The 144,179-nt window shown below is 39.4% G+C and overlaps 1 protein-coding gene across 10 annotated transcripts; it reads left to right on the top strand.

The window, feature by feature from the left end:
- Window positions 1-28,495: 28,495 nt before the first annotated feature.
- eya1 (EYA transcriptional coactivator and phosphatase 1) lies at window positions 28,496-118,580 on the top strand. 10 transcript variants are annotated; one of them, XM_067435189.1, is made up of 20 exons: window positions 28,496-28,815; window positions 31,664-31,731; window positions 44,431-44,504; window positions 77,136-77,263; window positions 77,711-77,776; window positions 79,492-79,569; window positions 81,955-82,021; window positions 82,383-82,528; window positions 84,011-84,148; window positions 90,562-90,644; window positions 91,026-91,212; window positions 92,865-93,007; window positions 93,789-93,872; window positions 101,581-101,670; window positions 113,078-113,136; window positions 113,221-113,381; window positions 113,565-113,679; window positions 113,952-114,073; window positions 114,711-114,811; window positions 116,553-118,580. In XM_067435189.1, the coding sequence occupies exons 4-20, from the start codon at window positions 77,140-77,142 to the stop codon at window positions 116,631-116,633; spliced, it is 1,845 nt and encodes a 614-aa protein (XP_067291290.1). In that variant the 5' UTR covers window positions 28,496-28,815; window positions 31,664-31,731; window positions 44,431-44,504; window positions 77,136-77,139; the 3' UTR covers window positions 116,634-118,580. The 10 variants fall into 10 exon arrangements, with proteins under 10 accessions (XP_067291290.1, XP_067291291.1, XP_067291293.1 ...); XM_067435190.1 differs by lacking the exon at window positions 28,496-28,815 and having other exon boundaries at window positions 31,659-31,731; XM_067435192.1 differs by lacking the exons at window positions 28,496-28,815; window positions 31,664-31,731; window positions 44,431-44,504 and adding an exon at window positions 69,176-69,440 and having other exon boundaries at window positions 79,501-79,569.
- The last annotated feature ends 25,599 nt before the right edge of the window (window positions 118,581-144,179 follow it).

Below are 144,179 nucleotides of genomic sequence, written 5' to 3'. Positions count from 1 at the left end.
TCCCTGTTCCAACACCTTATATTCGTCAGTTTGATTCAGTCAGCATAATTTTATTTACTTTTATTTTCTTTTTTTTCAGACACGTTTTGAACACGTAACTCAATCCCTTCCCTAAACCTACCCATTTTTGTATTATAAAAACAGGATATAACAGGCAGATACACAGATACGGCAGGCACAATTTATTCAGAAACTACAAATATTCCAAGTTTTCCGAGGCCAAACGATTGATTTGTGTGAAGAAAATCCCCACAAGCGATCAGTAACATTGAGTTCATCCGCCGACTATTAATACATTTCAAATATTGCCGTCGGAAGAAATGTCACATCAGCTTTGACAGCATTGGCTGTTGTATGTCGCGTGACCAATTGCGTCATTACATCCGCTTTGATTGTAAAATACCATTGGCTCTCATGTGTCTCATGACCGATGGCGTCATGCTGAAGAAAGTCGTTTGTATCATTTGACTAATATGAATGAGTAAGTGTGTGGAGCGCGATCATCCTTTCAACGACTAAAACATTAAGATCAACTCTTTTCTTCACATGAAGATATCGTATGGCTTCAGAAGACTTGGAATGCAACATGAGTTAATACTTCTATACTGTTTTTGGTCCGTTTATGCAATAAATAACTGTCTGTGACTGTAGTCTACATTTATTTGCCTGTTATGTGTTTTATATTGTTGAGTGGGTACGTTTAGGGTAGGAGTGGAGTTAGTTGCTCTGAAATATAAAAGTAGGCTATACATATTCATAAAATCATCTCTACTTTTACAAATGCAAATAATTAAATGTGTGTTGGGAATCCGTGTGTGGACCACAGATGCTGCCTGTCATTGACTTATGCCTGGTTCAGACTACACGATATTAGCCCGAATTCGGCACGATCTGTGTGACGTAAGGTGTCGTAGGGATTCGTAAACTACAATGGATGTCGGGACGCAAGAATTGATCGTTTCATCTCGTATAGTGTGTCATAGTATACGAAAACCCAATCTGCATCTGCGATAGTTCACGACGTCACGACAAAGACTAGCATGTTGAATTTTTTTTTTTGCCGTCCTATACGACGGGTGCCGTCACGTGTGATGCTGACCAACTGGAGCACAGACCGTTTTGTCTGTGCACAATGAACAACGCGCAACGCGCCACTGACTTTAGACTAGGTTTTTACTGGTCAGTGGCGCAATTGTTTAATGGAACAGCAAAATAGCACCAGGGATCGTTTGCGCCGGAACACGCCTCCTTTTTTGCACTGAACCTCCCAGGGAGCGCAAGTTCATTCACTAGTTTAGCGCCGTGTTTCTGTGGGGGGAAAAGCGTGCTTTGCGCGGGTGCAAAATAGGAATGACACATGCGTCGGTGTACAAAGTCAATTGCACTGGGTGCAAGATAGGGCCCTTAGTGTTAATGAGTCAAATTTGATCAATTTTATTTCTAACGAATGACTCTTGAGCCAATTATTTTAGTAAATCAAAAAACACAGCAGGATCAGTGTAATCTGGAGCCTGAACAAATGACTCTAAGAAGGAATGAAGATTCTTAGTCAATCAATTACATATATTTTGACCAGTTTAATCTAATTCCTAATGAATGACTCCTATGAGCTGATTCATTTTAGTGCTATTGGCTTTAGACAAGGTTTTTGTTGGTCAATGGCATAGTCATTATGGCATAATGGCATACATATGCGACAACAATGCGCTTGAACACACCTTGTTTTCAGAACAGATGGACGTGAGTGCATTTACTTAAACAATGTGGCGCTGGACATGAAAATGAAAATTATAACTGAGGCCTGAGGTCGCATTGTGGCGGGTGTATGATAGGGCCCACTGTTTGAAAGGTGCAGTCAGATTCACAAATCGAACGACTCTAATGAGGCAATTTCTTTTAATGAATCGACAACGTACTGTGTGACCAGTATAGCCAGATTTCCTGAAACAATATATTTCAAAAGATAGATAGGATGGCTTACATGAAAAATTAAAAATCAGTCATGCAAATGCTGCCATATGGACCAAGGAGCGCACAGGGGTAGCGAACCTGAGATTTCCTGCAGAAGGTGGTCTGAGTTCAGTTGGAACTGTGGCACGATTCATGTGAATGTTAGAGCAACTTGGTCTTGGGTAACCTGTGCATGCATTTTAAAATGACATTAAAGGTAGAATTGGTAAGAATTGGTTAAAAACCTTTTTCCAAATTCGTTTAAACTTTCTTTATATATCAATACATAATTAAAATGTAAGTACTCTAAAAAAGAAAGTATAAAAATTGAGTGTCTGTAGACCTCACACGACCGACCGCGCTCAGCTGGAAGACGCATTATTTACCTGAGACGAGTGGAGTGCATGTAGTGACATGATGTCAGAATCAAAAGTAATAAAAAATCTAACTTTATCAGTTAGCCTGACAAGCCATGGACCCACATCAAGATGTTTGGTCTGGAAACTCACCATTGACAGGGCTCAATCCAAGGGGCGGGATAAACGGTTGTCTTTCAAACTCCCTCTGAAAGGCGTGCACGCAATTGGATAGCGTTACAACCAACCAGAGCTAGTTGAAAGATTAAACTTTCGCCGTACACGGTCGGCAAAACTCCGAACACATCTTCCCTTTTTAAGAATGACTTCATTGCCGTTCTTTGATCTTTTCTCAGAGAAAAGCGTAACTCCAAGTCTTCCAGAGTCGCGGTCAAAGCTGATTCGAAAGACCGCCGTTCGCCAGTTTCTGTGTTTACTAGAAGCACGCAAGTGCAACTCGGCCGTCATTATGTTAAGCCCAATGTGATTGGCCCGACCAGAGTTTGGCGTTTACAGCTCAGAAGTGTATTGAGAGTTGCTAGACAACACTCGCAGACAGATTAGATTTGCTGCCACTATAGGGTGCGTCTAGATTTCTAGGCTATTTATCAGTATGAATATAAACAAATAAGATGTCTTTTAGTTCTGTCACGTCACATACAATGGAAAAGGGTGCGAGGACTCAAGTGCAGAAAATGATCATTTATTTATAACAAATAAAACATAAACTCAAAACAACAACCCACAAGGGGGAAAAACACATAATAGAATAATATAAATACAAACTTAAACAAACCAACAGAATCACGGGGAGGACGGAAGACGCAGACATTACACAAGGATCCAACCCAGACTGACAAACACAAGGAGCTTATAAAGGGAAGAAATCAAGAGGGAACAGGTGGGAGAAATCAACACTAATAAGATAACAAGGGGGAGGGATCAGACAATGACAGGAGCACATGCAAGACATGACAAAACCCACATGTGCACACAAGACAGGACAGGCATGTGACAAGTACTCACTATCAAGCTAGAATACCGATAATGGTACATTTTAAAATATATTTTCGTTTGATTCGGTAACGAGCTAGTTATATTAATAAGGCAGAGTTAAAAATAGGTAGCATTGAAACATGTTTTTTCAATAAAATAAGTTATACTGTGATAAAGAATTTCGTGTAAGATTCATAATATACACTGTGTTTTGCATGTAAGAGTTTCCATGATGAAAGCATTGTTGATTAGTAGTAGCTAAAGCTAACTTAGTTCTAAAAAAAAGTTCCTGGATGCGGTGTACTAGCTGTTACACATGCATTTTGTCATCTAAAATAAAATTTGGCGATATTAGGCTAAGCTATATTAGGCAGCTTCATGTGCTAGTGATACATGCTTAATGAAAACATAAACCCAAAAAAATGTATAATCAAAATGAAAGATCACCTGTCCAGCAAAAACACAGCCAGCAAGGAGTCACTTTTCAGCCCCTTGAGGTCCCTCAGTTCTTGCCATCGTTGGAAAGCCACACCGATATTTACTCGCATTTGATTTCTTTGTATATCCAAAAACGTTTTGTACATTGCCTTTTCTCGTACTGTCTTCCCTTTTTTTTTGCATTGTTTGCATTCGCTGACTGCAAAACCCGGCACTGTGAATTTTGAATGCTTTTGCTCTTCCTAGGGTCGGGGTGCGCACATGTGTGGGCAGATCCTGTAGCGAAAGCGGTGGTTGCCATGGTAGCGAGAGAGAGTGACAGTCGCCCAAGCCAATCACTTGTTTCGTCCTGAAGGAAAATAATGAGCGGTGTTTATTTTAGATTAAAAAGTCTAGAGTCACTCAATTTATATACTCTCTTTTTCAGAGTACTTACATTTTAATTATGTATTGACATATGAAGAAAGTTTAAACAAATTTGGACAAAAGTGTTTTAGATCATTCTTACCTACCCTACCTTTCATTAAAAATCTATTTAAAATGACACGACATTATTTCTTAAATACACCCAAACAAATCAGACTTGAGCATCTGAATCAGAACTGAATTGAAATGGGAAATCTCTCTTTCCATACTACAGGACCTACATGTGTTTCAAACCAGTAAACAAGTTTTCAATCTTTGACATTTTTCATTTGCGCCTGATAGAGGTGGACATTAAGTTCCGAGACGACCAGTTACGTCATAAATGTGCTCTAATCCATTTAACTCCATAGACGACGCACTCACTGTAATGAGGATGATTTGTACTTTTGGTTTGCCAATTTATGTCTAAATGGATTGATTACTGTTTTGGGAGATAGGCGTATGAATCTTGTTTATGGAAAGACTGATAGGACGCAAATTAAATTTTTTCATTTTTCTTGAAATCATGATTAGATCTGAATGAAATACAGCTCTTGAAGTTTTTTTGCGTCTTATGAACATGATTTCGTTAATTGCATAAAAGCTGAGTTTTGCGTGCGCTGCATATTTGGAAGCAACAGTCTTAATGGTGTTCAATTAGTTCCACAAGGCTCTCCTCGATGGATAGGCCTCCAGCTTGATTACATTGAATGGTGGGTATTTCCTGTGTTTAAACCCACATATGGATTGAGTAAGGCAGTGGCTGTGGACTACTGTTTCTCTCCACTATATCTTCATTTCTCGTTCAAAAAAAAATCTCTCTATTTTATTTCACCAGGTTGGCTGTCCAAATGCTGAGGGAGGTTTTGGCCTGGGCCTTTGGAAGGTTAAGCCAATGCAAATTTCAAGAGGCACGCATGGCTCAATGCAGTGTATTTCCCATGATCCCACACTATCTCTGAGCCACACCTACAGACCTATGGCTGAAAGGCATATTTGTACCTTTACATTTACATTAGCTTATCCAAAGGCATGTGACACATGAAAGGTCTTTTTGAAATCCTCTTCATGCGTCCAGAAGCGTCACAATCAAGTTTGTTCCACAGCGTGTGCTGGCGTTGGGTTTTATGACTGGATCTCCATCAAGCTGAGTACTGTGTCTATCCCATGAGTCATTGGTCTAAGAACAACCCACCATAAAATTAGCTGGAACCAGAACCCGTCTAATGTCTAAACATAATGGAACGTGCTAGTATATATTTATTTTATTTTCTGTGTGTGTGTGTGTGTGTGTGTGTGTGTGTGTGTGTGTGGGCATGTTTTTGTGACATATGAGGACACAAATGTGTATAATGACATGGGTATGACATAGGTATTACAAGGAGAGGGTGAAATATGAGGAAACTGGCTATGTCCCCACTTTTCAAAATGCTTATAAATCATACAAGATACATTTTACAGTTTTTTTTAGAAAGTAAAAAAGCAGAATGTTTCCTGTAATGGGTAGGTTTAGGGGCAGGGGCAGTGAAAGGGGTATTAGTGAAAGTATAAAAACCATTACGCCTATTGAATGTCCCCATATGTCACAAAAACAAATGTTTTGTGTGTGTGTGTGTGTGTGTGTGTGTGTGTGTGTGTGTGTGTGTGTGTGTGTGTGTGTGTGTGTGTGTGTGTGTGTGCAGAGGTGTCAAGTAACGAAGTACAAATACTTCGTTACCTTACTTAAGTAGAAATTTTGGGTATCTATACTTTACTGGAGTAATTATTTTTCTGCCTACTTTTTACTTCTACTCCTTACATTTTCACGCAATTATCTGTACTTTCTACTCCTTACTTTTTAAAAATAGCCTCGTTACTCCGCTTTCATTTCATCTTGTTTTAAAAAAAAAACTATGCAGATAAATCGCGTCATCCGGATAGTGTGAATTTGATTGTGGTTGGATGAGAAGTGTAAACATATACCATTCCAACACCCTATTGGTTACTACGCGATCCATCGAGCCTGCACATGACTCAAAGCACAAATCACACACGGTGTTGCCAGATTGGGCGGGTTCCAGCAGACGACCACGCACTTTCAGTCAATCAGCGATCAGCAGGCAGACGCGCTCATTCATGACAGCCAGGTTTTTAGCGCGATAACTCGTTGTAGATGTATATTCAAGTGATCGCTGTGCTAAAGTGGCATACATACAATATATATATATACACAAGCCGTTTCTACAGTAAGGAGTGGTAGAGTGAACCAACTCTCAAACTTGGATTACCTGTGGCTCGAAGACTCTTTATAAGTATAATCATGATTCCTGTCCATCATAATATACACACTCAGGACATCTGCAACTAGCAACCCCAACAGCTGCTGAAAGAGGTTTGAATCAATGATGAATCAGTTTTGACTGGGCTAAGTGCATGTTCTATGAACTTCACAAGGGTACGTTTTGTCAGAGTAAAGCTAAGCGCATTGTTGTTATTTTTTTGTCGGCGGATTATTGTACAGTATCAATGAATTACGCTGTGGTGTGACAGGCAGCGGGGCGAGGGACCGCGAGAGCGGGCCGGTGATTAACGTTCATGAGTGCCAGCTGCGTGGCACACCGGTCTCGTCTCGCGGCCATGTGACGGGAGCATATATAAGGAGGAGCAAGAGCTGCGGAAGAGGAGAGAGGACCAGGCCTGGAGTTTGTTATGTTTTATTTTGTGTGTGTTTGCGGGCAGTCGTCCGTGAGGGGCTGTCCGCGGTTTTACTTTCATTTTGTTTCTTTACTTTGAATAAATGTGTTTGTAACGTTCGCCGGTTCCCGCCTCCTTCCTTCCCATCTACGAACTGTATTACATTGGTGCCGAAGCCCGGGAGGAAGGAGGGACGCGCTGTCGGAGAGCCCTCGCTGCTGAGGGGGATCGCGGTGCTGAGGAGTTCGGGCAGCGCGGATGATGAAAGACCGCGAATGGCTGCCCGAGGCGATGGTGCTGGAGCGAGTGAAGACCGGTGGGACGGAGAGCTCGCTGCCGTGCCCCTGGGTCGAGGTGGGGTGGCGGCCGTCCTGGAGGGAGCGGAGGAGTTGCCGGCGTTCGCCGTGGGCCGGAGCCTGCTGCCATCCGCCGGAACGGGGAGGAGCAGGGAACGCGGAGCTCGCTGCCGACTGCCCTCAATAGGAGGAGCCACCGCCGGCCGCCAGGGGGCGGAGGAGGATCGGGCCGTCCACCGGGCGTCCAGCACCATCGCATAGCACCGCGAGGAAGAGCCTCTCGGCTGGTGAGGACCGAGCGGCAGTGTGTCGGGGAACCGGACCAGAATTTTTTTTTTCTCTTTCTTTTTTTCCCTCTCTCCCCTCTCTCGTCCGCGGGCTCCGTGGGCTCCTCGTGCTCCCGTCTACATTTCTCTCGCCTCTCTGTCCTTACCCCCAGGTGCCGCGGCCGCCGTGATCGGCCCCCCCCCGGGAGAGGGGGGGGAGTAGAGCGCCGTCTCGGGAGTGCCCCCCGGCCTGCGAGGGGCGATGGGGGTATGTGGTGTGGCAAGCAGCGGGGCGAGGGACCGCGAGAGCGGGCCGGTGATTAACGTTCACGAGTGCCAGCTGCGTGGCACACCGGTCTCGTCTCGCGGCCATGTGGCGGGAGCATATAAGGAGGAGCAAGGACAGCGGAAGACGAGAGAGGACCAGGCCTGGATTTTTATGTTATGTTTTGTTTATGTGTTTGTGGGCAGTCGTCCGTGAGGGGCTGTCCACGTTTTATTTTGTGTGTGTTTGCGGGCAGTCGTCCGTGAGGGGCTGTCCGCGGTTTTACTTTCATTTTGTTTCTTTATTTTGAATAAATGTGTTTGTAACGTTCGCCGGTTCCCGCCTCCTTCCTTCCCATCTACGAACTGTATTACATTGGTGCCGAAACCCGGGAGGAAGGAGGGACGCGCTGTCGGAGAGCCCTCGCTGCTGAGGGGGATCGCGGTGCTGAGGAGTTCGGGCAGCGCGGATGAAGAAAGACCGCGAGTGACTGCCCGAGGCGGTGGTGCTGGAGCGAGACGAGACCGGTGTGCCACGCAGCTGGCACTCGTGAACATTAATCACCGGCCCGCTCTCGCGGTCCCTCGCCCCGCTGCTTGCCACACCACATACGCATTTTGGCAGTGGTGTGTTTTAACGTGTGAAATGCCTGTTAATTATGTGCTTTTTCCGATCTCTTATATTGGGCACTGTTTGCACTTAAAGTGGCTTCTTCAAAACAATATCATCACATAATTTTGGCAGTTTTGGTGACCTTTGAGCCCTGCACAATCCTTCTTATGACACACTCCTGCAGCCATTAAAATAGTTCAGCTTTGTTTGTAATGTCCAAGTAGTTATATTTCGTTTAGTTTCTTTATTAAAGTTAATTTAGAAAAATGTTTGCATAATTTGTTTGTTTGTTAATTTTTTTTTAAAAGTGACAACCAAGCAGTCAGCGGCCGACAGTGGGTATGAGGTTAGGGGTGTAAAAAAGTCAGGGTCCGTAGGGCTCTAAAGCGTCGTCAATCTGGCAACACTGATCACACATGTAGCCTACATTTACATTCCAATAAAGGTTATTCATTACTTATAGCAACTAGTCATCATATCTTCCGCTTCAGGAAACACATGTTAATGCTCAGCAGTACACATAATGGTAGATTTCCATTGTACTAAAATGCATTCATTTTCAATGGGTATATATGTGGCTGAAACAGGTAGCCAGTGCCTCCCAAATTTTTGAACATTAACATTTTAATATAACATTATAGTCATTATGGCATTTAGAAAAATGTTTTTTGAGGAGGTGGGGTAGTGCACTATAGGCCCCTGTGGTGTGGCCTGTCTTTAATAGCATTTTTTTTCTTACATTACTTTTACTTTTATACTTTAAGTAGTTTTAATAACCAGTACTTTTACACTTTTACTTAAGTAAAAAGCTTGAGTTGATACTTCAACTTCTACAGAAGTATTTTTAAACCCTAGTATCTATACTTCCACTTGAGTAATGAATGCGAGTACTTTTGACACCTCTGTGTGTGTGTGTGTGTGTGTGTGTGATAAAGGCTATTTTTGCAGATTTTTTAGACCCAGACCGAGGGAGGTGAACATGACGTGTTTGGTAACACTTTGGCAGCAATTCACCTGTAGGTTTTGTGATTGTAGTTGGATCATATTTACATTTCTTTTTCCCTGCGTTGTACACACATAATGCAAATTGCCTGGCAGCGTGAAATGTGAGATTGAGGATGGATGGTAGACACATTTAGGCTGTGAGAAGTTAAACATTATTTACACATGCACATTGGCCTTCTATTGTTTAATTCCTTCTAATATTACATCATTTGTATATTAGTTGATATATTTCAGAATATTGAGTTTCTAGTTGCTTATGTTGTTTATTGCGGATGTGAAGATCCTTTTGGGAATATATTCAAGGTAAAAAAAAAGGTTATAACCATTGTTTGAAATCATAGCAGACAAGGTACAAATATCATTTAATTGTTATATTGATACTTAGTTGGGTCATCATCATGCCACATGATCACCCATTGGCATGACGACAAAACGAGACTGTTTGCCAAGGGTTGGGCCTATGAACATTGGCAGTCAACGCCTGGCTGGATTTTTCATCAGTTTATCGTAGTAAACAGGAACAAAGGTGACCGTGAGGGTCAAACACAGTTCACTGCTGTCTTACCAAGGACTTTCTTTAGTGGAGAGCATCTCTCAGGTAAGTTTTCACAATTTTGCACAAACTGATTACATTTGCATAAAGGCCTTTTGCATATGTATACATTGGGACATATGTCTGGAGACATATGTATAGAGACTAATATATGTCAAACATTTGGAAACTTTACAATTTTTAATGTTTATTTTTAAGTTTGTTTTCTATATATACACAGTGTTGGGGAGTAGTTACATGTAACTAGATTATGTAATTTATTACAAAATAAATGTAACTGTAATCCATTACAGTTACTGAGAAAATAAATGTAATTAAATTACAGTTACTACTAAAAATGTTAAAGATTACAAAAGGGGTTACATCTGAATATTTATGATAATATTGAATTATATTAATTGGTTGCTTTCCCTGTTCTTGATGTGCATGCTACCTTCTGCCATTTAAAGGCCATTTAGTAAAGCAATGCTATTCTGATTCAGAAGATGCTTTTGATTGGTTTCCGTTTGAATTTGCAGCGCACCATGCGCCAATTACATCAACCCACATTGCCGCTGGAAGCTTTAGGCTACAACCTGTCTGAGAGTTGCCACCAATAGCGAGTGATAAAAATGTATTCCAGTGCTGGAAATTAGAAAAGTTATCAGAAAGTAATGCAATGTAATCAGTTACAATACTTATAAAAGTAAATGAAATATAGTTACAGTACATATTACATAAATACTTATAATACACAAACACACAATTGTTTTTGTGAAATGTGAGGACATTCCATAGGTGCAATGTTTTTTATACCGTACAAACCATATTTTCTATCCCCCTACACTGCCCCTGCCCCTAAACCTACCCATCACAGGAAACAATTAGCATTTTTACTTTCTCAAAAAAACTCATCCTGTGTGATTTATAAGCCCCCCCCCCCCCCCCCCCCCCCCCCCCCCCCCCCTGAGAAGCTATTGTTTAGGGCTAGTAGTTGGCGGGTTTTATTGTAAAAACTTGGCAACCCTGTCTGCAAGTGCGCTGAAATCAGGCTGGAATACACGATCTTTGCCGGTGTTGTAAAAAAATAAAATCATTTAATGATACACACAATACTTACCCAACATGATCATCATTTCTGAGAGAAATTGTGATGGTGAATGCATATACAAACAAGCTCTCCATTTAGGATTCGAAAAAATATAATCCAAGCCCCTTTGATGACGTGCATTATTATGTTACTGTTGATCATACCCTGATGATTTCATTGGTCCGAACAGTTTCTGTTCGGGGATAATTACTCCTCTATGGAGAAATGCCGGACCGAACTGCCCAACCTAAAAAAATTGTGGGTGGGGCTAAGTTCGACTGGCATCCAGGCTAGGGACTTTCCATAGGCGTAATGGATTTTATACTTTACAAACCTTATTTTCTATCCCCCTACACTGCCCCTGCCCCTAAACCTACCCATCACAGGAATCAATCTGCATTTTGACTTTCTCAAAAAAACTCATCCTGTATGATTTATAAGCATTTTGAAAAGTGGGGACCACTGGCTGGTTTCCACAATGTAGGTGATCTCAGGTTTTACTATCCGTATGGGGACATTTGGTCCCCACAATGTAATATAAACAAGGGCACACACACACACACACATACACACACATATATATTCACAGAATACTTCAGACAAATTGGATTCTAAGATAATGTGCTGGCGTCATTGATAGCTGCTCATTATTTTTCAGTATGGTCCTTGATGATGTCTGAAGCAAAGTATGTTTTCTTCCGTTTTTCCCCTACCTGTGAATGTATTTACTTTGGCTCTCAACCCTTACACCACATCTCAAAACCCAAACTAACAGAGTATTTGGATAGGCAAAGCAGCTTATTAACATTTCTCAGTGAACCTCAACCGTCCAAAAGGTTCTTTGTTACCCTTTTTAGCGAATTCCTTACATAGGAATTACATGCTCAGCAATTGTGCAAGTTCTAAATGTGTTGAAATGAGTGTTACCGGTGAGGATATGGGTTTCATATACTAAGTTGGATTTAGGTCTGCTGTTTTTATTTATTAATATGTATTGTATACTTTATTATATTATAAGATCTTGATTTACAAAGAGATATGGGGAATGGATACTAAATATATCACTGAATACCATTATTTTCTTTTGTCTGCCTCTGCCGTTATATTACATCCCATCCTGTGATAGCAAAACCACAACGTATGCAAGTCTTCACATCCTTGTGTTGCTTTAGTGGGCATCCTGGTATGATAAATGTCAAGTGAAATGGTGGAGATTGAGTACAAGGAGTGCTGATATGACAGACTAATTACTAATGAAGTTTATTTCCTCTCTTTTGTGTATGGAAAGAATTTTTTTTCTCACCAGGTGCATGCTGTTTCATATGTTCAGAAATATGATAGGACACTAATTCAAAACACTTGCTGTGTTGTCTGATTGGTTATGGTAATTGCTCTGTTTAGCCACAATAACTCGGGACTTTGTGCTGCAAATGCAAACAAAGTCACAAAAAACAGATGTCGCTTCAGAACCCAAAATTATCAAATGAAAAGTGCATGTTACAAAGTAAGGTATTGCCAATACTGGACCGTTCCACTAAAAAATAAATAAATAAATAAATGGCTATAACATCGTTATATTTTTACAGTTTTATATAAATCAAAAGTTATAGACATGCTGAGACCAAAAGCATTCAGTCTGCCGGTCGTCCGTTTAAGTAGCGGTCAGAGCATTGGACGATACACAGGGACCTCCTTCTGTCAGTTTTACTTCCTCCTGCTCACCTCCCTTAGAAGAGACCTGATACGGCTGCAGGAAACCGCCAATAAGAGCCCTATCAGATCGACAAGGACGAGGGAAAAGACATGAAAGGAAATTCACGAGTTTCTTATCCCTTTCTCTTCCACTTCGCCGTTTCGTTCCCCGACGCTTTTCCCTATCGACTGCTTTTTGGCTCTGACGTGTCTGTATATCAACACACGCTAGCAGCACATAGGAGAAGTGTACACTTTGAGGCCCGCGAGCGATTTAAACACAGTAGATCAGTCATCTAACACTCGAGAACGGTCTGCAATCGGATCCCCGAACATCCCTGAGAACATGAAAACATGCCCGCTGATCACATCAATAACACGGTTATTGATCACAGAGTTCAGACTAATCAAATCGAGCGCTGGTTTGTTTGAAGTTAAATATGGGCTGCAGCGCTATTTATCTGTTCCGCTTTTGGACTTTTGTGCAGGACGCCCACTCCAACGCACATGGAGGGAAAGTGTTATTTGTATTGTTAAATTTACATTAAGCCCATTTTAATTGCATCAGCCGCTAAACAGATCTCACAATAATGGCCCTAACCGAGAAAATTGCGATCATCTGTGGAAGGGCCTGCAGTATAATGGACAAACCCAATTAATCTAATCTTGTTGTGTTCCATTATGGCTGCACTTTATCATTTCAACAGATGGAGCATGAAGAAATTAAGAATGCGCTCCTGCCAAGCAGGACTGGCTCGCAGACGCTTTTCTCTCTGATGGTACCGTGTTCGCGCCTGACGCGGCCTATATATCCTCCTAAAGAAGTGATCCTCTTACAGTTGAAGAATGCTATTTTAACTGATTCTCGACAAGAGATTAATTGAAGAAAACTTTTAGTTGGAGAAGAAGGCAAGTGGGGTAGATTAGCAGTTTTAGATCCACAATAAAGATGACTGGAGCGGCAAGGTTAATGCCAGGTCATTTGAGCAGAGCTCGGCTGTAACCGATGAGGTCAATTCAAGTCGTAATGCTCACGTTTTAAAATAAACAATTTTTCTGGTTTGAGCGTTGACAGAAACACAAAACAATGATGGATTCGTTGGGATGGAATTCAAATTTGGGGCTCATGAGTTTGTTTCTTCAAATTGTATTTTTCAGTGGTTAAATATTTCATTTGGACAAATGACAAAAACATATAAGCACTCAAAAATAGTTGAGTTTAGAGGCAGTTGCAAAGGGTGCAACGTGCTTGGAAGGAACTTCCTCTAGAGGGCACATTACATTCAGTATTAAACAGAAGTAAATATAGAAGGGTGGAGGGTAACCTTGCAGTGTGTGCTGCTATTCTATGACCTGAAGGTAAGCAGCTTGTCAGTGACTGTTTTTGAAATTAGTTTAATTTCCTTACGGCTGAAATAAAATTTCCTTTTGCTACTGTTGTGTATGGAAACAGGAATGGAGGAATATTTCTTACCAAAGCTTTAAGATGAAATGTGTGCACTTAATTAATTTAAAATTACACATATGCCAATGTGTCTTTATTACTATAAGATGGCAGATTTTAATAGAATTAGTCAAATTCAATGTAAATTAGAGTGATTAGATGCATGAAGATACAATCATTCTGCTGCCTTAATAAGTAAATTAATCATTAAGAAACATTCATTGTGACTAATTATATATATTTTTAAATACCCCCTCATCTTTTTTAGCTTCAATGCTTTTCTTGAATTGACATGGTAAGGCATATATATTGTTTATTTCACTTAGTAGTGTAATTATTTTCTCTTTTCTTTATTGCAAATCCAGCTCCCAAAAGTAAGATATGTGCAATGCATTTAAAACCATTCTTCTACAATTTATCTGTACATTTATTTACTTTGGTGAAGATTAATTATTACAATTTTATAGTTGATAATTATCATTATCTATCTATCTATCTATCTATCTATCTATCTATCTATCTATCTATCTATCTATCTATCTATCTATCTATCTATCTATCTATCTATCTATCTATCTATCTATCTATCTATCTATCTATCTATCTATCTATCTATCTATCTATCTATCTATCTGTGTTTGTGAAAATTTGGGTGAGTTTTTCACATTTTTTTTTTAAATATTAAAACTACGTTTTATTGATGTTGCGCAATGTAAGTGTGCATTTAGTGTTGGTTCATTTGTGTACGCTTAATTTCCTATCCATTTTAATACTTCTACAGTAGGATAATAAGCAATTATGATTCTTCTTTTAGACTAACATGGCATATGAAGGTTGTATTGAGTGTGGTATCAGTTTAACTGAACATGTTTTAGCCCACTGTTACAGTGGTCATTGGGTTTGGTCTCACTGTAGCGTGTGTGGTTGACACACTAGCTCTCCCTTTGGTTAGACGTGTAGCGTCATCAAGGCTCTGTGGTCTCATTACCCGAGTGGTGTCATTACATTGAGTTCAAGGTTGAGCTGCAGTAGAAGTGAATATGTGCAGTAATTTATATCGAAACTGAAAGGCCTGGTTTTCTACTCAATCAACCTCGCAGTAAATTTGTCATTTTACTGCTTTTGATTTGTCTGGTCATACAAATGTCATGCAAAACAAAATTTAATGACTTCACTAATACCATTGGTAATTAAAAAAAAGGTAACTTTCTTTTGATGGTACCTTTTAGACATTTTGTTGACTATTAAGTAATGTTGCACCTACATGTCAGCTAACTCTCATAAGAGAAGTAGATTGTATAAAACAGACATTCTTTGAGGAACGTTGCAACTACATGTCAACTTACTAACCCATACACCGACCAGTATACTAATACTCAACTAATATGTAACTCTACTGCGAGTTAGTTGACATGTAGTTATAACATTACTTATAGTAAAGAGTATGTAGTAGCTACTTTTTAGTAAATGCATCCAATAATATAAAATAAAAAAATGCATCATGCATATTCATGAATAGCCAGTGTATAAAAACATGTACATGGCATCATGTATAAAGGTCAAATATTAAATAAAATATGATATAAAATAGCATCTGTGGGGTAAATTGTGTCAGATGATTTTGGGTAAGATGTGCCAGCGACTTAATCTATTAAGATAAGCATTAGGAAATTCAGGAAATACTATTACATTGGTATCGTTGGAAAACTTTTTGAGATTGCGACTGAAAAGAGAAATCTTTACAAGTTGTATTATACATTTCCCCCAATATATTATATATGAAAGGATTTTATATTTAGCTGAAACCTTAATAGATTGAATGTGGAATGTCTTTTTTTCAACAAAAAAAATAAATAAATAAATAAAAAATCGCATCTATGTAATTTTTTCTGACTGGTTTTTGATTAGTCATATTTGTATGGCCATATGTTTTATTTTGTGTAATGGTAGATGTTAGACATCCTAAAATATAATTAAGCATATTTGTTTTACTCACTCTCTCATTTTTCCTTGACTAAACTTAAGTACAATTTGTCACAACTTATACACTTTCCACTAATGGATATTAATAAAACTTTGTTAATCGATGCTTAATTATATAAGTCCATATACTCAAAATGCACCTACCACTAATTTTTGCACTAACTGTTGTGTCACACACTAGAATAATCTCCAAAAGTGCTCAGTTCATAGCGACACAGTCATTTAAATTCTTTGTGTCATCTACTAATGCATGCCAGTTTTAAATTTAGATTGAACCCACTTCCAACTGTAATTTACGTTTTCAGCCCTTTATCTGCATTATGCACCATTACGTTACATTATCATTAAGGCTAATATATGGTGTTATTTTCAAACGGTGTGTAGTTTTGTGTTGCGGAGCGATACACTTTAAGCATTTGGAGTGGTAACTGCATCAATTCCAAGACACACAAAGCATTTCATCAAATGAATTATCCTAAATCAAAATGTGTTTTGGTACTACTTTGAAGTTTCTTCTTTTTCCGCTTTTACTGGCTAGCTGTGTTCTTTCTTTCAGAGCAGTGTCCTTGGGCAGCCTTTCATGTACTGTGAAAATAGCATGCTCCATTTATCTTGAATTGTCTTCATGTGTTGGCTGAGGTCTAGGCCTCCGCTCTTAAAGACCTCTGCTCCGCACCACTCTAAGTCTGCGGCTTTGCGTCTGAGTCAATGTTATAAAGACATTTTCATCAACTTCTGTCATCAAGAACTGATATGATTCAGACTTTTGAGTAAATATCACTGATACGAGCACATTACTGGCAGAGAGATTGGTTTGTAGCATTGACATGATACCCACAGTTATGTTGTGAACTACACTTTTAGGGGCATTTACATAAAACGTTTCTACTAAAAACAGATATGTTTTTAATGTGTTGTATAGCCATTCATTTACATGACAACAGCATTTTGGGGATTTGAAAATGCTAACTTTTGGAAACAGAGTTCAAATTAGACCCGTTATCTTCCGTGTAAGCTACAAAAACACAAATTTGTGAGAACATTGACGTCATCATGAACATGCACATTATGTGTTCAGTCTATAGGCATAATTTTTCTTTTCAAGTGACCTCACCAACCACTGGCCTGGCATGCTTAATGCAGCTTTTTAATTGTCTTCGTGGATCCATGAAAATGGGGGTCGTTTTGACAATGTTGTCGCCTGAACACGAAAATATATTTTTATATATGCATATTTTTAGTGCATGATTGTACCCTTAGAAATTCAATGGTTGATTTCTTCTGTGCACCTGCATTGTCAGAAATATGCAAACCATTTTACCTTTATGGGTATAACAGCTTGTCAGTATCAGTTCACCCAAAAGGGCAACTTACCTTATCAACCCCTAAAAAGTGCATTTCAGTATTTTAGGGCATTTTCACACCTATAGATTGTTTTTGTTTTTTTTCTGAAACAGGGACTTTGATACACTGTTGCATTTTCTTCTTGGTTTGGTTTGCTTTCACACAGCAACCTTTCAAAGCGTATACCAAAATGTGTTCATGCGAGTACAACTGTCCCCTTAGCGGTCAGAGTTTCCTCTGTGTCATCCATCAAGCTGATTGAGAAAAAAAAAAAAGAAAAAAAAAAAAACTATACGAATGTAGCCGCCATTTCCGCTGTTAAATTATATACTACATTTTTATTAATACTGCCGCAAATTTAAATGTGCTTTCTCTGGATGTCCCAGCGCTGTCAATGCATGTCAATGGGGTTTTTTCTATGAGAGTCAATATGAGAGTAAAAAAACACATGCACACGTGAATCCATATTAAACCCTGTGCCTCATAGTGACACATTGATGTCTTAAGACATGAAACGGAATTTGTGTTTTTTTTAACCTCATATCAGATGAATCACATCTAGTATTCCCAACACCATTATTTCCATCAAGGTCAAAAAACCAATCAAGCCTAGATTGCGCCATAGAAACACTCCATTGACATGCATTATATGGCAACAGTTAAAGTTAAAATTCTTCATTTTTGTTCTACTGAAGGAAACAAACACACCTACATCTTGGATGCCCTGCATGGGGGTAAGCAGATAAACATCAAATTTTCATTTTCGATTGAACCATCCCTTTAAGACTTCGTCGGGACAGCATTCTCGCACTGAGAAGCACAATAAAAAAAAAAAAATCTAAATTTAAAAAAAAGGAAAAAAAAGAAGAGGTGTTCTTTTGGTTTTCAACTGTGATAACGTCCCAGTTACGTCTGTAACCTTAGTTCCCGGAATAGGAACGAGACGCTGCGTCACCGCTCTGGGAACGCCTCTGCGTGATTGCGTCGTGAAGCACGTATGTAATCAGTCCAATGGAGAGACGGAACGTCATAGGCGGGTCATCGACCAGGAAACTATAAAGCCTGCCGGCAAACGACCACCCACTTGCTCATCCTCTGATTTGACACCAGACCAAGTGTTGTAGTCGAGACCAGCTCATTCGAGTCCGAGTCGAGTCCGAATTCAGAGAGGGTCGAGTCTCCGAATTGAGTTCGACATCAGAGAGGGTCGAGTCCGATCTATCTATCTATCTATCTATCTATCTATCTATCTATCTATCTATCTATCTATCTATCTATCTATCTATCTATCTATCTATCTATCTATCTATCTATCTATCTATCTATCTATCTATCTATCTATCTATCTATCTATCTATCTATCTATCTATCTATCTATCTGTGTGTCTGTCAGTCTGTCTGTCTGTCTTTACAGCCTAACTTTACAAAGCTGCTGTTTTTCTTTACCTGATCACCTGCTCCGATCTCCCTTTTCTACCCTGGTGGTATATTTACCTCAAATCTGTTATGAAAACATGTTAAGAGATTATACACCTCATAACCTTATGAAATGCGTGTATAATCATTCATACAATTCTAGAGACTATAAAAAGAAAGAAATTAAGTATTAAAACCGCCAGAAACGTTAAGCGGCAGCGATTCACTGTTTAAATGAGTGAGCCACTTAAATCGTTCATTCATACAATTCGTTCAAAAGTCAGATTAATTTAGGAAGAAAACACACACCGATGTGAATACTTTTGTCATTGATAATTACAGACGCTATTGAAAAATGAACTAGCAAAACAGACGGCTGCTTTGGTAACTTGTTATACTGATTAGGGCTGTGTATTGCCAAGACTCTGGCGATACAATACGTATCACGATACAGGGGTTACGATACGATATATTGCAATATATTGCCATATTGTACGAGAGGCAATATATTGCGATATTTCGTTTTTGTGTGTTTTTGTTTTTAATAATTTAAAAGAATAAAGAACACAACCATAAGCCTAAAACACGAGACAAAGTATTTTATTTAATTAATACAGTATCATTTATATCACTAATCATATGCAATGTGCAATCTAAGTTGAGGGAAATGTAAAGTGACTGCAGGATTCTTTATGTGTAAATGTTTTAAAGGTTCACAGTATAGCAGTGGCTATTTAACAACAGGAAGTGCAGTCCATTTCATGACTGAATGACTGTTTGTTTTATATTTAACACAGCAGCCCCGATCACACAGAACGTGTTTTTGCAGCGAGAAGCCTTTTTTGAATGGATTTCGGTTGGCAGAGAGCGTTATGCGCGCTGCTTATGCGCCCTGGGCGCCTCGCGTTTTTGAAGGAGCGCTCCGAGCGCATGAAGTTGAAAAAAAGTCCACTCTGAGCAGAAAGGCGCGCAACATCATCGAGCTTATTTTCTGTTGTCCAATCGAATGAATGAAGCGGCGGGCCTTCCGTTGTGTTGACCGTTACATTGATTTGACGGACAGTACAGGTGATTCGGGGGTTGCCTAGAAACATTAAAGCACACTGCTCATTTTTGAATGAAAAAACGCCGACCAAAAATGGAGTGCAGTGCGCCTCGCGTTTTCGAACCTGAAAAACGCGTTCTGTGTGATCGGGGCCTAAAGCTGTTTTCTATAAAGCAGTCTATTGTATAAAGTGCTGTTTCAAGTACTGAACTGCAGAGCTGGTGCATCCATATCCACATCGCTATTATCTTTCGTTCTCCTGCCACCGCTGTCAGTTTTGTCGTGTGTTTATTTTGTTACTGAGAGGAAAACGTGCAGGACATTCTATCGAAACGCTTCTCAGCAGCGCGGGTGACGTCAGGATGTTAAGCGAGCTCTCTGTTTCAATGGGTTTCCCGAGTATTAGATTATAACTTGGCCTATTTTGCAACCAAAATGATTCTTGTCGATTTCCTTAGTGGCTTCTTTTTAGCTGAAGCCAAAATGAGTCCACACTTCAGCTCTGTATACTGCAGGAGCGGAATAATGCTATCATCTTGAGAGCTGGGTTTGCTAATGTAAACACTAGTGATGCGCACTCTTACCTTGCGCTTCTCCGGCTCCGCGTCAGTTATACGTTCTGAGATAACACTGCCATCTAGTGGTTGGGTGTTATACAGTCTGTGGTTTAAACCGAACACAAAGCCACGAATTTTGGAGGTAAATAAATAAATATATAAATATCGATACAGCGTTTTTGAGAATCGATACAGTATCGCCAAACATAATATCGGGATATTCACGTGTATCGATATTTTCTTACACCCCTAATACTGATATAGCTAAATACATTGCAATGGATTAGCTAGCTAAATATATGTACTTAGCTATTACACAATATTCTCATACCTCATTCTCAGTACATGTTTAATTTATTTTTTGCATCCCTCTCTGACCAGCAGTTAAATATAGTCCGCTGTGCAGCCGTGCTCTTCATTTTTGGCGCTAATGTTTGCTCCCCCATCCAAACACCACTCACGTTGTTTTGGTGAAAGTGCGACTCATTGGTTGGGCGTTACCAATCGGTTCAATGGAGGGGGAGTATTTTTTGTCCAATTTATTATGACAAACTCATATTTGATAAGGAACCAAATTATTGTTTCAAAACAAATGAATTCTACATATTTTTCTTTTGATCTATTGTTTTCATGTTTAAATATTAGGTTTTAAATATTGGCGGGGTTACATCTCCCCCATCCCCTCATAAACTACGCCCCTGAGTCACGTGCAGTTGTGCTTAAGAAAACCACACATCATCGAAAGTGTCAAACATCAATTATTAACTAGAAATATTAACAGAGTAAAAATAATGAATATTTTGAATGGGACTCGAGTGGACTCGGAAATAAGTCCGAGTCCAAACATGTTCGAGTACGAGTCAATTCCGAGTCCAAAGGCACACGAGTCCATGACCATTAAAATATGGTCTCGAGAACGAGTCAGAGACCGAGTCCGAGTCTCGAGTACAAATCACTGACTGGAATAGGGCGCAGCCCCCCTTCCTTCTTTGGCACTATGAGGTACCGGCTGTAAAACCCCGACTCTCTGTCCGGCAGAGGGACTTTTTCTATCGCCTCTTTCCGTAGGAGAGTCTGCACTTTGTGAGTCATGACCAGAGCCTGCTTGGGGCCCACCACCGTAGGCGGAACCCTATTGAAAGTAGGTGGATGCCATCTGAACTGTATGGCGTACCCCTTTTTTATAAACTACAGGACCCACCGAGAAACATTTGGCAGATTCTCCCACTCTGCCGCAAAATCTACTAAGGGTACCAGCCTCTCGAGGCTGGCCTCTGATGTACTTGGCACCGCGAGTGCAGCGCCCTGAAACGGCGAACCGGCAGGGAACAACTGACTCGACGGCACCACTCCCCTCCTTAGAGGGCCCTCCACGCCCCAGCGCTCGGGCGGGGTTGGTGGAATGACCCTGTGAGGGCACTGAGGGCCGACGGGTATCTTCAACCCCCGCGTCGATACTGCAGACATCAACTTCCTCGGAAGAAGATAACTGCAGCACCGCGGCCGCAACCCGGGCGGGAGAAACAGCAAAGTGGGCTCCCAAACCCGGAGAAACAGCCGTGGATCTAACGGGTGAAGGCTGAGAAATGGCGGGGCCCATCTCAAAGCCCTCCGTTAGATCTAGCTGCGAACCCCACGACATGAACTTCCGCTGTGCCTCGGCAGCAGCAGGGCCCATGCCGCGGAGAGGCAGAGCCTCACAATGTTTGCAGCCGGCACCCTCGAGTGGCAACTGCCCGTGCTGTTCAGCCAAACAAACAACGCAGATCGGGTGCTCGTAAGGAAGCGCGAGCAGAGAGGAACACACCTTCTGAACGACTGTTCGTTCGCCACAATCTCTCACTGTCAGTAATGTGTGTATTTTGTGAAAAAACAACAAAGACACAACACAGAGAGAGTTTGGACAATGAAACATAGAGCACTTGTTGAAGGCAACAGAAGCTGGGGGCGTGTGTTTGCCGGCAGGCTTTATAGTTTCTGGGTCGATGACCTCACCCGCCTATGACGTTCCGTCTCTCCATTGGACTGATTACATACGTGCTTCGCGACGCAATCACGCAGAGGCGTTCCCAGAGCGGTGACGCAGCTTCAGTTCCTTGAACGGGAAATAATGTGCTCAATCAGACACTATTGCTATTATAGCACATTTCCTGTTATGAATTATAATATCATTTGGTTCTTTGGTCCATTGGGATTACTTTCACACCACAAGTGAACTGTCCCAGAGTTTGTTTGCAATCTGGTCAAGACCACCTCTTTCAGGCGGTCTCGGAGCGACTATTTTGGTGCGGATCCGAGCGTGATTGCCGTGTTATACATATGCCTAAACTAACCAAACCAAGGGAGAAAACGCACCAGGTTCTGAAAACAAATGCTCAGGTGTGAAAGAACCCCAAGGAATATGTACCATTTAGGTACTACTATGAACTTTTATAGGTAAATAGACCTCATCTACAAAGATGTCCCTTTAAGGGTACTGCCAGTGTGACAAGTTGTTGTACCCCTAAAGACCTAAAGACTCCTAAAAGAAGACTCCCTTGTACCCCTAAAAAGACAACTATAAAGACAACTATTTTAGTGCCCACACTAGTTGACGATAAAGTACACGTTGCAGTTTTGTCGTTTAACACTTTCAATTCTCTGGCTATTTAAAGCAGGCTGGATTTTGATTGGCTGTCACTGTTTTTATCATTCACAAACTGGAAAAAATCATTCTGAAAGTGATTCCAAAGATATTGTTTCTCGGTGCTGTTATTATTATAGTTGTGGTGTAGACTCTGCTTTTCTTTTAATTAACAACGAATTTTAAAACCGAATTTTAAATTGTCCTTGGTGTGAATGGGCCTTAAAGGCACACTGAAGTGCCTTGAAACGAGCCGCATTATTCAGTGTGTTGACATAATTTCCCCTGAAACGGCTCCAGCTGTTAGTAGCTCTTTTTTGAAACTGCCAATAGCGTTTTGTTAATATACAGTTTGACTAGAGCAGACCTTTCTGTCTGGTAGAGCCAGTTTCCTCTAATACTGTTTATCATCATAATCTCCTCCATATCGCTTTGAAATGCAGCATTCTGTACAGATTTAAAATGGGTCAATATGTTTGTTGTCTGCGCAGACTCGCGCATAAGATCCACGCTGCGCTCTGGTGTCTGTAGTCTAAATTTAGACCAGAGCCGTCTGTGTGCGCTGCTGTGGTGCGTGAAGCTAACGTGAAAACAGACTTAATTCAGACTTAATTCTGGCTTTAACTGTTATGCCACATTAAGTGCGCCAAAACGCTATTTATTGTTTGAATTTCGTAGTAAAACTTTACAAATTTGGCATGAGATTTATTTGGCCCGAGTGAGAGCGCGAGGCAGAGCCTGAAAGCGTGCCTCACGCAAAATGCGACAGTTGGCAACTGTTTTCTGCTTTATGTAGTTCCATGTTGCAGCCACAGGATGGCAGTGACAGAAGACTGGGACGAGACCTGTAGGCCTACTTGAGCAACTGAATCTAAATCTAAATTTAGACCAGAGCCGTCTGTGTGCGCTGCTGCGGTGCGTGAAACTAACGTGAAAACAGACTTAATTCACCTCAAATGAAAGCATATTTACACTGAATCGTTTCCTTTCACATATATAGTGTGCTATGTGCCTTTCACCATGTAGAAATTAGTAAATGTGTGTTAACAACTGACCGATTTCAGCCGCAGCATCAGCATTGTAGGGGGCAGGCTTTAGATTCTAAAGAGAATTTGATTGGACAGGAGAAGATTTGACAAGAAGGTGAAGTCTGCGATGTCATCAAAATCTGAGATTCGTTTTAGCGGAAGTGAGAGACTGTAAATTTTGAATGCTCAAATCTCCTAAATGCAAATTGTCATTGTTTTGAAACATACCAGCTTATTCATAACAAGGCTAACACAGTTAGTGTGTGTGAGATGTTTTTTTGCATTTGGATGTTCTCTGCATTTTTGAGGTGAGTTCAGAGCATTTGCACCATGCCAGAGAAACTCAGTATCCATTACATGTCCTAGTTTTAGCTTAACACCCATGTGATCAGATATAATTGCTTCAAACTACTATTATAATGTTCAGTAAGGAAAAAACACATCCCCACGTCAGATGTACATTTCAATATTGTGTTATATCTCAAGTCGCTGTATTGTCCGTGCCACCTTTCTTCTCTGGTGTTTTCTTTCAGCCTCAAAGTCTCTGTTGTTTCAGTGAGACTAATTTGCTGTCAGACATGTGGTGCTTTTGCAATAGCAGGCAGACTCCAGAAATTAATTTATCCAAATAACCAAGCCCTCCTGGGCCATTGAGAATGGGACACAGAAATGGCCTAAGAAGGCAAAGCCCCTTTTGAAGTCTGGAATGTTTTGACTGACTTAAAACAGGCAACTGGAATGAACAGATCATTTTCACCGACCCATGGGATTTTTAACCATTTTCATACACTACGGACAAAGCAAAGAGCAAATGCCTTGACTGATACGTGTGGAGTTGGCAATCAAAAGGCAAAGAGAGCAATGTGAAATTGATTTGCTGTGATATTTTGAGGGTTTTGTTAACAAAAAAGCATTTTGTGTGTGGACTGTGAAGATATAAAATTCTGGGTAGAATATCTAAGGAAATGTTGCATTTGCCCAAATACAGAAATTAATCATGCATGTACAATGTATAGTTGTAAAGCGATTACTGTATTCAGGGTTAGGATAGCAAGGGTTAAATTGGGCTGGAATGATCAAGATTTATAGCCTGACAAGCCAGACCCACATCAAGATGTTTGGTCTGGAAACTCACCATTGACAGGGCTCAATCCGAGGGGCGGGATAAACGGTTGTCTTTCAAACTCCCTCTGCACGCGATAGGATAGCGCTACAACCAACCAGAACAATGAAGGTGAAACAGAGCTTGTTGACAGATTAAACATTCGCCGTATCCGGTCGGCAAAACTCTGAACACATCTTCCCTTTTTAATGACTTCAGTGCCGTTCATTGTTTTTTTCTCAGAGAAAAGCTTAACTCCATGTCTTCCAGAGTCGCGGTCAAAGCTGATTCGAAAGACCGCCGTTCGCCAGTTTCTGTATTTACTAGAAGCACGCAAACGCAACTCGGCCGTCGTCATTATGGCCCCGCCCACCGACTCTATACACGATGTGATTGGCCCAACAAGAGTTTGGCGATTACAGCTTAGATGGGTATTGAGAGTTGCTAGACGACACTCGCGGGAGGATTAGATTTGCTGCCTAGGCTACAAGATTTATCTTTTTAATTAAAATTCTGAAATGTATTTATTTAATATTTATTTCCTAAATAAAATTATACTTTTTAGTTAAACGTACATAAGTAATGGACTGATTAAATAATATATTATTATTTGTCTTGAAATTAGTATTACACTTTTAACCCAATATTCACAGTACTCGGAACATTTTGTGTTGTTTTGGTACAAAAATATCTGACATAAACAAGTGGAAAAATTTAATTTCATGTAACATTCTAATTGAAATAAATTGTTCATTTAATTTTATATTTGGATGTATTTGTGCACATCTCTCAATGTTAATCACGTTCAGCAACGTAAAGGCATATTTTCTAAATGTATTCATTTATTAATTTGTGTAACAAAATTAGTTGGCAGCAAAGAAATAACAATGAATGCCATGCTAATAAATCATCCCTTTTAAAACTCCCGTACATGACAATTATTGGCAAATCGGTTTAAACAAGCCTGAAGGAAAAAAAAAAAAAAACACAAAAAACAGGCAGCTTTGAGTTAGAGGCACTTCAGTTTCCACCTTAATAAATAATTCACTACTCATGAGTTGCAGTGGGTTGAAATCCCTAATGACAGCTTTTTATAACCTATGACTCAGCTGGCCATTATGCTTCTGACATCTCCACACAGACCACATCCCTTCAGCCAGATCGCTGTTCTCTGTCTCTCTCTTACACAGATCCTGATTCCTGAGTGCATCGATGAATTAGCTAAGCGTTATACTCTCTTTATGAACTGAGTGTTGCAAACACTTTTGGCCATTAATGCAGTGAATGATTAAGATGGATGCTTACAGGTTATGATCGCTCTGGCTGAGGTTTCAGCTTTATTTCTACTCTGAAACCTGGGGCTTTTACAAACTGATTATACTATATTAAGTCACTTGTTTTAATCTACTACATATTAACTCTCTGAAAGGAACTCATCACCAAATTGCCATCTGCAACTAACTCATTCCTTTTTCGCAGCACTTTTTAACTAAATTTTATTCTTCACACAATCCATACTAATGCTTCTTGTCTGTGCTTTTGTTTTCCCACCCAAAATGATGTCACTTCCTTGTTATTGAATACCACCTTATGTATTACTGTCGTGTTGATTTGTGACATGTTTCTATGACTGTCATTCTGTCTATGCAGTTTGAAAAAAGGCAGAAAAGGCAATGGGATATTGCAAAAGTTTAACAGGATGGAAAGTTCAAAACTACATGTATTATCAATTAATCAAACCTGGAATATTTCCTTATGAATTGCCAAATATTTCATGTCAGAAGTTGGCCATGGAAAGATGTCAACATCCGCTTTAACCAAAATAATGAAATTATCTGAATTCATGCTCACTTAATTGTGATATTCAAATAAAAGTTAAACTAAAATGACTCCCATCTTTAAAAACTGAGTTTAATATTTTATCTACTATATTTCCCCAACAGCTCTTGTTTTAAGTTGCCAGGCGCCAACTTTTTTTATACATTTTCATGGCCTCCTGGATATTTTTTGCATGTGAAAATACAATATATTTTAAAACAACAACGCGTAAAACAACAACAATAAAAGCCTTCTAGATTAATTCTTTTTATTAGCACTTGAATGTTGGTAAGTTTAAATTTAAAAAAAGCAACATTTTGAACAAAAACCTAATAACATCAAATCAAAAAAACATAAAAACAAAATCATCAGTATTAAAACAATAAAAGACCTGAAATATTTCAGCTGGTGTGCAATGAATCTAAAATATATGAAAGTTTAATTTGTATCATTACATTATGGAAAATAATGAACATTATCACAATATGCATTTTTTTAGAAGGACCTGTAGGCTACATAGCCTACTGTACATATAAGGGAAAATAAGTTTGCTTTTTTAAGCACTATTTTAAACTTTTTTGGGTTTAATTATATTTGCTTGCATTCATTAATATTAATTTGATTGAGCTTATATAATTATAATAAAATAAAAATATTAGATGTAAGATATTAATGTTTTAAAATTTCACATTTAAAGAAATCTAGTCCAGATACATGTATATTTATTTATTAAAGAGCCATACAGGCACCAAGTGGGTAAACCATGGGATTACAAAGGAAATTTGTTATATTTCCATCCACAAAATTTGCCTCTTTGCATTGGAATTCTCTATTTTAACCGTAATCATTACACTAATAGTAATATAAATAATATATATTTTAACTGCTCATTAATGGAACATCATAATAGCACAAATAGTTTTTAATACAAAAAGATCTTCTGAAAATGTTCATTACTGTACTGTTTACCTGTATAGTGAAACGGTTGCTGGCTTGAGCTCCATGAGTCACGTGTAGTGTAGTGACGTAGTGACCGCGCGCGCCGCAGGAAGATGAACGCAAGTCGCCACTCTGTTATTCAATGGCTCTGGCTTTAACTGTTATGCCACATTAAGTGCGCCAAAACGCTATTTATTGTTTGAGTTTCGTAGTAAAACTTTACAAATTTGGCATGAGATTTATTTGGCCCGAGTGAGAGCTCGAGGCAGAGCCTGAAAGCGTGCCTCACGCAAAATGCGACAGTTGGCAACTGTTTTCTGCTATATGTAGTTCCATGTTGCAGCCACAGGATGGCAGTGACAGGAGACTGGGACGAGACCTGTAGGCCTACTTGAGCAACTGCAGCGCTAACTCGTTTTTAGATTATTTTGAAGGCATATCAGCTCAATATTCTCTCTCAAGATGAAAAAGTAGAGACGATTGTTGACGAAAATGAAGAGGGAATTTATCTTAGTTTTTGTTTTATGCAAAACATTAGTCTCGTCCTTTTTCGTCAACAATAATGCATGTTAATTTAGTCTTAGTCAGCGTTTTTGGTCATTGCTGCAGTCTCGTCATCTTCTCGTCTTAGTCATGGAACAAAAGTTTCGTCTGTATGGTATGGTCGTTGACGAACATTATTTCGTCTCGTCTGACCAAATTAACACTAGACTACAACGAGTTTCTTTCCGGGTTGTTGATATCATAAACCCTTGCTAGTCACCTAAGGGGCATGGTGTTTCCGGACAACCTGTGCTTGGAACTTCAGCCAATAAAAATACATGAAACTATATTTGGCCATCTAACCAATCTAGACAATTGCGTTTTCCGGAGGGATGGCCTTCATAGAAGCAGGAAGCATACGTTCAAAGGACAGTGGAGACAGCGGTGTGGAATAAAGGTAAAATATAAGAAAAATAAAGTTTAAAAAAAGAAGTGTTTCTTTTTTAAGGTATGTTATACTGTGCCCCATAAACACAACCAAGCCTAGAAAAAACCACGGAACCACCCCTTTAATGTGGCTTGGACTCAGATTAATGATCTAAATATAGATTTTGTTCTATGTGCTGTTGAATCTTTGATGATGGCATTAGTAGGCAATCAGGGCTGTGTCAAAAATCCACCTCTATAATCTTAAATAGGGCAATATTTGAAGGGACAACCATTTGTAGTGGTGTCCGAAAACATTGTGGACATTCAGTTCCACAATTCTCACTGCAATAACGAGTGTACAAATGATGTACACTCAACTGCTAGAGAATACACATAATGCTGTGAGAATCACGTGTCTCACCAAAAAGTGACGCCCACAGATGAATCATCCATCCATTTTTTTTTTTTTCAAACTGATGGTCCAATGTGGCTACAACATAATATCATACAGGTAAAAAAATATTTTTAATTGATTATTAAATTGTTTCATTAAGGTTTAATTAAACAATACGCTTTAATGACAGTTACTACTGGAGCTGCGAGTTTGCAAATTTTTTGAATAATTATTAAGCAACAAGCACAAACTATACAAAAGCAGCAGCCCTTCTGACTCACTCAGTGTCCGAATTTGCTCACTTGTTCACTCCCTCAAGTGAACTTAGTGGACTAATGTATAGAATAGTGAATGAGGGATACAGCCCTTCTATCCCTTGTTTTAGCCAGAGATTCTGTCCTATTTCAGAAGATGTGTAATATCACTCCCTACTGTGTAACAGTAAAAACGTGGATGTCAGATCAAATTGAGATTGTCCTCACTGAATTTTTTTTTCTCTCCCAAATTCAGTGCCAACTCTGCCCCGCAGCTGATTTAAAATGTGTCACTCACAGTGCTGACTGCTTAAGTGACATGACGTGAAGGCCAAGTATGGTAACCCAAACTCAGGAATTTGTCCTCTGCATTTAACCCATCCAAGTTAGTGCACACATGGGGAGCAATTGGGGGTTAGGTGCCTTGGACAAGGGCTCCTTAGTCATTTTCTTGCTGGTATTAAGAATCAAACTTACAACCTTCGGGAGAACAGTCTGTCTCTCTAACCATTAGGCCACAATTGCCCCACAATGCTACAACAAATACTAACCTAAACATGCCCTACACCCTAACCTTAACCTGGTTTTGGGGGAAATTGGGCCCTATTGTAATGATCTAAGAACATGGTCTAAAGCACATGGCGCAAGTGCACTTATTTGGGGAATGTCTGAATACACTTTTGCTAGTTTAACAACATAAAAATGCACTAAAAGAGTTGTTCCTATTCTCTTAGCACGTAATGGGTATGTTCTGTATGAAACGTGCAATAAACCAATCAGTCTCACATCACCCATTCCCATTAAAAAGACAGTTGCACTGGCACCATGGCGGATTGCTATTTACATGGCAGTATTTGTGAGCGGTATGACTGAACACTTCTCCAGAGAGTAATCCTTTTTATTTTTAATATTTTAAATATTATTTTTTATATTTTTTAAATATTATATTTAATATTTTTAAATATTTTATGTGTGTGTTATAAGCAGAGCGTATGTGTGTTGTGGACCTGCCTATAGGCGCATATTACTAACGCACTCTTTAAATAACAAACAAAAATTATAATAATTGTTCCATTGACTTTAGACCTGGTTTCAGTTAGTCAATAGTGCAGTCTAATTCAGTTGCTTCAAAATAGCAATGCCGACAATGCATTTGAACACACCCCGTTTTCAGTCCAAGCACACCCATGGGTGAACAAATGGGTGCAAATACATTTGCTATTTAAACAACAACAATTTGCAGGATGTTAAAATGATAACTGCGTCGGGCTGAAACTAGCAAAACACACCTTCATTGTGCCATGTGTATGATTATGTACCCTACTTATTTGATTTCATCCTGTAAGTCATTGTGATACAAGGTGCAGCGAGGACATCTTGGTTGGAGAATCTCATCAATGATGGGGAAAGAGTTAAAGGGTTAGTTCACCCAAAAATGAAAATGATTTCATTAGTTACCCTCATGTCGTTGGAAACCCGTAAGACCTTCGTTCATCTTCGGAACACAAATGAAGATATATATGTTGAAAGCTGACGGCTGAGAAAGGCTTCAGATAGGCCTCGAATTGGCATTCAGTAGATTCCCACTCACAAGACCCAAAAAGGCGCTGAAAACATCGATACAAAGTCCATCTCCCTACAGGGCCTGTGCAATAATTTTACAATGCGACAAAAATAGTAATTGTGCGCACAAAAATCAAAATAACGACTTTATCCACCAAGTTATTGCTGTGAACTCGACGCATGCGCGAGAATATGACACAGATCCACCGTTCAGATACATGACCCAGAAGAGGAGTAGCGCCGCTATCGCGTGAGTTCACGTCAGAGACCTACACGGAAGACAATAACTTGGCGGATAAAGTCATTATTTTGATTTTTTTGGCACACAAAAACTATTCTCGTCGCTTCATCAAATTATTGTACAGCCATTGTAGTGAGATGGACTTTGTATCAATGTTTTTAGCGCCTTTATGGGTCTTGTGAGTGGGAATGTACTGAATGCCAATGGAGGCCTTTCTGAAGCCTTTCTCAGCCATCAGCTTTCAACAAATATATCTTCATTTGTATTCCGAAGATGAACGAAGGTCTTACGGGTGTCCAACGACATGAGGGTGAGTGATTAATAAAAATCAATTTCATTTTTGGGTGAACTAACCCTTTAAGACTTGTATTTGATGGATACATGAAAAGGACTCAACTGCTTTCTTACTGTGTTTCACATACAGGTTTTTTAAGGACTTCCACCCCCTACTGAAGTCAATGAGAGCTGAAGCTAAATTCTGTCCCTTAATAGGTGAGTCTCAATCTTTTCGGTACTCTCTATTTTGCCATAAAGTTGTTTTACTTTCTCAGTGTCTAATTTCTATTTGATAAATCTCAGCATAAATAATGAATTAGATTTAAATAGAGTGCCGTTCTCAATGCAGTAACCTGACGTTGGTGTATCGCTGCAAGTTCTTTTGCTCCTTCTAAACGTAGAGTTGTAATTGGCTATAAAAAGAACAAATAACTCACAGCTTTATTGAGTCATTCCCACGAGTTAACCCTAGGATATAAATCTTGTGGTGGTGATTAAGCTTCTGACAATAGAGTTAGCACAGCGTAGCAGACAAGGGCAAGTGGGCCTGCAGAGTAATTTACTGTACAGTTTGCAGGTGTGGCCTCCTACTGAGCAGGAGACCACCGTAGGAACTGACGAAACTCTTTGCTAGCAGGGAGACGTGTACAGTCAAAGTAATCAGTGCTACCGTGCCTCGCTCCTGGCCACTACTGATTTTATCCAGTTCGTAATTATCTTGAATTATGTAAAAAGAGAGATTGATGACTATTTTTTCAATGTTTTATTGTTGACCTTTTTACGTCACTGCAGACCTCTTTCCCTCGCCGCTAACTATTAATTATGAAATACTGTAGGTCTCAGCCATTTCATTTTACAGCCTCTTCCTGTTAAACTTGGTGTGAAGGGCTGCTGTTTTTAAATAGGTGTGTAAAGTCAATGTGGATATAGTGCCCCTAGCCTCAAATCTCATGCCCATTATGTCATGTGGGTTAAAAAATAAATAAAAAAAGCAATGCACTCCTGCAGTCTTGCTGTTTACTTGCACTTCTGTGATTTCGAAGTCAAAAGTTGACATCTTTTTCCAGCAGTTGTTGGAGAGTTTCTTCGCTTTGTTTTAAATCTTTCATTAGCCTATCTTTCATAATTGCCTTGTTGTTTGTAATCTGAACACTTTTTTTATTGGTGTTGAAACAAAAAAACTAAACACAAATTAGAAACTGAAATGAGTTTAATTTGAAGCACTACAATTTATAACTGGAAATAAATAAAGTAAAACTTAAATCAAAATACATAGTAAAATAGTAATTTACATTTACATTTACATTTAGTAAAATAGTAATAGTAGAATAGTAAGTAAAAAGAAAAACTAATAAACTAAGTAAAAAAAGTAGGGCTGGGTAAAAAAATATATATAGATTTCTCGATTTTAATATTTACGAACCTATATCAATTCTTAAATCAATTAGCCTAGTCTATCCTGATTTCAGTTGATAGCGCCCCTCCCATACAAATAATGTTTGTGCTTTGTTACTTTTGATAGGAAACAAAGTCTTAGATTTAAAAATAAATAAAATGAAATTCAAAAATGATTACTGTTTTAGCATTGTTTAATATGCCATGAGCGCTGTATATCTTCAAAGATTTAATACCAGTTACAGCATTAAATAAACATGAATGAACATCTGAAGGTATGTTGTTAAAAGGTAGGCTACAACTTTACAAAACCCGTATCATGTTTCATGTAATTGTTTTTAAACCGTGGAAAGACGTCAATAAAACAGCTTGTAAATGTAATCCCTACCGTTCAAACCTACCCATTCTAATAAGGAGGCTAAAGACTGCAAACTCTAGCGCCAGTCGCTAGAGCATGTGTTGAGATTAGAGGCGGGAGGTTTACTTGCATAGCAACTACTAGCTAGCCTCTGTTACACTCAGCCCCCTAAACCACACTCCCATACGGGTCACGTCACCAATGTAACCCCTTCTTTTTCAACCGCCTGCTCCAAGCAGGACTCGAACCCGGGTCCGCCAGCATGTGAGTTGGATGCTCTAACAAAAAGAGGCTAAAGGCTACAACCATAAACGTCAGTCACTAGAGCATCTCTTGAGATCAGAGGAATGAGATTTACTCGCACAGCAACTACTAGCTACCCTCTGTTACACTTACCCCCCCCAATCCTCACTCCTATCCAGGTCACGGCACCAATGTAACCCCTCCTGTTCGAACCACCCGCTCCAAGTAGGACTCAATCCCTGGTCCGCCGGCATGAGAGTCGGATGCTCTAACCAAGACACTAAAGGCTGGAACTGCTAACATCAGTCACTAGAGCATCTCTTGAGATAAGAGGAGTGAGATTTACTCGCACAGCAACTACTAGCTGACCTAACAATGTTATGTAACATCAAATTTACCTCAGAAAAAGGATATTCAGTGACCATAAACTTGTTAGTCAGCTAGAAAAATGTACTCTATAGAGAGGAGCATTTTGCTAAACATATGCACCATATTACATATCCATTATAATGTTCTTCAATATTTAATACATGTTTGAATAAATCAGTCAAGTTTTTATGACAGCCACCATTTAAATGTTTATATGTAAAAGAAATTGGAGCAGAAATATCATTATGTAATTGTAAAGTTAGTATTAAAAAACTCTTTGATACACATCAGATCATCTTAACCTTCAATATTTTAGTAATGTCTGACTCCCATGTATAGTTACAGCATTAAGAGATTTTTTTTTCCTTGAGAAAAGTTGCCTTTCACATAGAATCTGTGGGTGCTGATTTCAGCAGATTCAGATTTATCCATCTGCAGAATTCCAAAAACGTTCCATTAATATTAATACAAGAGAAGTCTGCAGATTCCGTGTGGGCATGCCGATGACCCTCTCTACTGGCCCCCGGGGCCTTTCGTGAGGCAATCAACTTGTGTGGATGAATATATTGCTGGAGGTAGAGCAGGGATTGTTTCCCTGTATGTCACAGGCTTATCGGCTTCTTGTTTAGGTCACATCATTTGCTATCCTGCTGAGACCTCTGGAATAAGTTACGCAGCCCTGATCCCTACTGTCAGCACCTCTCTCAAAGTGTGAAGTGATTTCACCAGGGACTCTCTCGGCTGGAAACGACTTTGTTTCTCTTTACATTTGGTCTTTAAAATGGGAGCTTGCCCAAAATAATAAATGTCATTTCCATCGAGTCGCAGAGATTTTCGGCAAACTTTGGACAAACAAAATGTGGGTATATTGAAGTCAGCACCAGGAAGAGCGTGAATTACTGTGTGTTCCTTTACTGTTACCACTTACAGCTGTGGATTTGAGGTATTGCACTAGTTTCAACTTTCATTTGATAAAATTGTGTGTGAGCAGCTAGTAAGTATTTTGATTTGATCCCGTAACCACCAAAAAGTATACTCAAATTAATATGGTACATTAAAATAATGTGGTTATTTAAGCAGAAGTTTAGATAGACCTAACATATTATAGTGAATGTAGAACAATCTGACCAGTTTCTTACTGAAACTCATAAGACTGCATATTTATGGTGGTTTGAAGGAAAACTTCATTTTTTACAAAAGTCATAATTTACACCCCTTCATGTCATAATATGCTGTATTTGTTCCATGAAACCTAAAGTAGATTTATGCATGTCTTTCCGTACCAAAGCAGTTTGCAGGGACTGTCTTTCAGTGTCCAAATAGTAGTCTACTAACCCTAAACCTATAACCTAACAGACTACTAACAATTTACTACAGTCTACTAATACTCTAATGAATTTTAGTTGCAAAGTTATTTGTAGTTAGTAGAATGTTTGAAGTGGACCGTCAAAATGAAGTGTAACGGAAGCTAGTGCTGCAACAACTAATCCACACAATTTGATTATTGATTAGTTGCGTCTACGCGGCGTACCCGGGAAACCATATGCAAGTTACGTCGCTTTACAGAATAACTCTTTTCTATGGACAAAACCCATATGGAAAAAAGCAGACAAAGTGAGCTGCTCCGAGAAAGGTACATGAACCAAGTTGTCCAAATCATGAGAACGCTTTATATTTATAAGCGCTTCAAACTAAAACATGAGCATTTACCGCATTTTGCCCTGCCGTGCTTTGACAGAAGTGTGTGCTGTTTAATGCCTCTGACATAAATAACATTTTGTGGTTATATCCTAATCTAAAAATGCTAGAAAGTCCTGTGAGTTTTTCCATTTTGCTAATTCCAACAACAAGTGTCTTGCTAAACTTCACAAACTTCAGTGAAGGAGCACCGCTGGGGGCACACGTGCCAAATCCAGACAGAGCGCATGAACAGGGGTCCAATAATTATGACCTTAAATCATAGACTGTATCAAAATATGGACGTAGTAACTAACAGACAGCAGACAAATGCCAATCCACCTGTCACTCAAAGTAACCACACACTTAATTATGAAGAACATTAAGGCTTTATATAATGTAAACAAATAGTTTTTAAAAAATTCACCCCCCTCAGAGTTGCCATGAAGGCAAAAATTAGCCGTATAGACCAAAACCACAATTTGTACCAGGCTATAAACATGTTTTTAACTGCTGTAAAGTTAGTAATTTTAACATGGGGCTCAATGAGATTTTGCTCCCTTCTGGAGCCTGTCTCTCTAGTGGCCAGTCAATGAATCATAGTCACTTCCATATTGGCTTCAAGAGAAACTGGGAGGGAGAGGTGGCCGCTTGACTAAAAGCTTTGTTATAAATTAAGGCTTAAAAATATAAATGTAACAGAAGTAATCATATACTCACCTAAAGGATTATTAGGAACGCCTGTTCAATTTCTCATGAATGCAATTATCTAATCAACCAATCACATGACAGTTGCTTTAATGCGTTTAGGGGTGTGGTCCTGGTCAAGACAATCTTTTGAAGTCCAAACTGAATGTCAGAATGGGAAAGAAAGGTTTATGTAAGCAATTTTGAGCGTGGCATGGTTGTTGGTGCCAGACGGGCCGGTCTGAGTGTTTCACAGTCGGCTCAGTTACTGGGATTTTCACAGCACAACTATTTCTAGGGTTTACAAAGAATGGTGTGAAAAGGGAAAAACATCCAGTGTACGGCAGTCCTGTGGCAAAAATGCCTTGTTGATGCTAGAGGTCAGAGGAGAATGGGCCGACTGATTCAAGCTAATAGAAGAGCAACTTTGACTGAAATAACTACTTGTTACAACCAAGGTATGCAGCAAAGCATTTTTGAAGCCACAACATGCACAACATTGAGGCGGATGGCCAACAACAGCAAAAGACCCGCCGGGTACCACTCATCTCCACTACAAATGGAAAAAGAGGCTATAATTTGCACGAGCTCACCAAAATTGGAAAGTTGAAGACTGGAAAAATGTTGCCTGGTTTGATGAGTCTCGATTTCTGTTGAGACATTCAGATGCTTTCAGCACCTTGTTGAATCAATGCCATGTAGCATTAAAGGGTTGATGAATTGAGAAATCAACTTTCCCTTGAGCTTTTGATTGACTAAAAACTTCCTTGTTAGTCAAAGAAAAGCTTTTATTGACACCAGACCCAGCAAACGGTCTTGTGCTTTATACTTACGTCACTGCATACGACGAAACACTGCCTCTACAGCACATCTAATCCAGTAGCTCCACCCACCGACTCATGGAGGCTCATGCGAGCTAGCCAACAACAATAATAATGGCAAGCATGATAGCAAGATATTGCGCTATTCCTGGTTGTGGATGAACACAGTCGCTGCATAAGCTTCCTTCTGATCCTAATATTAGGAATGAGTGGTTGAACTTTATTTTGAATGAAGTTCCAGCTCGCGTGTGGAAGACATATTCACTTCATTTCACTGCGGGATCATTTGCAAACAAATCTCCGGTCGATGCTGGATTTGGATCTGACAGGAATCCGACACACTTATGTGAGTAAATAGTATTGCATTGTTATAGATCGTTTTGCTTATGTGTACGTGTCTAACAGAGCATACCTTTAACACGCTGGACACAGACACGTATGGGCCAGAGCTCGCAAACCCCGCCAGGCCGATGAATTTCATACAATTCCGTTCTTAAACTGTGTTGTTGTCTCTCGAGTCTTGACTTTTGAAGGGCGGCGCGCACATGTGTGTATGTCTGTGTGTGTGTGTGTGTGTGCGCGGTTCGTGGTTCGAGCTTATATCGACCTGTCTAGCGGGCTATGTGTAATATAAAAATAATAGTCCAATCAATTGCGGGTCGATGAGAAATAAATAATTGTGTTTGTTTGACAAAGACGTTTTATGTGATCGAGAAAATCATTCCAGTTACCGCTTCTCCCTCATTCTCTCCTCTCCCTCATGAACTGACAGTGATGCTAAAGCTCATTAAATATGCAAATCGTATCCAATCCTAGCGTGTGTGGGCGTTTACTTCCAAGTCTCCAGTGCTGCACGCCCATCAAAACCCAGCGTTTTGGAGAGAGCCTCAAAACCAGTGTAGAAAAGCCTATAACTTATTAGTAATGATGTTTTTGAATGTAAAACCAAACAAACATCATTTGTTGACCTCAGACAACAGTATAAAAAAATGAAAAAACCCAGTTAATGACACCTTTTAAGGCAGTTCTGAAGGCGAAAGGGGGTCAAACACAGTATTAGTATGGTGTTCCTAATAATCTTTTAGGTGAGTGTATATGAGAACAGGAACAGTAAATGCGCTATTGTTAGAATAGCCCATTAATGTTATATAATTACTATGTTCAGACGAGTGAATATGTTCCTCATGCTCATTTTAGTCATTTTATTTTCTGCTTTAAAATAGTTACCAATCAGTTGTTTTTAGATTTCGAATGTAATGTCCGTATGTGTACTGTGTATAAAATACAATGTATGTGTATTTTTACTAGTGCTGTCAAATCGATTAATCGTGAAGTTTGTGTTTACATAATAATGTATGTGTACTGTGTAATTATTATGTATATATAGACACATATTCATGTGTGTGTATATATTTTTTTATTATATATAAATATTTTCTATAGAAATATAACAAATATTTCTTAAATATATACATGAACTTGTATACATTTATATATACATAATAAATATATAATATACACAAACTTTTATTTCGGGTGCGATTAATCACGATTAATCGATTTGACAGCACAAATTGTAATCTTTTTTGCTTAAAATGTATAGCTTAGCCTACATACATTCACTACGTTTTCATAGGCTTTATACTACACACTGTTTAGAGAACAGCATTGGGTAGGATGTAGAACTTAAAAAAAGATTTAAATTTTATTTATATATATATATATATATATATATATATATATATATATATATATATATATATATATATATATATATATATATATATATATATATTATTGTTTTATTATCAGATTAATCGGGAAAATATTCATCAGATTAATTGATTATCAAAATAATCGTTAGTTGCAGCCCTAAAGGAAACACATTTTATATAAGATATTAAATGTGTTTTTTTTTTTACATTATGGATTGGCATGGGTAAATATTGGCAATATTGTTTTTTTCTTTAGATTAACTTTAAGTTGTACTTGTTGGGCTATGGTTATTAATTTTCCCATTGCTTTAAATTCTATGAATGGAAATTTCCAAAATTCACAACACAACAGATCCTCAATAATATCAAACTATTGGATGGAGGAGCTCGCATTAGTTTCAAAGTTCAACTGTGAGCATTTGGGTTCTCATAGCACTTGAATTGGGCAAATACCCGCTCCTGCTGCACCCTAATGTTGAGTGACATGTGCAGAGTCCGTCCATCCCTTATGTAACTCCTCTAACCACACTCACAAACTTAGAGTGGCTGTTGCTGCCTGCTTACTCACAAATCAGGACCAAAGGCTGCAGTTCAGAAGTTCACTTTTTGGAAGCCAGCCGGAACTGCTTAAGGGTGGTGATGTTTTTCAGGAACAGGTGGTCCAAGTGACATAATTTTGGCCCAGTGTTGAGACTCTGCGATATTACAACACCATCATGTTGCCAGAAATCGATTTCAAATGAATACTCTGATATTAGAACATTTGCTAAAGTGTTCTTTTAGCAAGAGGATAAAACCCGCTAATAACCCTGAAAGTTGCACTTCATCTGTTTAAGACCCATCTCAGTCTTGAAAATGCTTTGGCTGAGAAAACTATTTATGATCATAAACTGTTAACTACTGGCACATACACTTTGGACTGGAATGCCATTCAGAATGCAGAAAATATATTTAGTTCTCACCAACAGACAGCAAAAGGCACCAGTGGGTCTAGCTCAACACGAGAACAGTTATTTTTACCACAGTATGGACTTTCAATTATGGTAATGTGTTTTCTAGCCCCTTTAAGAACACTTGGAGCAATTAATGTGCCTCCATTCGCTGAAATGAAATATGACATTTTCTGACAGATGCAAACAAAAGTGTTAGACGTATAATTGGTGCATTTTGTTAATGTAAATTAAATGGATGCGATCATACTGTATATTATAATTTGCTAAATGTAAATGAAATTAGCACATTTCTAGCACATAGATCTGCTCTACTGTTTGTTTGGGTTAGTATTTAGTTTTTTAAGAAATCATTACTTTTTTGTTCAGCAAGAACACAAAACATTGATCAAAAGTTACAGTATAATGTTACAAAAGTTTTCTATTTCAAATAAATAGAAAAAAATGAAAAAGTTTTTTTCATCAAAGAATCCTGATAATGTATCACTGTTTCCACAAAAATATTAAATATTTTACATTAGTGCTGGGCAATTGATTAATCGCGATCAATAGCATCTAAAATAAACGTTTGTTACATAATGTATGTGTGTAGTGTTGCAGTACTCAAGACCGGTCTTGGTCTTAAGACCATTTCTCCTCGGTCTTGTCTTGGTCTCAGAGGACTCAGGATTTTATCTCAACACCAGTCAAGACCACAACTGCAAAGATATCACAAAATTGCCAGTGCATTGTCTGATTTAACATCATTAATGTGATTGGATGTAAAACTTTCTGCTTAAAATGAAAATGTTATAATTTTTTTTAAGGCAACCAGGTTACTTACTTTAAGTTAAACCAACATTTTTTTTTACAGTTGCACACACATGCATGTATATATTTAAGGAAAATATGTACTACTTATTTATATATTATTAATAATATTTATTTTTATATATAAGATAAATTATATAAATATACGTCAACACAAACTTTTATTTTGGTTTATTTTATTAATTAAGTTGTTTTCAGCATTGATAATAATAAGAAATGTTTCTTGAACACAAAATCAGCATATTAGATTGTGATTTCTGCAGGATCATGGGACACTAATGCTGAAAATTTAGCTTTGCCATCACAGGAATAAATTACATGTTAAAATATATTACAAAGAAAACCATTATATGTTTTTGCTGTAATAATGTTTCATAAATGCAGCCTCGATGAGCATAAGAGACTTCTTAAAAAAACAAAAAAACATGAGCAAGTAAACATACTTTAGACAAATCTGTTTTTGTCAGATTTTTCAGAGACAGATTCTACCGAAAACAAGTAGAAATATGATTAGATGAACCACATATTTTAATCCATCTCAAAATTAAAGGGATAAGAGTGATAAGCGATAAGATTAAAGCGTTTTTTTATTTTTTACACACATTTAAGAGGTTAAAGTCACTATGACGTACAGCTGTTTGTGGTTTATTGCCTTCTTGTGCTTATGTCTGTCATTGTTCCTTATTTACTTCCTCTCTAATTGAGCTTTTAGTGAATTAGCAGCATCTGCATCACAGAAAACAGCCCCACTATTTCAGTGCCTATTTCAAGAACACCTGTAATGTTGTTTTCAGGTCTCTGTGACGTTTTCTCCACCAAAGCTTAGCGAGTCCATCAGGTCAAACAGGGATACAATGCGAACAATACATAGAATTACCTGAATGGCAGGAAGACTAGAGCGGTTACGTGTACCTAAGCAACTGAAATCCCTGTGTTTGTATTGAGTCGCGCTCAAGCTGTTCTCAAACGTCATTCATTCTGTTTATTTGCTGTAGTAATTGCTGCAGACTTGTCATATCAGCCTGTTTGGTTTGCGTCAAAGAAGCGTCAGGAGCCTATTCAGATTGACATTCGAATGATTTTCAATAATTTCACATTCTCCTCTGAATTTTAAATAAAATGAGAAGGAATGAGTTGGAAAGTTTATTAAACAGCAGAGGCAACTTAACACTGTCACTTCCTGATATAATAAGACGTCCTGGCGGACACGTTGAGGAGTCATACAGAGCAACTGCCCAAGGAGAATCAAATCAGAATATTTCGAGTTTAAATATAGTATCAGGATTCAAAAAGGCTTCCTGCAAGTTAGATACATTTCCTGTGATTTATTTTCAAGTTTTAATTGTCTTGGAGGAGCCTCCTTATTAGAGTTCCAAACCCATTGAGATAATGAAACCTTTACCCTCCAGGCAGGCATCTTTTTTCCAATGACAGTAATTTACATATGATTTATTTAGAGAACAAGAGGCTCTGCTAATTTTATTTGGAGATTTTCCTTTGTTTTAAGAGTCATTAGCAGCTCAGCCTAATCTAATTTGGACAATTTCATCAGGCCATTTTGGAAAACCTCTCCGAGCTCATCAGAAAGATGCATTTATTGCTAAGTGTGCTCTATTGCATTAGCACACAATAAAGCGACCAGGGACTGCTACAGACGTTTGAGTGCAATTCAGTTAACACTCTGCCAATTCGTTTTTTATTGGGACGCAATCAATTTTTATTCATTTTAAAACCAAAAGGCTTTCTTTCATTGTATGCCATCTCCAGCTTATTATGAGGCTAAACAAATTACGCAGTTGTTTGCACAAAATGCTAATGTTTATGGTCATGGTTTCCTCTTTTAAATTGAAGCCTGTGCCTGAATATACATTATGCTAAAATGAAATTCAAACGCTTATTGTCCTTCGCCTCATATCGTTCAAGGATTTTCATTTATAATGGCTTGTTATGAAGATAAAAAATAAATGCTTATGTTTTGGACTCATGCATTTAAAGAGTATATTATATAAATCCACTTTATATAAAATTACAGTCAATTATTCCATTCATACTACACCTTCACATATTGTTCAGATGTTTTACTTCAAGACGTTTGTCAGGTTTTTGTCAGGATTAGCTAATTCCAAAACTGTCATTTTAGAGCTAACGGAGGCTGGAGCCACTGATATACAGATTAATGCGCTGAAGAGAAAGAGAGAGATTGCTTAAGCATGTGTGAATTACCAGAGTCTGTGTGTCTCTTAACGGTGTTCGGCAGCTGCATTTGCAAAGTCGTAAGTTTACTTGCTTCAAGAAAAGCTACAATATGTCTCTACTGAGAAATACCATGAAGCTTTTCAGTTGCAAAACTATATTATTGAGAAAGTTGCAGGTGTCTGTGTGGGAGTGAGAGAGCAGACGAAAGAGAGCGTGCTTTCCATAGATAATAAAAGGTAATTTAGTTGGAAAAACATGGAAATAATTTGTAATTTTGTCCAGTTGTTTGTTATACAGAGTTTATTTGCTTTTATTGGGGGTTGGTTCTTTTGTTGTTGTAGGCTGTAAGGACAGACCTTTGAAATAACTACCTGGAACTACTTTAGCCGTGTGTTTCCCTGAACATAATGAAGTGAACATAATGATTCCCTGAAGTGCAACAGTTCTGGGGTTCCGGAAGATAAAACTTCCATTCATTTTCAGACCTTTGTGATTTTTGAATGTGATTTTTAACTATGATGAATGTGATTTTTAACTATAAAGTATACACCTTTTAAAGACAGCCTTACTGTGAGCTATGAGGTTGTTAATCGATAGTATTCGCTTCTGTTGAAGCTTTTAGCCTGCACTATTTCAACTTAGATTTAACATAATGAATTAATTGCAAAGTTTGTGGTGGAAAAACTACATTACCCATGATGCTGTACAAAAAATCCACCAATCAGAAAATTCAGCAAAACACAAAAGAGCTCATTAGATCCACCCACTCCCATGAAGCACCGCGAATAACATAATCGAGTCCTCAAAACTCAAACTCAAAATTCTTTTAAATATTTGAATACAGGGCTTGACATTCACTTTATTTTTGCTAACCAACAACTGTGGCTAGTAGTGGACTGGCCACAATTTTGACATTGATTCTATGTGGAAAAACTGCCATATATAAATTTTTATTATTATCATTTATTTATTATTATTTTATATTAAATTATATAATTTAGAAGCAGGTATAAAATACAACATTCAACCCAACAAAGTGGCTAGAAAGAGTGACTGGGTATTGCAAACATTTAGAAATTAGTTTTGTATTTCGCCAACACTTTTTATTTGATTTTGCTTTTGCAATGCATCATGGGATTGTAGTTCACTGCATCACTAAAGCCGTTAAGTACACAGTCTTTTTATTGTCTGATTTTCAAATATTTTTGCTTCAAATCTAAGTTTGTAATGATTCAATTCACCTCGTAGCTGATTGGCTTGGTTCATGGCTCTTGTATTTTTTTTTTTTACAAAAAATACATTTGGAACCAACAGCACTGACAAGTGGGTGGGAACTGTTGCACTCTAATGAGCACCTTAGAATGTTTGTCAGCCAATCAGAATTAAGCATTCAACAGCCCCGTAGTATAAATAGTTTAAACTTTTGTTAAGCAATGTAGTCAGGTTGTCATTATCACAAAATAAACCAATACTAAACCTATTCTAAAATTAACCTTACTTTATTGTTTATTTAATTTTTTTAAAATGTATATTTAAGAAAAATGTAGAGTGTCGAGGAACACTAAACCTCAATTCAGTAAATTGAACATCCAATTTGTGTCAGACATTTGTTTATTTACTATACAAATAAATACATGTTATATTAAATGTATTATTAATTTAAGTTGAAATAATTGTATTTGTCCTTCTTCTAGAAATCATGGAGAGACTAAGCCCAGCTGTATGTGAAACCGGTTTCCTGGATTGGCCAGATAAACTGTGGATAGCGGTCAGTATTCAAATATATTTTCAGAAATATTTGACCCCTGAATGTAGTAAATGACCAAATAAGTAAATTTGTATTTGAGAAGCTGCGTAATAATAATGCTAAGACGTTTTCTTACTTTTACGCACACTATTTCAAACAGGAAATCAGGCCAAATACTTCTTCATTGTTGTTTTCTTTTGAACCTGTACACGATTATTACCTGTAACAAAATCCAGGCATTGTAATGTGTCATGCCGTGACATTCTCAAACAGTCACGCGTGACTCATTCAAACATTCCTCCGCTATTTCAGCAAAATGCAGTTCTGCGACTCAACCTAAATCCACCTGTGATATGATATAATGTGAAGTGGACGAGCGTGTGTGAGTGTGTGAAAAACCTTTAACACTTGATATCTGGATGGCACAAAATGGCCTGAGCCGGAACATTACCTAGATGTGTATCACAGGCTCAGAGGAATTCCTGTGCTTCTTAAGTGCTCCTGAAGACAAGACATGCAAAAAATCTCCCCACAAAGAAAGCTTCCTAATGGCTCCCTCAAGACCGTGATATCATTTATTTTTCAGATCAGATGTACAAGTTGTACCCTTCATAATTTGCAGAGGCACATTTGACCTCGGCTGGAAAAATAGCCTTTTCTTTTCATTGCTGTCGTTTTTCAGTCAGCGCCTGTGCATATAGCCCTGAGGTATATTGTTTTAAAGCATTAAACTATTGGTGTATTTAAATGACGGAGGAGTGAAGTAGCAGCTGATAAGCAGTGGCTCTGGAATGCTTTCAACATATTGATGAGATGACAACTTATTATTGATTTGTCTTTATTTAGAAGCCATTAAATAATGTATGTGCCCATGTGTGTAACCTCCCACTTCTGTGCCCCCTCAGCCCATTAAGCCAGCTCTGTGACTCTCACAGACGTCTGAGGTCCTTGGGCTTTCATTTAATTAAATTATCTCACAATGAAATCTCCTGTAATGAGATTAATTTTAATTATTCATAAAGAGCTGATTTGAGTAAAAGACGATGTAAATAATTGATCGCGCTGCTAAACAGTTTTTTTTTTCAATTCATCACCTTTTGCTTTTGTAAAAGGTGCAGTTTATTAAAGAGATCACAGCTGATGATGTCTGGGGGTCAGGGATGCTGGGAGTAGGTGCCCTCGGGGTCAAATTGAGGTGGGATTGGTCAGTGTACATGGCTTATACATCATTAACGTCTCGGGTTATAAATATAACCCATGTTCCCTGAGAGGGAACGAGACACTGCGTCATCGTAGATGACACATCGGGGAACGCCCTCGGCGTGACGCTGCTGAGTTCATATCAAAAAAGTCCAATCTTGATTGGTGTTGCGTAATGACGTAACGAGTGACGGCATACCCGGAGGTATAAAGGGACGCCGGCACAAGCAAACGCAGCTTACTGCTATGAAGCGGGCCGCTCTGTAGATAGGTGGGGCTACGAGACGCACTGTCTCGTTCCCTCTCAGGGAACATGGGTTATATTTATAACCCGAGACGTTCCCTTTATCGAGGGAACTCGCACTGCGTCATCGTAGATGACACATCGGGGAACGAGTACCCACTAGTCCTCGCCTATCTTGCACCCCATGACATGAACCGGAGTGCATAATCAGGGGGCGAGCACCCTAGCACCTGGCGTCGCAGGGAGGTGCAGACTATAATACCTAACGAAGGTATGCGGTGTGGCCCACCCAGCCGCCTCGCAAATCTCTTGCAAGGAAGCTCCGGAAAGGAGGGCTACCGAGGAGGCCATGCCCCTGGTAGAATGAGCCCTCACGGCTATAGGTGAAGGCAAGTTGCGCACCTGATAGGCCGTGGCTATTGCCTGGACAATCCAGTTACTAATTGTCTGTTTCGCTGCAGGCAGCCCTTTCCTAGGTGGACCAAAGCACACTAACAACTGGTCTGACTTCCTCCACTGGGCAGACCTCTCCAAATAAACCCTCAATGCCCGCACCGGGCAGAGGAGGTGAAGCCTGCCCTCATCTGCCGTCACATGAGGCGGGGGATGAAAAGCCTGGAGAACCACCGACCGTACCGCATTAGACGGTACCTTGGGGACGTATCCCGGGGTCGGCCGCAAGATAGCTTTCACGTTGCCTGGGGCAAACTCCAAGCAATTGGGAGTCACTGCCAATGCCTGAAGGTCCCCCACCCTCCTCAGAGAGGTGATGGCTAAGAGAAAAGCTACCTTCAGCGTGAGGTTCTTGGCCTTAGCCAACTCCAGCGGTTCGAAGGGGGCCTCAACCAACCCTTCGAGAACCACTGCCAGATCCCACGCAGGGATCCTAGAACGAGCCACAGGTCTCATCCTCCGCGCTCCTCGGAGGAACCGTACAACCAGATGGTGCCTCCCCAGAGGTCCTTCACCTAATGGTGCGTGGAAAGCTCCTATCGCTGCCACATACACCTTAAGTGTGGACGGGGTAAGCCCGGCGGAAAACCGATCTTGCAGAAACTCCAGTACTGAAGCCACAGCGCAGTTCACTGGGTCTACTTCACGGTCTCTACACCACATGGAGAACACTCTCCACTTCAAGTTGTACAGCTTCCTGGTGGAAGGAGCCCTGGAGCTGAGTATAGTCTCCACGACACCTGCTGACAGCCCTTCTTCTATGAGCTCTGCCCCCTCAGGGGCCAAGCCCATAGGTTCCATAACTCTGGCTGGGGGTGAAATATCGAGCCCCCCGCCTGCGTCAACAGATCCCTCCTCAGAGGAATCTGCCATGGAAGGTCGTCTAGCAGGTCCATAATGTCGGAGAACCATACCCTGGTCGGCCACCGGGGTGCTATCAGAAGCAGGCGAATGCCTTCCCGGCGAATCCGCTCCAGAACTCCTGGGAGCAGAGCAATCGGGGGAAATGCGTACAGACGCAGCCTCGGCCACGCCTGTGACATGGCATCCAGGCCCAACGGAGCCGGATGCCTGAGGGAGAACCAAAGTGGACAGTGGGTCGTCTCTCGAGACGCAAACAGATCCACTTCCATTCGGCCAAACCTCTCGCATATGGTCTCCACCACTTCTGGATGGAGACGCCATTCCCCGGGCCTCAGCCCCTGCCTTGACAGGATGTCTGCTCCCTGGTTCTGGTCCCCCGGGATATAAACTGCCCTGAGAGAAGACAGTTTCCCGTGGGACCACAGAAGGACCTGATGCGCCAGTCTGTACAGAGGGCGCGATCTCAGACCTCCTTGATGATTTAGATACGATACCACGGCAGTGTTGTCGGATCGTATCAGGACATGGTGGCCGCGAAGGTCCTCGAGAAAACTCCTCAGAGCTTTCCAGACAGCCAGCATCTCTAGGCAGTTGATGTGCCATGAAGCATGCTGGGCTGTCCAAGGACCTCTCGCTCCTCGGCCTTCCATGACCGCGCCCCAACCAGTAAGGGATGCATCTGTTGAAACGGTTTTCCGGCAACACGATGCTCCCAATACTAGCCCCAGGGACAGAAACCAAGGTTTCTTCCATATAACCAGGGAACGAACGCATTTGCGCGTTACTCTGATCATACGGAAGGGATTCCCCTTCGGAGAAAACCCCTTGGTTCTCAGCCACCACTGTAGCGGTCTCATGTGGAGCAGGCCGAGCGGAATCACACTGGACGCTGCTGCCATGAGACCCACCAGTCTCTGGAACTGTTTGACAGTGATGCTGTGGCCCAACCTTATACTTGAGACCTCCGCCCGTATGGTCTCGATACGCGCGGGTGACATGTGTGCCCGCATCGTTACCGAGTCCCACACTATTCCCAGGAACGTAATTCTCTGGGAGGGCGTCAACGCGCTCTTTTTCGCATTGAGTCTCAACCCCAGACACCTCATGTGTGCTAGAACAGCATCTCGATGCTGAACTGCCATATCGTACGACCTGGCCATGATCAACCAGTCATCGATATAATTCAGTACCCGGATGCCCTGGAGTCTTAGCGGAGCCAGGGCTGCATCCATGCACTTTGTGAAGGTGCGAGGTGACAAGGCTAGGCCAAAGGGAAGGACCCGATATTGGAACGCTTCGCCCCCGAAAGCGAACCTCAGGAACTTCCTGTGACTGGGAAGGATGGAAATATGGAAGTAAGCGTCCTTTAGATCTATCGTGACGAACCAGTCCTCGAACTGGATCTGACTCACGATAACAGGAATGGTTAGCATCCTGAACCTGTATCTCCTCAGAGACCGATTCAGAAGCCTGAGATCTAATATTGGACGCAACCCCCCATCCTTCTTGGGGACTATGAAGTACCGGCTGTAGAACCCGACCTCCCTTTCTGGCGGGGGGACCCTTTCTATCGCCCCTTTTTCCAGCAGAGAGTGTACTTCCTGCCCCATTACCCCCACCTGCTCGGGACCGACCACTGTCCAGACTATCCCCCCAAATTTCGGGGGGGGGAACTCTGAACTGCAGTCTGTATCCCCGTTCTACAGTGCGCAGGGCCCACACAGAGATATTCGGAAGACATGACCATGCGCCGAGATATTCTGATAAGGGGACCAGCCTCTCGCGGCTGGTCTGGGGTATCAACCGAACCTCTGCCTCGACCCCCTGAAGCGGATAACCGGCAGGGACTAATCGAGGCATATTTTCGGTGTGTGAACGCAGTCGCTGCTCTGCCGCAGATTTTATATGTGCTGGCCAGAGCCGCGCGCGAACATGGGGAAACGACGTGGTCCGGAGCCCTTTTGACTGCGAGAGCACAACATCGATTTCCCGAGAGCCTCGGGGGGAGAACGACCTCGGTCGCTCCGCCCCGTGGGGGACAGCTCTCAGCGGTCCTGCCGCAGCTAGGACCGCTTGGAAGCCTTCTTGGCCTGAATAACCTCCCTCAGGTCGGTCTTCGGCTTTGAAGACTTCCCGCGAGAGCGTCGCTTCTTCTGCCAAGCTCCCTCAGGAGGGGCACGAGAAGCGACGCTCTGCTTCTGCACCTCACGGTGCGAGGAGCCCTCTGCTGGCCGAGACTGCCCACTCGAGGCAGCCTTGCTGGAGGAGCCCCAGCGGCGAGGGATGAACTGGCTGAGAGCGGCAGCCTGCTTTTTCACCTCCTGAAACCTCTCGACGACGGTGCTCACAGCGCCGCCGAAAAGGCCAGAAGGCGAAACCGGGGAATCAAGGAGAAAGTGTCTGTCTCTCTCCCTGATCCCCGACAGGTTCAGCCAGAGATGCCTCTCCGCGCACACCAAACCCGCCATGGAGCGGCCGATGTCACGGGCCGCCTGTTTGGTGACACGAAGAGACAAATCCGCTGCCTTCCTCAGCTCAGTCACATCCTCCGGAGAGGGACCCTCGCCCTCATCGAGCTCCTTCAGCAAGTCCGCTTGGTAGGCCTGCAGAACCGCAAGAGTGTGCAGGCACCCACCAGCGCGACCAGCCGCACTATATGCCCTCGCCACCAGCTTCGAAGTCTCTCGGCATGGTTTCGAGGGCAATGCCGGGGTCTTAAATGAAGCTGCTGTCTCGGGAGAGAGGTGGCCCGCGAGCGCCTCTTCTACCCTCGGCAGCGCAACATATCCCTTCTCAGACGCCCCCAGCACGTTAGCGAAGTCAAGTGCAGGGGGCGTAGTCAGGCGTGCTGAGAAGGGCTTCTCCCACGCCCTGCACAGCTCACTGTGCAGGTCGGGGAAAAACGGCAGACCCCGGCGTGGAGGCTGGGCTCGACGCTTGAAGAAGCGCTCGTCCAGCTTGCTTGGCGGCTGAACGTGCACTTCCTCTTGTGGCCAATCTAAGCTCAGCTTGGCCACAGCGCGAGTCAAGACCTCCACGAGCTCCTCCATAGCCTGCGAGTGGGGTGGCGACTGCCCCACTGCGCCTGCTTCGGTGCTCATCGTCAGCGATCCCTCGGAATCGGACAGCATGAGCACCTGATCCTCCGCCTCGCGGGAAGAAGCCGCAGCGCGGGCTTCCACACGTGGCGGAAGATCCTCTGAATCGTCAGAGGAAGAGAGAGATGCCTCAACATTCCCTAATCCCGCTGACAGATCCAGCTGCGAGCCCCACGACCTGCGGCGCCGCTCTGCCTCGGCAACAGCGGGCCCAGAACCGCGAGGCTCGCGAGGCTGACCGGCCTCGTCAAAGACCGCCAGCCGCGAGCGCAGTACTCTCAGCGGCAGCTTATCACATTCGCCGCAAGCCGCTCCCTCGAGAGCGGCCTGGGCGTGCTGCACACCGAGACACTGCACACAGAGCTGTAGTGTGTCCGTGCCCGAAATAAAGCGCGGACAGGGAGGCACACACCGTCTGAACTGCTCGCTCGCCATTTCTAATGATATAATAAGCCCTACGGGACAAACAACACCAAATAGACAGACAGAACACAGAGCGCGACCGCTGAAAGCAGGAAGCTGCGTTTGCTTGTGCCGGCGTCCCTTTATACCTCCGGGTATGCCGTCACTCGTTACGTCATTACGCAACACCAATCAAGATTGGACTTTTTTGATATGAACTCAGCAGCGTCACGCCGAGGGCGTTCCCCGATGTGTCATCTACGATGACGCAGTGCGAGTTCCCTCGATAAAGGGAACCCACAGTTTTGTTTCAAGTGCCCATGAAAGGAAAAAAACAAGTTCACACAGTAGATACAAAAAGTTTACATACCCCTGTTGGTCTAAATACTAGCTGTTTTTTGTGATATTAAAAAAATTTAATAAAGATAAATACATTTAGAAATTTTGAATTATTTTGAAAATAATTATAATAAATAACTAAATAAATAAATATATTCAAGTGTTCCAATCAATTCAAAGGTGTATAAAATCAAGCACCTAGGGATAGAGACAGAGCGACACGCGTCATAATCTGAAAGCCACGCCCACCGGGGGGGAAAACAAACCAACCGTCTCCATTGACTTTCTATTGCGAGAAGCGACCTCTTGATCATTTCTGACTTATTAAAAAAAAAAATCTAACAATGTCTAAAAGCTGATATGTGACAAGGTGTACAGAAAACCAGCTAAAGAACCCAGAACCAAAAACCCCCAAAAAGTTTTTATAAGCTGTTGACCCCAAAAACGAGCGTTTAAGGACACAAAAGTGGATACAGGCACTTGAGACAGAGAGTGACATGTTATTTTACAGTTAAAACTTCACCCACTGGAGGGGAAACTAATCAGTGACATGAAATATAATATATAAAACTGACATTTGGATATTTGACAACATGTTTACTGCACATGTAGGCATACTGAGGCACACTGAGTGTCAGGATCCTAAAATTGACCCATTCTTCCTGCTGAAGCTTCACATCTTATTGCCTGTATCCACTTTTATCTCCTTAAATGCTCGTTTTGGGGGTTTGACAGCTTATAAAAACTTAGGCATTTGTTTTTTTTTTAGCTTGTTTGCTGCACACCTTGTCACATATCATCTTTTAGAAATTGTCCTGCTTTTTGTAATAAGTCTGAAATGACAAAGAGGCAGCCTCACACAATACAAAGTCAATGGAGAGCGTTGGATTGTTTCCGGGGGGGCTAAATACGCTCTGTCTCTATGGCAGACATGGTAAACATTTGTGAAAGAATGAGTCGCTGTCAGGAGCTCAGTGAATTCAAGCTTGTTACCGTGATAGGTTGCCACCTGTGTAAGAAATCCATTTGTGAAATTTCATCATTACTAAATATTCAACTGTCAACTGTTAGCGGTATTATAACAAATTGGAAGCAATTGGGAACAACAGCAACTCAGCCACAAAGTGGTAGGCCACGTAAAATCACAGAGTGGGGCCAGTTTATGCTGAGGCTCACAGTGAGCAGAAGTCGGCAACTTTCTGCAGATTAAATAGCTACAGACCTCCAAACTTTGTGTGGGCTTCAGATTAGCTCAAGAACAGTGCGTAGAGAGCTTCATGGAATGGGTTTCTATTGCAGAGCAGCTGCATCTAAGCCTTACACCACCAAGTGCAATGCAACACGTCGGATGCAGTGGTGTAAAGCACGGTGCTACTGGACTCTAGAGCAGGGGAGACGTGTTTCCTTGAGTGATGAATCTGTCTGGCAATCTGATGAATGAATAAAACGTGGCTGCCTATTACAAAGTTTTTTTTATTTTTTTCATGGCATATGAAAACTAGATATTGTATTAAAAGCAGTACTCACATTTAATGTGAAACTCTAGCTTAAAGGGTTAGTTTACCCAAAAATGACATTTCTTTCTTTAATGACTCACGATCACAATGTCGTTCCACACCCGTAAGACCTCTGTTCATCCTTGGAACACAGTTTAAGATATTTTAGATTTAGTTTGAGGGCTTGCTGTCCTCTGAATGTAAGTTTATGCCCACTTGCTGGCCACGTCCAGAAGGTAATGAAAACATCCTCAAAGTAGTCCATATGTGACATCAGTTAGTTAGTTAATAGCGTCGACAATACATTTTAGTCCAAAAATAGAAAAAAAATACGACTTTAACGGTCTTGATTCAAGATTCAAGATTCGGATCGTGTGTCAAACTGGCAAACTGCTGAAATCACGTGACCTTAGCCATATGAATCACGAATCAATCTGCTGATTCACGACCGTTTGATTCCTTATTTGAGGTTTGAAAACAAACACGGAAGAGAAGACAATGCTGAATGAAGTCGTTTTTTTTTTTTTTGGACCAAAATGTATTGTTGACGCTTCAAAAAAGTCTAACTAACGTTCTGCCAGAAAGACTCGGGAGAATAAATACTGTGACAATTATCCATTTATTAATAACCCAGCAAGCAATAAAGTACTTTGGCATAGGCCCCGTTCGTAGCTCGGTACGGACTCTGCAAATCCCGCATGAAGACGAAGGCAGAGGCGCAGCCAACCCCTCCGTGAGGTATGGAAGATCCTGGTGGTGGTGGGGTGGAGTAGGGAAGGATTTGACTTGGAGGTGGTGGGGAGGATGGCGGTGAATTGGGACGTCAGCATCTGCGAACTCAAACATGAGTAAGTACTGATCTTTTATACCCAAGTATTAGAATGTGATTGGATAGATAGAAGTTGAAGTGAAGTAACAGTTAAGTCTTCCCGGCAGAACGTATGCTAAAGCTTTCATTAATGTTTTCATTACCTTCTGGACGTGGCCAGCAAGTGAGCATACACTTACATTTATAGGACAGAAAGGCCTCGGACTAAATCTAAAATGTCTTGAACTGTGTTCCGAGAATGAACAGAGATATTACGGGTGTGGAACGACATTGGGGTACATTAATGTCATCAATGAAAGAAATTTCATTTTTGTGTGAACTAACCCTTTAAGTCATTTAGGAACACAATAAGGTCATAATATGATGTTGCTGGTGGAAACAAATGTAAATATCGTCACTGTCGGGCGGAAACCTTCGTATATAAGCTCTGTCATCAAAGTTGGCATTGTGGCTTTATAAAGCTTTGGTCAGACACTTGCACGTGTTATTATAATATTACCATTTTATGAAAATCAAGCTCAAATTGAGTTACAGGGTTTTTGGCCAGCGAATGACAGATATATTTAGTCTTTCACTGGAACAGCTGCATCAGTTTTCATCAATGTACAGCATATACAGTTTATTGTAGCTATATGGGTGCTCAGTTTTCTTGTTATTGAAATCTCATGATAAAAATTTCATGATACAAAATATGAATTGCTTTGCACAGGATATTTAAAACAGTATATTTGCTTAAATTAGACGGCAAAGACTAAGACTATTCTCCTTTCTTCAAATACAACTTTCTGTGATAACCTTCCCTTACCATAACTGTTCTGTTAATAACCCTCTGTTGATCTGACTGTCTGTGGGTTTGCATACAAAGATGCATTTTTCATCATCTGGCAGACTTTTGCTGACAAATAAACTTGAATTTCTCTGTAACACGAGTGAGAGAACGAGTAAACTACTACCGACATTGTTCCAACCTGAACTAACCTGTCATAAAGTCAAATTGTCTGATATTTTAGAAGACATTGACCGCTGACAGGTTTTGTTTTTGTGAGGTGGCATCGCTCAGTAATCTTTAATTCAGTGTTTATCGTGGCATTCTTTATTATTCTGTGAAAAACTAAATTCTTTTTACTGAACACCTTTTAATATTTTAATTTTAATTTTGTTTATATCTGTGTATTATTCTGTTTACAGTATGTCATAAATATGCTGTTTTGTTCTGATCGTGTTACTCCATGCAGCAGGGAGCTCTTAACTAGTTGGCGTTGGCACCGGTTGGGCGTGTTCCCTTAGCATGACAGATTGCACCACGGTAACCTAATCTTGTATTTCAAATTCTGCTCTCCTGGAGGGATAAAAATAAGGAACAACTTTTGCCCTCTTCTGCCTAATCAGCCCTTTCCTTCATGTATTAGAGATGTGTCTATAGCTGCCGAAGACAAGAATGTCGACTGCATAACAGGCTGCCTCCTTTTATTAGATCTTTTCGATATCTGATCAATTATTCAGGCCTAGAGCAGCCGTTTGGTGAGACAGAATTTCAGCTAGCTTGTAATTTTGTAAATAGCATAGTCATCATGTGATGGGTCATTCGTCATGCCAGTAAATGCAAAAGATCCTCAGGAGACAGACGATAGGTGAGGTTTCACTTAAAGAATTAATTTAGTAATTTAAAAAGTCATCCCAAAATATTTACTCACCCTCATGTTGTTCTAAACCTTTATAACTTACGGAGAAACACGAAGGGATATTTTTTTTAAATAATGTCTATAAAGAGTAAATAAATATTAAACTTTTCTCGCACAGAACAACTCAGAACGTTTTATATAAACTGTAGTGATCCCTTTTGTGAACTTTCTGAAGCTTTAAAGCTCAAGTTCATTGCAATCACGGATGAGCAAATAGCATATTAAAATAAATATACTTTGCATTCCACAGAAGAAATTATCATATGTGTTTGGTGAAGAAATAATGATAATTTTTAATGATAAGCTTTCCTTGAACCATGAGATTGTAGATGTAGCAACATGAACCATGAGATGAGATGTAGCAACATTTTAAGTTTTGTGGATAAAAAATAAAGGTGTTAAAGGTGTCATGAACTGGCTTTTTTATGCTCTTGTCTGAGGTCAACTAATGGCGTTCGTGTGGTTTTTACATTCAAAAACAACTAATAATCAATAGGCTATTTTCTACACTATTTTCAACACATGTACAGTCTTCCCCACGTGAGCTGGAACTTCATTAAAAATAAATGAAGTATCACGCATTCCTAGTATTATGATCCAAAGGAAGCTTATGCAGCGACTGTGTTCTTCCACTATATCTTGCTACTTTCTTCCACATTGTTTATGCTGGCTAGTGATTCGAATAGCTCCATGAGTCTGTGGGCGGGGTTACTGAATTTCATGTGTTTATTATTTTGCCGCACGATGACATCAGGATGAAGCACAGAATTGCTTCAATATACGAATCACAAAATTGTTTTCTGGGCCTGGTGCCTATGAAAGCTTTTCGTTGACTAAAAAGGATGTTTTCAGCTCTGAAACTTACAGGGTATTCTTTTATTACCATGACCTTTTATATATCAAAAGCTCAGGGGAAATTTGATTTCTTAATTCATCACCCCTTTTAAAATAAAGCCACACAATGAATAATCACAAATAGCTTTTCCAAAAGTTGAGGGGAATATAGAAGTTGGACAGTGTCAAACAAACACAAAACACCATCGTGGTACCATACAACACTAACATAATGCAATAAACATTAATTTACCAACAGAAGACATAACATAAAACCCTATATATATATATATAAAGAGTAAATAAATATTAAACTTTTATATATAGTTTATATAAATATATATATATATATATATATATATATATATATATATATATATATATATATATATATATATATATATATATATATATATATATATATATAAACTAAACAAGAAACTCTAATAATTAACTATTATATAAATAACTGTTATTTCATATGAAAAACCATTTGAGTGAAAAGCCATACACTGTAAAACATTTGTGTTGGCTTAGCTTAAAAAGTAAGTAACCTGGTTGCCTTAATTTTGAGTTTATTGAAATTAAAAATTTGAGTTGATACAATGAACTAAATTGGTTTAATAAATAGAAACTCCAAATATTATTGTATCTGAACCACATAAAAAATTTTGATAAACCATGAAAATATTACAATTTGACGTTTCACTGCGTCATCACAAATAAAATACACACAATTACCCAATATGCTTACAAAATCTTTTAATAACACCTCATTAAAGGTTGTCGATTCTCAAAAATGTTCATTGTATTAACTCATATTTTTCATTTCAATGAACTGAAGGCATCCATGTAATTATTTTTTTTAAATAATTGTTTACAGTGTAGAGACTTTCCACTGGAAATGATAAGATTACTTTTTTGCTTTCAAAAACTGTACATTTAACAGTATTTTATTTTAAAATAAATAAATGCAACACCCTGCTAGATTGCAGTTTCTCACAGTATGTAACGGAACAGGTTTTTACCATAGTGTTTTTACAGTTTTTTACCTCTAAATGAATCTGTTATCTCTATTTTTCAATCCTCAAATGTGTCTTGCCTCTCTAATCCACTGTTCCAAAATGCCCCTAAAGACAGAAATGACAGCTGTCTATGCTGAGTAGCCATTAAAATTATAGTTGGATGTAATTTTCCATTCTTCTAGTGAGACTAAGCCAGGTGCGGCCGAGAGGGAGAACAATTCCAGCCCAGTGAATGAACAAACCCCCAATTACCCTGAATGTCCCTCTGGTAGCTTTCATTCAAGCAAATGGCTCCTCTAATTGGCCTGACCAGTCCTACCTGTTTCACATCCAAATCCTGGACTATTCTTCTGCATTGTATCCACGGCAACAGGAAGTTTTGCGGCCTATAAAAAGTTGCGAGTCGTGTAACCGAGACTTGGCAGGGAGTGTTACCATGGTACGCTTCTCTATTTATAGATCAATCTCACTGTGAGCCGTGAGTTATACCCCTCAGACGTTTGGCGACGAGACTTTGGATATCGTTTTACTTAATGTTTGTTTTAAAAATTTTGTTTTGCACTGTTTTGTTGTTAAGGAATTGAATGCGAATGCAGTATAGCATTGAATGATTATGAGTAGAATAAAACAACACAGTTTATTAAGCCGCTCAATACTCTTGTTTTTATAAAAGTTGAAATGTATGGCAAATCAATACGCCTTGAGCGTCTGTTTATGTGTTTGTGGCAGTGAGTAGACTGAATCATATGTTAGCCATCTGAGTGCAAAGTTAGTCATCCTTTTCTTCATTTATCATCATTTATTAAAGCCGAACCCCGGGCATACGGACAGCTTGCTAATGTTATTGGATGCAGAGGATTGTATAACTCTTGTCTGAAAGCATTCAAGCTGGCCAGGCATCATCTTTTTTTTTTCTTTTTTTTTCTGTGTATATTTCCACAAAATGAAAGTGTGACTCAACGTCTCCAATAAACATTTTAGTCATACGAATCAAATGAAGAGCAGCAGGGATTCTGTGAACCTGATTTTTGGTGTATTCTAAATACATAGTTCTTCCAAAAATTACAATCTTGTCATCATTTACTGATCTTCATGTTGTTCCAAACCTGTATACGTTTCTTTCTTCTGCTCAACACAAAATATATTTTAAAGAATGGTATAGTAATAAGACAGGCACCCACCATGTCCCTTTTTTAGCGATCTGCACGCATGGTCTAAACTACTTTTGCTAGTTTAACGATGTAAAAATGACCGGCACACCCAGCGGATGGTCCAAAAGGTTTAGATCTAATCTCTTAAAGGGATAGTTCACCCAAAAATGAAAATTGGATGTTTATCTGCTTACCCTTACATGTCCTCCAACCAATATGCCTAAATAGGTTGTTTGTCACTTCCTTGAAATACGACCCAGTGTGTATGCTCTATAAATCACTGGGTAGGTTTAGGGAAATGGTGGGTGTAGTTGTAAATTAAAATAAACATTTTTGCTAAATGGAAATGTGACAAATGGTAGTTAAAAGTCCACAGATAACATTAAAATTAACACGTATTTTAATTGGTAATGACAGTCATACGTCATTTCATGACGTCAGACGTAACACGACACTGTCATTATTTTTACGCCAGCTAGAGGTTGTGTTTTGTTTTTTTACATCATATCAGATGAATCTCATCTTGTATTTCCAACGCCATTACTTCCGTCAAGTAATGTTAAAAACCCGGAAAGATCATAGATAAATATTACATAGGTATATAGATGCATCATTCGATCGATCCGCGCCATCCGCGTAGGCACTAATGAGGAAACTATATACTGTATATATACTGTATATATGTTTGTTCGCGGCGGGCTTTGACCTTCTCCGGTGGAAGTAATGGCATTAGGAATACTAGATGAGATTCGTCTGATATGAGGTAAAAAAAATAGCACAAATAATCTTTAGTTTCTCGCAGAAACCAATCGTTCCGTGTCTTAAGACATCAATGTGTCGCCACGAGCCACAGGGTTTAATATGGATTCATATGTCTGTGTGTTTTTTACACTCATAGTGGCACTCATAGAAAACACCCCCTTGACATGCATTATATGGCAACGGTTGGAGTTAACAATCTTCATTTGTGTTCTACTGATTTTTTGGGTGAACTAACCCTTTAATGAGTCATGGGTGTGTTTTGGCGTAACGTGTAATAAATCAGTAATAAATCAATCAGAGTCTCATCTCCCATTCCCTTTAAAAGCCAGTTGCGCTTGGGAGCGGAAAGACTGAACACTTCTCCAGAGAGGAATCCTTTTATTTTTAATATGAAAAAAGTGTGTGCGCTACTGCGCACCCCTTTGTGTGTAATAAGCAGAGTGTAGCATTTTGTTTACCCACCTATAGGAGCATATTACAAGCGTATCCTTTAAATAACACTGCGCCATTGACCTTTGTTTTCAGTCGCCTTAAAATAACAATGTGTAAAACCAACAATGCGCCTGAACACACCTCGTTTTCAGACCAGCACGCCTATGGGTTAACAGATGGGGACAAGTGCATTTGCTATTTAGGCACAATGGCGCTGGAAAATAACTGCGTTGCACTGAAACTAGCAAAAACCACTTGCGTCGCGCCTGCTGTCTTATTACGCCGCTTGTGTCATGATAAGGCATGGGCGTATGACTTCCATAGTAAAAACAAATCTTATGGACGTCAATGGGTGGTGTCAACTGTCTGCCAATCTTTAAAGTAACTTTTTCGTGTCCAACAGAAGAAATAAACTCATACAGATTTAAAAACAACTTGAGGTCAACTAAGACACCATTTTTGTGTGAATTATCCCTTTGAATCTCACAATAGTGCCAGACCTCCATCATGGCCTGTTTTTACTTCAGTTCTTTGCTCGTCCAAACATATTTCACTTCAGAACTGTTGCGTCACCCATGACAGATGTCCCTTCGCCTTGATTACTGCTTCCTGTCAGTGTTTTCTTGTCATATTTCCATAGGCTGACAGTAGGCTGTGTACACTAAGAGGTCGATAGGGCCTGCAGAGAGGATGTGTCATCAGGTGAACTTCAAATTCTGTTTTGAAGCAACTTTTTCTCTCCGGCGTATCCATTACGAGGAATCCACCCTGTACATCCCATTCAGACGCGGTGATATGATACATCCCAGTGAAGTCATGGAGCAAGTATACTACATGCAACCAAGCAATAAAAGAATTTTCCCTGTGGTTTTGGATCTCAGAAATGTGATTGTGAGGAAAGTTCAGAATGGACGTGATATATACATCTGGAAATGAACATTTCCTTATAGACGCTTTACTTTTAAGTTTGTTACTCTTTTGAGCATGCCCACGACACCCCACTGATGTTGGGATGGGGTTTTTGGCCATCATGTCAATCATTGAGAGGCCTAGATATATAAGACAAGGTTTGACATATTTTTGAAGAGTTCAGTCTAAAATCCCACTAGGCAATTTCCATTTCCTCAAAGAGGAAATCACCTTCTGAGCACCGCACAAAAAGGAAATAAACACGGAAAGTTGGCACGGCAGTCCAGAAACTTTGACTTTGTCACTACAGTGTGCAGTGATGTGAAGTGTAGTTTGTGCACTTGCCCTTGAATAAGTCTTTCTGCAAAAAGAAGGGGTGATAGATTTTTATTCTAACTAAAGGCAACTGTCTTTGTGAGTTTTGTCAATTAAGTAGACGAGACCCAGAGCCGAGTACGAAGTCACGGAGAGTTAGGCCTCATCGGGGGATGCTATTAGCATGTGTCTTTGCTCTCTCTCTCTCTCTCTCTCTCTCTCTCTCTCTCTCTCTCTCTCTCTCTCTCTCTCTCTCTCTCTCTCTCTCTCTCTCTCTCTCTCTCTCTCTCTCTCTCTCTCTCTCTCTCTCTCTCTCTCTCTCTCTCTCTCTCTCTCTCTCTCTCTCTCTCTCTCTCTCTCTCTCTCTCTCTCTCTCATGCATAGTCCTAAACTGTTATTAACCTTTGGTTATTTTGAACTTCTGGTCATGCTTCAAGTCACTTTATATGACGCCAGCATGATGGGAGGCAACCGCTGGCCAAGCAAGCTGCTAATAGTTCACACACTTCAGGGGCCGCTGCAACATCTTCCTGTCCTATGAAATGAACAGCATTCTATATCCATATAATCCGAGCGTTATTTTAAATGCATATACGTAAGGAGAAAGAAAGAGCCAGGGAAGTTCAGCTGTTAAATGTCTAAACTAGAGTTAAAAATGAAATCCGCCGCCCAATAGCAACCCTGCCATTATATATGGTAAGCAGCCCTGAGTGATTTAATTATACTTCCTGAAGAGCAAGTGTGGAAATATTTTTAGTACAAATTGTTTTTAGTTGCTTCCTCTGAGTTGGTAGGTCGAAGATGTTCCCAGGCCAAAATTCAAACCAGTTTTAACGTGAAATCAAAAGCAACGCACAAACGTTTTTTTATTTTATTTTTTTATTATTATTCTTTCACAATGCCTGCGTTGCTTTAACCTATGATGCCTACATATCAATGAAGCTGCACTTTTCTAAGCTGTGGTATCATCTAGCACATTTACACTACCCGCTGAGGCACACACAGATCCATTTCTCCCATACGCCGAGACACAGGCGCATTCTCCCTCTTGCATTCCTTCCATGTGCCTGCCCCTTCACTGGAACTGCCCACTGCCATTGTGCAGAATGGCAGTGCCCCAATCAAAGTGGCTTTCATCTGGCCAATTTAAACAGACAACCCCAACCAGACATTTGCCTAATGTGTTTTTGTTATGTGGGCTCCTGGCTTCACAAATGTCAGCCGGCTGGAAGGAAGCAGTGGCTCTAACCTCTGTAGTTTCAGTGCTCTTCCCCCACTGGGAGTTCTGCTGGGCTGAAACTAATCCCTCCGCCTGAGAGCCGAAGTGTCCTCTCTGCAGGGGAGAGCCCATTCCGGGGGCCAGGGAGCGGCGGTCTGGCCACGGCACTCTGCTGACCTGGACCCAACTGGGGGAGGCAGCTGTGAAGGCTGGGAATGCCACATTTCTGACCAAAACCAAGACAGTTGGGCCAGCGCTGACAAATGTTCCTATGGACGGCCGACAAGCTTGCTCGGAGTCATTAGAAAGGGGCCTGAAAATTTATTACGAAACGTATTGGTATTTTAGGGCGCAGCTGATTTAAATTTAGTGGAGTGTAGCAGCCCTTACCATTCAAGAATTTAAGATTCCAGTTATGCTCTACCCAGGGATAAAAGTTTGTGTGTGTGTGTGTGTGTGTGTGTGTGTGTGTGTGTGTGTGTGTGTGTGTGTGTGTGTGTGTGTGTGTGTGTGTGTGTGTGTGTGTGTGTGTGTGTGTGTGTGTGTGTGTGTGTGTGTGTGTGTATGTGCCAATTTGGTATTAAAAAAATGGTTCTTATTTCAAAAAATTGCTGCTTAATGCTTAATATGCTTAATGCTTAATATGCTTACTGCCTAATATTTTAGTGGATACTTTTGTGGATTCTTTGATGAATAAAAATATTTTTTTAAAAAAATTGGTCACAATGAAAAAAGTCTTTACTGTCACTTTTGACAGTATATATATATATATATATATATATATATATATATATATATATATATATATATATATATATATATATATATATATATATATATATATATATATATATATATATATATATATATATATATATGTAACACAATAGTGTAGGTTAAAATTCTCACTATTAACCAATCGCTTAGTAGCACACAAATAACTAGGAAATTGGCTGTTTAATTATACTTATAAAGCATATGTTAATCCCTTATTCTGCATGACCATATTCTGTAACCTTTAATTTTACCCAATGCCTAAACTTAACAACTCATTTACTAACTATTAATAAGCAATAATTAGGAGTTTATTGAGGCAAAGGTCATAGCTAATAGTGAGAATTAGATCCTAATCTAAAGTGTGACCATTTTAATTCATATATATTTTTAAATTGTATGTTTGCTTATGTTCCTAACCAACAGATTTGTTGTGGCACATGATGCCACTCTTTTAATTGATCTCGACGCCGCTTGATTTCTACACTGAGGCATTCTGGGGTTTCATTTGACTTACAACACCTGCAGCTTATTTGGTAGTTTAGTTTGTCAACATCAGCACTGCCAAAATGGTAGAAACACGACCTGTGCATTGAATGGGACTAACATGTTTTAAAATATGCACTCTTGATTGAAAAAATAAACAGTTGAAGTTCCTTCAGTCCTTGCCATTTTTCCTCTTCCCTTTAACAACAGCCAATGGCCCTGGTACAGCATTTAAATAAACACTCCAGTAGGGAGTATGTTCTGTATATCACCACAATCCTCTGTGATGTCTCTTTCTGAGTAATAGGTCTCTGTAGTTCGCTTGTTTTGCTGTTTTTTCAGAGCCCTCGAGAGTAATAAACTGCCTTCTTGAGGATCAGAGGGCCCTCATAGAACTTCACCAGGTGTGCTTGAATCCTCATAAAGTGCGGCCTGCAGTGCACTCATGGGCAGAATTGTCCTTTGCGTCGCTCTTAAACAAACGCTCAGCCGGCATTGATGTTTCTTCATCTCTGAATTCTAGAAGTACAAACGTCGATGTAGTTTGAAATTCATACTGATGAGTTCACAATAGAATAAATGCAGTTAACTGAATATGAAACATATGTATCATCTTTTTGGTTTGTCTTGCCCGTGATTGCAAATTCCGATTTATTCAGCCTCCTTTTGAGGTTAACCGGTGGAATTATTCTGATGAGGAGAAATCCAGTTGTGTTTCATATAGGCATGAGTATGAACATACTTCCATTAGTTCTAGCAGACGAACGTGATGTTTGTTTATAGAGAAATGGAGCTTCACTGCAGCTTTTATCCACCACTTGAAAGCACTTTGCTTGCTACTAATTTACCTTAGGGGGCTTTAAAATTATCTGTCTGTGCTGTCGAAATCTTTATTGTGGTGACAACTCGTCATCATCATCAAAGATTGCCCCGGAGGCAAATGAAGACGATTTTTGAATAGTGGGCATGGTGGATTCCACCTGATTGGTTCTCCTCTCTAACAGTGAAATTAAGCACGGCAGGTTGGATCAGCAAATGTAGTTTTGGAGATTGATGGTGCAGTCTGTGGGATCAGGCAGGAGGAGAGAAAAACACCCACTGATGGAGTCGTATAATCCATAAAACCTCTCGTATATTGTGTTTGAATTTAGCTTTGATCATTTTGTTCTGAATGCTACGGTATCAGATTGAGTTTTTCAAATTAACAAATGGAATCCTTTTTATTTGTCATACCTAAACCTGATATGAAACTAATGTTGATACGGTACACTACACTTATTTGATAAAAAAAATAAAAATACAGTAAACACAACTGTTTCTATTTTAGTATACTTTCAAATGCACTGTCAAAAATAAGTTACCTGGTTACCTTAAAATGTTGAGTTAATTGAAACAAAAAATGTTGTTAATACAATGAATATTTTTGAGAATCAACCACCTTTATTCAAAAATCTTTATTTTGTAAGCATATTGGGTAATTGTGTGTGTGTTTAACTTTTGATGAGGCAGTGAAACATGCCAAATTGTGCTATTTTTTTATATACAATAATATTTTGAGTTTCTATTTATTAAACCAGTTTTTTTGTTGTATCAACTAAAATTTTTAGTTTCAGTAAACTCAACATTTTAAGGCAACCAGTTTATTTACTTTTTTTAAGTTAAAACAACAATATTTTTTACAGTGTAATTTATCCCTGTTGATGCAAATCTGATTACTCAAGTCTTCAGCGTCACATGATCCTTTCAGAAACCATTCTCAAATGCTGATTTGATGCTCAAGAAACATTTCTTATCATCAATGTTGAAAACAGTTGTGCTGTTATTAAAGGATTCTTAAACAAATAGAAAGTTCAAAAGAACAACATTGATTTGAAATCGAAATCTTTTCTGTCACTTTTGATCAGTTCAATGGCTAAATGACTGTGATCTGTAAATAACTGTTATCATTCATCACTGGAAAATTATCTGAAGTATTATAGTAAAATGTTCATTTTGAAGTGATGATTTATACCATAGGTGTCATTAGTCAAGTCTGCGTGAGTTTAGCACAAAAAAATTGCGCTTCAGTTTTCAACTTTTTTACATTGTTTGTCATTTAAGACAAGTTTTTGTTTCTCTGACATTCAAAGCAGAAAATCTACTCACGATGACAAAAGTCTTTCAAAGAATGAAGAAAATATCCAATATCAACTGCTCGAGAGCTAAAATCACCACACATCCAACTCTCCCATCATCTATCAGGGACATGAATTTAGAGGCTTAGATTTTCCCCCCTTTCGCGTTAGGTAAATATTGTGTAAAATGTGTAAAAAGTTGTTTTCATTAGACAAAGAATGAAGTTCAGGTTTCGTATCTTGGGGGAAGCTTTAGAGTTTTATGTTCTAGGAGACGGGCAGAAAAAGCAACTTGATCTCCTCAAAGTGTGACATTGTGTAAACACTTCGGTAGCAGATTGCAAACAACCAGTGATGTTGTGATTTTAGTTTGTTGTTATTAGCATTAGCATCATTAGCATCGCAATGACTGTATAATTTCTCGGTTTTCTCTGAGCAGATATTGCTCATAGGTCGAAAGAAGTGGAAGTGTGCTATACAATAACAATGATGACATTTCATCAGGGCATCCGTTTATTGTTTTTCAGCTGAATTTCTTCAGTGAGTAATGAGTAGCTCAACTTCAGCCAGTTGCTTTTGGTGGCTCGGCTGTGGGCAATGCATGAATCATAGCATAATTATGCATTTGTGACATAATTTCATGATAACCCCCAGTGCAATGCAGGACACTGTAGATCCCCCCCATGTGTCTACATTTCAAGCAGGCATCTCTGCAGCCTCCCAATAAGACTGCAGGGTCCCATCAAGATAATCCTTAATAAAGAACGGCTTCACTTTTAATCTTGCCCACTTCTCATATTTCTAGCTTGATATAGTTTTTGGCAAGTAATGTTTTAGCACTGATGTCAGTCTAGGACTATCAATGCATCTTTGTTAAGTCCACCACAGGCACATAATAGGAACATTGCAAGCTTGATTGTCTAATTCTAAAGGGCCGTTTTGCTAAGCGTTTAAGTCTAGGGGAAAAATAAGGCTGTTAAAGCCTTTAGGTTCTCAGATTTAGGATATCAACACTTATATTTATTATTAAAATGTTCTTTTTTTAATATATAGATATCAATTGAATTTCATTTTTATAGATATAATATTTTAATAAATAATAAACCATATTATATTTTTTATTTATAATTACAAACTAGCAATACATACATATACACACACATAAATACATACACACACACACACACACACACACACACACACACACACACACACACACACACACACACACACACACACATATGAAATAATAACCCATATTATCAAAACTTTTTATTTATAATTACAAACTAGCAACTTGTTTATTTTCCCAAGATATGAATTTAGTTGTGTTATTCGTGGCCATTCATTGTTATATTAATGAGTCAATATATCTTTCAGTTTTTTAATTTCAGTCTTATTGAATATTATAAAGATTCTTTCACCTGATATTGTACTATTTATATGGTACAGTAATGTGAAACATACCTTTCTGTTGACGATGATGCCTTTTCTTAGGGGAAAGATTTTGCTTGGGAGACACAAACAACTTGGGATAATTATGCTGTGCAATTTTAAAATAACTGCAAAATTACATTGAAAGTTAATTTTATGTGCGAGAGAGGGGGTTATAACTCGATTGGCGTATAAACCCCTCAGCTCCGGCGAATAGTTACTTGAGATCCCCTCTGCATTTATTAGTCTATTGAGTTATCAAGAGCCTCTTCAAAATGCAATATATTTAATTTTCTCCGGCTGTAATGTGAAACGCCGGCTTTTACCTGTAGGCACATCTGTAGCGTAAATGCCTGTGCATTTGCATGACAACTGCTTGAGTAGTGCACCTCATCCAGATGAGGAAAAGTCAAGCATGGATCTATTTATAGTGTGGAGGAGGGCAGAGGTTTGACCTGCTGTCCAATGTATGGCTCCAGAGTCTATTTCATTGTGACACTCCAACATCATCAAGGTGTGTAAAGGATTATTTGTAGGTCTTCAAGCCCGTTCACACCAAGAAGATAACTATAATGATAACAATATTAGCGTTAACGGACGATAACATTCTCTTTATTATAGCATGCGCGCTGCTATGTCAACTGCCACTTTAAATGCTCCAGCTCTTTAAAGCAGGGTGGATTCTGATTGACTGTCAATGTTTTTATCACTCATCAGCTGGAGAAAAAAAAATCAGAAAGTGATCCAAACAATATTGTTTCTCTGTGCTGCTCCTCTTTTTGTTGTGGTGTGGACTCTGCTATTATTTAAATTTAGAATGATTTTCAGAACTCTTTACCGTTATTGTTACATTTACCCTACTTGGTGTAAACGGACCTTTACCCATTAAAGATTAATGCAAGGCTACATATTTAATATAGGCCTGTATGTCTACAAAATAAGGCACATAATATTCAATGTAATATATATTTTTTTACATCATCTCATCGTATATTATATCTCCACATTGTGTTCCTTTAAACATTTAAACGTTCCACTATAATTCTAGGTAAATTAAATAAATGAGACTTTTTTTCTTAAAATTTTTTATGTACATACATATTTTTTATTGCGATCTACTTTGCATTTGTAGTGTGTATCTATGTGTTTATGTGTATATGTGTATTTATATATATATATATATATATATATATATATATATATATATATATATATATATATATATATATATATATATATATATATATATATATATATATATATATATATATATTCAGACACTTTAACCTGACCATGTTTTGCTGAAGTGTTTTTTCTTTAATTGCTAATGGGACCTTTTACACTTCAGACTGAACAAAACTAAGCATCGCTTGGTCATTGGTTGAACTAAATTGGTTTTATCTAATTGTGTGCTTAAATTTAACAGCTGACAGCTGATTGGTTGATTGTAATCCATTACATACCTTTCTATTAAAGTTATCTGATATTATCAAGAAGAATTTGTTCTGAAACAGTTTAATACATTTTGGTTTGACTGTATGTGTGTGCTTGTTTTTGTGAAATATCAGGACACAAATGTGTATAATGACACAGGTATTACAAGGAAAGGGTGAAATATGATGCATGTCTCCATTTTTCAAAAGGCTAATAAATCATACAGGATGAGTTTTTTTGAGAAAGTAAAAATGCAGAATGTTTCCTGTGATGGGTAGGTTTAGGGGCAGGGGCAGTGTAGGGGGATAGAAAATATGGTTTGTACAGTATAAAAACCATTACGCCAATGGAGAGTCCCCACATTTCACAAAAACAAACGTGTGTGTGTGTCTGTGTATGTACATGTATATATATTTATACATACATATTCTTTATGTAATAGATTACATTTGGTAGTATTCCATTAGGAGGATGTAGCGAAGGTAAACTTTGGAAACAAATGAAGTAATAAGCTGGAGCAGACAGACGGCAGTCATTACCTTGCAAACAGCAGTGAGAGGTCTACTTGTTGATGGAAGGCTTCCACTATAACGCTGATCGGACGAGCCAGTTTGCTCCAATAAAATCAGCTCCATCATTTACAAACTCTATTTACTTAATGCATACCTACTAGGATCCTTTTGTCAGGGATAAACCACAAAGAATCAACCACAAAAAAGAACCGGTTTGTGGAAAGAATAAAATAAAAATAAACGGGAGAGAAAGAGAAAAAAGCTGTGCCCCTGGGCTGTGTGTGTGCAGAGCCACAGGATCCAGCAGACTAGCAGAGATGCATGCAGGATCTGCCGTTTCATTGTCTTTGGATCACTGATACAATCTAGAGGAAGGCTATATTGCTTAAAGCTGTGAGTGAATGACATATGGAGGACTGGTGTGAAGAAAACTCCCCAGTGCCTCCTCCAAACTAAAGTCTTCCTGTGAGAGAGAGGAGCGAGCAACTTTCTGCGCTTTCAAACTGCATGCTCCCTCCCTCCCTCCCTCCCTCTCTCTCTCTTTCTCTCTCTCTCTCTCTCTCTCTCTCTCTCTCTCTCTCTCTCTCTCTCTCTCTCTCTCTCTCTCTCTCTCTCTCTCAACCAGCTCTCTCTCTCTTTCACTCTTTTTTTTCCCTCTTCCTCAGACACTAGCTAGTCACTGCCTGAAGCAGTAATCGGACAACTCTCGTTCTCGCTCGGAGTCTGTCTCTTGAGATCTAGCACGGGGCTCCATGACTTTTCACCCTTAAAATGAAAAAGAAAAAAGCTGTCTTTTATCGCTAATCCACACGTTTAAAGTCAACTCAGAGAGAAGTCTCTTTTTTTTTTTTACTTCTTTATTCGCTCTGGAACGGACAGACACTCAACGGAAGATTGCAAAAAACAGGAGGAATAAAAGAAAAAGTGCAAGGATTCTACCATAATTGTAGTGAGTACTATTTTGATGATCTTTTAACAGCCTCTTCTTCTACGTTTGTTATTTGACGTGTCCCGTGCCAAACTTTTCATGTCGGTTTTAAACGTGGCTAAATGCAGCTGTGTTTTTTAACTTTGCAAAATCGGGATCTTGATTAATTTGAGACATTTTTGAAAACACCTGATATTTTTATGAACGTCAGTTAAGGAGTTTTTTAAATGACAAAATGAAAGTCATTTCAAATCTCAGACAAATTATTCTTAGCAATGTGCCTCGGACCAAATATTATTAATATTTGTTTCAATCTTCACCTAATTTACTGTTAAACCCCCAATAGTGTTAACTTAATCAAATTTCACAAAAGACTATAAAATATAAAAAAAAATAGTTTCTGACACAGTAACACCATCTGCAAAATGTCCAAAAATGAAAACTGTAGTTTATTTTGACAAATTATTTTCTAAACATAATTATAAGTTAATAAAAAGCTGACTGCTATTTATACATTAAAAAAAATCTTATTTTTTTAAAAAAGCTATATTTTGTACAGTATTTTGAGCTCATATTCCTACAAATTTCTACTATATTTAATATTTTCTGATTAATGCACACATACAATTCCTTGTAAAATTCAGCAACCGCGCTTTAGTTTAAAGTCTTCAAGACTTGACTAAAGGCATCATGTCGCTGTCACCGTTTGCCGCTCAAATTTAAACCCCCAGTGATTCCGTCTCTGTCTCACGCACCTGATTCACACCTTCACCCTTTTCAAATTCACCTTTTTTCTTTTCCTCGGCCCTCAGGTGAGAACTACCTTTTTTGGTAGTTCAAAAACAGGTGTGCGAGGCGCTGAAATAAAAGATTGCATTGTAAATAATGACCCCATTTTGGGTATAAGATAATACGTTTCCATTTTCCACCCAGTAAGTAAAACCCAAGAGTCTATTTAGCTGGCAGAATAAACAAAACCCGTTCAGTTTTAGCAGTTGACATCCAATGCCATCTGCTGCAGGCAGGAATGTTTTAGGGCAGACAGACAGGCAGATTGCTGTCTTGTAAGACATCGACAGACGGCCACCACTAACCAAGACACCCGTGCATTTTTGGAAGAGCTGGGGATGTAGTTTCTTAGAGAATTTGGATTTTTGTGTTGCCCCTTTAAATGCGTAATTATACTGGACTTAAATATTCTCATATCTTTTTCACTTTTAAATCTATTTGTCCTGTAAATAAACACCAGAAAAAATGCTGTTTAATTATGTTTTTATGTTATAATAATTCAAAAGTCATTCCACGGCAGCTGTTGTTTTTAGTTTTTTTTTTCAGAGTGTGTGAGCACGGTGTTGCCTCCGGCCGCCCTCTCTTGTGTTCCTTTCGCACAATAACCCTGCTTATCTAATTAGCTCGTTGTGGGCCGCTAGATTCGGGCTGTTTACACACTGTATTTGTTTCAATAAGGCAAAAGTTCGAGTGCATTAAGCTCTCTCCGATAAGCCCTCATGCGTTCAGCCCCACGACGTGCCGTTGTTTGCCGAAGGCCCAATGCGTTCCGTATGTGTGCGGCCAAGCTGGAAACGCTGCGCGGTGAAAGACGCAGGGTTAATTGAAACTCCGCCGCTCCACTGTTTATGAGATAGAGACAGCGGAAACGGTTTGTGGCGATTAGCTGTTTACTAAATACAGTAGAATGTTATTTTGTTAACATGCCACTGTTGGTCTCAGGAAAACGTCGCTCAGGGAGCAGGAAACAAGGGCTGAGAAGCTCAATTGATCACGGCTCTTCTACATTCACAATTCCTTTGTGTTTGTTTACATGTAATCAAGGAGTCTGTTTACTTAAGCAGGAGAGCAGAGGATGAGCTAAACCTGAGTGTCTTTTTTTTAAGGATGTTTGTGTAGACGCAAGTTTTAGTGAATAAAAGAAAATGGAGGAAAATAAATACATATTGTAACATGAACATTTCCAAGAATAAAAACCTCTTTATTTTTTTTTCACATTAAATTAATTTGTAAAGCTTTTCAAAATGTGCAAATAAAAGCCAAGAAAAAAAGGACACATTAAAATTTAATGCTTTTTCAATAACAATTTACTTGGTGTGATGGGCTTTTTTTTCCCATGACTGCGGTGGGGAGAATTTGATCAGATGTGTACCTTAAATCTTCTCTGATGGACTCTCAAAGCGGACGGACTTCTGGAAATAATTTAAGGGTTGAAGGGCTCAGAATTAACAGATTTAATGTAGCTGCGCTGTCCACCACTTGAGCTTCACGTCAGACTGAACAAAATGGAAGGGACAAATTGCACCCCAACAAACCACAGCATGTGTTCGGAATTTACATTTTAATTACTCAGAATTCTAAAAGTTGAAACGGTCTGTTTAAAATCGACGTGTTCAAGTCTGCGTTTGCATTTTGATAATGTAATGTATCAGTATATATTTATTATTTTGAGTGGACAGTTTTCATGTCTCAATTTGATAACGCATTATTTGAATTTTAGTACATTCGCAATTTTAAATCCATAATTCATAGTTACAGAGGGAAAAATAAACGTTAAAGCGTGTCTGCAATAAAATTAAGCCTGATATTACGGGCACACATTTTTTATTATGTCCTTTATCTTTCTTTCTATCTATCTATCTATCTATCTATCTATCTATCTATCTATCTATCTATCTATCTATATATATATATATATATATATATATATATATATATATATATATATATATATATATATATATATATATATATATATATATAAAGTTAATCAGTGTTTTGTTGGGGATGCACATTTCTTTGCTCTATGCTCACAGAGTCCAGTTAAGTGTAGCATTTTGTAAACTGTGTCTAATTCTAGTCACATCTGTGTTCAATTGTTGTCTACATCGACATTCTTTGCATGTGGATTTATTTTTCCTGGGCCACCATGTGGATTCAGCTGACCAGCTTAAGTTGGGATTAGTTGTTTTAAAGTTATTTTGATTAAAGCGTTGTTTTTTTCAAAACTAGAAACTTGCAACACATGTTTTGCATAGTCTATGAAATTCAAAAAGGAACATGCATGTCTTGCCCTATAAAATTACAATCTCGTAAACCGTGGCTGGAAAGCAAGCAGGGGAAAGCGAATAAACATTTTCATTATAAATGGATTTGAAAAATATCAATGTCTTGTTCCCTACATTTTATACCTCATATAATTGACAATTATTTCAATCCGACTTGTTATTGCATCAGAACTGAAGTATTCAGGTGAATCTCATCCATGCCGGAGCGGCTCAGACAGCCCGCGTGCTCTATAATGATCAATGGTAAAAGCCCGGCGGTGTTTGCCGATGCAAACGCAGCGCTTGAAATAAGCAAAGCGAGACAAAAAGCCGTGCAAACAGTCATGAGTGAAGCGTGTTTGGCTTTTTTTGATGACGCTTCCAACGCAGCTCTTTGTTCCTGAGAGCTTCAAAGACGGCTCCGTTCAGGTTGAATTCAAGCACACATCAAAGATGCTGAATGCACTTCTTTCTTTCTTTTTTTGTTTGAACAATAAATATTTAGCAGTACAGGACAAGGGCTTGTTTTTTGTCTTCTTTTAAAAGCCCACCCGCCCCTCCTCGTCCACCTGGTGAAAATCACCTGCTGGATGAGGAGCTCTGCAGGCGTAATGCTTCGTAAGCTCAGGGCGCTGAACACAGGCCGTGGCAAGGTCTTTATTTCTCCGCGCATCTCCACCCCCCTTTTCCTTGCAACGAAACAACTTGTGCTGAACTTATTATAGAAAGCCAAAGTAATGTTCCCAAGCTTCAGATGACGTAAAGAACGACTTTAGGGTACGAAAGTGTGTTAGTGACCAGACGGGGTCAAGAGAAGGAAGGCCGAAAGAGAAATTTGACAAAGTTGACCATTATTCATCACGACTCGGCCATTGTGGGAAGAAGGGGGGGCGAAAAAACACCAAGACCAAACAGCTCGGGTTACTACATCATGAAAACAGCCCGGCATTAAAAATTCATGCAGGGATTTTTCAGAACTGCTGTATAACTGTGACCTAGATCCAACAATTCGGCTCCGGTCTGATATTGGGTAATAACGCTGCAGGTATCAGTGCAGAAGAGGACGGCAGAACATAATTGTCGAGAGTAATAGCGGCATTTTAAGTGTCATATGAAACATATGTGGGCCCATACGTCCAACTTCCAACTTATTGTACAAGATTCAAGTTTATTTATATCGCTTTTCAAAATAAAGCGGCTTTACAGAAAATTATTTTTACAATTAAGTAATATTATGTTATCAGTGTCAAAGTAATGTCCATAAGGCAGTAATATATAGATATAATATATTACATAATAGTTAATGTCATATATTCAATTAAGCAGACACAACAAATGTGTCAGGCAACTTGTGCTCGTAATGATTACTATATAAAGACAATATTATATGATATTTGTCAATCAAAAGTTGGCATCATTTGAAGTCTTCACAAGTTGTCAGCGTTCAATGCACTCAATATGTTTCAATCCGACTTATTGTACAAGATGCACTTAATACACTCCACTCTGATTTATTGTGCAGGATGCACTCAGTGGTATCTATACTGGTCCGGTTTTCCCTAAACCCTCGGGCGAAGTCCCAATCATCCCCCCTGACCGTCATTAGGAACTGTCAGTGTGCCTGGAGAGGGAGTGTAGATAAATTTTAGATAGTGTCAATTGCAGATGAAAGATGCTAGGGGTGTCATGCTTGACTAGCTTCTGTTCAACAAAGTCCCATCTCTCTCAGTCTTCACCCCCCTCCCTCCGTACACTTCCAGAGGCAACAGCAGCAGCGACCTCGAGCAGGCGCCCCGGCTCGCTCACCCAAAACTTACCAATCCCCCAAGCGACCCCCCCCCCCCCCACAACACCCGCCCCTCCCTTTCCTGCTTACCTTGGCTAAGCCGCTTTGCATGTTGATTGGGGGAGGACTAATCCAGTTTGCAGCTGTCGTAGGCCAATGATGAATCACCTTTCCGTCATTCGGCCGGGAGGAGGGAAGACCTGGAAGGAGGAAACAACGGTGGAGGGGTAGAGCCTACAGACAATGTGCCTCTCTGTTCCACCGACTTCTCTCTTCCCATTCTGCGCGAGAATAACAAAAATGTTTTCTCAGACAACGTCTATTGTGTCACGGATGGCTCTTCACAGAGACACTGAGCTGAAATAACAAGGAGCGATATTGTTTTTAGGGTCCTGGCAGGTGAAAAAAAGGATAGGGTGAAAGAAAGAAAGAGAGAGAGAGCAAGAGAGAGAGAGAGCAAGAGAGAGAGAGAGGGAGGGAAGGAGGGAAAAAAACACTATTTGACAGATGGTTGAGGTCTGTCCAGTTTCAGGTAAGAGGGAGTTGATCATTGAAGCATCATTGAAAAGCAACCACTTGTTTGGCAAAGTGCATCGGTTTGTGGCGTTGAAACGCTCAGGACTTCAGGAGAAAGTGTCTGGAAGTTTTTGTAAACTCCTGGAAGTGTGAAAGAAACAGGACAGAGGGAGTTAGAAGTGTCAGAAAAGGAAACCGTTTGACAAACAAGGTTTGTGTCAGAAACTGACGTTATTTTAAAAGCAAGTCAAGTTTTAACATCTCCATGACATGGATTATTTTTCCCCTGTTTTAACTGCGACCATCTGTAACGGATATTTTATAGCCGATCAAGAACGACGGCTAAAAAGAGGTATGATAATCTACGCTGATAAAACGTTTCTTATTTCCTCCTCTTTGTTATTCATAAAAATCCAAATGTTTGTTGATAGCAGGGACACGACCATTCCTAATTGATTCTGGCAGAGCGGCACGCAAGGCATTATGTTTTTGGCGCAATTAGTGCAATAATGCTTTTCTGAAGACTGATGTGTGTTTTAGTTTTGCGGCCACGCTCACATCACACACAAACACCCGTAACATACATCCGACCGCAGACGCACACTGGCCTGACCTTCCATTTGCTATGCATAATAAAATCCCGCGAGTGCACGATGGAGCCAGTAGAATAATGTTTTCAGTGGCGTGGCCCTCGGTACATAAACAAAGAAACAATTAAGACGCTCGCCAGAGCAAACAGCATGCTTTAGTGAACTCTTCAGTCGCTCTCGTTGAGGTTTGAGGCCTCGCAATCACACATCTCTCTCACACGGCTCCGGCTATTGCTGCTTCAGATCAGAGATCGCTGGGGAAAATGAATGTATGAAAATTGCAGCGTGCGCCTCGGGGGCCAATAGTGGTTCATTTTTAATGATTAAAATGAGAAAGTCAATCACTCATCAGATGTCTCATTAATTGTTAAATTTGTGTCAAATGTCATATGATGTGCCTCAGGGGAATGTCCTTGTTAAGTGTATCTCTCTGGAGAGCTGATGGAAGTAAAAAAAAAAGAAGAATTATTGTTATTATGGTTGCATTTTATTTTACAGTATGTGTACTTACAGAAAGTACAGGGTAATATGTAACTACGTGGGTTAGGTTTAGGTGTAGGTTCAGGTTTAGTACCTAGTTATTACCATAGTATGTACACGGGGAACAGGACTAAAAATAAGAGTGCAGCCATTATTATTATTATTATTATTATTATTATTATTATCATCCTCTTTTTGCTGTTCTGTAATTATATTGTTAACCAATATGTTGTTTATAAAGTTCATTTATACAGATTGTTTTATATGTAGTTAAAATTTAAAAATAATTCCCAATAATGTGGTATTTTAAATACAGATATTTTTGTATGTATTATATAATCATTATTTTTTTAAATGTTTTAATTTTAAAAGTGTGTTTTATGTAATTGTTATTTAGTAAATGCTATAAATTAATATTTATTTTAAATGCACTCTTTTATACTCCTGCTGATCTCTCTCTCTCTCTCTCTCTCTCTCTCTCTCTCTCTCTCTCTCTCTCTCTCTCTCTCTCTCTCTCTCTCTCTCTCTCTCTCTCTCTCTCTCTCTCTCTCTCTCTCTGTGTGTGTGTGTGTGTGTGTGTGTGTGTGTGTGTGTGTGTGTGTGTGTGTGTGTGTGTGAGCCTGTTTATGTGGTTTATGAGGACACAAATTTGTATAACTACATGGGTATTACACTGGTATTACACTATAAATGTGGTTTATGGGGACATATCAAATGTCCTCACAATTCAAATGGCCTTAAAAACATACTAAATGATGTTTTTTTGAGAAAGTAAAAAAGCAGAATGTTTCCTGTGATGGGTAGGTTTAGGGGCAGGGGCAGTGTAAGGGGATAGAAAATACGGTTTGTACAGTATAAAAACCATTACGCCTATGGAGAGTCCCTGTAAACCACATAGACCAACATGTGTGTGTGTGTGTGTGTGTGTGTGTGTGTGGTCAAGGTAAACCCTAATTTGTGAGGACAAAATGTCCTCGAAAAGATGGCAATATCCGAAATGCTTGTCCGTGTCTGGACGTTTTTTGGTCCCCATGAGGAAAACAGCTTATAAAACAGACTAAATTATGATTTTTAAAAATGTAAAACTGCTGAAAGTTTTCTGTGATGGGAAGGTTTAGGGTTATGGGGTAGAATATACAGTTTGTACAGTAAAAATCATTTCTATGGAAAGTTCCCATAAAACATGAAAACACAATGTGTTTGTGGGTGTGTGTGTGTGTGTGTGTGTGTGTGTCATTCAATAGCATGTGACCGGCCCATAATATGTCTATATGTCTCTTCCTCTCAGGTCTATGGAAATGCAGGATCTAGCTAGTCCACACAGCCGAGTAAGTGGAAGCAGTGAGTCCCCGAACGGTCCCAACATCGACAACTCACATATAAATAACAATTCCATGACACCAAATGGCACTGAAGGTACGTCTCCTCAGCTTCTCGTGAGTCGTATACCTTCATTACCTGTTTTTAACTTGCACATTCCCTTTGTATAGCATTTATGCTCTTGTGAAAAGTTAAATCTGTGATAAACATGGATATGCAATATGTTTTACTCCGTTTTAGCTATTGGTCAGTCAATAATATTTTCATCCCTGACTTTAACTTTATTGCTGTAATAATTGAATTCTATATTTTTAAATCTACTGTGCACTTTAGGACTACATACGTATATGTGTGCACTATATAAACTGTAGATCTCTCTGTGTTTTACAGATCACGTTACAGTCCATAAGAATTTTATTCAGCTCTGAAGTAGTTTACATAATGCAATCTTGACTGTGGTTTTTCTCCATTTCTGTGGTGATAAGCCCCAACCTGTGACAGCGCAGATTGTCATGTGTCCTGTCCCATTCTTTCTCCCTATAGGTGATAACATCACTATGCTTACCACAGCTGACTGGTTGTTAAGTTCTAGTTCACAGTCCGCTGCAGGTTTGTGCAGTTCTGGCGAAACAATGAAAGGACAATACTTGGCGTCATATGTGAAATTACACACGCTTTATAGTCATTTCACCCCGAGGCAATCCTAACAATTCCATCCGATTACCTTCACGAATGTGAAAAGCCAATTTGATGTGCTCACATCTCTTCAACTATTGTGCCTTTCATTTGGACTCTTGTTTGGCATTCTGTGTTGTGTTATGGTGAATCTGTTGAAAGCATGGTTTGAGACTTTTGGCTTTGATTCCAGACCGTCGATGAATGGTAAAGCTGTGGGCACGCGTATGTGCGTTTAGCTTTTTATTTGATGTTCTGCAGGACGGTTTTATGGCTATGTGTGGTATGTGATAAGACTAGTTCCTGCATGTGCCGTGCCACTATTTTCCCGTATCCCTTCGAGAAGGAGGGGTGGGGGGAGCGTTGGTACGTATTCAAACCGCTCCCCGTCGACATGTGTTCCTTTGAGGGAGAGCATAGCTGCAACATGTTCGACATGACAAGCTGATGGCTACCTCAGCCATGAGGGATTTCAGTGGGCATGACTCTGTACCCACATAGTGAATTTTGTTTTCATAAATGTAAACCTGCACCCCACCCCCTCCTGAGACAGAGATGGATTCATTTCAAAGATCCGGGCCTGTCTAAACGCTGTGAAATCGTCTCCCGGTCGCCCTCATTGTAGTTCTAGCGGTTGGGTCAAACACATTTTATACACCATGCATTGCCTTGACATATCAATTATGCTGCACGTCCATGCATTCCACAGTTTATTCCTGCCATTAAATTCCACCTTTTTTGCCTGTTTTCCCTTGATGCTACATAAAACCCTTCCGGTAAGAAATCAAGTGACTAACCTTTAGACTAGATCAGTTGGTATTAAATAAAGGGTATATTTTCAATGTAAAAAAAAGTAATTCACTAAATAAATAAAAAATCGAAATGTAACATGTATACATATACTGTCATTCAAAAGTTTGGGGTCGGTACGATTTTTGAAGTTTGTAAGTCCTTTATGTTCACCACGATAACAAATACAGAAGAAGAAAAAAACCCATTGTGGAGTATTTTATTTTTAGTCTTTAGTGTCATGATCCTTCAGAAATCATAATATGCTGATAAGTTTGTGGGAAGATTCTAAGGTTATTAGAAAGTTCAAAAGAACAGCATTTATTTAAAATTAAAACATTTTGTGTGAATTTCTTCAACAACAAAAAAAGACCCCAAACTTTTGAACATATCATTCTACATGTCATTCTGTCAGAAGTGGATTGGAGAGGTTTATGTATTTAAATAAGAGTGTTTATTATGGCTATTGTCCTTAAATCAACACCAGAGCTGTGTGTATTAGAAGGGAGTTGTCATTGTCTTATTTGTAGAAGAGATTAGCTTTAATTGTTGGCCTTCTCCTCTGAGTTAGCCAGGACAGAACTGTTGAGACCTAAAAGCTCTATTATCTCAATAGAAACCCCAGTTCATTACGCCACCCTTACAAATCCCAACCACCTAATGATCCTTTCCACATTGTGAGCCAATGAAACCATCTGGATGAGCACTTTGACATCACAGAAGTTTGTTTTTCTGCTATGCTTTAAATTTGCACATTACCTTGAGATTAGGTCTGTTGATTTTACAAGCAGAGAGGCATTTGCCTGTAGTGTGGCTTTGCTAGAGCCGTCACAAATGCTCTGCTTTCCTTCTGTTTGCAGTTAAAACAGAGCCAATGAGCAGCAGTGAAATCGCCACCTCTGTAGCAGACGGCTCTCTAGACAGCTTCTCAGGATCAGGTACGGCACGCACACACTCAAAGCTGTAGAGCTGACTGGTGGGAGATGATCCCAGAGATGGGTTCCTGATAAGCGGAGGCCCAGGAAGTGTCCCTGCGGCTGGGGCTTTAGTAGTGTGAGGCTCCTTCTCAGTTCCCATGCCAACAGGCGTTGAGTTATGACCCTACCCAGCCCCCTCCCCGGCCCAAATCGAATGACACCCCATCCCGTGGTCCTCACACCCTATAGGTTTAAGTTGCATATGCCTTTCTAAATCGCAGAACTTTGGACCAGATTTAAGACAAGAGACGTGACGTGTAAATTGATTGATATAAAGTGCCTAAATTTCGAAGAAACCCAACTAAACATATTGGAGCTACAAAACCAGATTGCTTGCATTGTGTTAAACGCTATACTCTCAATGGTCTTTATTTCCAATCTTAAGCATACAAATTTAGATCGGTCTATTCCATGTTATAGACTCCTCACATTACTTACTAAGCAAATGCGAAAACTTCATGGAGTATTACATTCCTGCTAATTTGTCTTATTTCCCTACCTATTTGACTAAGTACCTGATACCTTTATGTTAGACTCATATAAATCATGGCTCGGACTTCTATCTCTGAGAATATGAATGAAATGAGGTCATTTGAGACTGTTTCATACTCAGGGGATGCAGTAGTGCAGAGGTTCAGTGTTTGCCCAGACCAGGTGCTGAGGTGTGGGGAAAAGGCCCCGTTTTCAGGGCACAGAGAATATAGTTACATAGAACAAGAGCTCCTTAACTAACCCTTACTTTAGATGTCACAGCCAATTATTCACAAACGGCAAGAACATTCATAATACCGTCACCCCAAAGAAAGACATCCAAACCCTACAAAAAGTAATGCACAAAGGGCTTATATTTAGCAATCTAAAAGTGATAATAGCCAGCCTAATAATATTATTAGTAGTTATTATATTTTTTTTAATACTTACTATTTAATTCTCTTTTCAAATAGTTTTATTGAGGTTAAACATAAATTATATATATATATATATATATATATATATATATATATATATATATATATATATATATATATATATATATATATATATATATATATATATATATATATTAATAATTAATTATTATATATTATTATTATTATTAACAAAACAATTTTTGAAAATAATATTACAGTTTTGAATTAAACAATTTTTTAATTTAAATTTGTCTTCTAAAAATATATTACATATGACCCTTGACCTTGTCTTAAGGGTAATTATTTTTATTATTTTTATTTTTTATTTTTTTAATCTTTTAACATCTGAAAGTTTTCCATTGATGTATGGTTTGTTAGGACAATATTTGGCCAATATACAACTATTTGAAAATCTGGAATCTGAGGGTGCGAAAAAGACTAAATATTGACAAAATCGCCATTAAAGTTGTCCAAATAAAGTCCTTAGCAATGCATATTACTAATAACAATACATTTTTGATATAATTACGGTAGGAAGTTTACAAAATATCTTCATGGAACATGATCTTAATCTCCTAATGATTTTTGGCATAAAAGAAAAAATTATAATTTTGACCCATACTGTTGGCTATTGCCACAAATATACCTGTGCGACTTATGACCAGGGTCCAGGGTCACAGTTTTTTTAAACACAGGACGAGATGTAAACATCCTTTACATGCGTGCACCAACCAATAGAATCCTTGAACTTGACATTTGCATTATATGTATAATAATTATATTTTATTATATATTACATTAATAATAATACATTATTTAGTTATTTGAAAATGCTATATTTTTTTATAAAGTTTTTTTTTTTTTGTTGCTATGAAAAAGGTACCTCCTAAGTGCACTACAATTTGAGCGCAATTTCCCAGACTTAAGCCATGCATTCATTGGCACATCAAAAGATCTCATGTTGCTCTGTTGTGTTTGTGGGAGTTCATTGAGTGGCCCTCCACACCGTCATTAAGGGCTGGGAACCACAGGGCCGGTATGTGTCTAATGAAGGCTCCTTATGTGTACTACTTACCTGTAATCAGGCCTGTTGATTTCTCATTGTACAGTCCACTTTAAACCCTCCGGTGTGCACGGCTATACATCATTCCCAGCTCTGTGTGTGTGCGTGTTTGTGGACACTAGGCCTTTCCATCCTGTGTAGGTTTTTTATGTATACAGTCAGCAGAAAAACGCTCCAATATTACCTGATTATTTTCCTTCATTATTGCTATTAATTTATCAACCTAAAATAAGGTTAGCGAAATAAATAGTGTAATGCAATGTAATTACTGTTTCCTTGGATTCCAGAAGTTCTGTTGGCAAAGAATAATATTTATCTTATTTTTTAATGTTTGAATATGTGCTTGCCTCTTTTCTTTTTAACTCTCCACAGCCATTGGAACCAGTGGCTTCAGCCCAAGACAAACTCACCAGTTCTCTCCCCAGATTTACCCTTCCAAGTAAGGCTTCTTTTATTTTTCTTTAAAAAATAAGCAGCATCCAACTTCATTTGGGCCTTTAATTAGATCCTTCTGGCAGATTCTGGACTCTCCGGCTGCTTTGTTTTCATTGATGTCTGCAGCTTGCATACTCCGAAATCTGTTGTAATTATTATCTTGCGAAAATTTCCCCTGTGATTTATTTTTCTTTCGCAATGTATATCAGCTGCTTAATGGCTAGATTTTTCTCCGTTTCACAGCTTGGCCAAATATTTATGATTAAGTAGCAGAATCACAGAGAATTTGTCTTTGAGCAAATTTCACGATATGGCCTTTTGGGTAAAACTATGTCTCCCTCTTCTCTTACTTTGCTCTCAAATAGCAGACCCTATCCGCACATTCTTCCGACTCCTTCTGCCCAAAATATGGCCGCGTACGGACAGACGCAATACACCACAGGAATGCAGCAGGCTGCTGCCTATGGCACTTACCCTCAGCCAGGCCAGCCCTATGGGATTCCAGCCTATGGTAACTGATTCATTTCCTTATTTTATATGCGTCAAAGCTTTGTAATCCAGGTTGTGCTTTGCTGTTCACTCAAGCAGATTAACTTCCACCCTTACAAAACATTTCTGTATTTTCTGTCATAATACTATAGCAACTTTGTCTGGCTATCACCAGATCAAGCTCAGTTTAAGACTGAACATTGTTTTGGGGAGTCTGCTCTGTATTTTCTACTGCACAAGAGGCGTGATCAACGAGCATTGTTCAAATGAGTCTCTACGCAATTGGATAGTCCTTCAACCAATCAGACCACAAGAGGCGTGATCAACGAGCATTATTCAAATGACTCTGTACGCAATTGGATAGTCCTTCAACCAGTCAGACCACAAGAGGCGTGAGCAACGGGCAACAACCCATCATCTCTATCCGTCATCGTGTTAAACCCGCCAATAGCGCGCCAGGTGGATAAGCCAGTCTGCGATTGAGCAGCAGTAAAAAATTATTGTACAGGTTTCCAGACTGAGTTGCCGGGCAAATTAAATGGCCAGCAGATCAAGCTGAGTTTACCCAGTCTAATAGCAGCTATAATAATTTTTACTGCAGAGTGTTGGTCATTTTTAAAATCACTTTTATTTATGGACAATGAAAATTTGAACATCTTTATAAATATGTTCATGTGTTTTTTAATACATTATGTGCAGTCTAATATTTAATATCATGAGCAAATTTATAATCCATACTACACTTTTTTTAGATAGTTCCTTTTAGTGAAAATTATGGCCAATATTTGATGTTTCTTGGTTCTTTTGATGCCTTCAATCAAACTGAAAGTCATAAAATGAGGTGCAGTTTGATTTTAGCATTTGTAGCATTTAGACCAATACTAGCATGTAGCTTTAAGATTAATTCTTAAACTTAGCTAACAATGTGCTGATCACTGGCTAATGCTTACCTCAGCCCTTTGTAGCTCCTTTTCTCACCTTCAGTCGAAACTTGGGACTCTGCTGACCTTTTGTTTTGCGTTTGCAGACTCAGTGACTCCTCCTGACAGTTGCTAAATTCATGCTAGTTCGACAGATACGGGAGATATAAGGATTTCAGTTCGCCGTGTACACACTGAGCCCGACTCACGCTAGAAATGTTTTTCCAAGGGTTTGAACGTTGTGAAACCTTTGCGAAAATATGCGCACAGATAATGTTGTTTAGGTAGAACAATCTCGAATATGCTCCCGAGAGGTCGCGTGTTTGTTTGAGTGGAAGCAAATCGCAAACCTGCATTGGGCCTGATTCAATCTAATCAAAAAACAAGTTTTGTTTTAACTCCAACCAGCAAATTCTTGGAAATCTGTGCTGAGTCTGGCGCAAACACTTCAATGCAAAGGTTTCTTGAACCATGGCCCAGTGAGAAAAAACAATTTATCCTTTATTTTTTATTCTTGATTGACGTGAAAGGAGGAACACTGAGGATTGTGCATCATACTGCTCTGGTGTCACTAACTGATTTAGGTCCATTGTGGGCAGGCATCAAGACAGAGGGCGGACTGACCCAGGCCCAGTCTCCAGGCCAGAGTGGTTTCCTCAGCTACAGTTCCAGCTTCTCCACGCCTCAGACGGGACAAGCACCCTACAGTTACCAGATGCAAGGTCAGGATCACCCTCTTCTCTTTTCCTTTTCTGCTCTTGCCGGTGGGGTGACAAAATAGAGCCGTGATTCCTCTCAAGCCCCCTTCAAAAGAGGACACAATTAATGGCAGACACGGACCAATTCATAACATCCCCGAGCAGATGGTTGTATTAGGTTGTAGTTGGACACAGTCTTTTTTGCATTAGGCCTGAAGAGAAACATCACAGATGGGAAAAATCCCTTTTTCCTATTTAAGACCAATCTTTTTCTCCTTCGCACTCGGCAATGTACATTCTCAAGTATGTTTGCTTAAAAAGGAACACCCGGGACTCTCGTCTTTGAGGTCAGTTCATGGAAGTCACACTTGCGTACTGGGAATTAAACGTGCATCAGGCAAATTGCCTGCCACCCTGTGTTTTTTTTTTTTTTTTTGAGACATTGTCCTGGCTCCAAAGCCAACAGTCTTTTTCTGTCGTTCTATTTCTCCCGTCTTTCTCCCTCTAGTGTTTTCCTTCGAGCCTCCAGCAGTTAGTGCTGGTTTGAGCTCTTTAATCTCCAAATAATGTGTGACAGTAGAAACATCTCCACGTTTTTGAAATCTCTCCAGAGCATCTCACAATAAATAATGTGACATATGTGGTCTGTGGAAGCTTCTTTTCCATGCCTCATAAGTAGAAACTTTCTGTTTCTGCTGATGCTGGTTCAACACCAGGGTTGTAAGTGTTACCCTGTTCCGACCGCAGAAGTTTAAAGGCCTGTTCACACTGTTCAAGTCCAATGAGAATAAATGTCATGAAAGCATAGAACCCAAAGTATGCATCAAATACCAAATTTGAGATATTTTTGGAATAATTTCTAAACTGTAACAACAAATATTGTTGGTTTAACTTAAAAAAGTAAGTAACCTGGTTGCCTTAAAATTTTGAGTTCATTGAAATAAAATATTTGAGTTGATACAATGAATGAAATTGGTTTAATAAATTGAAACTAAAAATATTATTGTATCTGAACCACATAAAAAAATGTGATAAATCATGAAAATAGCACAGTTTGGCATGTTTCACTGCGTCATCACAAATAAAACACACAATTACCCAATATGCTTACAAAATCGTTTAACATTTAAATAAAGGTTGTCGATTCTCAAAAAAATTTCATTGAAATAACTCAACTTTTTTAATTTTAAGGCAACCAGGTAACTTATTTTTTAAATATATATATATTTTTTACAGTGTAAAGGGCCTTGTTTAGCATCCAGATAATAAAAAAAAATCAACCTAGCTGTCAAATAAAAGCTCTTGAATGCTCATCGCAATAGAATATTTTGGACTTAGGAGTTTGTAGGGATGTTTTGTTTCATTTTAAAATGTTGTTTTGAATGACTTCTTTATGCCCAAATTTGGTATGTATAGTCTTTAAAGCAATAGTTCACCCTAAAAGTGAAAACGATGCCATAATTTATTCACCCTCATATCATTCCAAACCTGATTTATCATCTTCATGCAGCTATTTTCAAAAAATAAGACCATGTCTTTCAAAATTCTTCAAAATTCCTTCTTTCTTTTCACCAAAAATGATGAGTGAATAATAACAGAATTATTGTTTTTTTTGCATAAAATATCCCTTTAACTGTCATCTCACATCTGTGCATTGAGTTTATTGTAGTCAGAAACTGAGGTGCCTTCAGTCTTCCTTTCAAAGCCCTCGCAGCCATAAACACATTAGCCACTAACTGCAAGAGCAGATGACAGATGACCATTAACCAGGCCAGTCTGTCTCTATTGGCTTCCTCTCTGTGCCTCATCGATTAGGCAGGTCTGGACTCAGAGGAAGAGTACACGGTAGCCAAATGTAGACCCCCCCCCCCCCCCCCCCCCCCATCTATACTATACCAACTGCTGTCCCATAACCCTAGTAGATCGAGCCTGCACCCAGCTGTCAGAGGGAATACAATTAAATTAATGTTTTTACAGTGCTCTTTCATGTCTAATGGAACAGCGCTGGCTTTCTCTGATCACCATCCAGAAATGTAACACAGAAGGACCGTCCCGGCTTAAAATGACGAGGTCTGGAGTCGTCACACATTGTGGGATTATCATAAATATCACAAAATTGAGAGATAATGTGGGAATTTTAACACTCTTGGCACTCTGATCAAAACTAGTGGTGTCAGTGATCAGGCTTTTGTTCAATTATATGGAAATAAATCCAATAATATTTTGACTTCCAAAGCTTCCTTTTGTGATGTCTATTAAATGATATATCGGTATGCATATATATATATATATATATATATATATATATATATATATATATATATATATATATATATATATATATATAACAAGCCATGAGCTTTAATTGATAAAGAAAGAATAATTTTCTGTCATTTTACTGACATTTAATTCACTGTACGAATCTTGGATGAATCTTCCTGACAGCATTTCACTCAGTATCCAAGTATAAATTAGGATTTAATTTTCGAGTTTCACACCTGTTTGAGTTTTGCTTCTTTTTCCATAAACATAATGGCTCTAAAGCAAGATAGACCAAGAGAGAGAGATCTCTCGCTGATTTTGACTAAGAGTAGATGATAATTACAGCAACAACTGGGCCTCCCTCCATTCTGCACACCGTGTGAGAGGAGCAGCAGACTGCCTTTTAAAGAAGCCCATCTGGACTTGATCGCTTGCTCCCTAGAGAGGCCTACAAAACTTCTGCTACAAATATTGTGCACTGATGATAGACATAGCCCATGGCAAGAGGACTGATCAAGCACAGCAAATGGACTCCCAATTGGAGAGGCCATAAGGAGAGCCAGTGTCTCGTCTTGAGTGAACTAACTGGAGCAAGACAGAGCGGAGAAGGGGGAGGAACGGGGGAGTTTTTTGCCCCTGGGAAAAACCAGGCCTCTCCCCAGCATGGAGTCATTCTTTTGGGACCGGAGGGGGTCTTGCTTGGCTTTTATGTGGCTCCGGACTCTCTCTGGAGTCAACTGCTTTCCTACGAGTCCTGGCTTTTATGACTTTTTGAACTGTGGATTTAGCTAATTTGTTGTGCAATGGGAGTTTGATACGTCTCGCTCTAAATGACGGCCCAAGTCTGGAGAGGAAGTCAACAGCTTTTAGAGCACCTCTTGCTGTTCTTTAACAGAACACAAGAGATTAAAAAAAGAAAGAAAAGAAACAAACTTGCTGGTTGAGCCAGACAGTAGCCCACAAGTAAAGCTGCCCCCCTAGTACCAGAAGATGAAAGAGTTTGCTTCTGTTTTTTTGCATATAGCTTCAGTCCAGTTACCATTTTATTTAAACACATTTAGTTTTTATTGTGACCATTTTATGTTGTGATAAATAGCTGATGATTCCAAGGCTTCCCACAACTCTTAGCAGCAGGTTGTACAGCTGTTCAATAGTTAGTCACCTAGTTATTTTAGTTAGCATAAGAACTTCTGCAATAATGTGCCAAAATTAATTAAAGGGAATATTCCGGATTCAATACAAGATAAGCGTAGTCAGCATTTGGGGCAACGTTCATTACCAGAAAACATATATATTTTTAATCGTCACTCATTTTCTTTAAAGAAGCACAAATTTAGGTTACAGTGAGATACTTACAATGGAAGTTAAAGGTGACGTTTCTGGAGGATTTAAAAGTAGGGATAAGAAGATTTTAAGTTCATAAAACCACTTATTTTAATTATTCTGTTGAAACCTGCAACATTATTTCAGCTGTAAAGTTGTTCTCAAAATATCTACAGTAGTTTGTTACTATCCACTGTTGATATCAACTAATGCTATTAAAAAGTGTTTTCGTCAATAGAAACACCTTAAATAAAAAAAGGATTAGATGAAAAATAAACACTTAAAGGGATACTTAACCCCTTTTTTATTCCCTTAACTAAAATGAGTTGATACATACCTCTCTCATCTCAGGTAATGCACTTAATCTCTCTGATGCGCGGTGATGATCTGATAGCATTTAGCTTAGCACATTAAGCCCAGTTCATTCACTATGGAACCAAACAGAGATCAAGTTAGAAGTACCAAACACCTCCACGTTTTCCCCATTTAAATACAGTGACACGAATAGTTGAACGATCAAGTATGGTGACAATATAAAACGTGGCGCGTTTCTAATCGGATTAAAAAGGAGAACTACAATGTATGGCGGAATAGCACTTCTGAGAGTACTTTGGCTCGGCGCAGTAAAAGGTCCCGGCCGAAACATCTTTCCTCAGATCTCCCCCTCACTCTCTCATTTCTGTCAATAGGGAGATGTGAGGGAAGATGTTTTGGCCACAACATGAAACTCTCTGACCCCTCCATAGACAGCAATTTAATTTTCAAGGCCCAGAAAGGTAGTAAAGACATCGTTGAAATAGCCTGTGTGACTCCAGTAGTTCAAGAATAATTACTTTATTCAATTTTTAGTCAGTCTCCTGCACAGTTTACATTGTAAATACAGTGTAGCTGTCATCATCAGCTGCCGTAGAACCTGAAAGCGCTGGTCTGTTTACAACGTAAACTGCATAGGAGACTGACACAGGCTACAACGAAATTGTTGAATAAAGTTGCTATTTTTGTTTGTATTTGCGCACAAAAATTATCCTCAACGCTTCATAAGATTAAGATTGAACCCCTTGAGTCACATGGACTATTTTAACAATGTATTTCCTACCTTTCTAGGCCTTGAAAGTGTTCTTTAAATTGTTGTCTATGAAGGGGTCAGAGAGCACCCGGATTTAATCAAAAATATTTTAGTTTGTGTTCCGAAGACGAACGAAGGACTTACGGGTTTGGAACGACATAATGGGGTGAAAAATTAATTGACTTTTTCATTTTTGGGTGCACTTTACTTTAACTTGTGCTGAACCAAGAATATTCCTCTACACCAGAATTTTTTTGTCTTCAGTCTGCTTGAGAATTTCAATGGGACTGGAGCACTTTGACTCCAAAAAGCACCTCGAAACACGGTGTACCTCCAGGCTGTCCCGACCCCTATAACTCATGTCATGTATGTTATTAAGTCATTAGATGCTATCTCTCTATAGAGAGATTTAATTACCCAGAAGGTGCTTCTTTGAGCAGCTTGAAAAGAAGACATATGCATATTCATTGAGGCAGGATTTCAGGTAAAAAAGACCTCCCATCTCCCTCCCCCTCATTCACAACAGTGGCACTGTGTCTGTCATTGTAAAGGTAGCGATGGATGAAATAATAGACCCAACCCCCTTTCCTCTTTCTTTCCGACCATCAGCCAAGATCCAATCACTGATATGGAGAGAGAAAAGATAGAGCCACTGTTATATCCCACCCACCAACACACACACACACACACACACACACACACACACACACACACAAAAAAAACCTCATGCCCGTATAGAACCTGCAAGGCTTTGTCTTAAATGCCTTTGAGGTAGTTTAGGTCATGCTTGGCTCGTCCCCCATCTATAATATAAAAATGTCATTAATGTTGAAGGTTATGTTACAGCTATCGCTCTTAGAATTATATCTCTTACATCAGTTTCAAACAAAGGCTACACTAATACGAATCCATTTGAAAAGCATAATTATCTTTACGTTTTGGCTCTCCGAGGATAAAGAGGCTTTTTGAAGACGCTCTCTCAAATAGATAACTCTGAAAACTCTCAGGTTACACGTTGTTGGTTGGATTGTTCAGTGACATTCAGAAACTTTGATTCGTGTTTAGTCATGTGACACATATTGTACCCATAGATATCTATGTTTATACCAGCATGTCTGTGTGTTCTATTCACTTTGCAGTATTCGCTTTCAGTATTGGTAAAGATAAATGTTACTTCGTACTTCATATGACAATACTGCAAATATGGCAGAAAATTGACTGGCAATTACTGTCCTGCGGCATAACATGAGGAACGTTGCGTTTTAGACCATAAGGCAATTGAGTGTGACCTGGTGGACACATATTTTGCTCATAAAAGGATTGTGCCAGAAGAATAGAGAACTTTAATATGTTTGGTCTCTTTGTATCATCTCAGTGAGCTTTTATTACGTTTTATGCATGCACAGTAAGATGATTTAAAGGGATAGTTCACCCAAAAATGAAAATTCTGTCCTCCTTTACTCACCCTCAAGTTGTTCCAAACCTATATGAATTTCTTTCTTCAGCTGAACCCAAAAGATGATCTTTTGAAGAATATTTACTATTTTTTATTTCCATACTATGGAAGTCAATGGCTTGGTTATCATCATCAACATCAACTGTTTGGTTACCCATATTCTTCAAAATACCTTCTTTTGTGTATTTTCAGTATGGACGGAAAAAAAACGCGAGTGTGGACGAACACTGTTTTCAAATGGACTGTGAAAAATGGACTGCCTCATTCTATTTAATTTTTCTGTGCGTTTTGCATTGTGATAGCTCAGTGTTATGTCTTTTTCTCTCGTAGGAGGCAGTTTTACAACAACTTCAGGGCTGTACGCTGGAAGCAATTCCCTCACAAACTCAACTGGATTCAATAGTACACAACAGGTAGCTGTAATTACATTTATATCTCTGACTATCTAGTCTGTTGCACACGTTGAAATTGTATTTCCTCCTTTTGGCACATGCGCTCAGTATTTTTTTCCCCTTCCTCCTGTAAGTCTTTATAGAACATGTGTACGCTCGCATATTACTCACATGATATGAATCACTCTAAATGTCCCGACCACTGTACGCAAGGATTACCTCTTGCTCTTTTCGCGTATGAATTATGCCACGAGCGGAGAGGGAAAAAAAGTGAGGACAGATCGCTGTCCAGATGTAGCACACAGGAGACATATGTTCACATTTACGTTTTGGAATCTGTGCTGTAAAGTAGCAGCGTTGTGTGCTGCTATCTCACATTACCGCCTTGATGTCTTTTTGCAGGACTACCCCTCCTACCCAGCTTTTGGCCAGAGTCAGTATGCGCAGTATTACAACAGTAGCCCCTACACCTCTCCATACATGACCAGTAACAACACCAGCCCCACCACACCCTCCACCACTGCCACCTACACCCTACAAGAACCTCCATCAGGGATCACCAGCCAGGCCATCTCAGAGCAACCGCCAGGTAAGGGAGTTCAGTTTTCAGGGAAAAAAGAAGGAGGGAATAAAAACGTCCTAAAAGTTGCTGCAAAGACAACATGTGATTGGCTGATTTTACAATGCGTAACACTGGTTGCCAAAAAATCCATAAAATAGGGCCCAATGTACTGGAATTTTCCTTTATTGATTTTTCACTGGAGTTTTACCTGTATTCTGAATTGCACATTGTGTTTTAGGATTAAAAGGAAATGTTCGTAAATTTAAGATAAAATGTCTTGGCAGAAAATTTCCAGTACTTTTCCTCTTTTCTGTGGGTATTTTATATATATATATATATATATATATATATATATATATATATATATATATATATATATATATACACACACACACACATATACATATTATATAAACACAAACATTTATTTTAGAATGAATTAATTGTGATTAATCGATTAATGACAGCACTAAAAATTATTAATATAATGGACAATCATTTTCAAATACTTCAGAACTATATATATATATATATATATATATATATATATATATATATATATATATATATATATATATATATATATATATATATATATATATATATATATATATATATAAATGTATATATATTAGGGCTGTCAAAATTAACGCAAATAATTTTAACGGCATTAATTTTATTAACACGCAAAATAACGTGGCCTAGCCCATTAGTTGGACAAATTGAGATCAGCCATAGATGTAAAGGATGCAGCAGCAAATATTAATAAGGAAAGAAAAGGGTAAACATTAACATTGCTATTCTAAAACAAGTGCAGTTATAGCCCACAAAAGCTACACACAAAAAAAAAAGGGAGTTCAATAGATAGCGCGCAGCTCTTAAAGGGGTCACACTATATTCCAGCTCTTAAAGGGGCCGCACTATATTTCTACTCGTGGAATATGGACCTCCTCTGGTATGGTGTGGTACTGGTGCTCTCCCAGGTCCTCATGACAGCTTTCACATTACCAATTTTTCATACAAACAGTGCCCTGTTCTGAATTAAACTGCCAGTGTAAAAACTCCCTTTATTTATATTCTTAAAATGAGAGAAATCACTGCTTATTCAGAATTTTTAAGCTTAGGCTTAAGAGACATGAACAATTTCTTTGATAAACATCAATGACCTTTGAATCATGTCTAGTCTTCATGCTCTGTTGAGTATGGTTTTACTAATAATAAACCTATATTGGCATAAAGCATGCATATATATATAATATATATATACATACAGCTCTGGAAAAATTAAGAGATCACTTAACATTGATTTTAAGTGGTCTCTTAATTTTTTTCAGAGCTGTATATATGCACTTTTGAAATGATGCTCAGCCAATCAACGTCGGGGACCGAACTATTATGATATATACAGTATTTCATTCACGCATTTATTTCCAAAAGCTTTTAAACCTAAAATTAAGAACAGATGATATAGTGCATAACACCCCCATTGCCATTGCTAAAGCTTAAATGGTATCTAGGGTATAAGGAGGTCAGATAAACAGCATGATATTAGAGCATGTGGGCAGCAGCTACAGCACTGAGCACTGGATGAGGTAAATGGATCCAGCCACAATTTGAAGTTGAAAGCCTTTTATATTTTCATCTTTTGATATACTTTTTGCCATTCTTTTTTCCTGCAGGAGAGTACAGTACAATCCACAGTCCATCAACCCCCATTAAAGATTCGGAATCAGATCGATTGCGCCGAGCTTCAGATGGAAAGTCACGTGGCCGGGGAAGGAGGAACAATAACCCATCCCCACCTCCTGACTCTGACCTTGAGGTATTGGACCGCATACCGCTCTGTCAATGTATCTGACTGGAAACACAGTGATATAATTCATTACTAGAAGTGTCCGTTCTGCTCAATGCCTTACCTTAAAAAAAAACAATGCATGTTTAAAGAGTGACACTGAGCGCATTTACATGCCCCGTCTTACATGTTGCAACATGTAAATGCCCTAAACAGAGTTTTTTTGGCGAAAGCTTTGTTTTGCATGCTTCGCTTTGCATGCAAACGCCCTAATAGCCATTCAGTCAGTTTATTTAGTGTGCACGTCACATGTTTGGACAAACCATATCATTTCAGATGTCTTGTAAACAGTTTTCATCCATTGTTATGTTTTTATAATGAGCAGATTTCTGATAATTGTCATCATGTAGTTGTGCGTGTAAAACACTTTAGAATTCAGTTTGGTTTTAAATCATGTTCTAAGCAAAATTTTTATATTTGAGCTGTACAGTTCAGATCACAGGTCGTGGTCTTTTCATTAGCATGACCCGAATCTCAGGAAGGTTTCGGCCCCATTAGCAAGCTGACATCATAGCATGTTAACAAATCTAGTTAATTAGTTTGTTGGTATCGATTGTTTTAATGCATCGGGGGCTGGGGATGGATGGATGGTCCGGTGGTGGTTCTTCCAGCAGTTGCGGGGCGCTATGGTGACCATCAGTCCTGCGTATCTACCGATCCCAGGGCACATGAATCTATGCACCCTTCTTATTGACAATCAGATCATCTTGCATGCTGAGTGAGCCATTGATTTTGCTCTTTCTTTTCTCAGCGCGTGTTCATTTGGGACTTGGATGAAACGATCATCGTTTTCCATTCCTTGCTCACAGGATCTTACGCCAACAGATTCGGAAGGGTAAGTGATGTATTTTAAATGCAAACCCAGGCAAATATTGTGGCAAAGTTTAGAAAAATACACGGAAAAGGGTCTGTTTGGGTACACCGTCCAGCTTCGAGGAACTCAGAGTTCAGAGTAATTGTTTCTTTTTTTAATATGATCGTCGAGGCCTCGCAGGCATTCGGCTCGGCCTGCAGCTGTCTGAGTTATGTGGCTGGTACAGGCATGGATTACAAACCAGTTGCACCGAGAATGTCCATTGACACTTCTTAAGGGTTTTTTGTCCTTCAGAAATGTTTCATTGTTAAGTTTAATTAAGCATTTGCCAAAACTGTCCTTTAAATGAGGTATTATAGCGACGTTGATGACAGTTAAGAAACATTTGTGTTTTTGTTTTCGATTTTTATATACAGTCAAACCTAAATTCATTCATACCCGTTCAACATTTTCTCACATTATCACAGTTTATTCGCTGTAGTTTAGAAAATATGACAAGAGCTCAGAGTTAAACTGTGTCAGAATAATATCAGATGTCAGCTATTTAATTTATGTACATAATTAGATGACACCAAACCAAGCAATGCTTAGTTTTGTTCAGTCTGAGAAAAAGGAAAAGAGGAAAAGAGAAGAGGAAAAGATCGCATTAGCAATTAAAGGAAAAACATTTCATGGTCAAGGCTAAGTGTCTGAATAACTTTGGTCCCAAATTTCTGGTTATCATTTTTACTGGTAGTCACTGTATTTAGAATTTGGGGGTATAATATGTCTCATTTTACTTTATTTTGCTATCCTCACTTACATACATGAACTATAGTGTCCTGCACCCTAGTAAAAAAAATATATAATTGAAAAAATTATAGTTAACACAGTAATATAGTGAAATATTACTACAAACTTTTTTATATTTCTATATATTTAAATTGTAATATTCCTGTGATGGCAAAGCTGCTTTTTTAGCATTATTACTCCAGTCTTTAGTGTCACATGATCCTTCAGAAATCATAATCAAATATTTAGATTTTCTGTTCAAAAACATGATATTCTGAAAAGTTGTGCTATTTAATATTTGTGGAAACAGTTAGACATTTTTGGGATTTTTTTTTAAATTAATAGACAGTTCAAAAGAACAGCATTTATTTAAAATAGAAATCTTTTGTAACATTATTCATGTCTTTACTCTCCCTTTTGCCTCAATTTAAGGCATCTTTGCAACAAAAAAAGGACTGTCCCCGAAACCTTTTGTAGTGTACAGTATATAAAACATAATATTTTGTGTAATTTATACAAAACGTATATTTCTGTATGTAAAATCGATATTTTGTGCGTTTATTGACAGGATACTGTTATAAGACACAATGCCAAATTTAGCAGGTTCAAAAGGGTTATGAACATGCAATAAGAACGAGTTTACTTATGTGGTCATTGTATTTGTTATTTTATGTAAGCCATCATAAGCTATATTTGAACTTTCAAAACAAACAATTTGGGAAATACGGCGATCTGAAATTCTCAGGCTTCGTCAATGATCTCATGCTTTCATTTAACTAGTGCGTCGTTCAATTGCCCAGATGATATTTTCACAAAAATCACGAAGTCTGAGTTCAACATGCGTGTGTTTTTAAACCCGCTTTGTGTCTGAAGAATGTAGAAAGCTGCTTCCTTGTTTGAGGGAATAAATCACAGACTTGGCATTTTTTGGCTGAGCTTCTTGAAGGGCTTTTTCTTTGTGGTGAGTGTAGATGACAGCAGCGCTCGGATGTCAGTGGAACGGGGCCCGGCGGCTGGTTTGTTCTCTTTGTTCCTCAGGCAGGGTGTTTGATGGGGGTGGTGTTTTGTTTTAAGGGTGAGGGAGCCCTGGCCCTCGACCCTGCACTGTTTATTTACTTTATCTCGGCTGAGCATGCTGGGTAAAGAAGCAAAACTCTGAGAGCGCCTCAACCGCATCCACTCTCTCTCTCTCACACACACACACACACACACACAGCTTCAACTGAGCCGTCAGTCGCCCTTCTGATTTTAAGGTCTTTTTCCCAAACCAATCTTCATTTATAATGTGACAGTGAGCCCCCATCCTTCTTTCTCTTCCTCTCTACTCTCAAAATCTGATTACAAGTTGCTCTTTTCACATGTAATAATTTGTGTCTACTGAGATTTAATTAGACAGAGGAATATATTATAATAATTTGATGGGAGACTTAGAGATTTAATCTCCAATTTTCTGTTATTACTTTTAGACACACCTAATTGGAATCTATTTTTAAAAGTTAAAACAAGAAATTCATATTTTTACTGAGTGAGAATGCATCAAATTGACAGTAAAGACATTTATAATGTTAAAAAAGATTTCTATATCAAATAAATGCGGATCTTTTCAACTTTCTGTTCATCAAAGAACCCTGTGTCACGGTTTCCACAAAGATATTAAGCAGAACAACTGTTATCAACATTGATAATAGTAATAAACACTTCTGATTTTGAGATCCCAAGCCAATCTTCATTTATAATGTGACAGCAGGCCCTTATCATTCTTTCTTTTCCTCTCTGCTCTCGAAATCTGATTACAAGTTGCCCTTTTCACACTAAATCATTTCTACTGGGGTTTGATTGGTCAGAGGAACATGTTATAATAATTTAATGAGAGAATTAGAGGTTTCATTTCCAGTTTTCGCTTGTTACTTTTTGGCATACACATAATTGGAGTCTATGCTCAAATTTTAAAAGTGTAGGGTCATAAGATTTAAAAATAATAATAATAATATGGTAACACTTTAGTTTAGGGACCAATTCTCACTATTAACTAGTTGCTTATTATTAGCATACATATTACTAGGATATTGGCTGTTTATTAATACTTATAAAGCACATATTAATGCCTTATTCTGCATGACCATATTCTATATCACTTAATTCTACCCAATACCTGGACTTAACTACTACTTTACTATTTATTAATAAGCAGTAATTAGGAGTTTATTGAAGCAAAATTCATAGTTAATAGTGAGAATTGGACCCTAATCTAAAGTGGGACCATTTATACTTTTAATCAGCAAAAATGCATTAAATTAATTAAAATTTCTATTCAATTAATTATTCCTTGGATCTTTCTAATTATCAAAGAATCCTGAAATCCTGCTGCTTAGTATTTCCACAAAAAAACTTTAAACAACACAACTGTTTTCAACATTGACAATACAAATAAACACCTCTGATTTTAAGGTCCGTCTCCTTTACAACGATCTTCGTTTATAACCCCATCGTACTTTCTCCTCCTCTGCTCTCGAAATCTGATTACACGTTGCCCTTCTACCAGAAATATGCTCTTCCCATCTACCCTGCAACATCACAAACCGCATAATGCTCTCTTAAATCATATCAGCACACTCATCTCAAACCCTTACATTAGGAAACCAAGGTGCTTCACGTTTCTCCGATACGAGGCGTAGATGACATAAACAGAAAGAAAACCCAGCGAAATGCATTTCTTCCAGGGAGACCGTTGAGGAAGAGCTCTATAAATAGAGCCGTGTTGGAGAGCTCACTGCTGTGGTTATCAGTTATCCTAATTGGCATCAGGGCAGCTCGCTCCCATAAAGCTGATGGTTCAGGCCAGCTGTGTGGCCGTCAGACCCGGAGGGAAAGCTTGCAGGGTGAGGGGGTTTCGGAGGGGAGGACTTGGCGCCCTTCGGGTGGCGCTGATGTGTGGGGACAGGTGGCAGCGAGAGCAGAAGACCCTCTGGCACTCCGGCCTGCTTGTATTCTTAACTCTCCTGCTGAATGATTGTTTAGATTTAATTGGAGAGGATTCGTCGAGCCGGAGAAGTGCACTTTGCATACCTCTCGCCACCAAACCTGCTTTTATTAACTGTCAGATACACACACAGGTGTTTATATTGAGTCCACTGACTGGCAGGTTGAAAATAGATGTAAGGGGAAGAATATTGAGACGTTTTGTTTTAAAGCAGAGAAGCTCTTAAAGGGATAGTTCACTTTAAAATGAAAATTCTGTCATCCTTTACTCACCCTCAAGCTGTTTCAAACCTGTATGAATTTCTTTCTTCAGCTGAACACAAGGGAAGATATTTTAAAGAATGTCAGTAACCAAACAGTTAACTGGAGCCATTGACTTCCATAGTATTTTTTTTTTCCTACTATGGACGTCAATGGCTCCAGTTAACTGTTTGGTTACTGACATACTTCAAAATATTTTCCCTTGTGTTCAGCTGAAGAAAGAAATTCATACAGGTTTGAAACAATTTGAGGGTGAGTAAAGGATGACGTAAGTTTAATTTTAAAGTGAACTATCCCTTTAAGAAAAGACCTATTTTTAGATTAAGCTATATATTTAAATGTTTATTATTATTATTGTTATTATTATTATTATTATTATTATTATTATTATTATTATTAAAAGTGCTGACATGAGAGCAACTCAGTATATGTAAACTGCTAAATTATTGATCTTTTCTTTTCATGAACCCTCTTGTTCTGTTTGGGAGTCTGAGAGACTCCATGACTCTTTAAATAGCTTAGAAAACATACTTAACATTGAAGTATCAGGTTGATGACTTCCTGCACTCATGAGAACTGATTATAAACATAATTTTAACTTGCTAACATGCATCCAACGACCTCCATGAAATATATTACTTCAGTTTGGAGTCGCAGAGACCTCAGATATAAACAAAGAATAATTGCAATGGATTTTCACATGCAAAAGGACTGTAGAAATGCCTTCCTGATGATTTAATTAGCTTTATTGGACTTTTTTGCAATGTTTTTTTTTTGTTCCTCGGGTCAAAAAGAACCCAGATTGGTCCCATTTTAGTTCCAATTGTTACTATAATATATAAAAGTCATGTTTCACACTTAATCATTTCTGCCTTGTTATTTTTTGATTGGTCAGTGATACATTATACAAAAATTGGATGAAATAATTAGAGGCTTAGGGCCAGATTTACGAACAGCTTGCACCAGCGCAAACCCTCTTTTGGCATTGAAAAAGTACTGTCAGGATTTAATAAAGAAAGACATGAAGAGAAAAATTAGCACTGAAAAGGCGTGGACAGGGTTATTTTTGCGGCTGACCTTGTAGGAATTTCCCTTTCAGGCGCAAAATTCTGGTCTTAATTTCTACATTTCTGCTATTATATTTATATGCACATAATTGGAGACTCTAAATGTTCAATCTCAAAAAGAACATGAGGGTTAATAGTTTAAAATTCACGTAGACCAACATTCAAAAGTTTGGCATCAGTAAGATTAAAAAATAAATAATAATTATCATTTGATCAAAATTGATAATAAATGTACAGTAATGATATTTATAATGTTTCAAAAATATTTCTGTTTCAAATAAAAGCTGTTCCTTTCCACAAAAATATGAAGCAGCTCAACTGTTTTCAACATTTATAATAATAATAAAAAAATGTTTCTTAAGCATCGAATCAGAATGATTTCTGAAGGATGTGACACTGAAGACTGGAGTAATGGCTTCTGCACATTCAGCTTTAAAATATATCAAAACAGAAAAGTTGTTTTAAATTGTAATAATATTTCACACTATTACTATTTTACTGTATTTTTGATCAAATAGATGCAGCCTTGGTGAGCATTAGAGACTTCTCTCACAAACATGAAAACTGCTTACTTTTAAACATAAATGCAGAGGAAAGAAAATAATTATGTGTACCATCTAAAATATGCTAATTTGTATATTTATTACACACAATTTTTGATACTCAAGTGTGTGAACACCATCTTTAAAAGCTCATCAGTGTCTTTACTGGTGTTCTGTTCTTCTTGTGTGGTTTCCCCTCCTGCTGCCCGCGGTTTAAACATTTTCATTGTCGAGTGTGACATGTAATCAGTAAAAAGCTCAGCCGTTTCTTCAGGTGGCTTTAAGCTCTAATCCCTGTAGCAGAGCTCTCTGACTCAGCACGGCCGTACAGACACCGGAATAAATCCCCTCCTTTGCTTTCCTCTCTCATTCGCACACTCGCTTCATCCTCTTAATGAACAACGGGAGGGTGGCCTCTGATTCGAAAAATAAGCCCATGTGGAATGAAGATTACAAAAGATGATTTAAAACTGAATACTCTAAACATTCATTTAATAAACCCCGTGGCCTTGTTTTAAGCTTGCACTACAGTGTTTCTTTGTCTCAACACTGTGTACTGTCACTTTAAATGCACTGACTCCTAAATATGTGCAGTTTGGTTAAGATAGTGACCAACCACTATATGTACAGTATACTGTAATCATGAAAAGGTGTAATTTTGTAATTAGCTTCCTTAATGAGTGTTGACTAGGTATTTAAGAGAAAAACACACTGTGTCTGGTTCATTAACAATTTAGAGTGCAGTCACTCCAATCTTTGTGTCAGCTCTAACACAACCTTGAGATCACCATTACTGTCAGTATTGCATTACGGTGGAAACTGAATACATTGAAAAATTTCTTCTTCTTTTTTTCTTTTTTTTTTAAAGAAGAGTCCATTATATATGAAGTGAGTAATCCATTTTGATTACTGCCAGTGCACAGGTTTAAACATCACTTGCTAAAGCTGTTTTGTGCAGGGAAAAGTGCATCTTCCTGTTCCTAGAAGTTTCTATTAAATTCCCAACTTGAGCCTTTTACAGATAGTTGGAAAAAAGCTTTATCTGATGCTAGAAGATTGTTCAGGGGAAATGAGGGTGAAATGCATCAGTAGTAATGTGTAGAAAGATGATCTTGGCTCTGAGGTATGTGGACAGTGATATATTTATGATGACACTTTGACCTCAAGCTCATTTCAACTCATAACACATCTAGGACCAAGTTTTACTGCAAACAGAGTGTAAAATTGAGCCCAGTTTCTTTTTAGGCAAAAATGAAGATAGATAGATAGATAGATAGATAGATAGATAGATAGATAGATAGATAGATAGATAGATAGATAGATAGATAGATAGATAGATAGATAGATAGATAGATAGATAGATAGATAGATAGATAGATAGATAGATGGATAGAAGGATGGATGGATGGATGGATGGATGGATGGATGGATGGATGGATGGATGGATGGATGGATGGATGGATGGATGGATGGATGGATGGATCACATTTTTTCTATTATTCTTTAAATGTATATGTTTGGTTTGGTTTGGTAAAATATATGTATAAAAACAACATGCTTTTGAGAAAAGGACGTGTATTTGTTCATTACTAAGTAATAATTTGTTTACTGTTATGTATGACAACATGTTTTACATTGCTTAAACTTCAACTTTTTTATAATTTATAAAAGATTCAACTAACTTTATGTCAGTTCAATGTAATTTGAGTTGAAATAACTTTTTTTAATGTACATTTCTCAGTATTGCATTGACAAGTTTTGCCTTCCACAATAAAAACTACAGAGCTTCATTCATAAAACTAAGCACATATATGCGTTTGGTTTAAGCCATATATTATTTTATTAGATAAACATGTGGAAATGTGTTTATCAGAGCTAAAGATATATTATTACTGATTTTGATGCATCATGGTGTATTAGCTGAATCAAATTAGGCTTGCACATATATATATATATATATATATATATATATATATATATATATATATATATATATATATATATATATATATATATATATATATATATATATATATATATATATATATATATAATTGATTAATTAATTAATTGAATAGGGTTTTTATCTGTCTGTTTTTTTTCTTTCAGGATCCACCAACGTCGGTGTCGTTGGGACTAAGAATGGAAGAGATGATCTTCAACTTGGCTGACACACATTTCTTTTTCAACGACTTGGAAGTAGGTCCAGCAATTTTTGTAGCTTTGGTGAACACCCCCCCCCCCCACACACACACACACACACACACTTTTTTGCTCACTATTTACCCCTTGTGAAGCTTACTGCAATCCTTCTAATACTGTGATTACTTCTGCAGCTTGCTCTTTTAGCGGCCATATTTAAAACCCAGCCCCAAGATGTGGATAAGTCACAACAGAGTGTATACATTACATTACGAGCACAAGAGCAGTCCATTAAAGTTTAAGCCATAGCATCAACAACCATTTAATAGCAGGGTGCCTATTTCTCGCTAACGTCCCTCGGTGGTGAAGTATTACCTCGGAGCCCATGGGACACTATGAATTTTACATGCGCTGTCAGTCTCCCCGGCCTGCGCCCACCACAGGCCCCCTCCCTTCCCTGCCGCCCAGGCCAATTTGTCAGCTTCTAATATTTCTGTACGTGCTCTGACTGTCTGCGTGTCATGCTGTGTGTTCGGTGTCTCTGGTCGCTCTGGCCGCAGACTCTCAGTCACGGTCTGAAAACGGCGGCTCTGCCCGCTCTGCCTGATTCATGTCGGATCAGTGTAAAATCTGCCCCGGGGGGCAGTTACTGAGAGGGTATCTAGGTGTCTGTCTGCCCCGCCTGGTGAGGGGTGAAAACGAGACTGGTGGGGTCACTTCTACTCGTGATTGGCAGCGCTCCATGTGTTATAGCAGTGTAATTCAGTTTGACCAGATCTGGTGTTGCTCGAGCACATCATTTAGTAATTTGAACATCTGTATAGCTTGTTAAAATAATTTCAGTTCTAAAAATATGCACTGTGAAATAATTCAACAAACCCTTAAAAGCCAGTTCAGCTATCATTTATTCACCTGACGTTCTTTCTTATTCCAAGTCTTCTGAGGTTATACTATTATAACTGCTTTTTTGTTAGAAAAGACCAAATTCTAATTTTAATTAATCGGTTGATTCAGTTCAGATAAAATTACAGATCTATTCTATCATATTTGGCCTCTAAATGATCAGCATGCTTTAAACTTGTTGTACATATTCTGCGACATGTTTTCTGTCTTCTTATTGCTGTTTTTTAAAGAATTTTATTTTGGTCCAATAAACATAATCTGACCAAAAAAAATGTACTTAAAAACTCTGATTGGTGGATACGGTTGCAGTAGAAGATTATCAGTGAATAATAACAAATTATAAAAACAAATCTGTCTTTCTCACACAAAGCAGCAATCGTATGACTTGGAATTAGTAATTGAGTCATATGCAACACTTTTATGAATCTTCACTTTCTTTTTGAAGCTTGAAAACTTCCGTTGCCATTGATTTTAATTGCATGAAAAAGAGCAGCTTGAACATTCTTCAGACTTTCTCACTTTGTCTTCCACTAAAGAATGAAAGTCATCAGGGTTTAAAAATTACATAAGGGTGAATAAACGATAAAAGAAGTTACATTTTTGACTGAGCTATGCCTTTAAGTAGCAGACTTTGCCGACTAACCGAGCCCACTGAACCCAACGAGCCGCTTTCCCTCATCCTCAGAACCCGACTCCACTGACCCGTTGGTTTTCCTCTGTGTCCTGCTCGTGGCTGACCCCGCGGAGGAGGAAATGTTTTGTTTGATACTTAAGTGTGAGGAGAACTGTTGCGAGCCTGCCAAGTCTCATTAGTCAACGGCCTCGCTCTGCTTTTCCTGCCACGAGAACCAGGGAGAAAGAAAATGTTTGTGCTGCCCGAGACATTCGAGTGACGGGGAGATTCCAATCGCACTCATCTTGATCAAAGTTAATTGGCAGCAATTGGCTGTTAAATATTTCCGTATGTTTGGCTACACTGAATTGTGCCCGCTGCACTTTGTATAATGGATATGCCCCTGTCATTTAAAAAAAAAATACGACAGTTTTGTGACAAAGCCTAAATGTGGCTTTTTCACAACATCTGTCCTGTATTTTGATTTCGTTTCATGTGTTTAAACCACTCGCGTATGATTCGGCTGTCGAGGCATCTTGTAAAATGATTGGATTGTGCAATGTGCAGTTTTTCCTTTCTGTTATATCTCAGCAACGGAATTATTACATTTCGTTTTGACACTTTAAAGCTAAGGACCTCTCTCTTAAAACGACAATTGCATGCAATGGCAGAATTCTTCACTTTCTGTACTTTAGACCGTAGCAGAATGTTTTCTTTGAACTAACAGGGTTTTTAGAAGGACAGATTAAAAATATAATACAGTACAGAATTGGTGGGAGAATTTCAAACTGTAAATAATACCACAGCAGATATGTATTTGAGACCTTGAAGAAATGCACATGCTGGGTCTAATTTAGTCAAAGCCATAAAGGGATTTCCCTCTGGCTTTGCACATACAAATGCCTAATGGTGATTGGTGATTGTCAACTGTGTAACTTAGACAAATGTGCAAAGGACAGCCGGCGCAATCCAGAAATACACCATCAGCCTCTCAGCTTTTGCTTTGTGCCAAGCACTTATAATGCTCATTTTGGGGTATAACACAAGACTCTGACTTGTCATTAATATTGTTTAGTGTATAAATCCACACAAATCAATTTTCTCATGGTCACATCCTGTCTGATTAAAGCGTGGATCTGTGTTGGTGATGTGCGGGGTCATGTTGCGTTGATGGGTTGTGCCATTAATTTGTCGTTCCGCCCGCTTTCTTGCACCTGTGTATGATGAGAGTTTGGTATATTCTGATAATTGCAGATGAATACTGATATAAAGGAAAGTAATGAAAAGGAAGAGGCATGTTATATAGATCTTAAGTGATATAATCCACACACATAAAGAGAGGTCTTTGGAAAAAGAGACACTGTGTCTTTTTCTTTTTCTTTTTTGGCTCACTTAATTATTAATATTGTACAATGACAGAATATATTTCATACTTGTCAGCAATATGATCCGTGTATTGATTGCAGTATATTGATTCAAATTTCTTCATGACAGAGGAAGATTTTAATGGTTATTTTCAGGGACCACAGGTTTCATACTAAAATAGAGTGTGCAGAATGTCCGGTGCCATTTTTACGAATAACTTTATTAAGTGGATCACTAAAACGTGTGTTGCTGAAAAATGTATGGTATATTTAAAAATATATATTTTTCTTAAAAAATGTCCATGCCTATTTTTAATTTTACATTTATAAATACAAATATAAAGATATTTATAAAACCATTTTAACTCACCCTGTACTGTATTTTATGAAATGTATTTAAATGTTACATTAAGTAAGTTTAGGGTTAGTAAAATATTTAAAAAAAATAATAATAATAATACGTTTCTTATGCTCACCAGGCCTTCTTACTTTGATTTAAAATCCATTAAAATAACTTTCTTCATTTTTTTTATTTATTATTTATTTATGTAATTTATGCCTGTGATGGCAATGCTGAACTTTCAGCATCATTACTCCAGTCTTTAGTGTCACATTATCCTTAAGAAATCTAAATTTAAAATGCTGATTGGGTGCTCATGAATTATTCTTGTCATCAGTTAAAAACGGTTGTGATGCTTAATATTTTTGTGGAAACTGTGATACTTTTTTTCAAGGATTCTTTGATAAATAGGGGTCAAAAGAATAGCATTTATTTGAAAAATATTTAAGATATATTTTTTGTAACATCATAAATGCCTTTACTGTCACCGGTGATTATTTTTAATGCAGTGTTACTAAAAAAAAAACATTATTCATTAAATTAGTTGGTTTTTTTTTCACTTTTCAATTTTGCCTTGGAAATGTTATATTTTTGTAATTGATTTTTCAAATAAATATATATTTTTTTACAAATTAAGCATACTTTAATTTGTTGAAATATTTCGGTTTTTTTTTTTTTTAGGAGAAAACATGGCACATCACACATTTGTGTACACGTGTACAGAACACATACAGAGACTCGTTTGGGATCGTTCCCTTTGGTTATACCACAACTGGTTATACCATAACTCTTGTGTGCAATTACCCAGCTTGTGAGATATGCTGCGTGAAGTACCTGAGTGTGAGGATGTTTTGGGGATAAAAGCATTCTTGTGTGTTGGGTGAGAGGTGGAGTGCGGGTTGGTGTGTGGGAATGTGCGTCTCTGGAGGCCCGGCCGTGCTCCCTCTCAGCAGGGAAGGGCCACGGCTCGCCGGGAGAGAAAACAACACAGAGCCGTCTGCAGGACAGAGATCTCCTCCCTGGCTCTGCTGAGGTGGGAACGGTTTCAATTATCCCCGGCCGTACCTCTGCCGATGCATACCTGAGGCCAACCCGGTGACATTGCAAACGGGGCAGTTTTAGCGCCTCTGGGATAGAGGGGCTTCGCTTATCAGTTTACAGCTGGAATCGAGGTGTGACTTTTTTTCCCCTTTCAATTGCTTTGTGACATTTTATGAACTTAAAAACATTTAACAACACGGCACTTGAACATCTTTCCAGTGCAATTTACCTATCTTAGTTTTCAGTTGTCCTCTCTGCTATTTAGGTGGTTAGTTTTGTTATTTAATATGCTGTATTTCTGGCCAATACCACAAGCGAATGTTCCATCACAATTCCTCGAGCTATTTGGAGCAAACCAAAATAGAGGAGTGACTCTTTTGAAAGTGAAATAAGTCATTATCATAACTTTCCCTGCACGTGTTGTGCGTTCGGGAACACAACTGAGTGGTGGATTTAATGTGTTTTTACGTCTAGACGCAGGTAGTGTCTTTTGGCTGTCAGAGCTCCAGAGGTCCCCAGGCAGGAGCCCTGATGTGTTTTGGAATGACTAAAGAGAGAAAGGAGAGCTTTTAAAGTCGGCCTGTCTATCTTCTCTCAGCATCGGCCCCTCTCTTACCCAGCAGCCCACAGTAATGGGGCCTAAAAGCAATAAGGGCTGTGCGTCTGTGGAAAATGTAGTGTTACAAACAATGTGGTGACAAATTATGGTCTAGAAGCAGATTGCTCATCCTTATGCTTAAATATAGTTTTTGTTTTTTTATTAGAGCAATGTTTTTTTATAAATTAAGACAGAATCAGTGTTGGGGAAAGTAACTTTGAAAAATAATGCATTACAATATTGCATTACTCCCTTAAAAAGTAACTAATTAAGTTACTTAGTAACTTTTTAAGAAAAGTAATCTGTTACATTACTTTTGCGTTACTTTTTATTCACCTGGGCTGGGCTTGTTCGTTTTTTTTATATAACAAAAAAGTAATATTTTTGAGCAAATGTAAAAACCCTTTCACACCAAAAGTAGATAATAACAATAACACTTACACTTAGGTAACACTTACTTCACCAATAAATAAAAAATCTGACTCATAAAGGTCAGCAGCAAGTACATTGGTCAATAAAGTGAGATTGAATGCATACAAATATTTGATTTATTAAAAAATATTTAATTATTGGAGGTTTGCATAGTGTTCTAATTTTGCATTTTACAGATTTTAGTAATTTTAAGGAATAGTGAATCGTTTATTTTGTGCAAAGGAGATTTTGTAAATGCACGCTCACATTGAGTCTAGAACTACAATAACCATCATGTTTACACACAACAACTCCATTCTTAGGATTTGTCTCAACATTGGGACAAAAGAGCGGTCAGTCAATAAATGGGAAAATAAAGTAACTTGCGTTACTTATTTGAAAATGTAACTCCGATATTTTGTTGTAAACTTTAAAAGTAATGCATTACTTTACTAGTTACTTGAAAAAGTAATCTGATTACGTAACTCAAGTTACTTGTAATGCATTACCACCAACACTGAAAATATATAATTTGATATGCTGATATAATCCTCGGTTTGAGTATTAATAATAGCGGGTTTAGCTTTTGTTCCTATTTGGACAAAACTTTGTTTTAACTTACGTCACATCTATAAGGTAGAAATGCATTGGAAATGTTGGTGTTGATGCACCAGACCATTCAAACCATATTTTCCATTATCTTTTCTCCATCATGCTGTCATATATTCTCTCATCATTTACTCTCCCTCAATTTTTTCAAAGTCTGTATAAATGTCTGTGTTCTGCTGTACACAAAGGAAGATATTAATATCGGCACACAAATAAATTCAACATCTCTGCTCAATCTTAACACGTTCTTTAAAAAAAAAAAAAAAACACTATGTATAACACATAGCACCCAAAGAAATTCTAAATGCTAATGCTAAACTCCCATCAAACCAGTCGTAATAAAAAACAAGGCAGGGTAAAAATATGACCTTTGATGTGTTTTACACTGATCAACAAGTCTCCGGTAAGAACCACCATTCAATCAGATAACACCAAAGCCTGCCATTTTTCTTCTTAAGAAAAAGAAATGTTTTACAAATTTCTCCGAATGAATCTTCTTAAGAAGATTTTCATGAATCTGGCCCCTGCTCTTTTCCATCTTCATGAGAGAGTGCGAAAAGCCTTGGTTTTAGGAAAGTCACGCTTCCAGAGAGCTTTGTTTCACTCGGCTGTTTGAATTCCGTGACTGTTCAAGCACAAACTGTGGATTGGAATGAAGTGGGTCTGAAGAACTCTCTTTGTTCTCCATATCCTGTGTCCTACCCACAGGTAAGCTGCACCCTCCCTCTTTCCCCTCTACCTCTCTCACCCTTTGCTTGGGCCAACTGTGGTGGGAAAGTGAATGGGAGGGGGGGCAAACACTGGGGTCATGAACCCCCCCTCACAGACGGGGGGATGACAGACCCTGCCAATGGAGTGGCAGCATTGAGAACCTGCGAACCATGGATTGGGCTTTTTCACATGGACTTAGCTTGTAGGCTTGGAGGAATGTTGTGATGATGGCTATAATCACTCACACTGTGCCTTTGTTACCTGGGCTGCTCACCTGTGTGAGGAGCTAGTTCCTTTTCCAAAATGAGATTCAGCAAAGTTTAGGGTCTGGCCCAAAGGCACGGCCAGGGATGAAAGCCCTCATGAGCTGAGAGAGAGAGAGAGAGAGAGAGAGAGAGAGAGAGAGAGAGAGAGAGAGAGAGAGAAACGGAGGTAGCCAGGGAGGGTAATGCAATACGGATGTTTCCAGCTTGGGACGAGAGAGAAAGTAGGGTTTGTAGTTTTAAATAATCATTTTCTTTTTTGACGTTCTGCAGCAGTCGCTTCTGTGCAGTCAGCAGCAAAGCCCTTCCTCTGGCCAACAGGAAGAATCAGCCGGTCCAGCCTGATTGCTTAATGACAGATGCCAGCCGAACAAAGGAGGCTCTGATAGTTCGCATAAATGAAAAGGTTTTTCTAGGCCTGGATAGTCAGAGGAAGAACTGAAAGGAAAATGAGAGCGAGTGAATGGAAATAGAGAAGAGCTGATTTTAAGGTGTTTATTCTGTATTTTTGTTAGGCCTTTCTTGCAGTTTTTCCCACACATTTACACATTTGTTTCGTCTACCAGGACCTTCATGTCGTTTAATGAAGGTGAAGGGATCCAAAAATTGATGAATTAAACAGAGAGTGTTTGTGTAAGACGTGATTATGTATGGATTGCAGAGGAGGATCTTTACACGGCCTACAGTAGGAACATCTGGTGTTCGTTAGGAGTGATTGTAGGTTTGTAAGAACCAGCGCTCGGTGAACAAGGAGATCCACAATGAAGAAAAGACAGACCTTTTTACACTGGATCATACTCTTCATTGCCAACTAAGGGATGACACAACAGATTTTTTTTTCTTGTATATTAATTAAAAATGTACTTAGCATATTAATTATATAGTACATTTAGATATTTATATGATAAAAGAAAAATTTGGCATAATGTCAAAAATTTACAACTGTCCACAATGCAAGAAAAAACCCATTAAAGGGAGGTGAAACACTCAGTTTCAGGCAATCTTATGTCAATCTTGAGTACCTTTAGAGTAGTATTGCATCCTTCATATCTCCGAAAAAAAACTTTAGTTTTATTATATTTATAAAAGAAAGATAGGCTGTACTTTCCGGGGGAAAAAAACAAGCGGCTGGAGGCGTATCCTGTGGGCGGAGCTAAAGAATCATGGGTGTGTGCAGAAATTGCATTGAAAGCGTCTGGAAGCTGTAACATCCTCAAACATGGAAAAGAAAACGTTACCCTAAATAAACTATGGCTATCAATCAGATTCAACTAATACATTTATGATCCAGAAGCTAAACTGAACAGAAGCAGCAGCAACACCAGGACGTCCATCTCTATATAGAATGTACTGTATTATTTAGCGGCTTGTCAACATTTGTTTGTGTTTACTTGTGGTTTATGAGGACACGATTTGGTTTATGGACTATTGTATGCGTCTAAACCTTAGCAGTAGCAAGCAAGACGTTTTTGCACGTCAGACTAGTATTTACATAGAAAAACAATAGAGTAGTAGAAAATTTGAATGAAGAAGCACGCTTTGTGTGAACGTCCCCTAGGTTTAATATGTTTGAGGTGGTTTTACAATAAACAAACAGACACCTATAGTGGTCAGAGAAACAAATGTAAACACACACCATACATTGCATGCTCCATTGATAAATTAAATATACAAGTTTGTGTTAACTGATGTTTACTTACACGACGATATACAACTACACACTGACATTTCAAGCAGTTTTACTCACCACCTGCTTCCAAAGCATGACCGTGAACCTTAATCGTTGGGACCGCTCCGTCAAAATCACTCTTTTTTGGTGACATTGTTTATTTGGTGCAGTCCTGTGACTGCAGTGAGTGCAGCGTTTATGGTCGTGCATTTGCTCTCTCGCTCTGGTCGCGGTTGCACGCGCACCCTACCGGGAGAAGAGCCCGTAGGAGCCCCAAGGAAATTCCGCCCCATTCTACATCACAGAGAACCATACTCTTAAAAAAAACTTTCCGAAACTTGTGCGAAACCGGAAGGAGTATTGCATGAAACAGCATTTCACCCCCTTTGAAGGAATGATATTGTTTGAGAAAAAAAGTTAATTTTTCTATTATTATTTTAGCTATAAAGCATTGAAATATGTACAGTATTCATCACTTTTAACTTGATAGTTAAACGACATGACATTTTCAGTTCATTAAATGTAAACATTTCTCGAAAATGGTATGAGTTCAAGAGCATTGACCCCATTATCTCAAACATTGATCCCATTATCTACCACCATCCCAATTGTGCTGTACTTCAAGCAATATTTACAGCATCTCATCCTTTCAACATAACACCTTCTTGAAGATGCCTTCAGCCAGCCACCCCTGAAGATCAACCACATGCTGTATTTAACCACTTAAAGCTGGCCCATCCTCGGTCATTAGGCTTAACGGTGTTTACGAGTGCTTAAGAAGCTGCCCTAATGAGTCTCATGAGTTACTGTAAGACATTAGGACCGGGCGGCTCCATTAGGGTCCGGGTGCAGCTACCAGAGTGGCAGTCAAGTGGTTTATGTGGGCTCCAGCTGTGTGCAGTAATTGCTAGAGGTTGTGCATTCTTTCTCTGCCCTCACTTTCATCCCGGAGGTCTGGAAGCCCACAACAAGACTGTTAATTGCGGGTCGTAATAACCAGAGAATTAAAAGGCAATGTAAACATGCAGTGATTCCGTCAAAGGGAGAGGATAACGTGTTAAGAGACCTAGACAGCTGCATGCACTTGAACAAGGGCAAAACTGCTGGAATGTGTTTTTATCGATCCCGTTTGGAAATATTTCAAATACTCTGAAATGTTGCAATTGTCATCATAAGAGTTAATTCTCAGTCGTGATGGCAGGCCCCAGTTTTCTGTAATGATTTTGGCCTGCATGAAGGTCCTCTTCGGAAAACAAATTGGTACTTCAGAAGTATTTCAGATCCACTGCTGACTATCTAGAAACAGATTACACAAATAGCTGGAGGTGTTCCTGAGCCGCGGCTGCAATTGGCAGTCCATCTTTTGGCCCCGCAACACTCCAAGTTCTCCATGTGAGGTCACCCCGACTCCCCCCTCACAAACTCCCCTGCCTCCAGACCCCCTCCCCCTTATCTGAGCCTGTGGAGCCCTGGAGAGGAGGAGCAGGGCACCAGGTCAAAGTCTTTTCCTCTTTGGATCTCGAGGCTTGCTGGGAGAGGCTTGGCGAGAGAATGGCTGCATTAGAGCAGGGGTTGGGGGTCAAGATTTTAATTCTGTTAAAGAACAGCTGGTTTGAGTTTCTCTTCACGTCGCTCTCCCCTCCCTCTCCCCACAAATCCAGAGAGATGAAAAATTTGTTCAGAGGGGAACCAGTAAAATAAAAAAGGTTTACGGTCTAAAGCGCTTACCCCTACCCTGCTGTAGCATTAGACAGGAATGCAATAACGTCAGCATTTGGCCAGGTTCAGATTGAGTTAAAACAAGGAAGTCCTTTTTTGTATTTTTGTGTCTTAGCAGCCTGTTGAAACTTAATTAAAAGGCTTAAAGTTCTGGAAAGGAAATTCTAAAGAATGGCTGGAGGAAATTCCCCATTCTAAAATGTGACTACCTAGGAAATGGTTAGACTAACTTGAATAGTGTAGTGTTCAACTAATGTGTGTGTGTATGTATATATATATATATATATATATATATATATATATATATATATATATATATATATATATATATGTGTGTGTGTGTGTGTGTGTGTGTGTGTGTGTGTGTGTGTGTGTGTGTGTGTGTGTGTGTGTGTTATTTATTTATTTTTAAATCACATGATATTTGGGATGAACAAGCCGCCAACTCTGTCTGCCCATGTGATTTTTGTTTGATTTGAATGCTCAGGTCCTGCTCACTAATATCTAGGGCTCTTGCGAGGGGAGGGGGGAGGACGACTATAAATGGAAAACTAATAACAGATTTTCAGTCTGCTTTCTCCAAAAAGCTGGCCTCAGGCTCTGTTGGTGTGTGGCTCAGCAGCAATCAGAGGTCATAATTTCATTGGCGGTTAGCATCAGGTTCAATTTTTCTAGTATGTTACATTTACCAGAAAGTCTGGTTTGTGTTACTGTGTACACTGGCTGAATCAGCTTTGAGCTGTAGAATCATTCAGCCTCTCCAAGAAGTGGAGACCCTGAAGGGGGTACAGACGCACTCATTATCCCACAGCTATCTCTTTGTTCAGTCACCGAACTCTGGACCAGCGGACCTAACACGGAGAGGCCAGTTCAACCTTCCCGGAGTCTACCGATCCCGTCCCAATTGACTTTCCGTACCAACAGATGTGCATATCAAGAGATCCCCCTAGTGGCAGCGGCCAAATGAGTTGGATCCCCGGTCCCCTGATGATGGTGTTTATTTTTATTAAGATTTAGCAGGTGGGGGGTTAGGGGCTGGAAGTGGTTGAGGGTTGATTTGAGCTTTCAGGAGAGAGAATTCAGCAGTTGTTGACATTATTCACTTCATGGATTCAAGCTGCCAAATCACACCCAATTTTGCACATGAAAACAAATAATCAAATTGGTATATTTTAATTCCAATCTACTCACCATGTCCATCATTTGTTTTTGCTTGTTTCCAGGAGTGTGATCAGGTCCATATTGACGATGTGTCCTCGGATGACAACGGACAGGATCTAAGGTAGAGTTGGCAACATGCTAGCCATTTCACAGCTCTAGCTGAAGTTGAGCTAAAAAGCTCTCTCTTTCTCTCCTCTCTGTTCAGCACATATAATTTTAGCACGGACGGATTCCACGCTGCTGCCACTAGTGCCAACCTGTGCCTGGCCACTGGCGTACGAGGAGGTGTGGACTGGATGAGAAAGCTCGCCTTCCGCTACAGACGAGTAAAAGAAATTTACACCACCTATAAAAATAACGTCGGAGGTAATCCCCCAATAAACTGCTTTTCTAAAATTGCTGGGGAAGAGGGGTGGTGCGTCAACAAAATCACTCATAAGTTTCTCAAATAATCCCTTATGCAGAAACCACTTGGTCTGGGTAAATTTCAAAATTTCTCAAAGTATTCGCAGGACGATCCAACTCAAACAATGTTTCTGTTCATTTCAGGTCTGCTTGGCCCAGCCAAAAGGGAAGCCTGGTTGCAATTGCGAGCAGAAATTGAAGCCCTGACTGACTCCTGGTTAACACTGGCACTGAAAGCACTAACATTAATCCACTCAAGGTAGGCCTTAGCACGAGCGAATTATATAGAGCCCATCACTGATACACATAAATCAGCGGGAGGCATGAATAATGGTGCTATTTATACCCCGATACCTCAAAGAACACTTATTCTCTGTATTATTTAAAAAAACACCATTTTAGGCCACCGATTATTTGCAACAATTAAAGATCTATTTATCACGGGGGCGTTTTGGATGACAAACGGCATGCCTGTTAGCCTTGTCCTCCCTTGAGCGCTTTAACTTGACATCATTTGTCTTTCAATTACAGATCAAACTGTGTGAATATCTTAGTGACCACAACACAGCTCATACCTGCCCTCGCCAAGGTCCTTCTGTATGGACTAGGAGTAGTTTTTCCAATTGAAAATATTTATAGCGCCACGAAAATAGGTAAGTGTGAGCTCAAGTATTAGCTACCTGTGTGTGAATGGATTCTATTGGAGTGTGGCCGTAATTACTACGATATTATGTGTAAACAGCGCAAGACACATGGCGTGTGATTGGGTTAGGCTGCAGAAGTGGCGGACACACGAGAGGGTTGATGTTCAGGAAGAGGTCTAATCAGGCTGGGATTATTTTCTTGGAGCTCAGCCTGAAATGGGCCTCTCCTTTTCAGGTCTACATATGAAACCACTTCTGCAAATTTATGTCATTCCACTTTGACATTTTTTTTCTTCTTTTCGGCCTCTGCACTTTTTCGAATGCAAAATAAACACCAACCCTCACTTTCGTACTTTCGTACGCGCAAAACGCTTCACCTCCCTCGCTGCGGCATTTGCATGTGAGGTTGATTTGGCTTGTTTTAGCCATTTGTCCTACTTTATGCTAGGAATAAGACACACTTAATGCTTTTCAGACTACTTATATCTGGGCATCGATCTTATCGTATCACCAAGCCAAGGCAAAGTGTTTACACTGCGTAATTTTGTGTAACTTATTGCGCATTTAAAGAGCCCCTCACCGGGGCTTGGTTTTGGATGTGGCTTCCTTGCTTTCCGCAGCAAACTAAACCTTTACCTCTCCCCAGGAAAAGAGAGCTGCTTCGAGAGAGTAATCCAGAGGTTCGGGAGGAAAGTTGTTTATGTGGTGGTGGGGGACGGCGTGGAAGAGGAGCAAGGGTCGAAAAAGGTACGAAGACGCCCAGAACTCTATACCACTTTTCCTTCAAACCTTCAATTTCCTCAATCCATTCTCTGAAAATGCCATTGGACCAGCGAGAGAAGAAATCTCACATTGTAATCAGCTCAATTCCTTTGACAGCCTGAATGTAAAGGAGGCAAGATGACATAATTACACGTCCCTGCATGTGACTTTGCCGTTTCACTATTGGTAATGCTAGACAAGTTTAGAGCTTAAACTAGCAATGCTAGACAAGTCAAGCATGTTTAGAGAGCCTGGTTCATAAATATAACATGCGTTTAAGAGGCTTAAATCATTGTTAGATAAGTTGAGGATGTTCTGAAGAACATTAGAACCATCAGAAGGGCAGCCAAACACCTTAGTTTTGATTTCCATGACTCTTGTTGTTCAAACCAGAAGATTTATGTTACCTGCTGCCTGTGTATTCAGAACGTCTGCCAATTTTTCATGTAAACCTGGCGCAATAAACCACAAAAGATGAAATTATTCATCATGTGATTATCAAAGCAGATTGTTGTTCAGACAGGTTACAAACAGATGAATGAGTGTTGACGCGATTCTTTATTATTTTGTGCCAAGTGATTAGTTCCATGTTTTCAATTAATCATGGAAGGAATGTGAACGTAGGAAGTCAACACAAATTTGTTTTACATGTCAGTCCCCATTTCCTCTGAGACAAAGTGTTTAGATGTAGCGCTGGGGATTTCAATAAGTCCTTGGCACTTAAGAAACCCACAGTTTTGTCAGATACAACACTAGTGTCAAGGGTGACATTGCATTAAACCACCAAAGCAAAAGACAAACCTTTGTATACTTTCGTTTTTTTTCCATCGTATCCCAGAAAAAAATCCCCTCTAGTTAATAACCGACCGAGGCAAAGGGAGATACCATCTCTGGCTTTTAAAGTTAAAAGCAAAGACAATTTACAAAACAAAAGAAAAGAGTCTTTTAAGGGTCAGTGCAAGCTTCTCTAAGCGGAACATATGCCTGAGAGAGGCTATACCTTTGATAAGACTCAGTAATGGTTTGTGTGTGGACGTCTCTGAGCTGACAAGCTTCTTTCATTCTGGCAGAATCATATTTCCCTGCGGCCTCTCCCAGGAACAATGCCTCATTTGCAGCGTTGTGTCCGGATAAGTTTTTGCAGAGGTGCTGTATATGTAGTGCATTTAATAGTTATTTCCCACCTGGCCATTCTTTTTCCTGTGGAGTATTACGAGACTCATGGGGATTCCTTATTTTATATATTTAAATATTATATATATATATATATATTTTTTTTTTGTATGTTTAATTAAATAAAAACTTACTAAATAAGGTATTACTAAAATGTGTTCACTCAAAAAATATGTTTACTTGACGGTTACATCATATTTTATTTTAATACAAAGACTACATTTTCTAAGAATTTTGCGTGTTTTAAAATAGACTTTGCTTCATTTCCTCATTTGTCATTAAGCTAACTGTCAAAATTTGATCTTTTTTTTATTACTTTTATTTTAAATTATATTTATTGAGTGACCTCAATGGTGTGGTGCTGCTTCAGTGGTTGTAGTTTGCAAGTCCTTCCTCTTCCTGAGCCTCGTGTGATGTTACGGGCCATCGAGGCTGTTCAGGCGGCACTCATGGGCGTGATTGTTTTTCTAAGTGAAGTGTTCATTGCAGGTTTTGTGTTTCTTTATTTTCTCTTTCACCCTCAAACACTCTCGCTCTCTCTGTGTCTTTCCAGCACAACATGCCTTTCTGGAGGATCTCTAGTCACTCTGACCTCATGGCTCTTCACCACGCTCTGGACCTGGAGTACTTGTAGCACTGTGACGGCCCTGTCGCCCTGTCCCAGGCCGTGCGAGGGCCCTGCAGACCCAAACCCAGCACTGTCAGCCTGCTGCGTCGCCTGAGCGTCTGCGTTCTAACAGCACCAGACCAAAAACGAAATCGTTCACACACATAACATAGAGAGAGCGACACTCTCAGCGTGTTGACACATGGCCGCAATTCGTCTTAACCCTAAACCTTTTTCGAAGTGGAGGAGAGTGAATTTATGGCGCTGCAGCTGCTGGCCCTGGTTACTGTGAATTGGCTTTTTTTTCCAAAGCCATCAAAATGTTTTACAGCCCTGTCTACGCGGGGGACTCGGCAAGGGTTCACACCTGTGACAAAAACTGAGCTACCGATGCCTTTGGAACTCAGCAGGACTCCGATCCCACTGCGACTCGGCATAATGTTTTGTCTCTATGTCTCCGTCTTTCTCAATCGATGGTACAAAGACTGTCGGGCACGGCCCCCTTGTTTTTTTCTCTCGTTTCGCCAGCCCCTGGACGTCCTGCTCTTCTTATTTATGACCTTCAAGAGACTTTGTGGAGCGGCACCGGTTCCAAAAAATAGGCGCTTTGTTTGAAAGACTTGTGCCTTTTCATGTTACAAAGTACTTTGATTCCACTACACCAAGAAGTTTATGGAGGGAAAAAAAAGGATTTTCTAAGTAATTTAAGGAAAAAAAAAATAACAAAACACTATTTACTTTGCAGAGACAATCGTGTACAGACATTTTTTTTGTGTGTAAATTTGTAATCACTGGACTATTCCTTCCTATATTGATTAAGGTACATGCTGTGGAAAGCGTTTCATGGAAGTACGTACAGGCGTTGCTGCAGTAGCTTGTGCAAAGCCTGAAAGTGTTGACGTGTTCGAGGTTTCATTCAATAAATACATGTAGATAAGGATTTTTTTTTTGTGATAATTGTTTTGTCATGACCAAAAGCATGGATGTCAAGTGTCAATAATTTCGTATTTTTCTTCAGTGATGTTTTGTTTCCTCCTTTGTACTCTTCTGGTGGTGAGAACTTGTAGAGACAATGAAATGTGACTCTTTCTGTCAGAATTTCATACCGAATTCAGTCCCAATGGTAGCTCAAACCCCAGGGAAGAACATAAACAGCATAATAAGAATAATAATCTTCTGAATGTCAAGCTTCGAACTGAGTGTAAATGTCTGTATCCCCAGTACTTTCTCCTTCCCGAGCTGGACATTGAACCTCAACGTCCGTGACGGGCATTTAAGCTTAAATAGGTTTTATTATCTTTTGTACTGGCGCTAAAGCAGAAAGTCTTGTACAGCAAGTGTAATTTTTGTATGAAGTAGTCTTTTTATTTCGATGGTGTCCACTTGGAAATCGCTGTAGTCGGATTTTCATGATGCATATTGGTAGGTAACTGTGGACTGGAAACTCTAGCTCTTAGACTTTAAGAAAGAAAGCCACTACTCACTCACACCTACACACACACACTCACAATGGAGTTGAGAACATACATGTGCTATCGACTGTGAATTTCCCCAGCTAACTCGATCTGTTTTTAATTTTCCCTCCCGGCACATGATGATGTTCGGCTCCTGCAGGTGAGGTCGTCTTCTCTGGCCTAGTTTTTCTCACCACATTTACGATTTCACCCCTCTTATTGCGTCGCCCGCCACCCCCCCACACACACAAACCCCCACCCCCGGCCCCCGTCCGTCCCCGGGAATCACATTTTGCTGCTAGATCACGGTAACAGTAAATGTTTTCTAGATTTAACACAGCATTTTTATTTTTTAAATAAATGATGCAATCATAATGCAAACTGGAAATAATTTACAATATGTGGGCCTCATTGTGAAACACAGTTTGTTGTGTCTGCAAAAAAAAGATGTGTACAGATGTTTTTGACATTTATTATTTGATTGTGTTTAAATTAATAAAAACTGATTTGTGAACTGTTACACACATTTGCTCTTTTTGTGAGTGATTGAAATGGTGGTTTGGCAATTTTCTGCCATTGAGTTTGTATTTATTGACTGCTTGATCCTGCGATCAACTGCCAAAAATTAAGTGTTTTGGAATGACGATCTTCTGCAGTATGAGCAACTGATGCATGTCCAGAGATCATTATATTAACATTTTACATACACACACACACACACACGGATAACTTTATGAAAGTCAGCCGTTTTATTGGATGGAAATGTAGTATTTGTGTGGCCTCTTCTGTCATTTGGTGGTCTGCGATTCAGCATTTCCCCCTCCAACGGATTCTCAGACAACACGTCATGTATGGAACTTTTGTTTAAAACGTCATAACTGACGTAATGCCATATAAAGCTCTCAGTTCCTCTCATCTTTGTGCAAAGCAACTGTTAGAACAATATGTGGGATTTCAAAGTGTACATTTAAAATCGATATGTTCAGTTCATTTTAGGGACTTACTTGATCCAAAAAGTGCTAGATTTTGCACAAATGGACAAAGAATGGGTTTTCTTTGATCATAATGTGACCCGTGCTGGCAAAATGAGTCGGAATGTGCATGGGATAATTTCAAGCTACAGGCAAAATAAGTGAAAAATTAAAAATGTTGATGTCTAGCGATCCTAATGCTCCAAACAGCACTTAAAGGTTTACTTCAGCGATTAGCATATGGCTTTGTATCAGTAGAAAATGAATGTAATCTGACTCCTGCTGCGTTTGTGCCGTAACACTCGGCTCACTCACATTATATTGAACAGACACGTTCAGTTTTTAATTGTAGTGTCTGTTTTCTAACTGAACTGATTTTATGAAAATGAACGCGGTGGGCAATTGATCCAGTAATCCAGTAGCGGTGGCTTTGGGAGTGGCCTCATAGGGCTGCAAAGCATTCTGGGAGTTGTTGTCTTTCATCCCCATGAGAACTACATGTTCTGTCTTTTCACAGTCTAGAAGGCACCAAATTCAAAAATAATTTCACATTTCTACTATATTAATGACAGTTTAAATACAAAGCTTAATGCTAAATCGCTGAATTAACCCTTTAAACATCTAAAAGTATCTCTATTTAAAGAAAGGGTTGTACCTAGTGTCTCTTAGTGAGTGTTGTGCACCCACCTACAGACGCATAATATTGCGCCGTTTAAATAACACCAAAAAATATGGTCAATGTCTATTTCAGTTGCCTCAAAATAGCAATGCGCATCCAAAAAAACTTGTTTTCAGAAACAGATGGGCGCGAGTACATTTGCTTTATAAACGACGTGACACTGGAATTTGAAAATGATAACTGCGTCAGGCTGAAACTAGCAAAAAAACAATTGCATCACGCCTGCCGTCACATTGCAGTGGGTGTATGATAGGGCCATTATGTGTTAAGTGAACACTGGTTAACTGTTGGGGAAAAACATCTGATGTGTAACATTATTTTAGATCCGTGCGGTACAGTAGGTTTTAATAGGCTGATTTGTCATGGGTGATTTAGTTTCGGAACCTTCAGAAAACTTGACTTTTCTGAAAACTGATTTCGCTGACTTTATCGACTTCAAACAGATGTAGCTCAGTCATTTTTGTCTGATTCAAACAAATTATACATCATTTTGAAAATGGTGCCATTTTGCCAGGTATAAAGAGGCAGAAAGAATCTTAGATTTTCTGCTTTAGCCATCATTTCTAGATTCAGATGTGGGAAATGAGGGGAACGCTACATAGGCACCACAGATTTGTCAGTGGGCGGTTTGTGTTTTTCTTGGGGATAGTTGAAGGTGAAACGCTCACCTAATTGTGATTTCTCTTTGCAGCACAGCCAAATGCTTCCAATAACAGCTCCTCTCCACAAATGTTTCCCTGTGTTTTTCTAAAAAACACAGCCCGGCCACTTGCAGTTGGGAGTTGAGTTGGTTTATGTAACGCATGAAAAATATTTATGAGGTTGATTTTATGAGGTGGCCAAAATGAAGATGTAACAAGAGTCTGGCAGAGGAATAGAGGCGTTCCGGCAAGTGCTCAGAAGAATCCAGCATTCATGGAATCTTATTTTACAAATATTGAAGTCAATTATGTTTTCAGATGGCATCTAAGCAATATGCCAGGGGACTTAAAGGCTGCCAGGAAGAGCAGATAGGGCTGTTATACTTGGAATGCAAAAAAAAAAAAAAAAAAAAAAAACTAAAGCCAGAATACTGTCTGAGGCTCATTTACCACATCGGGACAGAATGGGTTTTGTTCCCTTTGATATCAATAATTCTAAAAGACAGACCACATTGGCAAACTGGGATTTATAAAAAAAACAGATGTATATATATATATATATATATATATATATATATATATATATTGTATACAATGCAGTATAATTTGTAAAGGGAGAAAGTAGAGGCATTTTTCACTCGTGATATTATAATTGTGTGTATTTGTTTAATAAAAATAATATTAACAACAGTAAAGTTAATAAAAATATAAAATATATAAAAAACTAAACAGAAGCATTTTCACTAATTATATTATTTGTTTAATAATTGTAATAATATGTGAAGTTAATAAACGTAATTTCGGGAGGAGTACGCCCATCTAATCTTTCAATTAATACCAAGGTATAAAACCAGCAGCTTACCTCTTCCCCTTTTTGGTTCCTGAAGCATTTGGCCTGCCCAACTCTGCTTGACTGGCTGCGCTGCTCATTTCACCTGTTGATCTCCAGACCGCCGGTCTCTCCGCTCCATATAACACCTCGCTCAAGAAAACCTCTCTCTTCTTCCATCTAGAATCATCACGGGGCTCGGTCGATCCTCATCGTGATGCATCGAGGCCTTCATCATCATCAACATCATCCTCTTCAGCAGTAACGTTAAGCCTCGTACCTCCTGCTGAGAAATGGTCCGTCAACGCGCTCAGGCAAGCGTTATCCAGCGCGGGTTTTCCATTTCACCCAGGGGAATTCAAAGCGCAACTTCACGATCTGCTCGTGTGTTTTCACCAAAAACTCTCACTCTCACGCCGCATTCAGCGTTCTCGCAGCAACACGCAAACAACAACACAAACAACTGCACGATCTATACGGTCCGTTTCAGTTTCAGTTTCAGCCGGCAGCCGCAGCTGCCGACGCTTTCACGTCCGCCCCTTAATTCGGCCGGCACTATCGCGGCCGCAGACATTAGTTCCGCGTCTGCTCGCAATAGTTCCACGGCCTCTTCGACTGTTACCTTTCACCCTCCCACAGGTAAGTATAGCTTCTTCTGTTCTTCTTTCCACGCTTCCTTTATTTCTGTGCTTTCTGGCTTTTATTCTCTGTTAAATCAAGAAAAGCTATATAATACATTTCTCCTCTGCTATTGGAGCAGGCCCAAAGCGTGAGGCTGCCTCCGCAAACGGTCCTGCCCCCCCTCCCTTAATTTCTTCTCTGCTATAGGTGCAGACCCAAAGCGTGAGGCTGCCTCCGCAAACGGTCCTGCCCCGCCCCCTTTAATTTCTTGTCTGCTATAGGTGCAGACCCAAAGCGTGAGGCTGCCTCCGCAAACGGTCCTGCCCCGCCCCCTTTAATTTCTTCTCTGCTATAGGTGCAGACCCAAAGCGTGAGGCTGCCTCCGCAAACGGTCCTGCCCCCCCCCCCCCTTAATTTCTCCTCTGCTATAGGTGCAGACCCAAAGCGTGAGGCTGCCTCCGCAAACGGTCCTGCCCTCCCCCCCCTTAATTTCTCCTCTGCTATAGGTGCAGACCCAAAGCGTGAGGCTGCCTCCGCAAACGGTCCTGCCCTCCCCCCCCCCCCCCCCTTTAATTTCTTCTCTGCCTTAATTTTTTCTCTGCTATAGGTGCAGACCCAAAGCGTGAGGCTGCCTCCGCAGATGGTCATGCCCCTCCCTCTCTTTTCTTTTCTCCGCCGCCATTGGAGCCAATCCAAGCATGGGGTTGCTCCCCAAGCTTTCTATTCTCCAACCTTATTCCATCCAGCTTCTGCTTCCTCTACAGTTTATTGCCTCCTTCTCAGCTGCATTGCTCTTACAGTTCCTACTACATCATTGCTATGGATCCATCACCTGTCTCCACCAAGCCTCCGCGCCTCAATCACCCCAGGTGGTTGGTCCCAGTATAGCTCATAAGCCCCTCCCCTCCATGGTTTCTAATGGATACGACTTGAACTAAACAATCAAATTACACTTTATATTTTCCAAGATGTTTCCTGTCCTTTAAGGCAGTTTTATCACTATGATTTTCAAGTATTTGTTTTAAATAAGTTTAGCTTAGTTAGTTGTTTGACGCTATAAAAGTTGTCACTGAGGAACCAGCAGACTTTTTCAGGAGAAGAGTGGAGTTTTTATCTTAATTTCTATATTTCCCAGATTTTGGCATAAATATTAAGAGCATTAGCCCGAAGGTGGACACCGTTCCAACCCCAGCATTGCAATCCTACTGGACAACTTGGAGAGCTTTTTCAAATAATTCCTACAACCAACTTGTTTTCCCAAATTCTCCCTCTTTTTCAATTTTTGATGTCATACGAGATGTCCACCCAATCTAGTACCATCAAAGTCTATCTCGGCTGCTTTAAATTTCTAATCTACAACCATCCATCCGACCATCTATGATCTCTAAGTTTTAAACAAGAACACCATCCGTTTCCTCATCAAAAGCAATAAACGGATCAATTTAAAAAACTGCCTTTTTATTCCTATCTTCAATCTCCCGACACCCATCCAGCAATATCAATATCTTTCCTTCTCCCTTGCCACAGGGAGGTGCTGATCTCCTCACTTCTCGACCCGCTGTTTTCTGATGAGAACAACCTTCCTGTCACCAGGCAGTGAAGTTCATTAAAAAGCTTCAGCAGATCCCCACCCACTCTGGTAATTAGGCTTACTTATATTCACCTCACTTCTTCCGCAATGGAGCAGACACCACCGCAGGCCAAAAAAGACTGCCACACCATCAATTAAACTATTGGGTTGGTGGTCCTCAGAGGCCTTTCGATTTTACTTTGTTCGGACCTCAGCCTCATCAAACAAGCCATCTTCGCTTGACGCTGCAGTGCTCTGCCAATTTGATACTGCTGCTGCAGTATTTGGATTTACTAGATATCACCATTGTAGTCCTTCACTTAATGCCACAGTCCCTGCTTGATGCTCCAGGGCTTCGCTTGCCACTACAGTGCTCCTCCAGTTTAATGCTGCCACTGCAGTGCCTATTATTATTATTTAATGCTGCCACTGCAGTGCTCCGTCATTTTGATGCTGCCACTGCAGTGCTCCTACTATTTAATGCTGCCTCTGCAGTGCTCCTCTTATTTGATGCTGCCACTGCAGTGCTCCTCCAGTTTGATGCTGCCACTGCAGTGCCCCTACTATTTAATGCTGCCACTGCAGTGATCCGTCAATTTTGACGCTGCCGCTGCAGTGCTCCTCCTATTTGATGCTGCCGCTGCATTGCTCCTCCAGTTTAATGCTGCTGCTGCAGTGCTCCTCCTATTTGATACTGCCACTGCAGTTCTCCTCCTATTTGATGCTGCCTCTGCAGTGCTCCTCTTATTTTGATGCTACAGTGCTCCTCCAGTTTAATGCTGCCACTGCAGTGCCCTTACTATTTAATGCCGCCACTGCAGTGCTCCTACTATTTTATCCTGCCACTGCAGTGCTCCGTAATTTTGATGCTGCCACTGCAGTGCTCCTCCACTTTGATGCTGCCACTGCAGTGCCCCTACTATTTAATGCTGCCACTGCAGTGATCTGTCATTTTGCCGCTGCTGCAGTGCTCCTCCTATTTGATGCTGCCGCTGCGTTGCTCCTCCAGTTTGATGCAGCCGCTGCAGTGCTCCTCCTATTTTGATGCTACAGTGCTCCGCCACTTTGACACTGCCGCTGCAGTGCTCCTCTTATTTGATGCTGCCGCTATAGTGCTCTTCCAGTTTAATGCTGCCACTTGCAGGGCTCCCCCCTTTAAATGCTGCTGCTGCAGTGCTCCTCCAGTTTAATACTGCCACTGCAGTTCTCCTCCTATTTGATGCTGCAGTTTTCCTCCTATTTGATTCTGCCACTTCAGTTCTCCTCCTATTTTATGCTGCCGCTGCACTGTTCCTCCTATTTTGATGCTAAAGTGCTCCGCCATTTTGATACTGCCGCTGCAGTGCTCCGCCACTTTTACACTGCAATGCAGTTCTCCTCTTATATTGATGCTGCAGTTTTCCTGCTATTTGTTTCTGCCACTGCAGTTCTCCTCCTATTTGATGCTGCCGCTGCAGTGTTCCTCCTATTTTGATGCTACAGTGCTCCTCCTTTTTGACACTGTCGCTGCAGTGCTCCTTCTATTTGATGCTGCCGCTACAGTGCTCCTCCAGTTTCATGCTGCCACTCCAGGGCTCCTCCTTTTAATGCTGCTGCTGCTGCGATGTTCCGCAATTTGACGCTGCTGCAGTGCTCCACCAATTTGATGCTGCAGTTCTCCTCCAGTTTAATGCTGCCACTGCAGTGCACCTCCTATTTAATACTGCCACTGCAGTGCACCTTCTATTTAATACTGCCGCTGCAGTGTTCCTCCTATTTAATGCTGCCTCTGCTGTGCTACTCCTATTTGATGCTGCCACTGCAGTGCTCCTCCTTTTCGATGCTGCAGTGAGCCGCAATTCGATACCACCGCTGCAATGCTCCTCCAATTTTATGCTGCCGCTGCACTGCTCCTCCATTTTTGATGCTGCCCCTCCAGTGCTCCACAATTTGATACTGCCACTGCAGTGCTCCACCATTTGATGCAGCCGTTGCAGTGCTTCGCAGTTCGATGCCGCAGTGCTCCGCAATTTGATTCTGCCACTGCAGTGCTGCACCAATTTTATGCTGCAGTGCTTCTCCTATTTGATGCTGCTACTGCAGTACTTCGCTAATTCGTGACTTCCGCTGCAATCCTTTGCTTGATACTGCCGCTGCAGTGCCCAGTGCTCCACAATTTAATATTGCCACTGTAGTGCTCCTCCAATTTGATGCAGCCGTTGTAGTGCTTCTCAATTTGATACTGCCACTGCAGTGCTTCGTTATTTGTGACTGCCATTGCCATGCTTTGCTTGATACTGCTGCTGCAGTGCCCCGCTAATTTGAGACCGCTGCTACAGTGCCCTGCCAATTTGAGACTGCCGCAGCAGTGCCATGCCATTTTGAGACTGCCGCTGCAGTGCCCCGCCAATTTGAGACTGCCGCTGCAGTGCCCCGCCAATTCGAGACTGCCGATGCAGTGCCCCGCCAATTCGAGACTGCCGCTGCAGTGCCCCGCCAATTCGAGACTGCCGCTGCAGTGCCCCGCCAATTCGAGACTGCCGCTGCAGTGCCCTGCCATGTTGAGACTGCCGCTGCAGTGCCCCGCCATCTTGAGACTGCCGCTGCAGTGCCCCGCCATCTTGAGACTGCCGCTGCAGTGCCCCGCCATCTTGAGACTGCCGCTGCAGTGCCCTGCCATCTTGAGACTGCCGCTGCAGTGTTTTGCTCAATGCTGCTGCATTGCACCGACATTTTGAGACTGCCGCTGCAGTGCCACACCATTTTGAGACTGCCGCCCCAGTACCCCGCCAATTTAAGAATGCTGGAGGCTGCTGCAGTTCCCCGCCAGTTTGAGAATGCTGCTGCAGTGCCCCACCAATTTGAGAATGCTGGAGGCTGCTGCAGTTCCCCGCCAGTTTGAGAATGCTGCTGCAGTGCTTTGCTTGAAGCTGCTGCAGTGCCCCGCCAGTTTGAGAATGCTGTCACAGTGCCTTGCTCGATGCTGCTGCAGTGCTTTGCTTGAAGCTGCTGCAGTGCCCCGCCAGTTTGAGAATGCTGTCACAGTGCTTTGCTCGATGCTGCTGCAGTGCCCCGCCATTTTGAGAATGCAGCTGCAGTGCCCCGCCAGTTTGAGAATGCTGTCACAGTGCTTTGCTCGATGCTGCTGTAGTGCCCCGCCATTTTGAGACTGCCGCTGCAGTGCCCTGCCAATTTGGGAAAGCTGCTGCAGTGCCCCACCATTTTTGAGACTGCTGCTGCAGTGCCCCACCATTTTTGAGACTGCTGCTGCAGTGCCCCGCCAATTTGAGAATGTTGCTGCAGCGCTTTGCTTGATGCTGCTGCAGTGCCCCGTCAATTAGAGAATGTTGCTGCAGCGCTTTGCTTGATGCTGCTGCAATGCCCTGTCAATTCGAGAAAGTTGCTGCAGTGCTTTGCTTGATGCTGCTGCAGTGCCTCGCCAATTCGAGAAAGTTGCTGCAGTGCTCTGCTTGATGCTGCTGCAACCCCTCACCTATTTCATAAACTGCCACAGCAGTTACCTACCTCAGTACTGCTACAGTGCCATCTTCCATTCAGTCTATTTAACAATTTTGGGGGGTCTTCGGGAATAATTATGCAGACTCCTCCCGTAATCATGAGCTGTTCAAATTTCCATGATTCTTGCTTGCTGTCTATTTCTGCTTTATGTTTTTGGGGGGCAATCGGAGCTCGGGTAGAATATCCTCTCCGAGCCCCTCTATAGCAGACAGCAAGCCAAATCTGTTTACTACTTTCACTAAGATTATATGGGCACACAAACTCGTGAAGTGAAGTTAATAAACGTAATTTCGGGAGGAGTACGCCCATCTAATCTTTCAATTAATACCAAGGTATAAAACCAGCAGCTTACCTCTTCCCCTTTTTGGTTCCTGAAGCATCCCTCCTCCTCCCCTGCTCCTCCTTTTGTACACCACATTGGTGGTGGTTGAGGAGAGATCCCTGACATGAGTGTAAAGCGCTTTGGGTGTACAGTAGTACATATGAAAGCGCTATATAAATGACTCATTCATTCATTATTTTATTCATTCAATTTGCCTGTTATAGGGGGGCAATCGGAGCTCGGGTAGAATATCCTCTCCGAGCCCCTCTATAGCAGACAGCAAGCCAAATCTGTTTACTACTTTCACTAAGATTATATGGGCACACAAACTCGTGAAGCCATGTTTAGTTATGGGAAGAATGAGGCAGGAACCGGCTCACATTCAAACACTTTAATCCAAAATAGACAAACTGAAAATAAAAACGGCAGCCTCCCCACAGACGACTGTCGCGAGCACACACATAATAAATCATAAACAAAAGATAAAGTCCAGGCCTGGTCCTCTGTCATCGCTCCTCCTTTATACGTCTGATCTCCTCCGTGAGACACGAGACCGGTGCGGCGCATTATTATCACTCACGCTCCCTCTGCCTCGCTGCTTGCCACACTAAAGCCATTCCATCCATCCATCCATCCATCCATCTATCTAGCTATCGTTCTGTCATTCCATCCATCCATCCATTCATCTATCTAGCTATCGTTCTGTAATTCCATTCATCCATCCATCCATCCATCAGTCTATCATTCTTTCATTCCATTCATTCATCCATCTATCATTCTGTCATTCCATCCATCCATTGTTGTCATTTCATCCATCCATCCAACCATCCATCCTTCTATTGTTCTGTCATTCCATCCATCCATCCATCCATCCATCCATCCATCCATCCATCCATTGTTGTCATTTCATCCAACCATCCATCCCTCTATTGTTCTGTCATTCCATCCATCCATCCATCCATCTGTCCATCCATCCATCGTTATGTCATTCCATCCATCCATCTATCTATCCTTCCATCATTCCATCCATCCATTCATTCATCTATCATTCTGTCATTCCATCCATCCATCTATCTATCCTTCCATCATTCCATCCATCCATTCATTCATCTATCATTCTGTCATTCCATCCATCCATCTATCTATCATTCTGACATTCCATCCATCCATTCCATCCATCCATCTATTGTTGTCATTTCACCCATCCATCCATCCATCCATCCATCCATCCATCCATCCACCCATCCATTCATTTACCATTCTGTCATTTCATCCATACATCTATCTATCGTTCTGTTATCTATCTTAGATCCGTCCGTCCGTCCGTCCGTCCGTCCGTCTATTTATCTCACACTAATTTACCCATCATCACATTTTTGCTGTTTTATTCTCACAGATTAATCATAGATTTACAATTAATATAGTCCATACTATGTTTTTCAGCCACCTATAAAATAAATAGAATTTGAAAAAAAGGAGTGTAAAATTAATTTATTTTTCCTGTATGTATATATATATATCAACCAACTTGTGGCACCTCTCAGCTGTTATTCCACTCCATGATTCTTTAACAACATTCCACAATTCATTCACATTTCTTGGTTTTGCTTCAGAAACAGCATTTTTGATATCACCCCACTAGTTCTCAATTGGATTAAGGTCTGGAGATTGGGCTGGCCACTCCATAACATTAATTTTGTTGGTTTGGAACCAAGACTTTGCCCGTTTACTAGTGTGTTTTGGGCCATTGTCTTGTTGAAACAACCATTTCAAGGGCATGTCCTCTTCAGCATAGGGCAACATGACCTCTTCAAGTATTTTAACATATGCAAACTGATCCATGATCCCTGGTATGCGATAAATAGGCCCAACACCATAGTAGGAGAAACATGCCCATATCATGATGCTTGCACCTCCATGCTTCACTGTCTTCACTGTGTACTGTGGCTTGAATTCAGAGTTTGGGGGTCGTCTCACAAACTGCCTGTGGCCCTTGGACCCAAAAAGAACAATTTTACTCTCATCAGTCCACAAAATGTTCCTCCATTTCTCTTTAGGCCAGTTGATGTGTTCTTTGGCAAATTGTAACCTCTTCTGCACATGCCTTTTTTTTAACAGAGGGACTTTGCGGGGGATTCTTGAAAATAGATTAGCTTCACACAGACGTCTTCTAACTGTCACAGTACTTACAGGTAACTCCAGACTGTCTTTGATCATCCTGGAGGTGATCATTGGCTGAGCCTTTGCCATTCTGGTTATTCTTCTATCCATTTTGATGGTTGTCTTCCGTTTTCTTCCACGTCTCTCTGGTTTTGCTCTCCATTTTAAGGCATTGGAGATCATTTTAGCTGAACAGCCTATCATTTTTTGCACCTCTTTATAGGTTTTCCCCTCTCTAATCAACTTTTTAATCAAAGTACGCTGTTCTTCTGAACAATGTCTTGAACGACCCATTTTCCTCAGCTTTCAAATGCATGTTCAACAAGTGTTGGCTTCATCCTTAAATAGGGGCCACCTGATTCACACCTGTTTCTTCACAAAATTGATGACCTCAGTGATTGAATGCCACACTGCTTTTTTTTTTAACACACCCCTTTCAACTAATTCAACTAACTGCCCAATTGCACAGCCTTAAGAGCGTGCATATCATGAATGCTGGGTCTCATTTGTTTTCTGAGAATCTACTGAACCTACTGGTAACTTAAAAAAATATACGAAAAACCTTGATTATTCTGGTTAGTCACATTGTACTGCTATTATTTTGAACAAGACTGTATATATATATACAGGAAAAAGAAATTCACTTTACACTCCTATGTGAGTAATGCCTTGACAAACAGCACTAGAGTGATTTACAGCCTCAGCCCAGACACCGATTTCATGCAGATTCACACAGAAAGAGCCACTCCAGGAGCATTGTAAGTGAACTTATATTGTATTACATACATATCAAATATTAAAAACCCGTTCCATATGAGTTACTTTACAACCAGAGGGTCTGTTAAAAGGCCCTTGTTCCCCACGGATGCGGTAGCTAATGTGTTTCAAGCTGAGGGAGTTCACTCCATCTTTACACTGCAGAGAGAGAGACTCTAATAAAGCACTTGAAATTCACATTCCTCCTTCTTTCCTCCAACAGTAACATTATGAAAGTACATAAGTCAGTGGTGCCTGTCATTTTACTGCCATCGTCTTTAATTATGATGTTTGTCTTTGGGAGAAGAGAAACATATTTGAAGTTATTGTTGCCTTTTTTCACGGTGGGTTTTGGACAGGCCGATTTACTGCTCAGAGTAAAGACTTACCTAAATTCTCCCAGGGAGTGACTGAACTACCATTACAGCTGTGGGCCTTGCCATACTGGGCTTTTTGGTGGGTTAGTTGGTTTGTTTTGGGATTTTTATATAGGATTTAATGATTTAAAGGTGCGCTCAATACATTTCACTGCTTCTTATTCAAGTTCAAAAACTTTAAAGTTAACTAAAGTGTGAATAGTCCTGTTCATGCAGTGTCTAATATGACACTGATTCTAGATAAGGGACAAAACATGTCCCAAACACAAAAGCCCCTTTTATGTTAAAAAGTAAATTACTTAAAAGGTTACATCTAAGGAAATAAGGTCTTTAGTATTATTTTAAAAGCACTTTATACTTGGAAACACATGTAATCTAACCTGTCCTCAACATTAGGTCGCAATGTAAAACTGTCAAACAAAGTGTTTAAAAATGCAACCAGTTAAAAAATACACAGTTACATTAAAACACAACCGAATTGGGGACATTAAAACTATAACACTAAAATTATTATTCAAATAAATATGCAAATAAAATGAATTAATTAGGTCTTATTTAATTTTATAAACTATAATACTGATCTGCCAACATTGTCGCTATATGATAAATTAAAATAAGCTGATAACATCACTGTTTTCTCCAGAACGACTGTACTGCCAAATCGAATTTTGTTGCAATATTGTCCTGTTTAACACTGTGAAGCTGCTTTGAACCAATTGCCATTGTAAAAGCGCTATGTAAATAAAGTTGATTGATTTATTAAAAGGCGGACAAAAAAAGTAAATATTGAATTATATTTTTCATTAAAAATTGCTATAAATGTTTTGTTCTCACTTTGTGTCAACTGTGTCAGGATTTTTTATAATTCTGAATAAAGCAGGCAGTGTTATGGGCAGCTTTAACTCTGAGGAGCACTTACTATTTCCTGCTCATTGTGGATCTCACAGTAGGACACAAAGTCCTGGAAGTTAGACATTTTAAAAAATATATATTTTAAACAACCTGTATTGAAGCCTTACATGTCAACTGTGTAATCGCAGTGTAATAGTCTCTGTAAATAGTTGTGGAATAAATCTTGGCATTCTTCTATGTTTATTAAGGCAGCTACAACTGAGAAAAAAAGAAAAAAAAGATAAAAAAGAAATTGCTCCACTGTACAACAGGTGAAAAAAATGTCCACCTTATGCCTGATGGTTGACAAGTGCTCTTAAAAAAGTATGTATAATGTGGTTTACTATGGGTTTTTTTTTTTTTTTTTTTGCATGTGGGGAATTCTTGTGTCTTTTTTCAACATGTAAGTATTTGTCAACTCCGTCCGTATTTTATACCGTCAGATGAAGGTTTTTGTTAATTTTGAAAGAAATGTCTTATTTTATTTCTAGCGTACAAATTTTAAAACTTCAATGGAACTACATGATATTATGTCTTAATTACTTAAGATCATAGATGATATATGTTTGATATTAAAAGGAAGGAGGGGAATTAAGGAATTTAGAAACTGATTTGTTCATAATACTGTGAAAACAAACTAAACATTTATAGGGAATGTATTTTATGAGCTCCTTAGCTCCTTTACTGGACATCAGTATTACACAACAGAAGATTTGACATTGTTTTTGGATGGATTAAATTAAATTAGCATGTTTTTAGTGTGTCTGATGGAGTTGACACAAATTAAGTTATAGAATTAATAAATATAAATATTTAGAAATAAGCCTGTTCCCTTACATAGTTCATTGTCTGAGAATTTTTTTTTTTAATACAAATTATAATTTAGTATTAGTTTTTATTTTTTATAATTTAAAACATGAATCAAGAATCAGTGAGCTATCTGTGAGTGTAAACAATCTGCAAGGTTGTAAAGCCGAAAGTGCACAATAAATAAAGTTATTTTCTCTCGCTTCGGATGGAGCTTTTCTCTCGACGGTTCCACGAAACCGCGTGCTTCTTGAAAACAAAGAAGCTGATGAGCAGCGCTCTTTCCAATTGGGTTTGGCCGCGACTCTGGAAGACGTGGAGTTAAAGGGAGAGTTCACCCAAAAATGAAAATTAGCCCATGATTTACTCACCCTCAAGTCATCCTATAGGTGAATTGACATGACATTCTTCTTTTTTCAGATGAATTAAAATTGAGTTATATTAAAAAAGCCCTGGATAATACAAGCTTTAAAATGGCAGGGACTGTTGTTCTGTTTTTGAAGTCCATAAGAAAAGTCAGTGTAAGAAAAATATCCAAATTTAAAGTTCTGAAATTAAGTTCTGGCTGATCCCAGCTGTGGAAAAGTGTTGAAAGTGCCTTCTCAGAGTTCAAGATGCGTACGCGACGTCGGACGAGCTTACCTGTTCACATATTTTAGATTGATTGCACACCAACTGAAATATTTCAGGTCTTTTATTGTTTTAATACTGATGATTTTGGCATACAGCTCATGAAAATCTCAAAAAATTAGCATATCATGAAAAGGTTCTCTAAACGCGCTATTAACCTAATCATCTGAATCAACTAATTAACTCTAAACACCTGCAAAAGATTCCTGAGGCTTTTAAAAACTCCCAGCCTGGTTCATTACTCAAAACCGCAATCATAGGTAAGACTGCCGACCTGATTGCTGTCCAGAAGGCCATCATTGACACCCTCAAGCGAGAGGGTAAGACACAGAAAGAAATTTCTGAATGAATAGGCTGTTTCCAGAGTGCTGTATCAGGGCACCTCAGTGGGAAGTCTGTGGGAAGGAAAAAGTGTGGCAAAAAACGCTGCACAACGAGAAGAGGTGACCGGACCCTGAGGAAGATTGTGGAGAAGGACCGATTCCAGACCTTGGGGGACCTGCGGAAGCAGTGGACTGAGTCTGGAGTAGAAACATCCAGAGCCACCGTGCACAGGGGTGTGCAGGAAATGAGCTACAGGTGCCGCATTCCCCAGGTCAAGACACTTTTGGGCTACAGAGAAGCAGCACTGGACTTTTGCTCAGTGGTCCAAAGTACTTTTTTCGGATAAAAGCAAATTTTTCTACGCTTTAAACTGTTGACGATTTTTCTTCTCAAATCTCTGGGATTTAAAAAACGCTTATCCATTAAAGATGGTGCAGTATCCCACTTTATTTGGACCATCTTGCTCCTCAGAATCACATCATGGAAGTATGATTAATTATTGATGTATACATTTTCTACCGAGTGTTCAAAATACGTAGCTTTTATATTGTGTAGGTCAACTTTTAGATAACTAGATAACTCAAGTTAGGGTTAGGGTGATTATGTTGATTAGCTAAAATTGTGTCAGTTAATGTCTATTGTTCTACAGAATGTCTGTTGTTCTTACTACTTTTATTAAATATAAAGGATGGAGCAAATTTTGTTTTACAAACTCTAATGTTACATCAGTCATTCATGTTGGTGCTTGGCTAATGTATGCGCTGCTATTGATACAGTTAATGATACAGTTTCAGATACCACATTTGCACTGCAATAAATGAGAAATATACACAACAGTTTGTTGATGGACATAAAGTTGTTAATGCTGATGGTAAGGAATTACAGTTGCAACGTCTCAAAATTTACCTCGCGTAACACTGAGAAACAGCTTGCTCAAGTCATCCTTGCAATGGAGGTTTGGTTTGAATAACTAGTTCTTTCAATGTTTCATCATCGGACTCACGCTCGGATTGATATGGTAAAATCTACGCTATTTTTACTGTCTTCGACTGTGTGCACAATCGCTGAGCTTTAGGAAACCTCCAGAGCTGAAGTTCAGTTATGGTAATGAGCTTTTTGTTTCCAACTTGCACTGTAATCAGAGCAGAGTAGGAAAGGTAGGATTTAGAGAGACTGAATCATCAGACGAGTTGTTTGAGAATAATTTATATTATGAGAAAATTATTATGATGTCCACAGATAAATCATTTTATAATAAATGCTGCAATATTCCATTAAAAAAACTATAATTTCAGTTTTGTTTTTGTGGTGCAGAAAACAATTTCTGTAATTTTTCCCTGAGCTTGTTGCAGTGCATTCTGGGACTGCCTTCTGCACAACAATTTATGTGACACTGCCTTAGATTTATACCAAAATATGTTTTAGAAAGCAGCATAATGTTGCTGCCTACCTTTTGGAACACCAGTGTAATGTCATAAAATGCTTCCTACAGAAGAAGTTCACTAGGTTTTGGAAGAGAGCGAGTGATCATGAAGAGGTCATTCCATTTTAACACCAAAAGCGTGCAGATGCTTGTCGTTGTACTCCTGTTTACAAGTGGGCCTTGGCTCCAATCCATTAATTTATCACTTTATTCCATATAGATGCTTCTAGTTTATACTATCTGCGTTGTTGGTGTTAAAGTGTCTCTCCACTTGGCCCAATGAACGCATCTTTGATTTATTAACAATTCTAGAAGGATGTTCTTTAGTGCAACACCAAAGTGCTGCCTTGTGAGACGTGTCCTCCAAACCCTCCGCTGTGTAAACATCGCAGCCAATCACAGGTTTTATAGCAGCAGCGTGTTGGCCCCAGTCATTAAGCTGGGAGTTGTTAGTCATATTTGCGAGAGAGCCTGGCTTCAGCTTTCCGTTCTCCCGTTCGCCACCTCCACCTGCACTTGCGGTCAGCTGCATGCTCAGTGCTCTTTTGTAGGCCCACCAAGCAGTGAGTGGCAGTGAGTTATATGGACGGCTCAGGGCTCGTTTTGGCAGCACAGAGTCGATGACTCCGGCTTCCCCTGCTTTGAGATGTGAGCTTCTGCATCTCCCGGGACTTAATTTGGCAAGCGAGCTGCGCTCAGACCTCCCGGTCTGGTGTTAATTGGTCAGACTTTCTCCCGTTATGGCTCGGATACGCTCCAAGCCCTTTCTCGGCTGGCCCGCGTTCCAACCTCTCTGTGAGTTTAATAAACTTTATGTCGTCCGGTTAATAAAACAGCATTGTGTCCCGCCTTGGCTTGTTTTTCCTCGATAAGTCATGGGATTTTTCCTCTCTCCTTTTCTGTCTCTCTCCACGGGCGATTTCAGAGAAATGCTTTGGAGGCTGTAAGACTCTCCATGTGAAGTGAATCATGGACCTTTTACTCTCTCTATAAAAATTGATCTCCTCCTACTGCCCGATTCTTCTATTGTGCCATGCTCATTGGGTCCCGCAGTAAAGCATTATAGTAAGTCAACTTCACATTCGTAAAACACTTCCTTTTCTTCTTGTATTCCAGTGAAGTGGGAGGGCAGTTTTCTTTCCCTTCTGTCTGGGTTTGTTGATTGATGTTTGAGTGATTCTGACTCTCTTCTACTGGTGAATGTAGACTGATGTCATTGACAGGAAGTTGACAGATACACCACACTTCCTCTAGCTTCGGCTGAGGTATTGTGCTCTTTAAAGAGCCAGAGAAGGTTCTCCGTGTCATATACACCCCATGTCCATGTTTATAAGATATTTAAATATCTTCATTGTCGAGTGGAAACCTTGTATGTCCAAAACAGTGACCTTTCAGGATATGGAAAAAACATATATGATATATAACATATATTAAACCGTGTATTGTTTTTAAATAATTAAACACTGTGTTGTCTTGTCAGAGTTGATATTGTGGCTTTATATATGGTTATACCAAGCGGCAACCTCCCGCAGTTTCTCTTGAAGCCAATATTGAAGTGACTTAAACTGCAGTTCCTTGATTGGCCACTAGAGACATGCTCCAGAGGGAGCAGAATCACATTGAGCCCTATGCGTGAATATTTTTCTTTAACTCATTCATCTGCATCATATAAAGCCTCAAAGTTCTGCATAGTTAAGGGCGTGTCCACTTTGAGTGACAGGTGGAGATCTGTTTGTCTGCTGTCTGTTAGTCATTATATCACCTAAGCTCCTCCCATGTCCCCAGTGGTGTAAAGTAGCGCATTACAAATACTCTCGTTACTGTAATTGAGTAGCTTTTCTCAGGAATTGTACTTTTTTAAGTAGTTTAAAAACAGTGTACTTTTACTTTTACTTGAGTATATTTTTAGTGCTGTATCGGTACTTTTACTGCGCTATTTTCCCTAAACCTGCCGTCGCTACATTATGTTTATTTATTTTCCTGTCAACGTGTTTGGCTAAGACGAATAATCAGTCCTGCGTGTCCATGCGTCACGCGTGTGACTCCCGTCAAATCAACCATAGCGACGAGGGTGTGAGGTACGCGTGCTTTATGAAAGGGGGTTAGTGCTGGCTACTGTATGATGACTGCAATCAGGGCCGGCTCTAGCTCTTTGGTTGCCCTAGGCGAGATTGAGTTTTGCGCCCCCCACCCCTTCCCACCCCACTCACTTTTATCGTCTCTATTCTAATTCAGCACGTCTGTTTTCCTAGGCCTACCCCTAACCGAGAAGCACTTATTATTAAACACGTTTGACGCTTTATTTCCACTTTTCAAACATTTTCTCACTTTTTATTGAAAATAAATGCCTTCCCGATCTGATATGTGATGGGAAAAGGGAATAGAGCGAGTGTGGTAAAAGGCAGGATCGAACCTCTGATCGATCTGCATCAAATCTTGATGCCATGCGTCTTACCACTACACTACAGCCACTGTGAAGAATTTGGTGAACACAGCATATTTGTGTTTAGTGTAAATAATAAGGCATCTTTCGTTAGGCTGCTCCAGTAAAAAAAAAAACTAAAAAAACGAGAGGCCGTATTTATTTTCTTCCGACGCCCACGTAGAGCGCGTTTGTACTTTTCATAAATAACATGCATACGTTATCCATATTCATAACGAACTGGACTTTTGATATTTAATGACATCCATTTAGGTTATTGTAGATTATTGTCAGTGAAGTTATGTTTGCAATACGTATAGTAATTATGTAGAAACTAGCAAGTGATAGCTTAGTGGCAATATTAATAATATTTATAAAATAAATATTAGTTGATAAGATTGATACTAAGTAATTGTATTTTGTTTGACAACTTATTGGCTGAGATAAGAAGACTAACCTCTATACTGGGCTTTCTCTTTTTCCGTCCCTGTGCATCCGCGGGTTTAGACGCCTCATTTTTGATGAACGCGCAAGATGAGCACTTGCCTGACCTAACGCCTGAACTAATAATCAATAATCACCATCAATTCAATCTAATAATCAGGTTGATAAGTAATTAAACGTGTGGCTGAGGGGGCGCCCGATGATGATCATGTTTAATGAACATTATGTTGTATTTCGCTTGTTCCGATTCTATGCTTAATGGGAAGTATGGGCGGCACTAGAGCGCGCTCGCGCCCCTAACACAATTGTCGCCCTAGGCAACCGCCTAGCTCGCCTATAGCAAACGCCGGCCCTGACTGCAATCGTCAAATTGCTTTAAACAATTACTAAAAATTGACTGCAGAATATTACATTTTCTAATACACGCACAAATGGTACGTGTTCTGTTGGACACACTTCATTTAGCTTGATTGTTTGCCAGGCTTCAGCGTGCATTAGGCATTAACCGATCGGCACTGCTAGATTTGTGTCCCTTACATCGATTTCATTTAACATATAAACACATAAATCTGCTTTCGCTCAGCATATTAAAGTGCATATATTAATGTAATGTATTCTCACGTGGCGATTTAAAATTGTTCATCAGATTTATATTTAAATCAGGTTTATTTATTTTGTATTTGCAAGCAAAAATAATCAGTGGGGAAAGTTGTGAGTTAGGCTACTCTATTCTGGTTTCTAGTTTCTTAAGTGTGTTTCTTAAAATCTATTCAAATTAAAGCAGTACAATGAATGGGGCTTGTGAAAAAAACTTGCAAAAAACGTATTTTTTTACGTAGAATTGTTAATGTACAACCTTTTTTAATTAACCGCAAGAAAAGCTCTACAGAATGGTTGTCATAAATGTTACCAGACTATGGTTGCTTTCTCAAATATTACATGGCTGTATTTTTAGTGCTAGCAGTACAATAAAAATAAATAGTCAAAGAAATATTGAAGTACTGTTGGTGATCTCAGCCTTTTTTGTTCTTTCTGAGAATCATCCATAAAATAGAAAACTACATTTTTAATTACCAGGGTATAAAGTGTAATAACATTCATAGCATAATACTCACTACTCACTACTCTTGAGTACTTTCAAAAGGGCTTTTTACTCCTACTTTGAGTAGTATTTAGGACAGGTACTTTTACTCTACTTCAACTACATTTTTTGACAAGTAACAGAACTTCTACTTGAGTATGCTTTTTCAGTACTCTTTCCACCACGGCACGTCCCGCCTCTTTGCCCATTTTTAGTCATCCGGGAGTGACGTGTGACGCACTGCCAAGATGGCAACAGCCAGCTCAACCATACTTTGCGTTTTAAAACTTTCTTCGGAATCCTATGGATGACGTCACGGACATGACATTTTATTACAGTCTATGGGTCAGACACTTGTGTCATTATATTATTAACATTTTACCAAAATCCAGCTCAAATTGTGTTACAGGATTTTGACCTGAGAATGTTGGACATATGTGTGTTGTCTGTCAGTAACAGACAACTGCCTCAGATTTTTACAACTGAGGCAGTAAGCGTCTGCATTAGGTTTTCATCAACCTACAGGTTATAAAGTTTATTGTAGCAATGTGGGTGCTCAGTTGTTTCAGTCATTTGTCCAAAATCTTGTTTTATTATCAGAGGTGTACATATGTTTTAAAGTCTGGTTCTAATGGGAGTTTGGTGCTCACACTGCAAATAGTTTGACCCATTAAATACAGCTATACATTTTTTTTTAATTAATAATAGCATTATTGCACTTTATTTAGGTTTAAGTTATAAACAAAATAATAAATAAAGTGCGGTATATCTATTGTATTTAAAAAATAAATACATATATATATATATAGTATTAAATAAAAATACAATTATTTATAGAACACTTAAAAATATAGTGCTAATATTTACATTTAATATATATATATATATATATATATATATATATATATATATATATATATATATATATATATATATATATATATATATATATATATATATATATACATACATATATATATACATTTTCAAAATTTTCAAATCTAGCTTTCATTTTAGCGAGTTGCCAGGAAGTAAGTATATCCACTTCCGGTTTTAGCATTACCGAGTGACGCGCTTCAGTTAATGTCACTGGGTGCTTCCCAATTCTTATTTGTGGATGCTTTTTTCCTTTCCTAGCTTCCTTTCCTCGCTCCTTAGCTCTGCCCCTTCAGGATGCGAGGGAAGGATGCGAGGAAAAGACGTGAGGACGGAGTAATTGAATCAAGTGAAATGATATATCCTCGCTCCCTCTCACGTCACTTCAAAGCGTGAAGTGCTTCAATTAATGATGACACCGCTGGATTTAGTCAGGATTCTTGAACATTAGAGATAACTATTTATATTGTGAGCTTCAGCCTCCTCAAAATACCACATTTGTCCATATTTCAATTAATATTACCAGTTATTATTAACAATGAATTCCAGTTATTAACTGCTTTTTATTCATTGTATAGTATTGGTTTTTATTTGTTTCTCTTTGTTTCGTTCATTTTCTTGTGCTTTGATATAATTCTGCAACTGTCAGTTGTTGTTATTTGACAAACATTTGTGTCTTGTACTAGCCTAGAAATCTAGACGCACCCTAGCGGCAGCAAATCTAATCTGCCCGCGAGTGTCGTCTAGCAACTCTCAATACCCTTCTGAGCTGTATTCGCCAAACTCTTGTCAGGCCAATCACATCGTGTATAGAGTCGGTGGGCGGGGCCATAATGACGATGGCCGAGTTGCGTTTGCGTGCTTCTAGTAAACACAGAAACTGGCAAACGGCGGTCTTTCGAATCAGCTTTGACCACGACTCTGGAAGACTTGGAGTTGAGCTTTTCTCTGAGAAAAGAACAAAGAACGGCACTGAAGTCATTCTTAAAAAGGGAAGATGTGTTCGGAGTTTTGCCGACCGGATACGGCGAATGTTTAATCTATCAACAAGCTCTGTTTCACCTTCGTTGCTCTGGTTGGTTGTAGCGCTATCCTATCGCGTGCAGAGGGAGTTTGAAAGACAACCGTTTATCCCGCCCCTCGGATTGAGCCCTGTCAATGGTGAGTTTCCAGACCAAACATCTTGATGTGGGACTGGCTTGTCAGGCTAGTCTTGTACATGTTAACATAATAATAATGATGAATAAACTGTGGCACAATGTGAAGGCGGAGGAGAATTAATGTGTGCGTCACGTTTAGTTTGATAAAACACTTCCGCAAAGGATTCACTTGTGTATCCTCGCTCATGACTCTTCAGGAAGCCTCCTCACTCCTCGATCCTCGCCACCTCACAGTGCAGTTAGAGAACTGAGATCTCCTACAAGATGGCTGCGCTCCATCGGTTTACGGGCCATAGGATGGAGGACAGAGGAGCGAGGAAACGAGGAGGGCTATTGAGAAGCACCCACTGTGCCCTGAAACCGGCAGATTTATTATATATTCAGTTCAAATGGAAATCTTGTAAAGAAATACAGTTAGTTGATCTAAACGCTGATTGTGCATTAACAGCTGTCAACCATGTCGGTATGCAAATGAGTGTTCTAAACCTATTTACCCAGTGCATTTTTTTACCCCTGCACCCTGCTTATAATAGATGAAGTGCAATGCCAAGACTATTAAAGACAGTGTTGTCTATGACGTCCTCAAATTCCTGAAACATTAGCCTTTATAGTGTTTCTTGAGTAAATAATACGCTGTACTTTTTCAAACATCCACATTTTTATTTACCTTAGTATTTAAACAAGCAGAGACAGAGAGATGGAGGGTTCCACTACACTTTTAGACAAGCATTTTCGAACTTGCCTAAGCACTTCCCCTCGGGGGGAATCCCTGCCACCATTTTGAAGTGCGTTCCAATTCGTGAAGTGAATGAGGGACGTTTCTATGGACAGACCCTGAAATAGAAAATCAAGGGAGCGAGTCTACATATGTACACTGCAGGCAACTTCATATGCAATACAATTGTGACATCACCGCATATCACGTTTATTCACACCCTAACAACTCTATAATATTTAAATTCTTTTTTTTTTAAATAATTAAAACAACCCAAACACACCTACATATTGGATACTGCATTAAACAATTTCGTAAGGGAAAAAAAAAAAAAATAAATCAACTCCATGGTGAATTCAAAGTGATTAAGAGCTTAGGACATTCCACTTAAGTCCATTGTAAAAGTTTGACTGACATGTACCGCAACCAATCACAGTTTGTTTTGTGTCGGCGTCATGTTTAAGGGCATGAAAATGTAAAGTCGACAGACTGGCTTGCGTCTATAAACGATTCATGCAAGAATGCTATGCAAGTTTACTGTAACAATACAACGCAAACTTGTACACACTTTTGAAAATCCAACGTTTAGTTGATCCTGGTAAAAGTGTGCCATATGTTCAGCTAACGGTGGCGTCTGAGGCTGAGACTAGAGGGTCCAAACTGCCTGCAGCACTTCATTCACAATAGAGGAGGGGTGGAGTAATAAGGTTTGAGGATCCAATGGAGTTACGAGGTTTAGTCACAAGCTCTTGTAATAATTTGCATTAGTTAAATATTTGCGAAACCCACAGACATATGTAAAGGGTGACCAATAGTAACGATTTATGAATAAAATGGACAATATATTCCACAAGACATGATAACAATTTACATATATTTTCCAGTATAAAAATGTATACACCTTTGTTTTTTAATTTCATGGTTTGTGTCCTTTTAACCATTGTGTTCCTGTTTGTTTCCCAGCTTCCTCTTCTCATTTGAGATACAACCTGTGTCCAGGAAGAATTTGCATGTAATATTTATTTAATATAGATTTTTTAATTCTCTTTAGCAAATCTAGCCTCTTCAATAAGTTCAAAATCTGTGTACTCTCAATGCTTTTTACTGCCTTTTTCTTTCTTTCTTTTTTATTTCTTCTAAAGGAATGTTAATGTTGGACAAACATTTTTTTTTTTTTTTGACTCTTTATTTGCCATCAGTGACCAAAAAAAAGCAAATCAGCCGTTTCGACAGGCAAAAATATTTGATTTCCTCTGTGACTCGCCTCGGCCAGGGGATTACAAAGGCTTTAAGCCGGCGGATGAAGGAAAGCAAAGTGGTAAGTGACATTTCTGGTCTGGGAATATGGCAATCAGCAGCATGGAGGGCCGCCAAGTCCCGGGCCAGGCCTGAAAATGCTAAAAAGTCTCTGGGAGAGTGTAAACAAACACGGTGTTGTGAGGGTGGGGGAGGGAATCTTGGGGGACAGATCTGTTAGCCATCAGCGAGTCCTTTTCATCTGACCGCTGCTCCTCCGGTAAGCTGAAGGAAGGCTTTGTATACCTGCGTACAGACAGGAGCTAAGCATTCAGAGAGCAGGAAACCACAGCCTTTCCCCCCACCTTCATCCCTCCATCCCTAAGGCCCTACAACAGAGAGCGCATACAGTATGGCATTCTGCGCCAGCGGCCCCTGCCCGCCACTTAGCTAGCCCCAAGACACAGGAAGCTGGCAGAGTCACTGCCGGGTCAGGGTTCGCTCGGGACAAGGGCACACAATGACTCGCTCATGCATATTTAATCACAGACAGGTTAGAGAGCGCCCAGACGTATTTTATAATTCAGTACAATTAGCGAGAAGGCTTTAAGTTAGTAATGACTTCCTTTACATCAGTCAGTCCTCTAACCATGCCTGTTTAAATTCAAAAATAGCACAAACTAATCAATTCAAGTGCTACACAAAGAAATAAAAAGTCAATACATTCAATATCCAACTCGAAGATCATTTGACTAGTAACATTAGACGCATCTATTAATTTCACAGAAATATCCAGTGTTAAAATGCGCCTGCATTATTGTCTAATGAGTCCAGGATGAGCGCTATAATCCCTCTGGGCTACACAGGGACCATCCATTGCCCTTGTTAAATAATTCATACGCTCTATCTCTCCACTGACCAAGCCATCACCTTAAAGCATTAAAAGCGCTCACAGTAGAAATTAATACCCTCTCAGCTGTGCGAAGGAGCAGAGTTATCGCAGACATGTTTAAAGTGAACATGAAGTGCCATTTGCAACTTTTTTTTTTTACTTATGTAGCAATTTAAAGTGAAACAAGATATTAAAATGTGTAACGACTTATTTATTAAATTTTTTATCCATGACAAGCATTTAATTTATTTATTATATGTTTGTGAGATATATATATATATATATATATATATATATATATATATATATATATATATATATATATATATATATATATATATATATATATATATATATATATATATATATATATATATATATATATTTGGGGCATGCTGCTTTTTCTATGGCGCATAGATTTTCTATGGTGTTCAGATATTCTATGGGATTGAGATCTGGAGCCTGGCTAGGCCACTCCAGGACCTTGAAATGTTTCTTACAAAGCCACTCATTCGTTGCCCAGGCAGTATGTTTGGGAACATTGTCATGCTGAAAGTCCCAGCCACATTTCATCTTCAATGACCTTGCTGATGGAAGTTTGAAATACTGTTGTAAGTTTTTTCTCAAAATCTCCCGATAAATTGCCCCATTCATTCTTTCCTTTACATGGATCAGTCGTCCTGGTCACTTTGTAGAAAAACCGCTCCAAAGCATGATGTTTCCACCCCCATGCTTCACAGTACACAATAAGTTGAGTTTTCCCCCAACATTCTCCCAATTCTCTTCTGGATCAT

Source organism: Pseudorasbora parva, chromosome 24 (assembly GCF_024679245.1).
Source record: "Pseudorasbora parva isolate DD20220531a chromosome 24, ASM2467924v1, whole genome shotgun sequence".
In the NCBI taxonomy this organism is placed as follows: Eukaryota; Metazoa; Chordata; class Actinopteri; order Cypriniformes; family Gobionidae; genus Pseudorasbora; species Pseudorasbora parva.
Note: the sequence above shows the minus strand (reverse complement) of the source record. Positions and strands in the feature narration are given on the sequence as shown.

Coding starts and splice junctions, on each gene's coding strand:
- eya1 (XM_067435189.1), top strand. CDS start 77,140: ATGGAAATGCAGGATCTAGCTAGTCCACACAGCCGAGTAAGTGGAAGC. Junction 101,671..113,077: donor TCTTTTTCAACGACTTGGAA/GTAGGTCCAGCA, acceptor GCTTGTTTCCAG/GAGTGTGATCAGGTCCATAT. Junction 114,812..116,552: donor AGGAGCAAGGGTCGAAAAAG/GTACGAAGACGC, acceptor GTGTCTTTCCAG/CACAACATGCCTTTCTGGAG.